Source organism: Giraffa tippelskirchi, chromosome 7 (genome assembly GCF_054371585.1).
Source record: "Giraffa tippelskirchi isolate mGirTip1 chromosome 7, T2T-mGirTip1v1.2.pri, whole genome shotgun sequence".
NCBI lineage: Eukaryota > Metazoa > Chordata > Mammalia > Artiodactyla > Giraffidae > Giraffa > Giraffa tippelskirchi.
The window spans coordinates 43,185,488-43,327,681 of NC_137281.1; the positions used below are offsets into that span (position 1 = coordinate 43,185,488).

At 42.4% G+C, this 142,194-nt stretch overlaps 1 protein-coding gene and 5 long non-coding RNA genes across 7 annotated transcripts; 3 read left to right on the forward strand and 3 right to left on the reverse strand.

Moving 5' to 3' along the window:
* Positions 1-617: 617 nt before the first annotated feature.
* CBLN1 (cerebellin 1 precursor) lies at positions 618-2,625 on the forward strand. Its single transcript, XM_081517306.1, has 3 exons — positions 618-881; positions 1,031-1,150; positions 2,428-2,625. The coding sequence occupies exons 1-3, from the start codon at positions 618-620 to the stop codon at positions 2,623-2,625; spliced, it is 582 nt and encodes a 193-aa protein (XP_081373432.1).
* A 1,666-nt stretch (positions 2,626-4,291) lies between these two features.
* Positions 4,292-14,038, reverse strand: LOC145512926 (uncharacterized). The gene is made up of 2 exons (XR_014058918.1): positions 13,925-14,038; positions 4,292-6,755 (listed from the first exon to the last, which is right to left on the reverse strand). It is a non-coding gene; the product is annotated as an uncharacterized LOC145512926 (long non-coding RNA).
* A 192-nt stretch (positions 14,039-14,230) lies between these two features.
* Positions 14,231-20,813, forward strand: LOC145512186 (uncharacterized). The gene is made up of 3 exons (XR_014058378.1): positions 14,231-14,691; positions 17,346-17,497; positions 19,758-20,813. It is a non-coding gene; the product is annotated as an uncharacterized LOC145512186 (long non-coding RNA).
* A 13,265-nt stretch (positions 20,814-34,078) lies between these two features.
* On the reverse strand, positions 34,079-82,926 carry LOC145512188 (uncharacterized). The gene is made up of 3 exons (XR_014058382.1): positions 82,845-82,926; positions 66,361-66,529; positions 34,079-35,243 (listed from the first exon to the last, which is right to left on the reverse strand). It is a non-coding gene; the product is annotated as an uncharacterized LOC145512188 (long non-coding RNA).
* Positions 82,927-87,277: 4,351 nt separating this feature from the next.
* LOC145512187 (uncharacterized) lies at positions 87,278-101,757 on the reverse strand. 2 transcript variants are annotated; one of them, XR_014058381.1, is made up of 4 exons: positions 101,667-101,757; positions 100,926-101,035; positions 89,132-89,255; positions 87,278-88,147 (listed from the first exon to the last, which is right to left on the reverse strand). It is a non-coding gene; the product is annotated as an uncharacterized LOC145512187 (long non-coding RNA). The 2 variants fall into 2 exon arrangements; XR_014058380.1 differs by having other exon boundaries at positions 101,676-101,705.
* A 9,730-nt stretch (positions 101,758-111,487) lies between these two features.
* LOC145513559 (uncharacterized) lies at positions 111,488-116,128 on the forward strand. The gene is made up of 4 exons (XR_014059492.1): positions 111,488-111,860; positions 111,958-112,701; positions 112,921-113,457; positions 113,741-116,128. It is a non-coding gene; the product is annotated as an uncharacterized LOC145513559 (long non-coding RNA).
* The last annotated feature ends 26,066 nt before the right edge of the window (positions 116,129-142,194 follow it).

Here is a 142,194-nt window from a genome sequence, read left to right on the forward strand (position 1 = left end):
TCCCTCTGTCGACTCTCCGCCTGAGCCCAACCCTGCTGCCGCGCGCCGCCGGCCTTGCCGCGCCTAATAACAACGGCGCCCAGGGTCAGGTGGCCGCGCGCGGACAGCGCCGTCATTGGCTCGGCGGGGAGCGCGGCGCGCCAGGATTGGTCAGGGGGTGGAGCTTCTGCCGGTGCGGGGGCGGGGCTGGAGAGGAAGGCGGAGAGGGAGAAGGTAGGGGCGGGGCCAGGCCGCGGTCCGCGCCTTTGTGCCCAGCGCGCGCTCTCCGCCGGCTCCGGCTGCATCGCCGGCTGCATCAATAATTCAGAGCGGCGGCGGCGGCGGCAGCGGCCGGTGCGGGCAGCAGGCGGCGGAATCAGCGGGGATCGAGCGGCAGCGGCTATGCATCCAAGTGCGGCTGAGCAGCCACGGTACCCTTGAGGCCCGGGCGGGGCTCCGGGAGCATCGCTCGGGGGGCACGCTTGCCCAGGAGTGCAAGAAGAGCCGAAGTGTCCAGAGCGGCGTCGGCAGAGCTGCGCACAGATCTGAGGAGGGGGCTTCGGAGCCGGGCTGGGGCGGGGGGGCGGCTGGAGCAGGCAGCCCCCGGGGTGGGGGGCGGGGTGGGCGCCGGCGCCGCGATGCTGGGCGTCGTGGAGCTGCTGCTGCTGGGGGCAGCATGGTTGGCGGGCCCGGCCCGCGGGCAGAATGAGACGGAGCCCATCGTGCTAGAAGGCAAATGCCTGGTGGTTTGCGACTCCAACCCTACGTCCGATCCCACGGGCACAGCTCTGGGCATCTCTGTGCGCTCCGGCAGCGCCAAGGTGGCTTTCTCTGCCATCAGAAGCACCAACCATGAGCCGTCCGAGATGAGTAATCGCACCATGATCATCTACTTCGACCAGGTGAGTGCTCCAGGAAGACTGGATGGGTGGGGGTTGGGGGAGAGGTAGTAGGTAGATGTTCGACCCTCTCTGAGGTCTCTGCGGAAACGCGGAGACAAGAGTTCGGGACAGATTCTTGCCCACTCCCCTTCGTTCCCGTCTCGTTATAGGTACTAGTGAACATCGGGAACAACTTTGATTCAGAACGCAGCACTTTCATCGCCCCGCGCAAAGGAATCTACAGTTTTAACTTCCACGTGGTAAAAGTCTACAACAGACAGACCATCCAGGTCAGCTGCCGCCTCAGGGCCAGGCCGCAGCCCCGGTAGGGGGCTACTGGCCGCGGGAGTGAGTCGGCCCGGCGGGGGTGGGAAATAGAAGGGGCAGCCGCATGTGCCCAGGGCAGCTTGGAGGAATGGGTAGCCGGGCCTCACGGTTCTATGGCTTGGACTCTCCCTTGCTTTCCAGTCATGGGTTCTTGAAACCACCTCCAGGCACAGTTTTCTGCCTCCGCCTTGTGGGACCCTCCAAAGAGGTCCTCCCGCTACGGAACTCCGGGGATTTCCCTTAAGAGTTTCTGTTAGCATCCCCGACACTTCCCGCTTCCGGAAGCTTTCCGCGATCCTCGCCTTCAGCACCACGGACAGTATCCCCGACTCATGTCCCAGCTCTGAAGCGGGCGAGAAAGAAGCCTGTGCGCTTGCATTCAGCGCCACGCTCCGGGGGAGTCCTGGCGTCCCTCTGGGGACCCACTCCGGATTTCTGAACAAGTAGCGACTAACTATATCAGTTGAAAGGTGGAGAGAGAAGGGAGGGGCGTAGTGCCACACCCTCCTGGCTCCAGCTTTGCCCCAGCCAGCACTCACTGGCTCTCCAGGGTTCCCAAAGGTTTTCAGGTTTCCTTTGGGCGGACACAGAAGGCGGAACGCGCGGCTGGGGAGACGGCGCTGGGCCTTTATCTGCTGATGCCACCGCAAGGGCAAAGCCGGGCGGTGGAGGGCGAGGCTGGATCTGGGACGGAAACTGAGCCCGGAGTTTGGGAATGAAGCACGGAGTGCAGCTCTGCGCGAGATTTCTCATCTGCCGAAACCTTGCCTGGCTCCTCCGCTGCGTCTCTGCTGTGTCCCGGCATCTGGAATCTGGAGGAGCCAGTGTTTTTGTTTGTATTTGTTTGTGTTCCCGGAAGCGCCAGTTGTCTGAGTTTCTCTTTGGGGCTGGCGGGGAGGGCAAGGCCGAAGGTCTCTGGGCGCTTGAGCCACCTACGGGTTCATTAAACTGGATAAAAGAACGCAGTCAGGGTTCGATTGGCGGGCCCAAGAAATGAAAGTTACTCCCGTTTGGGGAGCAGACCCGTTCTGTCACCCAGATGGGCCGTCTTTAGCCTCATTGGGCCCTCGGCAGTAAATTACAAAGCCCCTTTTCTTTCTGCTCTTCGCCCCCGCCCACCCGCAGCCCCCTGCTTCCAAGCTTTACATCTTGTCAGCCAAGCGATGAAGGTTCGCGGTTTATCGCCGCTTCGGTGCCCACATAGGGTTGCTCCTCTGAAGCCGGCCTTTCTCTTTCTCAGGTGAGCCTCATGTTAAACGGGTGGCCGGTGATTTCAGCCTTCGCTGGTGACCAGGACGTGACACGGGAGGCCGCCAGTAACGGAGTTCTAATCCAGATGGAGAAAGGCGACCGAGCATACCTCAAGCTGGAGCGGGGAAACTTGATGGGGGGCTGGAAGTATTCGACCTTCTCCGGATTCCTCGTATTTCCCCTCTGACTGGCTCATCTCGGGAATGGAGGCAGGGAGAGGGCGAAGGCAGGAGGGGAAAATGATAGAGGCTGAACTTTAGAGGACGAGAAAGCGGCAAGACTTGAAACTTCTGCTTGTTCCCCAGCTGTATCCGGTAAACGAAGCGCAGCCCGGCGGTTGGACAACTTAGTCCATTTCCTCTTTAGGAGAAGTAAATTCCGCTTAGCTCTGCGCACTCCCATTTCCAAAATAAACTCGCCCCCAACTCCAGTTGCAGTAATCAAAAAAGACAGACTGCCTTGTCACTGTTTCTTACCCCGTGTTCATGTTCCCTACAATTTATATAAAAGAAACTTTGCATTTCACTGTATAATGTGAAATATCTTCCTCCTCTGAGTCCCTCTCTGAATCTTTTCATCCGCTGAAATCTAATATGCCCCTCCCCCTTTTTTTATTTTGGAGGAGGGGGGAAGGTTTTTTTTTTTTTTGGATGGAGAAGTAGTTTTAATTTGGCAAGTACTGCTCTTAAAACACCGCTCGAATTAATTAGCTGAAGGTACTTTGCATGTATCTTCGGCTGCTTGTTAGCAGAGAAAGGACTCACCTTAGTGGTGACTGGTTTAAAAAAAAGAAATCTATATATATATAAATATATATCATTTGTACACGAAGAACTGTTCCCAGTGGAAACTGGCTGTATTTCCGTATTTCTATGTCCCATTTGGAGTGATCGTGAAATCTAAGGCTGTTTGATGTTCTGATGCTTGTCAATGCCCTCGTGTTCTGTGGCTCCACTAAACGCCAGGAGGTTCTTCTGGACGCTTCCTCGTTCTCTGTAACATACATGTGAATAGCCAAGATTTAATTTTGCTTTAATCCAATAAAGTTCAAGTGGAACTTTTATTTTTCTGAAACAGCTTTCTAAACTCCGCACCTCCCCTAGTTGCGAGGTCTGGGGGCAGGGGTGCGGAAGGGTGAGATTCAGAGGTGTAGGGGACTTGGCGGCATGCAAGCCGAGAGAAAGGCTAGTGCAAGAGGGCTTCTTCGCCATGTCCGCTCTCGCTCCTTCCTGCGCGGGCCTAGGGCCAACCCTGCATTCCACCCTGCTCCCTGCTTTGGCGCAAACGTAAGAAGTTTGGCTAAAATCTTGCTAGGCCAGGCCCGACAACCGGCCTGGAAGCGAAATAGGCTTTTCACAGGCCAAGTGCATCAGGAATAATTCCAACTCGAGGAGCCAGAACCTTTCTGCCCTTTCGTCACGCTTCCCACGCCTCTGCCTCCGGACCATCCGCTCGCAGATCCCGAAGCTGCGTCTGTTCTATTCCCCCTCCTCTGAGTCCCGAGTCCGCGCCCGCGATGTTACCGGGCGCAGGGGACCTGTGATCGCGCTCATCGCAGGACTTTTATTCAAGAGGTTCGTCCAGGAGTTTTGATTGTATCGGAACATAATGTGAAAGCAAAATTGAAATAAACGACTTCGTTTTAAGTCTGGAAGTCTGACCAAGTCGCTTCGGCAGAGGGGAATTCGGGCCGCGGAAAGCAGGTGGGCGGCCAAGGGGCGGGAGCCGCGGCCTGCATGGGCCCCTCTGGCTCTGGTCCTTTTGGAGGTTTCTCCTGGCCCGAGATTCAGAGACGAATTTAATTAGAGAGTGGAGAGAGGCGGGAAGGAGGTTAATAACAGCACAGTAAACAATGTTTCTCGATTTATTCCTGCGGCTCCTCTTGATTTAAGAGTCAATAAACGAAGGCCTGAGCTGAAAGTCAGCCGAGGCTTCTCCTCCGCACGCAATCCAGGGGCTCGGGCGTCCAACTGGTGCCCTCAGCGACCCCAACGGCCCCGGACCCCTCAGGGGTTAAGTAGGGACTTAGGGAGTGAAGAGGAGACCCGGTCTTTTTCCTGCTCCACAGTTCTCCACCCTAGTCAGTCCCGGGGAAGTGAGGATAAGGAGTACTAGAGGAATTTTAAAACTATTCTCTAAAAGAAAGAAAAAAAAAAGACTCTAACCCCCTCCCCCTCCAACTTTCTCCGCATTCTTCCGGTTGGGAGGGAGAAATCGTCGACAGCTGGAGCGCTGGGCCGCGGAACTAGCTCGACCCCCCCGCTCAGAGGGAACAGAGCCAGCCCGCCAGGCACGCGCATACCGCACAGGCTGAGGGTCACCGCCGCGCGGGTGGGGTAGCCACTGCTCACGGGAACTGAGCCCCAGGCACCCTGAAACTGACTCGGCTGTGAGTGGGTGGTCGGAGAGCAGACCCGCACGGTGGATGCCCAAGCGGTGCGACCACCAGGCGGTGCTCTGCAGGGATACTTTAGCAAGTCCTCTTGCTTGGCTTCAGTTTGTCCATCTGTATAAAGAGGGAGGAATCGGAACATCTCCAAGAGTCCTCCTGCCTTGAGTTTTAGCCTTTCTCTCTGGACTTTTGCCTGGCTTTAGTGAGTCCTGCCTGCAGCCAGGTTGATCTGGCGCCTGCAGGCTAGCCCGGAGGCCGGGAGAAGCGGCCTATCCAGGAACTCAGGCGCACTTTGAGCTCTTGCTCTGGGGCCTGAAAGGTAAACACAGATAGGAAGTGAACGGGCCCCAAGTGGGACAAGAGAGCGAAGTTATCCCTTGATTCTGCTGTGGCTCCAGCTGGCCCCTTTCTGGCTGGAGCTCTTTCTCTCCAAACTCTGACCTTGGCCTTGGAGATCCTTCTTATCTGGTTTCAGCCACTTCTTTCACCTTCTGATTCCTTCTCTCCACCATCTGATGAACCTGTCTCCCACTTCTGTCTTCATGCCTTTGCACCTGCTGTTACTTTGCTTCAAGTTGAAGTACCCTTTTTCTTCTTCCCTACTTGTCAGAATCCTCTCTTTCTGGGGATCTAAGCAGTTCAACTAAAAGGCCTTGTCCTCTGGGAAGTGGTCCTGTCCATACAGCACAGATCCTGCCTTCCCAAGGCTCACAGCGCCCTCCTCAGTCTCCCACCAGGCCTTATCTGGAGTTGGCAAGGAGGACAACTTTGGGTGGTTCTTTCTCCTAGCGGGTTCCAGGAGTTAGTGGTGGCCCCCACCAGCAAGTGCTAAGCCGGTAGTCCTGTCCCAAGGGGCTCTAAGGTCCACCTCCACACACTACCCTCATCCTCAACTGTGAGCCTCCCACTAAGCCTGGGAACGGGGGGGGTGGGGTGCTGTGGACAACTCTTTCTCTAAGACCATCTGGGGCCTGGCACTTGACAGTTAGGCCACCTCCCTCACCCCTGGGGCAGATGTGGAGGTGACTGTTACCTCTGCCAAAGGCAGGTGAATGACCTTCATCTGAAAATTGTGCTCCAGCTTCAAGGAGGGTGTGTTGAGGATTGAGAGGGTTAGAGAAAAAGGGGGTTATTAGCTCAGTAGGGACTATCTCCCTGCCCCCAACCAGAGGCTAGGAAGGTGGGGAGGCGGTTATTCTAACCCACCTCAGAGTGGCTTTCTTTAAAGCTTAGAATCCTCTAGATCTTTCTAGATCTGGGTCCTGCTTCTTGCCTTTATCTCAAATAAACCTGATCAGAATCAAGGCTGTAGGGGTTTCAGGACCGCACCTTCACTCAGCTTCATCTTCTGTCTGAAAGACTCCTTTCCTGCCCGGGTCACCTTGGTTACTTCCTTCTATCCTGCCTCAGTGGTCACCTCCCACGGGAAGACTTCCTCACCCCAGATAGGAAGCGGTTACCTCTTCCAGGCCTTCTGCTTTGGACTGTGGTCTCTCTTACCACACTGCCTCCTCCCCCACCCAGTTCCCGGAGTGCAGAGCTTGAATTAGGGGTCTGGTGGAGGGAAACTATGGAACTACCGAGAGCCGGCGGACTGAAGCGGCGGGGGTGGGGCGGGGGGCGGACGGGGGGAATGTAGTAGGGGTGGTTTCTAGGACCCAACGAGCCCAGACCCGACTCGTAGGCCGAGGTGTTCCAGGCAGCACCCTGAGCTTCTGGGTGCCTCCGGACCAGCGCTGGATCCCTGGCCAGGTGCTGGGGTCACTGTCGCCTGTGTTGTCCACTGCGCAGCGCGGGGTTGCGCGAGGTTCCGCGCAAGGTCCCAGGGCTCGTTCCCTCGCCGGGGCTTCCACTGTTAGCAGAGCTGGGAGCGCGCCCTCCAAGCTGCGCTGGAGCTGATGCTCGTAGCCCGGGCGGATTGGCTCCTAATGAGAACATAATCACTCAGATGGAGAGGGAGCCTCCCCCCGCTCCTTAATTGTTACCGTTATGGGGTAGTGGAGAGGCGAGAGAGTGCTGGGCTGAGCGACGGGGGCCTGGCATTTCCGTACATACAGGGCGGGGTCCTGGGACACCCCCCACCACACACACACCACCCGCACACCCAGCTGAGGGTAAAGACTTGGCGCCCTGCTCTCGACCCCTGGCGCGCAGTGAGTCTTAAGACTACTTCCTCCCCCAGTCTGAACCGCGTTTTCCTCAACTCCGAGATGCAAGCGGTGGGTTAGATGTCTAGGATACCCTCCAGGTGATCAGACTTTTCTGATCAGCACGTCTGTGAGTCTTCCCCTTCCCCAACCCCGCCACACACCTCCCGGCTGCGTTTGTCACCCCTACTAGCTTTCAGACAAAACAGTGCAACCTTTTACCTGGTCTGCGGAGGCCACCGGTGCCCTTGAACTGGAAGGTCAAGCTGGGAGGGAAAGTGGAGGTACCCTCCCTTTGAGCCAACTCAGTGGGAAAGAAAAGCTTTCTGGGGACGATGACAAAGGTCTCTTGGCCTCTTTGCACAGGGCTCCTCATTGAAGGTACATGCACACTCTATCTGAGTCTCAGTTTGCTCATATTTCAAATGGGGACAATAATGTCTACACAGCTGGGTGGTTGCTAAAAGGTATAAAAATGCTCAGCAGTGCCTGATGCAAGGTAGGTGCTGAATAAATGGAAGCAACAATGAGGAGCAATGGCCCCAGTAGAGCTATCACTATGACAGAAGCAAGACTTGAAGGAACATCAAGCAGACAGGAAAGCTAAACCCACAGGGGGAAGGGACACAAAACATGTGAATTAGGATCCCGTGTCCTTTCTTCCCCCTGCGCATTCATCTCCCCACCCACCTCCAGTTAATCATGAGAACAGGAGGATTTTACCCTGGAAGTGTCTTTCATCTCCATCCCTGTTGCCCATATATTTTTTTCAACCACTGTGGATGAATACTCTAGCTTCATGTCTGCTTTCCCTTTGGGTATGAGTGCTGTTTACATATCTGTGTTCATTTTTTTTTTAATGATGCTATTTTTATTTTATTTTTAATTAATTTATTTATTTTAATTGGAGGCTAATTACTTTACAATATGGTAGTGGTTTTTGCCATACATTGACATGAATCAGCCATACGTGTACATGTGTTTCACATCCTAAACCCCCCTCCCACATCCCTCCCCATCACATCACTCAGGGTCATCCCAGTGCACCAGCCCTGAACACCCTGTCTCATGCATCAAACCTGGACTGGCAATCTGTTTCACATATGATAATATACATGTTTCAATGCTAACAGTCTTTTGGATTCTGTGGGAGAAGGCGAGGGTAGGATGATTTGAGAGAACAGCATATCTGTGTTCATTAAGAGGGTGAGCCGCTTGCATCCCGCTCATCTTCCTTGGCCCACTGCCTCCTGTGGTGGGCACAGAGCAGGACTCCTGTGATTGTGTCAGGAGTGAAAGCAAACTGTGACTGGCCTGGTTGCAGGATATGGACCCAGCCAGTGAAACTGCCCTTCAGGGGACCTCTCAGTCCTGGAAGCACCCCATCACTGATAGGAATGCTGACATGCAAGTGCTTCCACACCCTGTGCTGGCAGGGAAACCTTGCCTGGGCAACTGTACTTTTCATCTCTTCCTGTTTCATTTTGTGCTCAGCCTGTCCCTAGAAGTCCCACCTTTGACCCTGGGAAAGTAGTGAGCAAGGAAAGTGAGGAAAAGGCCAAGATTAGATGTATGGGTTGGTGTTTGGATTTGTTGCTAGGTCTTCACACTGAGAAAACATTTCTGGCAGCAGTGAGAAGACACTGCAGCTGAAGTCAGGAAGGAGAACTTTATGATTTTAAAGAAAGACTTTCCAGGTGTGTGACCACAGTCCAGAGCCCAGGGGGGTGGTTTGTTCATCTTTCTAAACCCTGAAGAGGTCAGGGTGGAGGTGCAGAAGGAGGGAGAAGGGGAAGGGAGCAGGCTCCAATCTGACCTTGAGGTCCATCCCATATATGAAGTCCTCTCTGAATGCCACCCATCAGGACTTGGCCCTCTGCTGACCCCCTGAACTCTCTTATTCAGGTCACACCCTGACCGCTTGGATGTTAAGCTTCGTGGGGCATCAGCTGTCATCGGTAGTTTCTCACAGTGCATCCAGAGCCTGGCACAATGTCAGGGTTGGTAGATGCTCAATAAATGCTCCCTGATTGAATGAGTGAACATGTGAGTGGGTGAGGAGAAGGAGGGAGGGATTACTGGTTGCGTGGTGAGTGCATTTGTCTGATCCACCAGACTGTGAATTCCATGAAAGTATCCACCTTGTTATTGCCTTATTTATAGTTACATTCTCAATGCCTAGCACACTGCCTGGAATAGAGCCAGCATGAACAGTATTTCCTGAACAAATGAACAAAGAATTACAGTACTTTGGACCATGTGATTCTGGAATGCAGGCTTGAAACATTGTACACTTCTTGAGATTCCCACTATCCTCATGAACAATCACATTTTACAGAGTGAAACTGAATTGTACTAGTTGTCTGCAGTGACATTATAACACAAGTCTTTCTTGCATGCAGCTTGCCCCATCCTGCCTGCAATATATGGTCAGTTCTTTAGAGGGCAGGCGCCATATTTTATTTTAAAGGGAAACACCTAATAACATGATTCATTATTGGTAGATTGATTGCTTAATCAAGAATCAAGCCATCAATCTGTGGCAGTGGGTAGGGTTGAAGCCCCTGGTGATGGCACCAATCAGCTGGTGAAGCCCAGCAGGATTTTCCATGGTGCCAGCAGAGTAACCAGGTATAAGCAGGAGCCACGCAGCACTTTGATCAATGGGGGAGCTGGTATTATCCCAGCAGACCCTGGCTTGTGGCTGGGAATGGGATTTCTGGGGTTTTGCTCTAGCTAAATGCAGAATGACCTCTGAAGTCCCCTCACATTTTGGATTCCCTGGTGGCTCAGATGGTAAAGAATCCACCTGCAATGCAGGAGATTGTGTTTCGATCCTTGGGTCGGGAAGATCCCCTGGAGAAGGAAATGGCTACCCACTCCAGTATTCTCGCCTAGAGAATCCCATAGTCAAAGGAGTATGGCAGGCTAAAGCCCAAGGGGTCGCAAAGAGTTGGACACAAGCAGACCATGGAGGTGGAGTTGGTTTCATCTAAAGAAAATCTAAACCTAAAGAAAATCTCTGTTGGTTTCATCTAAAGAAAATCAAAGATTCCCCAAATCCCCCTCCTTTCTCTGACTCAGTGTCCAGCTGGGTGTTCAGCCCAATAAAGAATTTTCTGGAATGCTCTGTTTGCCAGCAGCAATCTGCTTCCTCAGGTGAGGCTCTAAGAGCCCTTTATTCCATCATCAGAAATTGCCTGCTTTCAGGGAAATTTACACAGAGGGAAGAGGGAATTAAAAGGAGAGACAACTGGGCATCGTGTCCTCCTCATTTAAAAGGGAGCCGTGTGCTCTGCCCAGATCCTGTATTGGAAGACTCTCCTTTGTATTCTGAGAGGCTCAAAAATAAACTCCCCAAAGTGTACTTCCACTGAGAAGTTCAGATGATTTTATAATGACTCCAAATATGGAATTAAAATGCAGCTGATGAGGAGCCTACAATTTTACTAACTCATCTTGATCAAAGTTGGTCAATTTAAGTCTCAGCAATGTTCCAAATGCTCACTCACTCTCTCTCTTTTTGAAGGAGTTCATTTCAGGTAGACAGATTATTTACTTATTCTGAAGATGCCAAGGGAAAGGGTGCGTTAGCAACACCAATTGAGCTGTGGGTACAGGCTTGCAGCTCAGCCTTCATGTGGCATCTGAGTGTTTGTTGCTTTTCCTTCTTTTCCTTCTGGGTTCTCTATGCTTCGCAAGTGGGACCTTGCCTGACAGGTCCACCTAAATCACCTCCAGCATCAGTATGAGTGACAGTGGTGTATTCTAAGGCTGTGAAGTTTGTAGTTGTTTTTCTTGATTGCCTAAATGTGTCCATGTCTCTGTCATAAGAAGTTGGGATCCAGGCTGAGGACAGAAGCAAGCCTGTTCCCCCAGAAGCGAGATCATTATACCTCCAGACGTGACCTCTATAGGGGCAGTGGGGGTCTTCATGTCTGAATTTCCACCTTACATCTGTCACCAGAGTCCTGTCTTCCAGCCTCAGCCTGCATAGAAAGCCACCTGGTGACTAGCTTTCAAAGCTGTCACATGGATCTTCTTTGGGCCCCCCGTAATTAATTCTTCCCTCAGTAGCCAGAGTGAGCTTCTCAAAACATATACCAAACCATGCCACATGAAACCACCTTGTGCCTCCACAGTGCACTGTGCCTTTTTACTGTGGCTGGCTGGGCCTCTCTCATCCAGCTCCAGCTGACCTCAAGGAGCTCACCTTATTTTTTTTTTTTTTCTCTACTGCAGAGAGCTCATTCTGGCTTTCGGTCAGCTCCTAGATTATGCCAAGCTCTCTGCTGTCTCAGAACCTCTGCACCAGGTGATCCTTTGGGGCCATTTCCTTCTCTTTCAGGTCTCAGCAGGCCACCTTTGATTACTCTCTCTTATACCAAACCACTTCCTCTATTACCAATTGAGCTCTATTTCATTGCCCTGAAATGCTCATTTATCTGTTTGCTGGTTTGCTGTTTCTCTCCCTCCCTGGGAATATGAACCTGGTCTGTCCTGAGTGTCACTTTGTCTGCAGAGCTTGGAATAGAACCTGGAATGGTAGGGGCTGGCTTAATATACAAATGAGTGAGTGAGTGAGTGTTAGTCGCTCAGTCGTGTCCAACTGTTTGTGATCCTATGGACTATACAGTCCATGGAATTCTCCAGGTCAGAACACTTGAGTCGGTAGCCTGTCCTTTCTCCAGCGGATCTTCCTGACCCAGGAATTGAACCGGGGTCTCCTCATTGCAGGCGGATTCTTTACTAACTGAGGGAAGTCCTGGTACAAATATACAAATGGCTGATTAGAAATTAGCCATCCAATCATAATCCATCAGAGCAGAGGTGTCTTATTGGTCCCCTCTCCTCAGGAGTTCAGAGGAGCCATTAAGCATGCCACCCGCCAGAAGCATATCTATCCAGAGGAAAAGCAGGCTGGAAGCCTTGGGGTCAAGGATGGGGGCTGGAAAATTGACCTCTTATCATTTACAGGCCCAAAGAATGTTTTAGATGTTTGTTTTGTTGGTTGTTTGTTTTTGTTTAATTCAGCTAACCATGCTGTGCACTAGGGAAAACTGAAGTGAGTTGTGAACAATTGGATTTTTTTCCACTGAAGTTATCCTGCAACAGACAAGCATGAACAAGAGAACAAGGAGAAAAGAGACCTTGGTCTGCTGCAGAGGTGGGAAGCAGCCAGGGTACCATTCCTGGAACTGTAACTCTGCTTGGAGCAAAAGTGGGCAGTGAGGTAGGGACTAAGAAAGGAGAAGGAGGGCTGGGGAATCATATGCACAAGACAGAAGGCAGGCTCTTGATTCTCTCCAAGATGGGAGGAGACGGCACTGGAGGCAGAAATGACCACAGTGTGAATCTAAGGGTGTAGAAAAAGGATATGTATGTTCAGACTGCAAAGTATTCACCACTGAAATACCCAGCTAGCCTGGAGCTGTCAATCACTCATTTATTCAACAATACTCACAACACTGCATGCAGGCCCAGTACTGGCTCAGCTCTACAGGTCCAGCGGAAAAGCCCAGGCAGGGGGCCAACATTGCCCGAAGCCCAGCTGAAGGGAGGATGGTACAGAGAAGGATAGGAAATTAGGGTAAGGGGCTTAAGCTGTCTGAGCTACTTGATTTAACCCTCTCCCTGCCACACCACTGTGAACTCCTCCTGATCCAAGTCAACTTTCATGACCTTTGGGTTTCACTCTCCTTTCTATGGCAGAGAAGGGGACACTGATTAAGAGAACAGGCTTTGAGTTAAGTAGAGCTGCTTTTGTGGGCTGCCTTTGTTGCTCTATTCATCAGGACCCTTATGGCTTCAAATCATAGAAACCCAACTCAAACTGGCCTTAATGCCATCCTCCCTAAAGAATTTATTGAATTTCATTACAAAAAAAAAGGATAATTAAATTTAGGTGTGTCCAACCCAGACACCTCAAGCAATGTCATTAGAAATCTGCCTCTTTTTACAACTGGATTCATTTCCAGGCCCCTAGTTGTGGCAGCAATATCAGACTCACATTTTGTCTAGTTTCCCCATCAGAAAGATAACATTTTTTTTTCTCCATAGTTCCAGAAAAAATTCTAGAGCTGATGAATATTGGACTGACTTAAGTGCAAATCAGAACTAGTTTCCTTGAGCAGAGGAATAAAGTGAGCTAACTGGTCAGGCATGGAGCCTGCTTGGGAGTGGGGGTGAGGATGGGGAGAGGCAGTCCTTTCTGGGGCCAGCTGGTACAAATGAAGGGGGACTGCAGATGAGGTGAGCAAAAGCAATAAATGTTCACCACACAGGCGCTTCCTATAAGGGAAGTGTGACTTCAAGTAAGGGGTTAATGTCCCTGAGTTTTGGTTTCCTTGTCTGTTAAAGTGAGATGAGCCATAATATCTAATTCTGGATTAATGAGGTAATATATACAAAAGATATAATAGAGTGAAGGACATAGTAAGTGCGCAGTAAATTATAGTTATTATTTTTGCTCTTGAGACAATTTTGCCAATGCCAATACACCCTGGCATTGTTACTTATTTATATCACAAAGATATCTTTTTTTCCCCAGGAAGAGCACAAGCAAGCAGCTCATGGCCTATTCATGCTTATTTGTGCATTCCGGTCATGTGGAGATCTTGTTAAAATGCAGATTCTGATTCTTTATATCTGGGTTGGGGTTTGAGATTTCCAATTCTAATAAGCTTTTTAGAATTGACTTTTTAAAAGAATTTTTCAATTTTAATAATCTTTGCCAAATTCTACATGACAAACTCACTACAGATGACATTTGAGTAGCAATGGTATAGGACCATGTGTATCCCACAGCTATTTCCTAAATATTTGTCCACAGATGTGTTATATCAGAATCAAATGGGACTTTTTAGGGGGAAGAGAATTTACTGGTGGCTCACATAACACAAAGTAAACATGAGAGAGAAAGAATGATTCAGTCATAATTTGATTACCAGTGCCTGGTCTCTCTCCCTCTCTCTTATGCTCAGCCCCTTTCACTCCTCACAGTCACAGGACAGCTGCAGGAGCCTTGGCCCTTTCATTTTCTCTGCTCAAATTCTTTACCCAGAAGTCTTTGCAAAATTCTTATGGCATCTCATTGGCTCTAAAGGAGTCTCAGGTCAATTTCTAGATCCATTTCCATGGAAAGGCAATGCAGGCTCTGATTGGTCAACATGTTTTATTCCCCTTGTGAGGTCAGAAAATGAAATCCACTTCATTGAAACATCCAAGGTAAAGTGTGTGTGTGTGTGTGTGTGTGTGTGTAGGAGGAGGAGGATGATTTTCAAATTAAAACTGAAAGCTAGCACAGAAAGTCAAGGGCCACCCCACTCCAATCCCACCCCCAAGTTCTTACACCCAATTCTCCACTCACATAGTTAACAGGCATCTCAGATATATATCTTCAAAACGGATCCCTAATCTGCTCCTGCCACAGCATTTTCCATCTCAGTTCTGGCAAATCCATCCTTCTGGTAATTCAAATCAGAAACCCCAGCATCACCCTTGACTACTCCTTTCTTATACCCAGCATCTAATCCATCAGCAAATCTTATCACTTTACCTTCAAAATAATCCAACAGTCAGCTAATCCAGGCCACCAGCCAACTGTCTCCCTGGGACAATTGCAGGCACCCAATTTGTCTCCCAGCCGGCACTCCTGCTGCACTACCTGCAAAACACACATGATCATGGCAGCTACAGAATGATCGGCTAAGTGGTGAGTCAGATCATGCCATTTCTCTGCTAAAACTTCCAGATGGGTTCTGTGCTCATTTTGAATAAAATCTAAACTATTTGTCCCCCATCACAGCCCACCCCTCCTGACTGCTTCTCTGACCTCATTTACCTTTCACCTGAGAGCTTATGTAAAGTTCACCTGCCATTCCCTGCTCCTAGAGATTCTAATTCAGTAAAGCCCTGGGCTGGGTCTGGAGGTGTGGGGGCTTTTGTGTTGCTACAAGTCCCACATGTGATTTTGATGCACTGCCCAGGTTTGCAAACAATTGCTCCCAACACCTGGCCTGGGTTCTGGCACAGACATAAATGTCTGCTGAGTCAGCATCTCATCTTCCCTCTGTGCTTGTGTTTTTTAGGGTGGCACAGAAAGTGGGAGGGGAGTGGGATTACTTATGAATTCCTATAGTGAAATCTGATTATATAAAGGTCGTCACTTGTGTAATACTGGGGGAGATCTTCTGAGGAGTGTAATTAGCGTCAGCTCACTTTGCAGAAGGAGGGATGTTCTGCCCCTGTTGGCTAACATGCCTGCCTCTCAGTGGGATGCCTGGGAGGCTGTTTGGTGACCGAATCCTTCACTTTCATTTAATGGTGACAGCCCCTAGCAGCACACAGTGTTTCTGCCCAGCTTCCATGCTGATAATGAAGGCAGCTTCACAAGAACCCTTGTACAAACTGTACCTGCCACAGAGCCTGCCCGCCTGACTTGTGTCATTTTAACTTGACCCTTCACAGTGCCAAAGCCACCTTGCCTGCTGTCCCTTCTTGCCCACTGCCATTCTTGGGGCTGCCTGCCCCTGAGACGCAAGCACCAGCTTCTTCCCTCCCTCACCCCTACTCCTCGACTTGGTCCTGGAAGCCCCTGCCCACCTACCACCAGCTCCTTCACCTGTCCCTGTGACAGGCTCTGAGCTGGAGTTCTGAAGAGTGTCTATTAGAACAGGGGTCCCCAACCTCCGGGATCTAATGCCTGAAGATCCGAGGTGGAGCTGATGCAATAATAATAGAAATAAAGTGCACAATAAATGTAATGCACTCGAATCATCCAAAAACAATTCCACCCTCCACCCGCTCCCCCCACCCCAGTCTATGGAAAAATTATCTTCCATAAAATCAGTCCCTGGTGCCAAAAAGGTTAGGTATTACTGTATTAGGACATTTTTGTTGTAAGAAACAGAAATTGGCTATTGTAAGCAGAAGAGGAATTTCTTCATATGCCTTATGGAAGCCCATAGAATGGACATGAAGCCTGGAGAACCAGGCTCGGGAAAAGCCTGGAATTGGGACAACCCTGAGGTGAGGGACTTGGGAGCAGGAACTGATGAACGATCCCTTTGGGAGCGCACCTTCAGGATGCAGTGGTGAGTGTAGTTTCCCTTCTCGTGTCCCTCAACACTGAACAGCCATGGAGAAAAGATTTCCTCACAAACTCACCGCTCATCTAGGGGGAGCACTGAGCATCCTGACTGTCCATCACACCAAGACTGCAGACCACATAGCCGAGAAACTTTCTCAAGATGAAATGTGGGCTCTGGAGGCAGGCTGCCTGGGTTTGTATCCCAGCTCGCCCTTGATCCACGGTGTAGCTTTGAGCAAATTTTTATTTTTGTCTGGACCTCAGTTTTCTCATCTGAAAAATGGGAATAATAATAATATCTACTTCATTAATTAAACAGACATATGTAAAGCATTTAAAATAGTGCCAGGCATACAGTAGGCACTCAGTTCAATGTAATCAGTAGTAAGACCAAAAGGAGGGGTGTGGAGGTGGGGTGCTGGAAAGGCAGGGAGTCACGTGCTCTCTCCCTCTCCCCACCCCTGACTCAGGTTTCCATTTGATTGTTACCCTCTCCAATGTGGAAAGTGCCTAGTCAGGAGGAAAGAAGTCTTGGGAGCTTTCTGGCCTGCAGGTCTCACTGGTACAGAGGGACAGGTCAGGAAAAAATATTGATCAAGAGCTTTAGATTTAACTTGACCCTGTTTAAATTATGGCTCTGCTAAAAAGAGCTGTATGACTGGGTTCGTTTTTGAGTGTCTCTGAGCTGTGCAGGAAGCAGGATAATAAAAATCTACTTCTTAGGGTTGTTAGGAGGGTTCACTCATTCAAGTAAAGAACAGTTATTGAGCTGGCTGGAATCAGACACTGTTCTAGTGCTGGGATGACAGCTTAAATCAAAGAGATATCTCCCTGCCCCCATGTGACTGGGCATACCTGAGTCCAAGCATCATTCAGAGTTGTATAATTACAGAGTAATAAGGGCTCTGGAGAAACTGCCTGCTCAGGGAGCTGTGAGATATGAGGGGATCTGACTTTAAGCTGAGAACTGAAGTTTGACCAGGAATGAGCTAGGCCAAAGTTGAGGGAGGGGAAAGCATTCCAAGCAGAAGAATCACATGTGCAGAACCCCACAGTGGGAAGCATCATGCATCTGGAGGCTGTGGAAGGGCCAATGCCACCCCCATTTAGGGAAGGATGGGGGATCGAGGTGGGAGGCTGGCGAGTTGAGGGGCCAGATCCTGTGAGGCCGGATAGTTCAGGGTGAGGATTCAGGGGATTCAGGTCTTCATTGTGAGACTGATGGGCCCCTCTTAAAAGACTTAATCACAAGTGTCTTTATATTTTCACAATGTCAGGTTGGCTGCCGGGAGGAGAAAGCCTGGAAGTTAGTAAGAGAGGATGCAGCAGTCCAGTAACAAGACTGCGACAGCCATCAGGCTTAGGGATAAAGGCAGCTAGGACTACAGCAGAGACAGCAAGGTTGGAGACCAGTAGATGGATTTAAGAGGTATTACGAACAGAGGAGCCTGACAGGCTACAGTCCCTGGGGTTGCAAAGAGTCCGACACAACTAAAGCAACTTAGCACACATACATATATGTGGAATCTAGAAAAATGGTACAGATGAACCTATTTTGCAAGGCAGAAATAGAGATGCAGATGTAGAGAATAGATGTGTGGACATGGGGGGGGCGGTTGGGAGAAGGGGAGTGATGGGATAAATTGGGAGATTGGGAGCAGCATATATACACTGCTATCGTGGCTCAAATGGTAAAGAATCCACTGGAAATACAGGAAACCCAGGTTTGATCCCTGGGTTGAGAAGATCCCCAGGAGAAGGGAATGGCTACCCACTCCAGTATTCTTGCCTGGAGAATTCCATAGAGAAGCCTGGTGGGCTAGAGTCCATGAGGTTGCGAAGAGTCAGACCCGACTGAGTGACCAACACTGACATGTGTAAAACAGATAGCTACACTGTTTACCATATACACAATGGAATATTACTCAGCCATTAAAAAAAAATACGTTTGAATCGGTTCTACTGAGATGGATGAAACTGGAGCCCATTATACAGAGTGAAGTAAGCCAGAAAGAAAAACAACAATACAATATACTAATGCATATATATGGAATTTGAAAGATGGTAACGATAACCCTATATGCGAGACAGAATAAGAGACACAGATGCATAGAACAATTTTATGGACTCTGAGGGAGAAGGTGAGGGTGGGACGTTCTGGGAGAATAGCATTGAAACATGTATATTATCATATGTGAAACAGAACACCATTCCATGTTCGATGCATGGGACAAGGGCTCAGGGCCGGGGCAATGGGATGACCCAGAGGGATGGGATGGGGAGGGAGGTGGGTGGGGGGTCCAGGAAGGGGAACACATGTAAACCCATGGCTGATTCATGTCAATGTATGGCAAAAACTATTACAATATTGTAAAGTAATTAGCCCCCAACTAAAATAAATAAATTTATAAAAAAATAAATAAACAAATAAATTTTAAAAAAATAGATAAGAAGAAATAAAAAAAAAAAAAAACAGATAGCTAGAGGGAAACTGCTGTAAAGCACAGGGAGCTTAGTTTGGTGCTCTGTGGGGACCTAGAGAGTTGGGATGGGGTGGGTGAGTGGGAGGTCCAAGAGGGAAGGGATATATGGATACACACAGCTAATTCATATCATTGTACAGCAGAAACTAATACAATATTGTAAAGCAGCTGTACCCCACATTTTTTTAAAAAGGGGTATTTTGGAGTTAAGGGCTTAGGATTTAGTGATGGATTAGGACACAGAGGTGAAGGATTGACCACCAAGGCTGGTTTCTGATTTCTGCAGGATTTCTGGTGATTCTATAGTAGAACAGGCAGCATCACCACTCCTGGAGAGAGAGATCTAGGGCCAGGAGGGCTGTGAGCTTAGTGGGGGATGTGTTGCTCTGGAGGTTCCTTTGAGATATCACATGTCAAGGTCAAACAGACAGCTAGCTAGGAGGGTCTGGAGGCCAAAGGGCAAGTCTGGGCTGGAGGCATAAACTCGGGCCTCACAGGCAGTAAAGCAGGTCAAGAGCCCTGAGATGAACAGGCTGAAGGGCAGGACTCAGACAGTGCAGGGAAAGCTCTGAGGAAATGCCGCCACATTACAAAGACTTAAACCATTGCTCTGTGTGTGTGTGTGTGTGTGTGTGTGTGTACCTGCAGCAAAATCTCCCCTGACAAGGCTGCTGCTATGATTGGCTTCTGATTGGGTGGGCTTCACCTCATATTGAGACTTATTTGTTTGATTAGCTCCTGTTGCTGCTGCTGCTAAGTCGCTTCAGTCGTGTCCGACTCTGTGCAACCCCATAGACGGCAGCCCACCAGGCTCCTCTGTCCCTGGGATTCTCCAGGCAAGAATACTGGAGTGGGTTGCCATGTCCTTCTCCAATGCATACATGCATGCTAAGTCGCTTCAGTAGTGTCCGACTCTGTGCGACCCTATGGACAGCAGCCCGCCAGGCTCCTCTGTCCACGGGATTCTCTAGGCATAAATACCGGAGTGGGTTGCCATTTTCTTCTCCACGATTAGCTCCTATTGTCACCTAATAAAGTTTAAGACCAACAAGGGGCTAGTTTATGATGAGGTGGATGTGGGGGAGAGGGGAGGGAGATGACAGAGGCATAGAAGGGAGTCATGTTAAGCTCCTCTCACCTACACCCCAACATACAAACAATTCAGACCTGACACTTTGATTGGCCTTAATTTCTTTCTTTCTAAAGCCTTCCCTGGAAGAATTACAAGCCCAGCTTCCCTTGACAGTACCAGGGGGAGGACAGTATTGGCGATGGCATAAAAGTGGAGGACAGAGGGAAGAGCAAAAAGGCAGAGCATTTATCCCGAGCAGAGTCCTGGAACACCAGCCACCTTCTGAGCAAGACACAGAGAAACCAAGGGCTTTAAAAATAGAACTGCTTCACTGCTTCAGGCGGGCAAACAACCCAGACTAAAGCCAACCTTCTTGATTGTAAGTAGCTGATCCCCACTGAGGCAGAGGGCCCCCTGAGCACCAGAGAGGGAATTGGACAGAAGTGGGGGTGCATAACTGGACTATGGGCCTGGGGCTTTGTCCAGAGTGATCAAACTGTTCCCTGCCTCTGAAGAGAGACCCCAGATAACAGAATACAAGGAGACTTATTTGCAGATAGCAGTCTCCAGAGAAGTGCAATAGGACAGGCTGTTTCTGGAACAGATCAGAACATCTGTATACGAGCACAGCTGGTTGTCTTCAAACAGTTTCTAGAAGATGCAACTCCCCTTCTCAGAGGATCTCAGGGTTACAAAGTTAAGAACGGCAGGTGTGCTCTGGGGAGGCTTAGGGTCTGGTGGGGGATAGGTATGGGGAAATGCCCTCAGGGCCATGGAGGAGGAGGTACCAAGTCCCATAGGATCTTGGAGGAAGCACAGGGCTTCAGGAGAGAGGTAAGTTTGTTTTTATTAGACTTGATTTTTTAGAACAGCTTTAGATCTGGGGCTTCTCAGGTGGTACTGTGGTAAAGAATCCACCTACCAATGCAGGAGATGCAAGACATGTGGGTTTGATCCCTGGGTCAGGAAGATCAGTAGGAAATGGCACCCCACTCCAGTATTCTTGCCTGGAAAATTCCATGGGCAGAGGAGCCTGGTGGTCTACAATCCATGGGCCCACAGATCTAGAGAAAACTTGAGAATATAGTACAGAGAATGCCCCCATATGCCCTTGTCCAGTTTCCACTATTACTAACATCTTACATTAGTGTGGTACATTTATTATAATTAGTAAATTGATATTCACACAGTATTACTAACTGATCTTAATGTTTCATTCAGATTTCCTTAGTATCTACCTAATGTCAGGATCTCATCCAGAATGACACATAATATATATTCAGTAGTCATGTTTTCTTAGTCTTCTCCTGCTACAATAGTTTCTCAGACTTTCCTTCTTTTTGATGATCTTGACAGTTTTAAGGAGTACTGGTGAGGTATTTTGTAGAATGCCCTTATTCCAGAATTTGTCTGGTGTTTTTCTCGTGACGGGAGTAGAGTTGTGGGTTTTGCGGAGGGGGAAGTAAAACAACTTTTTCATCACGTTATATCAAGGATATATACCATCAACTTGATTTATCACTGTTGCTACCGACCTGAGTGGGCTGGTTGAGGCAGAGTTTGTCAGGCTTCTCCATGGTAAAGTTGATCTTCCCACTCCCCTTGCCACACTGCATTCTTTGGAAGGAAGTCAACATGTGCAGCCCACATTGAAAGGGTGGGAGTTATTCTTTCTCGCCTTGAGAGCTCAGTATCTATATACATTTTTTGAAATTCCTCTGACACAGAGATTTCCCTCATTTACCTATTCAATCATTTATGTGTATCACTATGGACTCATGTCCATCCTAAAGGAGATCAGTCCTGAGTGTTCACTGGAAGGACTGAGGTTGAAGCTGAAACTTCAATACTTTGGTCACCTGATGCGCTGAGCTGATTCATTTGAAAAGACCCTGATGCTGGGAAAGATTGAAGGAAAGATTGAAGAGAAGGGGATGACAGAGGATGAGATGGTTGGATGGCATCACCGACTCAATGAACATGAGTTTGAGTGGACTCCGGGAGTTGGTGATGGACAGGGAGGCCTGGCAAGCTGCAGTCCATGGGGTCGCGAAAAGTCAGACACGACTGAGTGACTGAACTGAACTGAACTGAACTGATGGACTCATGGGTACTTATTTTATAGTTTGGGTTATAATCCAATGCTACTTTATTTTGTTGCCCAAATTGTTTCAGCTCTAGACATTAGGAGCTCTTTCGGTTGGCTCCTATCTCTTTGACATAACCTCTTTAATGCAGTTTTTCCTTTTTTTTAACTTTCTTGATTTTTTGGCCCTACAAGATACTCTTGGGGACACTACTTGCCCCAGTCCTAGAATCAGACATTTCTTTAAGGAACGCTGCTTTCTTCTGTTGGAAAATGGCATCCAAACCAAGATCTATACTAGGTGTGCTCATTGCTGCTGGTGAGGGTGGTGGGTGGGGGTGGTGGTCATTTCTTCTAGGGCTTCTTGGCTGACAGAACAAGAAAATGTATGAGGTATGCTAACTCATATATATACAGACATCTGTAAGTATTTCTATATGTAACCATCTGTATCTATATCTATATTAAACTAAAGATGAGTTCATACTGACATCTCCAACTCTAACTCATTACCACATAGATCACTGTGGCCTCCTCCCTGTAAATTCCCACTCTAACAGAGTGAAATCTGGCTCCCAACATCTATATTCTGACTTGTTCAATCCCAGGATACATTCATAGCGACTTCAGAATTACTAACTTACAACACTCCTATAAGAAGTAACTTTATTGAGTAAAGTGCTTATGTGAAGTTCCTTCTGCCTTTCGAATTACAGATGCCCTAGGTCAGCATCTTTCCTCTGTACCCTCTTCCCCGAGACTGTGCTATCCATTTATACTACAGGTAGAATACAAGAGAGAATCTCCCTGTCTTTTCATTCTGTTAATAGCATCTTTTGCAGAGCATAAGTTTTAAACTTTAATAAAGTCCAACTTACCTTTTTTTTTCTTTTATGGCTTGTGTATTTAAAAACTCTATATTCCATTCCATGCTCCCCTAACAACCTGATTAAAAAAAACTTGCATACATTAAGGTTCACTCTTTGTGCTGTAAATTTCTATGGGTTTTTAAAAATGCATGATGTCATGTATCCACTGTTAAAGTATGACACAGAATAGTTCCACTGCTCTAAAAATCTACTGTGCATTGTATATTAATTCATTCCCCCCCTACTCTCCCTTAAACCCTGGCAAACATTGACCCTTTTTCTATTTCTATAGTTTTGTTATTTACAAAATACTATAAAATTGGAATCATACAGTTTGTGGCCTTTTCAGACTGGTTTCTTTCACTTAACAATATGTTTTTAAGATTCTATGTCTCTTCATGCTTAATAGCCTATTTCTTTTTATTGATGAATAAAATACTTCACTGCATGGATGTATCAGTTTCTCTCTTCATCTACTAAAGGGCATCTTGGTTGTTTTTAGTTTTGGGCAGTTATGAATAAAGCAGCTATATACACTCATATGCAGGTTTTTGTGTTGATTTAAGTTTTCACATTAGTTGGGTAAATATCCAGGAGGGCAATCGACAGATCATATGGTAAGATCATGTTTAGTCTTGTAAGAAACTGCCAAGCCTTCTTCTAAAGGGGCTGCACCATTTTGCATTCTCACCAACAATGAAAGAGTTCTTACTGCTCTGCATCATTACTAATCTTTGGTGTGGCTAGTTTTTTGAATTTTAGCTATCCTAAGAGTTTTGTAATGGTACACTATTGTTTTAATTTGCAATTCCATAGTGGGAAATGATGTTGAACATTTTTTTAATATGCTTATTTGCCATTTGTATATTTTCTTTTTTTCCGTTTGTTGAACACTTCATTGGAATTTCTCTTTTCCATACACATGCTCATAAGAAAACTTTATTCCTTTCTGATGTCATACTATTTTTCTCCATTTCTTATGGGGGCATGTCCTTTGAAAATCTTCCCAGTAGAATGACATAGTTATCTCTGGGAAACTTTAATATTTTTTTTTACTTTTATTACTTCATAAAAGTTTTAGCTTATCTTTTTCTTTTTTAAAAAAAGTCATCCACCACACCATTTAAATAATAGATATTTGCCTTCTGCTTCTGACTTACATTGTGACCATACTACACATTCTAGGTCTAGCATATTGTGGAATTCAGCAGTTTTGTCTTTCTTGTGGCTGCCTAGTTTTCCATTGAGGATGCATTTATCTGTCTTTAAATTTTTAATTTTTAATTTATGAAAGTATAATAATACATCTGCAGGAGACTTGGAAAATACAGAACAATGTTACAGGTAGCTCCACTATATAATTATTTTTTAAGTAGATAAAGATTTTAGTTGGAGTTTCGATATCAAGTTCTCAAAAATTAATAGAATGAATGGGCAGGAAAGTAGAAGTATATAGCAGATCTGAAAAGCACTATGAACCAATTCAACACAATTAAAATTTATACATTTTTCACACAATAGCAGGATATAAATTCAATTCAAGTTCCCATAGACTATAAATCAGGAGACACTGGAACATATCAAGAGACATAAACTGAGGTGCAAAAATTTTGTGGTCTAAAGGTACTGAAATCATACAGAGTCTGTTCTATTAAAACTGTGGAATTATGTTAGAAATCAATATCTAACACTATTTGAAAATAACCCATATATTTTCAAGTGCAATGTAACATTTACCAAGACAGATCTTTGACTTTGCCATTGGAAGCCTCAATAAAATTAAAAAACACAAAGGATGATTACAGAGAAGAAAGTATTTAAATGAGAAATTAATATCAAAATGAGAAATTAATATGAAAGATACTTTAAAAACCCGATGTATTTGGAAGTTAAATATTCACTTTTAAAAGATGGGTGTATCTATATCACTATTTACAATATCTAGATCATGGAAGCAACCTAGATGTCCATCGGCAGACAAATGGATAAGGAAGTTGTGGTACATATACACAATAGAATATTACGCAGCTATGAAAAAGAATACATTTGAGTCAGTTCTAAGGAGGTGGATGAAACTGGAGCATATTACACGGAGTGAAGTAAGTCAGAAAGAGAAACACCAATACAGTACATTAATGCACATATATGGAATTTAGAAAGATGATAACGATGATCCTATTTGCAAGGCAGCAAAAGAGACACAGATGTAAAGAACAGACTTTTGGACTATGTGAGAGAAGGCGAGGGTGGGATGATTTCAGAGAATAGCATTGAAACATGTATATATGTAATATAGATGACCAGTGCAAGTTCGATGCATGAAGCAGGGGACTCAAAGTAGGTGATCCGGCACAACCCAGAAGGATGGGGTGGGGAAGAAGGTGTGAGGGGGGGTTCAAGATGGGAGGACACAGGATGGGAGGGCACATGTATACCTGTGGGTGATTCATGTTGATGTATGCAAAACCACCACAACAATGTAAAGTAATTCACCTCCAATTCAAATCAATAAATTGATTTAAAAAAAGATGGGTGTATCTAAGAAGCCATACAAGAAAATTAGAAAACACTTGTAACAGAATAAAACGAAAAGAGAATTTACCAGAATTTGTTGCATGCAGATGAAGCTGGTCAATGCAACTAAATTCAATGTGGAATCTTGAATAAGGTATGAAAACAAATAATGGATACTAACATAAGATTTTGTGAAGTTTGAACAAAATCTGTACTTTATTTAATCGTACTGTATCACATATTAATTTCCTGTTCTTTTCTACATTTCTTCATGTTCTCAGAATTGGATTAAAAGTTCCAAGACTCATTCAATTAAAAAAAAAATCACTAAAATAAGCATTCTAGACTTCTAGCAGTAATACTAGATGCCAGAATAAATGGAACTGTATCAAGTTTTCAGTTGAGTATAAATTAGAAATCTAGCATTCTATTCATACTTAGTCAAACAAGTGGAACCAAAATGTCATAAAATTTTAGCTAAGTAAAAATTCATAAGTTTTCTAAAATATATATATTTTACATACTATATAAAGTTCCCTGGTGGCTCCAATGGTAAAAAATTTGCTTGAATGCAGGAGATCTGGGTTCGATCCCTAGCTCGGGCAGATCCCTTGGAGAAGGGAATGGCAAACCACTCCAGTATTCTTGCCTGGAGAATTCCATGGACAGAGGAGCCTGGTGGGCTACAGTTCATGGGGTTGCAAAGAGTTGGACATGACTGAGTGACACACACACACACGTATACTATATATGTGTCTGTATGTATGTATACACAAACTTTCCTACTAAACTTGAAAAAGGCTTGAGAAAGAACAAGAACAAAAAAAAAGACATAAAAATTGGAAAACAAACTGAATGAAATGGGAGCACTGAATATGAAATAGAAAAAGTGAAACAAACTAGATATAAGTAAAAGATCATCATGGAGTCTACTTGTTTTAAACATGGCTGCTCATTAGAATCACATCTGGAGCTTTGGCAAAAAACCAAACAAACAAACACAAAAAAACCCCAATATCTGAGCAATTGTATTCTTCAAAAAATTCCAAGATAATTCTAATGTTGTTGTTCAGTCGCTGAGTCGTGTCTGACTCTTTGTGACCCCATGGACTGCAGCATGCCAGGCTTCCCTGTCCTTCACTGTCTCCCCAAGCTTGCTCAAACTTATGTCCATTGAATCAATGATACCATCCAACCATCTCATTCTCTGTTGTCCCCTTCTCCTCCTGCCTTCAATCTTTCCCAGCATCAGGATCCTTTCTAATGAATGAGTTCTTCGAATCAGGTGGCCAAATTACTGGAGCTTCAGCTTCAGCATCAGTTCTTCCAATGAATATTCAGGACTGCTTTCCTTTAGGATTGACTGGTTGGATCTCCTTGCAGTCCAAGGGAACTCTCTAGAGTCTTCTCCAACAACACAGGTCAAAAGCATTAGTTCTTCGACACTCAGCTTTCTTTATAGTCCAACTCTCACATCCATACATGACTACTGGAAAAACCATAGCTTTGACTAGACGGACCTTTGTTGGCAAAGTAATGTCTCTGCTTTTTAATATGCTGTCTAGATTGGTCACAGCTTTCTTCCAAGGAGCAAGCGTCTTTTAATTTCATGACTTCAGTCACCATCTGCAGTGATTTTGGAGTCCCCCAAAATTAAGTCTGTGATTTACCATTGTTTCCCCATCTATTTGCCATGAAGTGATGGGACCAGATGCCATGATCTTAGTTTTGTGAATGTTGAGTTTTAAGCCAACTTTTTCACTCTCCTCTTTCACTTTCATCAAGAGGCTCTTTAGTTCCTTTTTGCTTTCTGCCATAAGGGTGGTGTCATCTGCATATCTGAGATTATTGATATTTCTCTCAGCAATCTTGATTCCAGCTTGTGATGCATCCAACCCGCATTTTGCATGATGTACTCTGCATATGCATTAAATAAGCAGGGTGACAATATACAGCCTTGATGCACTCCTTTCCTGATTTGGAACCAGTCTGGTGTTCCTTGTGCAGTTCTAACTGTTGCTTCTTGACCTGCATACAGATTTCTCAGGAGGTAGGTAAGGTGGTCTGATATTCCCATCTCTTGAAGAATTTTCCTCAGTTTGTTGTGATCCACACAAAAGGGTTTAGCATAGTCAGTAAAGCAGAAGTAGGTGTTTTTCTGGAACTCTCTTGCTTTTTTGATCATCCAACAGGTGTTGGCAATTTGATCTCGGGTTCCTCTGCCTTTTCTAAATCCAGCTTGAACATCTGGAAGTTCACAGTTTACATACTGTTGAAGCCTGGCTTGGAGAATTTTGAGCATTACTTTACTAGCATGTGAGATGAGTGCAATTGTGTAGTAGTTTGAACATTCTTTGGCATTGCCTTTCTTTGGGGTTGGAATGAAAACTGACCTTTTCCAGTCCTGTGGCCCCTGCTGAGCTTTCCATATCTGCTGGCATATTTAGTGCAGCACTTTCACAGCATCATCTTTGAGGATTTGAAATAGCTCAACTGGAATTCCATCACCTCCACTAGCTTTGTTCATAGTGATGCTTTCTAAGGCCCACTTGACTTCACATTCCAGGATGTCTGGCTCTAGGTGAGTGATCACACCATCGTGATTACATGGGTCATGAAGATCTTTTTTTGGATAGTTCTTCTGTGTATTGTTGCCACCTCCTCTTAATATCTTCTGCTTCTGTCAGGTCCATACCATTTCTGTCCTTTATTGTGCCCATCTTTGCATGAAATGTTCCCTTGGTATCTCTAATTTTCTTGAAGAGATCTCTAGTCTTTCCCATTCTATTATTTTTATCTATTTCTTTGCATGGATCACCGAGGAAGGCTTTCTTATCTCTCCTTGCTATTCTTTGGAACTCTGCATTCAAATGGGTATATCTTTCCTCTTCCCCTTTCCCTTTTTCTTCTCTTCTTTTCTCAGCTATTTGTAAAGCCTCCTCAGACAACCATTTTTTCCCTTTTTGCATTCCTTTTTCTTGGGGATGGTCATGATCACTGCCTCTTGCACAATTTCATGAACCTCCATCCCTAGTTCTTCAGGCACTCTGTCTATCAGAGCTAATCCCTTGAATCTATTTGTCACTTCCACTGTATAATCATAAGAGATTTGATTTAGATCATCCCTGAATGGTCTAGTGGTTTTCCCTACTTTCTTCAGTTTAAGTCTGAATCTGGCATTAAGGAGTTCATGATCTGAGCCACAGTCAGCTCCTGGTCTTATTTTTGCTGACTGTATAGAGCTTCTCCATCTTTGACTGCAAAGAATATAATCAACCTGATTTTGGTGTTGACCATCTGGTGATGTCCATGTGTAGAGTCTTCTCTTGTGTTGTTGGAAGAGAGTGTTTGCTATTGATTCCTTCTAGTGTATTGTTCATCTCTGTTTGTTCAGTCTCCTGTGGGATCACTACTTCTTTCCCCTGGGTCCCGGTTTGCACAAGATTTTGTTTGTCCCCTCCAAGAGTGGAGTCTTGGTTTCCCCCAGTCCTGTGGAAGTCCTGTAGTCAAATCCCGCTGGTTTTCAAAGTCAGATTCCCTGGGGATTCCTGGTCTCTTTGCTGGATCTCCAGGCTGGGAAGCCTGATGTGGGGTTCAGAACCTTCACAAAGTGAGAGAACTTCTTTGGTATTATTGTTCTCCAGTTTGTGGGTTGCCTACCTGGAGGGTATGGGTTTTCATTTTATCGTGATTTGTGCCCCTCCTACCATCTCATTGCAGCTTCTCCTTTGTCTTTGAATGTGGAGTATCTTTTTTTTTTGGTGGATTCCAGTATCCTCCTGTCAATGGCTATTCAAGAACTAGTTGCAACTTTGGTTTCATGTTTTCTTTAATGAGGTATCTATTCAGATAATTTGCCCATTTCAAGTTTAGGTTATTTGTCGCATTATTGTTAAGTTTAAAAACTTTATGTATTTTGGTTACAAGGTCTTTATCAGATATGTGTTGAAAATATTTTCTCCCAGTCTGTGCCTTGTCTTTTCATTTTGTTAATAGTATCTTTTGTAGAGCATAAGTTTTAAACTTTAATGAAATCCAACTTACCATCTTTTTCTTTTATGGATTGTGCTTTCAGTTCAGTTCAGTTCAGTTGCTCACTCGTGTCCGACTCTTTGCAACCCCATGAATTGCAGCACGCCAGGCCTCTCTGTCCATCACCAACTCCCGGAGTCTACCCAAACCCATGTCCATCGAGTCGGTGATGCCATCCAACCATCTCATCCTCTGTCGTCCCCTTCTCCTCCCGCCCCCAATCCTACCCAGCATTAGGGTCTTTTCCAATGAGTCAACCCCTCGCATGAGGTGGCCAAAGTATTGGAGTCTCAGCTTCAACATCAGACCTTCCAATGAACACCCAGGATTGATATCTTTTAGGATGGATTGATTGGCTCTCCCTGCAGTCCAAGGGACTCTCAAGAGTCTTCTCCAACACCACAGTTCAAAAGCATCAATTCTGCGGCGCTCAGCTTTCTTCACTGTCCAACTCGCACATCCATACATGACCACTGGAAAAACCATAGCCTTGACTAGACGGACTTTTGTCGGCAAAGTAATGTCTCTGCTTTTAAATATGCTATCTAGGTTTAGGAGCTATGTTTAAAAACTCATCACCAAACCTATGGTCACTTAGATTTTCTTCTCTGTGGTTTCTTTTTTGAGGAAATTTTATAATTTTTACACTTTATATTTAGGTTTATAATCTATTTTGGAAAAGGTGTAAAGTCTATGTCTAGATTTTTTTTTTTGCATCTGGATGTTGAATTGTTCCAGGACCATTTGTTGAAAAGGCTATCTTTACTGACTTGGCTTTACTTCTTTTATAAAGAACTGTTGGCTATATTTGTGTCGGTCTATTTCTAGGCTCTTTATTCTGTCCCATTAATCTATGTGTCTATTCACTCACCAATACCACATTGCCTTCATTTTTGTAGCTTTATAGTAAGTCTTGAATTTGAGTAGTGTCAGTTCTCCAACTGTGTTCTTTTCAGTATTATGTTGGCTATTCTGGATCTTTTGCCTGTTCATATAGAAGCAGTTTATCAATATCTACAAAATACTTGCTGAAATTTTGATTGAGATTTCATTGAATATGTAGATCATGTTGGGAAGAATTAATGTCTTAATAATATTGAGTTTTTCAATCCATGTAGATGGAATATTCATTTATTTAGATCTTTGATTTCTTTCATCAGAATTTTATAGTTTTATAAACAGATACTACATATGTTTTATTAGATTTATACTCAAGTATTTTTTGACTGCTTTTAAAATGGTATATGGTTTTAACATGGGCTTCCCACTTGGCTCAGTGGTAAAGAATCCACCTGCCAATGCAGGAAATGTAAGAGACCCGGGTTCAATCCCTGGGTTGGGAAGATGCCCTGGAAAAGGAAGAGGTAACCTACTCCAGTATTCTTTCCTGGAAAATTCTATGGACAGAGAAGCCTGGTGGACTACAGTCCATGGAGTCGCAAAGAGTCTGATATGACTGAACACAGCAGCAGCGTGTTTTTAGTTTTAAATTCTATTCATTGTTAGTGTAGGGAAAGCAACTGACTTTTGAACATTAACCTTGTAACTTCCAACCTTATGAGTTCCAATGTTTTTTGTATTGATTCTTTGGAATTTTCTACATAAAAATTCATATTGGAAAACAAAGACTATCCTTTCAATCTGCACACCTTTTACTTTTCATTCTTGTCTTATTAAATTCGCTAGGACTACCAGTACAATATTGAACAGAAGTGGTGAGAAGGAATATACTTGCCTTGGCCTCAGTCTTTGGGGGGAAACATCCAATTTCTCACTACTATATATGATGTTAGCTGTAGGATTTTTGTAAATATTCTCTATCAAATTGAGAAAGTTCCGCTTTATTCCCAGTGTGCTGAGAGTTTTTATTGTGAATGGGTGTTGGATTTGTTGATTGCTTATTCTGGATCGATTGATATGGGTATATAATTTCTCTTTAACCTGTTGAAGTGATGGATTATTTTAATTCACTTTTGAATGTTGAAACAGCTTGCACACCTGGAATAAATGTTACTTGACCATGGCCTACAATGCTTTTTATACATTGTTGGATTTGATTTTCTAATACTTTGTTGAAGAATTTTTATCTATAAAAATTATAGATTTTATCTATAAAATTTTATCTATGCTCATGAGAGTTATTGGTCTTTGGTCTTTTTTGTAACGTCTGTCTTGGGTTTTAGTATTAGGGTAATAGTGGAAAAGCTGGCTTGAAACTCAACATTCAAAAAACTAAGATCATGGCATCTGGACCCATCATTTCATGGGAAATAGAAGGGGAAAAAGTGGAAGCAGTGACAGATTTTATTTTCTTGGGTTCCAAAATCACTGTGGATGGTAACCGCAGCCAAGAAATTAAGATGCTTGCTCCTTGGAAGGAAAGCTATGACAAACCTAGAGAGTGTATTAAAAAGTAGAGACATCGTTTTGCTGACAAAGGTCTGGATAGCTAAAGCTATGGTTTTTCCAGTAGTTGTGTAAGGATGTGAGAACTGGACCATAAAGAAGTCTGAGGACCAAAGCATTGATGCTTTCAAATTGTGATGCTGAAAAAGACTCTTGAGAATCCTTCAAATTGCAAGGAGATCAAACCAATCAATCCTAAAGGAAATCAACCCTGGCTATTCATTGGAAGGACTGATGCTGAAGCTGAAACTCCGATACTTTGGCCATCTGATGCGAAGAGCCGACTCGTTGGAAAAGACCTTTGATGATGGGAAAGATTGAAGGCAAAAGGAGAAGAAGGCAGCAGAGGATGAGATGGTTGGGTGGTATCACCAATTCAATGGAGATGAATTTGAACAAACTCCAGGAGATAGTGGAGGACAGAGGAGCATGGTGTGCCACAGTCCGTGGTTGTTGTTCAGTCACCCAGTCATATCTAACTCTGCAACCTCATGGACAGCAGTATGCCAGGCTTCCCTGTCCTTCACCATCTCCTGAAGGTTGATCAAACTGATGTCCATTGAGTCAGTGATGCCATCCAACCATCTCATCCTCTGTCATCCCGTTCTCCTCCTGCCTTCAATTTTTTCCAGCATTAGGGTCTTTTCTAATGAGTTGGCTCTTCACATTAGGTGGTCCAAGTATTGGAGCTTCGTCTCCAGCATTAGTCCTTCCAATGAATAATAAGTATTGATTTCTTTTAGAATTTACTGGTTTGATCTCCATGCAGTCCAAGGGACTCTCAAGAGTCTTCTCCAACACCACAGTTAAGAAGCATCCATTTTTCGGTGTTCAGCCTTCTTTATGGTCCAACTCTCAATTCCATCCATGACTACTGGAAAAACCATAGCTTTGACTTACACAGACCTTTGTTGGCAAAGTAATGTCTCTGCTTTTTAATATGTTGTCTAAGTTTGTCAGAGCTTTTTTCCCAAGGAGCAAGAGACTTTTAATTTCGTGGCTGCGGTTACCATCTGCAGTGATTTTGGAGGCTAATAAAACAAAGTCTGTCACTGTTTCTATTTTTCCCCCTTCTATTTGCCATGAAGTGATGGAAGAGGATGCCATGATCTTTGTGTTTTGAATGTTGAGTTGCAAGCTAGCTTTTTCACTATCTTCTTTCACCTTTATCAAGAGGCTCTTGAGTTCCTCTTCACTTTTTGCCATGAGGGTGGTGTCATTTGCATATCTTAGGTTATTGATATTTTTCCTGCCAGTCTTGTTTCCAGCTTGTGCTTTATCCAGCCCACGTTTTGCATGATGTACTCTGCATATAAGTTAAATAAGCAGAGTGATAATATACAGCCTTGATGTACTCCTTTCCCAATTTTGAACCAGTCTGTTATTCCGTGCCCAGTTTTAACTGTTGCTTCTTGATCTGCATACAGGTTTCTCAAGAGGCAAGTAAGGTGGTCTGGTATTCCCATCTCTTTAAGAAATTTCCACAGTTTGTTGTGATCCACACAAAGGCTTTAGTATAGACAATGAAGCAGAAGTACATATTTTTCTGGAATTCTGTTGTGTTTGCTATAATCCAGTGGATATTGACAATTTGATCTCTCGTTTCTCTGTCTTTCCTAAATCCAGCTTGAACATCTGGAAGTTCTTGATTCGTGTACTATTGGAGCCTGACTAGCTTAGAGAATTTAGAGCATTACTTTGCTAGCTTATGAAATGATTGCAATTGTGCAGTAGTTTGAACATTCTTTGGCATTGCCTTTCTTTGGGATTGGAATGAAAACTGATGTTTTCCAGTCCTGTGGCCACAGCTGAGCTTTCCATATTTGCTGGCATATTGAATGCATCACTTTAACAGCATCATCTTTTAGGATTTGAAATAGCTCAACTGGAATTCCATCACCTCCACTTGCTTTGTTAATAGTGATGCTTCCTAAGGCCCACTTGACTTCACACTGTAAGATGTCTGCTCTAGGTGGGTAATCACACCATCATGGTTATCTGGGTCATTAAAGTCGTTTTACATAGTTCTTCTGTGTATTCTTGCCACCTATTCCACAGTCCATGTGGTTGCAAAGAGTCGGACATGTGTTAATGACTGAACGACAACAACAATAGCTCTGCTCATAGAATGTTAGAAAATATTCCCTCCATTTCATTTCCTGGAAGAGATTATAGAGATTTGGGATTTTTCTTTAAATTTTGTCAATCTTTGATAGAATTCACTTGTGAAACTGTCTGGGCCTGCTTCTTTCTTTTTGGAGTGTTATTATTAATTATTGATAAATTTTTTTAGCAAATATAGGTCTGTTCACATGATCTGTTTCTCTTGTGAGTTTTGCTTCTTAGAGTTTACATCTTTCTGCTTATAATATCCATTTGTTCTTGCATGCTGCCTCCTTTTTTGGTTTGTGATCTTAACCTATTAATTATAATTATTTTAAACTTCCTGTCTGATTACTCCAAAATCTGTGTCATAACTGAGTCTGGTACTGATGCTTGCTTTGTTTCTTCAGACTGTGTTCATCCTGCCTTTTACAATATTTTGTAATTTTTTCTTGAAATCCAGACATTATATGTTAGAAAATAGAAACTGAGGCCTTTAGCACTGTTGAGGTTTTTTATTAATCTGGTTAGGTATTAGTCTATGTTTAGTGTTCACATAGGTACCAGGGACTTCAAGTTCCTCTAGTATCCTTGTTTTTTTTGCCTCCTGTTTTCTTGGTGTTTTCCTAAAATCTCCTTCTTAAGTAGAATCTGAGCCTTGTTGGTCTTTCAGCTATTGATATAACCCACTATTATTTCACTGGAGCCCTGTTACTGAGGTGGTAAGGTGTGGGGAAAGGGAGTGTTTCATAGTTTTATGGTTGAGTTCACTGTTACGGTGAGCCTGTCTCTGGCCTGTAGCTTTCACAAGGATTTGGTATCTTTCTTTTTCTCTCCTTCCCTATATGTGAGCCACAGACTCATGGGGCAGTAGTTGAGTAATCACCTGCTTGCCTTTGAGAGCTAAGGCTCTGGTAAAATGGACTGTGTAGTCCATGGGGTCGCAGAGTCGAACACAGCTGAGCGACTTTCACTTTCACTAAGTTCCTTTTAACTAGAGAGTAGGCCTTTGTTACAGAGAACACACTGGGTACATATCAGAATGTTACATTTCCTTCTCTTTGCCAGAAATAAGAGGGATTTGTCTTCACTCTTCACAATGCAGATCTGGTGGGGTTCTTGCACTTAAAATCCATGGAAGTGTGTGGATCTCTGTAAACTCCTGGCCTCATGATTTTCTTACCCTCAAACTAGTCCACACTTATCTTCCAGCAAGTCACCAAAATTATCATTTAAGTGTCCTACAACCTTATGGCTCCAATGGCTTCTGCTTCAAGGAAGCTGATTTGACTCTTTCACTGCTTATCTGTCTCCTCAGATTTTGGGACATCCATTTGTTCTGCAATCTTAACAATATTCTCTAAGGGATGCAGGAAAATATATTTTCAGCTTGTTTAGCTTTTTCTTATTATAAGAATGAGAATGATGATTTCTAAGGTCTTCCTGTGTCAGACCTGAAACCAAAAGTTTCCTGGTGACTTTTGAGCTGAATCCTGAAAGACAAGGATAATTTTCCCAACAGTGCATGCAACTGAGAGCACATGGATTCACCCAGACTTGTCTTCCTCTATTTTCCTCTTTCATCTGGGGAGATGTCATCAGAAATTTACCTGTGAAAGTCATAAAAGAGTAGACATTAGTTGTATTTTGATCACCCAACCATTCATTCGCTCTGCCTTCTGCTATTGTTGTTCATTCACTAAGTTGTGTCCAATTCTTTGCTACCCTGTGGACTGCAACATGCCAGGCTTCTGTAACAACGCTCATTTTTCAATTAGAGCTAAACCCCATTTTCCCTCCTCCTGCAGTAATCTGTATGCTTAGGTGAAGCAGAATCCTCCTTGGACTCCAGGCATCTGACTCTGGTCTGACCAGTCAGAGTCTCAAATTTTTAGGGGTTGATTCAGGGATGTTCCAGTGATCCCACTGGAGCCAATGACATGTGAGAAAAAATGTGCTCTGGAGCTACTAGCAGGCATTATGAGCTCAGAAAGAAGACAACCACATCGACACAGAGGAAAATGGATTTGAGAGGACAGCGCAGAAGAAAACCATGTCCTAGTGATATGGTTTAAGCTTCTGCTTTCAGCCCTGCCTGAAAACAGACATGTGGACAGGATCCTTTTGCTACAGGATCCTCATATTGTTTAAGCCATGTGGGTAGGGGTTACTCCTGCTGCTTATGACCCCTACCTCAAACCCTAAGTGATATAGAAATCTTCAATCAACTATATTGATACCAGAGTACAATGCAGTACTAGGGAGATGGACCTTTAATTTCAGACCCCATAGGGAAGATACAACACTAAAAAAAAATTTTATTGACTGTGCTAGGTCTTAGTTGAGGCACACAGGATCTTCAATCTTCATCGTGGCCTGCGGGATCTTTAGTTGTGGCATGCGAACTCTTAGTTGCAGACTGTGTGATCTAGTTCCCCAACCAGGTATTGAATTCCAGCCCCCTGCATTGAGAGTGTGGATTCTTAGCCACTGGTCCACCAGGGAAGTCCCCCACCCCTTTTGAAAAATAAGTCTCACAAAATACATGCCCATATCCAGGTAAATACTTCCCAGTATGTGGTACTGGGACGAGTACTTGTTGCATATTGGGGGTCTTCACTTCTTTATTATCTGCTCTTTACCTGCAGTTTACTGGACAGTTTCCCCATATCCTATTCATTCACAAGTTAGATTTTGAGATGTCTAAATATCTTCTTGAAGACAAGTCTGCCTCTCCCTGTCATTTTATATCCTCAGCCTCTCAAGACATTATCTCCATCTGTTGCTGCTGTTTAGTCACTAAGTCATGTCCGACTCTTTTACAACCCCATTGATTGTAGCCTGCCAGGCTCCTCTATCCATGGGATTTCCCAGGCAGGAATACTGGAGTGGAGTGCCATTTCCTTCTACAGGGGATCTTCCTGACAGTGTGGGGTGAAGGTTATTGCTGCAGCTTTTACTCTGAGGCAGCCAACCAGAGCCATAAGGAGCAACCTACAGACTCAGTGCCTTAAACAAAAGCTTATTTTCTCACAATTCTGGAGGCTGGAAGTATAAGATCAAGGTGTGGGCAGGTTTAGTTTCTCCTGAAGCCTCTCTTTTGCTGGGAGAAATATCAATGACCTCAGATATGCAGATGACACCACCCTAATGACAGAAAGCAAAGAGGAACTAAAGAGCCTCTTGATGAAAGTGAAAGAGGAGAGTAAAAAAGCTGGCTTAAAACTCAACATTCAAAAAACTAAGATCATGGCATCTGGTCTGTTCACTTCATGGCAAATAGATGGGCAAACAATAGAAACAATGAGAGACTTTATTTTCTTAGACTCCAAAATCACTGCAGATGGTGACTGAAGCCATGAAATTAAAAGACACTTGCTCTTTGAATAAAAAGCTATGACAAACCTAAACGGCATATTAAAAAGCAGAGACATTACTTTGCCGACAAAGGTTTGTCTAGTCAAAGCTATGGTATTTCCAGTAGTCATGTATGGATGTGAGAGTTGGACTATAAAGAAAGCTGAGTGCTGAAGAATTGATGCTTTTGACCTGTGTTGTTGGAGAAGACTTTTGAGATTCCCTTGGACAGCAAGGGGATCCAACCAGTCAATCCTAAAGGAAATCAATCCTGAATATTCATTGGAAGGACTGATGCTGAAGCTGGAGCTCCGATACTTTGGCCACCTGATGCGAAGAACTGACTCACTTGAAAAGACCCCAAGCTGGGAAAGATTGAAGGCAGGAGGAGAAGTGGACGACAGAGGATGAGATGGTTGGATGGTATCACCGACTCGATGGACATGAATTTGAGCAAGCTCTGGGAGTTGGTGAAGGACAGGGAAGCCTGGGGTGCTGTAGTCCATGGGGTCACAGAGATTTGGACATGACTGAGTGACTAAACTGAGGCCTCTTTCCTTTTCTTGCAGGTAAGCACCTTCTGGCTGTGTCCTCACAGTTCTTCCCTCTGTGGTTGCCTCTCCAGCATCTTTCTCTTCTTACAAGGAAACCACTCATATCAGATTAGAACTCTACCATTATGACCTCATTTTACCTTAAAGTAAAAGTGAATATCACTCAGTCATGTCTGACTTTTTGCGACCCCATGGACTGTAGCCTGCCAGGCTCCTCTGTCCATGGAATTCTCCAGGCAAGAATACTGGAGTGGGTAGCCATTTCCTTCTACAGGGGATCTTCCCAACGCAGGGCTCGAATCTGGGTCTCCTGCATTGCAGGTGAATTCTTTACAGTCTGAGCAACCAGGGAAACCCTCATTTTACCTTAACTACCTCATTAAAGGCCCTAGTGCCAAACATAGTCATTTTGGGAGTTAAAGCTTTGACGTATGAATTTTGCGGGACATAACTCAGTCTATGACACCACTTTTCAGCCAGTCCTGGCAATTTCTTTTCATTTCAGATAGACTTTAATTAATTGTCTTAGTTGAGTGATGATCAGGAGAAGTTCTATTCAGCGAACATTGGTTGAGTACCTTCTCTGTACCAGCTACTTTGCTGAGCCAGTGGGGCCCTCCTCTTACCCTGAGAAGAGATCATGACCTGGAGGGCAAATGAAAGGAGAACCGGCCTTTGATTAGGTGGTTTGTCCTCACTGACCTTCTCTCTCAAGCCTGTTACACTCCTGCTATTTTCTGGCCATGCACTATCTTCCATTCAGGCCTTCTACTCCCAAAAATGCCCCCATGAAGAGAACCAATGTAACTCACTAACTGATATACCTTACAGCTGCCCCTCAAGCTTGCCCTTGACTATCTATCCCTAGGAAAAGTGATCCTGTATACTAGTCCACACTGAGAGGCTAGGATGGATAATTGCTTGGTGAACTACCTCTCCCAGGAACACAGTGCAGGAGCAAAAAAAAAAAAAAAAAAAAACCCACTGGTAGAGTTGAAGGCATTGCTGATGGGCTGGTTCAAGGATCCTTTCTGTCTTCCTTCTCACTGTACTAAGAAGGTATCATTCTTACAAATTTTGTAAAGGATGCCACTGGAAGCATGTAGAAGTGGCTTAGTAGAAGGCCATCCACAAAGATATGGGTTTTAATCCCAATGTTGGCACTGATGTATTATATAACTGTCCTCTTTCCACACCTCAGTTTCCCTACCTGCACAATGGAAAGAATAATTCCTGTCTGACTCACTCTCCAGGGACACAGAATGAATGCCATAACAGACAGAAAAGTGTTTCAGATGGAAAATGCCATAAAATAAATTCAAGGTGTTATTATTTTAAGGTGTAAAATCAGAACTTATAAAATAGGCCATAAAAATGTCCTGGTAGATGTTTTTCATTCTGGAGAAAATTAATGTCTATGTCTTGGGCTTGAATTTTCCACAGAGTCAGTCCCAGAATGTTGGAGTTGGAAACATCCTTAGAGATATTTAGTTCCACCACTCCCAATGGAGAACTTAGGCTCAGAGAGGGCAGGGATTTGCTCAGGGTCACACAGCAAGTTAGTGGCTCAGTTGGGACTGGGACCTGGTGGTACTGATAGCTTTTCCTTTGTTCTATTCCTTTTCATGGGGAAGGCAGGGAGTGGCAGGGCTAAAACCTGTGAACCATCTCTAAGCAATCCCTGAGGTTCGTGAGACCTACCTCAGAATCCAGGCGCATCTCTTCCTGATGAAGATCTCTGATCCTCGGTAAACTCTCAGAGTACATTTCCTGCCACAGTAGCTCCTCAGCGCCACAAACAGGCTTGACCCAGAAACTCTACTGGGGTCACATCTCACTCCCTGGGCTGGCTCCTGTACAGTGTGGATTGGTCTGGCTTGAGTGTAGAGGTAATTGCAATATATTGTGGTTTGGTATTGTAATAAAAATAGAGGCCATTACAGCTACCATTTATGTCATTAGTATTTAGTGGTGGTGTGTTGCAGCTTTTTTAGTGCTCATAAAACTGTCGCTGCTTGCAGATATGTCACGGTGCTGATATAAATTTAAAGGGTTGGAAATCCATAAGTCATAAAAACTAGATAGTAAATAGCAACAGAACAGGATGGACAAGAACTGTTGCATTAGGCATGCAAATGCTTATGGATTTGCATGTCTAGTGCTTGTATTAGCATAATGAGAAGCACATTTACATTACAGATGGACGTGATTAACTAGACCCTTGTAAATAAGTCCACTCAGCCTGGATGAAGGGGCCATAGAAGAGGGATTGTTACAGGGCCCAAAGGGCAAGTAGAGTCCCTTCCTGCTTCTTCTCTTGTGGCATTGACTTAGTAGAGAGGTCTTCAGAATCATTGACAATGCTCAAATGGGAATAGATCTGGACTCATGGCTAATGTGAGTTGAGTGCTCACTATGTACTAACCACTATTTAACCTTTTACCTATAAGAATCTGTCTTCAGTGCAAGAAACACAGGAGCCATGAGTTCCATCCCTGGTCAGGAAGATCCCCTGGAAGAGGCATGGCAAACCACTCCAGTATCCTTGCTTGGAAAATCTGATGGCCCACAAAGTGAGGGTTGTTTACCCTTTGTCATTCTTCCCTTCCTTCCTCATTCTTCTCTTTGCTCTGAAGATGTCCCCATCTCATACCTCTGTGAGCTTCCCACTGGGGTGTCATGCTAGAACTTATCCTCCCAATACTCCCCAATCTTTTCATCAGAATTGCTTGTCTTACAAATGGACACTCTCTCACTGACCAGCTCTCTGCTTTCCAAAGTGTTTCCATATTGAGCAAAGAAGCTCAATCAGTGCTAAAATGATTATGGATACTACTGAAATCAAATGTCTCACTTCCCTGGGATAGAATAGAGGGGTTGAAAGTTCATAAAATCCAATGTCTTCCTACAGGTTTACAAGATGGAAGTAACTGAAAGGACAAACAACTAGGAAGATGGTGTATTGGTCTTGAGTCAAGTCTTGTAGTTTTAAATCTAATAATTCTCTCACTTCACCAACTTCTGATTTTACAGTTAATCCCAAAGAAATGTGATGATGGTGGAAACTACCAGCCTTGAGACTGGTGAGTGGTGGAGACAGTTTGAACATACTATAGGTCTCTATCTGTGAGGAGAGCTGGCTTTTTTGGAAGTGCTGTAGTGGGAACCCTCCTGAATGTATTCAACATGACAATTTGCCTATTCATCTCCAGAGTGTTTGTCTCTTATCATGAAAATCCCTACCTGAAATGACCTTTTGTACAAATCCAAGATGACCGCAAGTGTCAGCCACCCAAGCACCAACATTGTTTTAAGAATAGGTACAGGAAACATTTAGGGTGATATTCTTTCATGGCTCAGCTGGTAAAGAATCCACCTGCAATGCAGGAAACCTGGGTTTGATTCCTGGGTTGGAAAGATCCCCTGGAAAAGGGAAAGGCTACCCACTCCAGTATTCTGGCATGGAGAATTCCATGGGCTGTGTAGTCCATGGGGTCGCAGAGAGTCGGACACAACTGAGCAACTTTGACTTCACTCTCATGGCTCAGTGGCAAAGAATCCATCTGTCAAAGCAGAAGACACGGGTTCAATCCTGGGGTAGGGAAGATCCTTTGGAGAAGGACATGGCAACCCACTTCAGTATTCTTGCCTGGGAAATCTCATGGACAGCAGAGTCTGGCACGTTACAGTCCATGGGGTCACAAAAGAGTTGGACACTACTTAGCGACCAAACAGCAACAACAACTAAAGGAAAGGGGGATAAAGGCTGACTTTTACTGTATTTGGGCTAAATATTCGGTACATACCCCCTGTATGAAAAAGTCTGCCCAGAGGTCACTCTGTGAAACAACTCAGTAGCTGTCATTATTATTGAAATTTATTTGGCTCTCTCAGGTCTTAGTTGTAGTACGTTCAAGGGCTCAGTAGTTGCAGTGCAAGGGCTTAGTTGCTCGGAGGCCTGTAGGATCTTAGTTCCCCAATCAGCTATTGAACCTGTGTTCCTTGCATTGCAAGGCAGAGTCTTATCCACTGGACCACCAGGGAAGTCCCAGTAGCTGTTCTTGCAATGTTTAAATAAACATGGACATTCAAATTGTGGTAGTCACTCAGTTGTGTCTGACTCTTTGTGACGCTATGGACTATAGCCCGCCAGGCTCCTCTGTCCATGGAATTCTCCAGACAAGAATATTAGAGTGGGTAACCATTCCCTTCTCTAGGGGAGCTTCTCAAACCAGGGATCAAACATGGGTCTTCTTCATGGCAGGCAGATTTTTACCGTCTGAGCCCATTGTCTGGTTATGATGTATTTGATTTACTTTCCTGATGGAGCATTGAATAATACATAGCAGAAGCAGCAAGAATCTATAAACCCAATGTTGGGGAAAGGAAGCCAGGGGCATCATTCAACAGTGAGTTCCGGGCCTCTCCTAGGATAAGGTCCCAGGATGCCTACCTACCAGGCTCCAAGGGACTCAAGGACACCAGGTGTCCTGCAACATATTTGGCCTCGATATTTCCCCATCTCCAAGAAACTCATGAGCTTCTTTAAATGAGTTTCCAAATGTGTGTTTAGGCTGGATTTACGTCCGGGTGGCTGCATATTAAATGCTGATTATTAAAAACATTTGCATGGCGCTTTAGCAACGATAGATTATGTATCTGTTACCTAAGTCTCAGTGAAGGCTTTATTAATTCATTATTATTTTATCAACATACAATAAACTGTTCTATTAAATCTAAATTAGACAGATATTTGGGAGGGATCATCTAAAAGGACCTCAGCCGAGACTATCCCCAGGGAAGGACTTAATGAAGTTTCAAACAGTTAATAACCCTCAGTTCATAAATAAACCATGGGTATTTAAAGACCTGCAAAATACTAAAATAAGATGTTGAGACTCAACAGAGGAAGTATAAGAGAGTACCCTTGGAATTACCCTCCTTGCTACTCACAGGTAAAACCTCTACTTTTAGACAACATTTCTTGAATGCCTAGGAATATGTGACACTCTTGGGGACTTCAGGATAGCATTGCCTTTGGTCCCAAATTCACTAAGGAAATGGGAAGAGCCTTGGAATATTTATTTTTCCTTCTCTTAAATAATCCACCTTTAGCTTTAAAAAATATTTTGGCCTAAGGGGTGAAGGGTGATAAAAGAGATTCTGCTCTGACATGAGATAATGTGAAAATCTCTTAACAATCCTATAAGATAAATTGAAAGTCAAACCTCATAACTCCTACTCTGGAGGCAGAATTAGCTACATAATTTTCAGGACCCAGTGGAAAATAAAATGCAAGTCACCCTGTTCAAAATTAATTGAGAAATTTAAGATGGCAGCAGTAGAACAATTAACCAAGCATGAGGTCCTTTCTGTGTGTGGGGCTGAGTGTAACTACAGGTTGAATGACCATGAAGCTGGCCTATCTGGATGACTCCTAAGCAAGGTAGATGGAGTCCTGAGAGGCAAAGGCCTCAAGGTGGAGAAGTTCTGGTCTTCCATTGGCCATGGGGTGGGTAGAGATTTCAAAGGACTATTATAGGGAGAAGAGTGAGACTGTAAGGGTAAGTTGGAGTCAGATCATAAGAGGCTTATCTGACAGGCTAAGTGGGGCAGGAAGTTATGGAAAGTTTTAGAATTGAGTGTGAAGACCTCAGAAACTCAAGTTCACTGATGTCAAGGTCCAAGGACTAACTCAGTTGAGAATATTTCTTCCTATTGCAAGGTGTGTACTTCCAAACTTACTCACTTTTTGAGTACTGCTCTGAGCCAACACTTGACTTTTTTTTCCTCTCTTCAGCTTCAGTTCCCAGCAAACACTGTGTGGGTTTTCAAGTGGTGACCAACTATGGAAGGATTGAGTCATTCTTATTTCAGGTTGGCCCTGAAAGAAGATGGGCTTCCCTGGTGGCTCAAATGGTAAAGAATCTGCCTGCAAAGTGAGAGACCTGGGTTCAATCCCTGGGTTGGGAAGATCCCCTGGAGAAGGGAACAAAAACCCACTCCAGTATTCTTGCCTGGAGAATTCCATGGACAGAGGAGCCTGGTGGGCTACAGTCTGTGGAATTGCAAAGAGTCGGACATGACTGAGCGACTAACACACACTCTGAAAGAAGATCCTGAGACATAGGCTTGGGGGTAAGTGGTTTAACTATGGGGGTGATCCAAGTAAGCAGAATGAGGAAGCAAAGAGAAAAAGAGAAAAACAAACAGAGGGAAAAGCCAATACAAATTATATCATGGAGTGATTGACCACACTGGGCAAATGGGATTTGGTTTCCCTTGGGAACTCTCTGTAGAATCATGCAAAATGCACTACAGAACTGTCACTGTGAAGAATAGGAAGCTGGTTTATCCAGTGACTCCCGTGCCCCATAGGTTGAGGATGCCCTTTTAGAGGTATTATCCAGCATGCACTTTGGGGCTACATCTGCCAGGATCTGAAGGACATGTGTGGCTTCAGGTAATATTCTGGGACAGAAAGAAATGGAGAGATGCTGAAACACAGTCGAGGTGGGATGCTGGTGCCCAGAGGTGTCCCCACAGCTGCGTAGAAATCAGGTGGGGCTACAGAATATTGCACGGGATACATAAACAATTGGTAACAGGCTCCTTAGGCCACTGAAATGTCTTCATGGCCCAACCTAAGCAGGACTTATTTTCTGGGGACCCATAGACAAGTGGAAAGGTTTGGGGAAAGCAGTTGGTTTTCCTTTCCAGTGCCAACTGTAGAAGCAGAGTGTGTGTCTTATATGGGGATAATATAGGATATAGGTTAGATTACAAGGCTGCCCTGGAGGATAACTGAGTTCCTTCACATCTCTCTTCCCATTGAATGCCTGGAATTCCAACTCTACCCTGAAACTTTTAGTGGGAATGGCAGCTTAGGGATGCTGGATTCCCGGCAGCATGGAGTGGATGGGAGACACATGACTTTGCCAATGACCAACTCTTAATCCAAAGACCATGAGGTAATTTTGAGAGCATAAACTGTGGAGAGAGGAAAGCCCTGGGTTTAAACCCTGGTATATTTTCACCCTGCTTATTTAACTTATATGCAGAGTACATCATGAGAAACACTGGGCTGGAAGAAGCACAAGCTGGAATCAATATTGCCGGGAGAAATATCAATAACCTCAGATATGCAGATGATACCACCTTCTGGCAGAAAGTGAAGAAGAACTAAAAAGCCTCTTGATGAGAGTGAGAGAGGAGAGTGAAAAAGTTGGCTTAAAGCTCAACATTCAGAAAACTAAGACCATGGCATCTGGTCCCATCACTTCATGGGAAATAGATGGGGAAACAGTGGAAACAGTGTCAGACTTTATTTTGGGGGGCTCCAAAATCACTGCAGATGGTGACTGCAGCCATGAAATTAAAAGACGCTTACTCCTTGGAAGGAAAGTTATGACCAACTTAGACAGTATATTAAAAAGCAGAGACATTACTTTGCCAACAAAGGTCCGTCTAGTCAAGGCTATGGTTTTTCCAGTAGTCATGTATGGATGTGAGAGTTGGACTATAAAGAAAGCTGAGCACCGAAGAACAGATGCTTTTGGAGTGTGGTGTTGGAGAAGACTCTTGAGAGTCCCTTGGACTGCAAGAAGATCCAACCAGTCCATCCTAAAGGAGATCAGCCCTGAGTGTTCATTGGAAGGACTGATGTTGGAGCTGAGACTCCAATACTTTGGCCACCTCATGCGAAGAGTTGACTCATTGGAAAAGACCCTAATGCTGGGAAGGATTGGAGGCACGAGGAGAAGGGGATGACAGAGGATGAGGTGGCTGGATGGCATCACCGACTCAATGGACATGAGTTTGGGTAAACTCCGGGAGTTGGTGATAGACAGGGAAGCCTGGCGTGCTGCGATTCATGGGGTCACAGAGTCAGACACGACTGAGCAACTGAATTGAACTGAACTGAACTGACTTGTGAGCTGTGAATTTGGGGCAAGTCATTCATTCACTTAGGTAGCTATTAATTAACTAAACAGTTACTGAGAATTGATTTTATTCTAGGCATGGAACAAGGCCACCTCAGGTTTCTAGGCTAGAGAAAGTAGGCAATAAAGTATAGGGAAAAATCGATAAGCCTGACTTCCCAGGTGGTGCAGTGGCAAAGAATCCGCCTGCCAACTCAGGAGACAGGAGATGCGGGTTCAATCCCTGGGTTGGGAAGATCCCCTGGAGTAGAAAATGGCAAAGCACTCCAGTATTCTTGCCTGAGAAATCCCACAGACAGAGGGGCCTGGCAAGCTACAGTCCATGGGGTCACAAAGAGTAGGACACAACTGAGCAGGCACACACTCACACTCACAAAAATGGATAAAAGCAAAGCGTTATGTCTATAAAATGACTCATGTGAAATGGTAGAGCATGATTGGAACGAGGAAGGTGAATAAACTATGTAGATAGGGTAGTAAGGCTGGGTTTCTTATTGGAATAAAAAGAGACAACCACGGGAAAAGCAGGGATAAGAGATTTCTAGGCAGATAGAACAGCATGTGTTAAGGTCGTGACATATTAAAGAGTTCGCATGTTTGTAGAACCAAGAGGTGGAGAAGGAAATGGCAACCCACTCCAGTACTCTTGCCTGGAAAATCCCATGGACGGAGGAGCCTGGTAGGCTGCAGTCCATGTGGTCGTGAAGAGTCGGACATGACTGAATGACTTCACTTTCACTTTTCAGTTTCATGCATTGGAGAAGGAAATGGCAACCCACTCCAGTGTTCTTGCCTGGAGAATCCCAGGGACGGTGGAGCCTGATGGGCTGCCATCTATGGGGTCGCACAGAGTCAGACGTGACTGAGCAGCAGACACGACTTAGCAGCAGCAGCAGCAGCAGCAGAACCAAGAGGAAGCCAGGTTGACTGGACTGTATTAAGTGAGGGGAAGATAGGCAGGAGATAAAATCCCAGAGGAGGGCAAGAGTTAGACTATGTTGGCATCATAGGCCAATTAAAAAACTTGAGATTTTTATTTCAAGTGCAGAGGGGAGCCATAGATATATTTTAAGCAAAGGAGTAATGTGATACAACTTTTCATTTTAAAAAAGATCACTCTCAATAAAGTGAGGTGACTCATTTGGAAGAAGGACAAGAATAGCCATGGAGGGACCAACCAAGAGGGTTTTGTGATATTTCAGGGATCACAGTAGTATTTGGGATGAAGGGAGGTGGGTAGATTTGAGGTATATTTGTGCAGTAGAGTCAAGCAGACTTGCTGATGGGTTTGATGTTGGGGTGGAGAGAGGAATTTCAGTGATGATTCCCTGAAGAAACAGGAGCGTCATTTACTGATGTGGGTAAGACTGAGAGAAAATATGTGTATGTGCCCATGGGGGATCAAACAGATGGATATGCTGAGTTTGAGACATCTGTAAGGCCTGAAGGTAGAGACGGAAACTTGGTATTGGCTTTTTGGGTCTAGAGTGTGGTGAAAGCATTTTGGCTGGAGACTAAACTTGGAATCCTTAGTATAGAGATGCTTTTTTGAAAGCCTGGGAAAAGATGCAAACTGTGAAGTGAGGGCAAGAAGACCTTCTGCAGAGTCAGATACTGATCAGAAAGTTCAAGTTCCCTCTTCCCTCTCCCATGACTCCTGTCCTTCCTTATGGGGGCTAGCAGGCAGGCCCTCTGGAGGCTTGTCCAGAGGCTACAGTGAGGGGCCCAGCCTTTGAGTTGAGGAGCCACACAATCTCAGCTCAGCCATAGTGACAGGCTAGACTTGCATAGGCTCGTTATTTCTGAACAACATGACTTATTGGATTGTGCTGGAGGACTGCCACAGACAAGATGGGACATGAGCCTTTGACACTGAACTCATTTCCAAGGCAGAAGCCACATTGATTCATATTTATTTCAATGTGGTGAGCTGGAGAGGACAGGCAGACCTTGGTGTCAGGAACCTGAGTCCCACATGCAAAGTGAATGTGAGCCCATTTAAAGCTGTGATGACAAAAGGCCTTGGTTGCTAGGAAGAAGGCAGTGGAGAGGCCCCACATAAGCTGTTTGCCAAGGTGGATTAAATACACATTGAAATATGAATGATTGGAGGCCTTTTAAAGACGGTCACCTGACATACAGAGATCACATTTCTCTTCCCGTGGAAAATGGCAGCAGGTATCAATTGTTAGAGAACAGCGTGTGAATGCATGGCAGGCCTTGTGCAGTGCTTTGTTCCACATGGAGCATTTCTCTTGCACTGTGACAGTGTCTGCACGATGGCTGCAAACGTACACAGGCAAAACCACACATACACACACACACATACTGGTTATTCATTTGTAGGTATTTTAGAGCTTCCTTTGAATTCTTATTAATAGAGAGGATTCACATGCTTTAACTGCCTTCTCCTAGCTCCCTAAAGTGTACTGTTGAAGAGTTTTCAAGCAACCATCATGTCAGCTTCAGCCATAATATCCCCTTATGTTAAGAATCCTAGTTCTGGTCTCAAATAGACTTGAGTCCAAATGTTCTGTCATTATAATCTTGAACTAGTGACTTCATCTTTCTAGGCTTTATACATTTATTTTCATATAAAATGGAAATGATAATAAACTATCAAAATGTACAGAGCTATTGGGAGTGGTAGGGGGTTTGATGCCCAAAGAGCATTTAGCACAGAGCCTGGGACGTGATAGGTACTCTGTCTGTTACTCACATCCCAAGCTGTGACTTTCAAATGAGTTAACAGAGGTCACTGAGGGAATGGCAACCCACTCTAGTATTCTTGCCTGGAGAATTCCTTGGACAAGAGGAGCCTGGAGGGCTACAGTCCACTGGGTTGCAAAGAGTCACACACGATTGAGCAACTAACACTTTCACTTTCAAGGCTAAGTGAGTCAGCCAAGGTCATGGCTGCTATGGTGGTAGGGACTGAATACTTGTGACCCCCCACCCACAAACCAAATTCATATGTTGAAGCCCTAACCCTCAGTGTGATATGGGGCCTTTGGGTTGTAATCAGGGTCAGATTAGGTCATGAGGGTGGAGGCTCAAGATGAGACTTAGTGGCCTTATAAGAAAAAGAAGAGAGAACTTTCTCTCTCTTTCTCTGAGCTCACACCTGGAAGAAAGAACATATGAGGACATAGCAAGAAGTCGGCTATCTCTAAGCCAGGAAGAGAGGCTTTATCAGGAACTGAATCAGCCAATACCTTGGTCTTGGACTTGCCAGCCTCCAGAACTGTGAGAAACAAATCTCTATGATTGAAGACACCCAGTCTGTGATATTTTGTTATGGCAGCATGAGCTGCCTAAGACATATGGTAAGTCCCAACTGGAGCTCATATTCTGTCCCCAAATTTAGGCACAAATCTCAGACAAGCCCCAGAAATAGGCTTGAAGCATCCACAGGCATAAAGGAAATTAGAAAGTGGGCCTACACTCTGCCTCCTTCTGGTCTTTCTCCTTGGTTTCCATGGGATTCTATGTGGTAACGCACACCTAGTTTCCAGACCCAATGTCAAAGTGTCCAAGTTACCAAGCATAAGCGTGATATGTTTGTGTGTTGTGCTTAGTTGCTCAGTTGTGTCTGACTCTTTGTGACCCCCATGGACTGTAGCCCTCAAGACTCCTCTGTCCATGAAATTCTCCTGGCAAGAATCCTGGAGTGGGTCTGTTCAGTTCAGTTGCTCAGTCGTGTCCAACTCTCTGTGACCCCATGGACTGCAGCATGCCAGGCTTCCCTGCATCACCAACTCCTGGAGCTTGCTCAAACTCATGTCCATCGAGTCGGTGATGCCATCCAACCATCTCATCCTCTGTTGTCCCCTTCTCCTTCTGCCTTCAGTCTTTCCCAGCATCAGGGTCTTTTCCAGTGAGTCAGTTCTTCTCATCAGGTGGCCAAAGTATTGGAGCTTCAGCTTCAGCATCAGTCTTTCCAATGAATATTCAGGACTGATTTCCTTTAGGATTGACTAGTTTGATTTCCTTGTAGTCCAAGGGACTCTCAAGAGTCTTCTCCAACACCACAGTTTAAAATGGAGTGTGTAGCCATTCTCTTTTCCAGGGGATCCTCCCAACTCAGAGATCGAACCTATGTCTCTTGCATTGCAGGTGGATTCTTTACCATCTGAGCCACCAGAGGAGTCCCATGACCTTTTTACTCACAATCAATATTCATTTGATTCATATTTATTTTTTGACTTATTCATTCATTCGTTCGGCACATTTCCATTCAAACTTTAATCACTCAGCACTTCTTTAGCACCTACTCTGTCCAGGTTCTTTGCTAAACTGTGAAATACATCTTTGCAAACTGTGCAGGTCAGTGGCTTTGAAGACGCTGCACAGCATGTTCCGGGTGAGGCCTTTCCTCTCCATCTGCTCTCCTCCCAAGTCCTTGCATCATACACATGCCAGAAAGCATCACGGTACTCATCTTGTTCCCTCCCAGCATCCAACTCCAGCCTACAGCCTCTGAATGGTGAGGGTGAGTATCCAGTGCCTGTCCCTGTTGCCCAGTCTTGCCCAGATCCCTGTGTTTTTTTCTGTTGCTGCTGCAACAAATCGGGCTTCTCATGTGGCTCAGTGGTAAAGAATTCACCTGCCAATTCAGGAAACTTGGATTTGATCCCTGGGTTGGGAAGATCCCCTGGAGAAAGGCATGGCAACCCACTCCAGTATTCTTGCCTGGAGAATCCCATGGACAGAGGAGCCTGGTGGGCTACAGTCCATGGGGTCACACAGAGTTGAACACAGCTGAGCACACATGCACACACACACTGCAACAAATCACCCCAAATTCAGTGGCTTAAAAAAGCACAAATGTATTATCTTTCAGTTCTAGGGGGTAAGTAAAGTTCGACAAGGGTCTCACTATGCTAAATGCAAGATGGCATCAGGCTGCATTCCCTTTTGCAGGCTCCAGTAAAAAATCCATTTCCTTGCTTTTTCCGTCTTCTAGAGGCCACCCACTTTCCTTGGCGCGAGGCCCCTTCTTCCACCTCCAAAGTCAGCAGTGCTACAAGTTTCTGACTCTTCTCATCACATCAGTTCATCTGACTTGGTCAGGAAAGGTTCTCTGCTTTTAAGAATTCAGGTGACCAGATTGGGTCCACCTGGATAATCTGGGCTAATCTCCACTTTCAAGGCCCTTAACCTTAATCCTATCTACCAAGTCCCAAAAGGTAACATATTCACAGGCTTCAGGGTTAGGGCGTGGGTGTATTTGGAGGCGCATTATTCTGCCTACCACGGTCGCTCAGCAGATCACTGGGTGGGGCCAGCACCACCTGATGGATTCAGAGTGTCTGCCACTAGGCTCTGGAAGGACTGCAGGAAGGTTCTATGTCCCGGCTAAGAGGAGCAGGGAGTGAAAGTTCAGTTTCAGTGCAGTGAATGGAGGCTCTCCAGTCAATCAAATTATAGTTCAATCAGTTCATTTTAATCACTCCTCTGGAGAGAAGTAAAACCCTGTGTTGAGGAATACACAGCAATTTTATTGATGACAAGTTTAATTGTTTCATTTTTCCTTACTGTCTCCAGCACAGTCGACTTTTAATCAGTGGGAGCTGAAGTTCTAATGAAGTAAAGTCCACTTCTCCGCAGATCACAACTAGCTGGAAATAATTGGGCTGAGACTCCCATCCAGACACTGCAGAGCCGCTGGCATTTTCCTGAAAACTGGGCTTAATTGCTTTGCTGATGTTGTTAAGTAGTCCTGAGGGAGTGGCAGGAGTAACGCTGCCCACATATGCCAGGAAACAATATCCCGAATGTCTTTAAAAGGTCCTCAAAGTTTGTCCAACTGGTAGTGAGAAAGAGAAAAATGAAACGGTGTGTTTTCTGCAGGCAGGGCCCCAGGGGTGATGTGCAGGAGCCATGACATAGACCGCCATAGTTTGATCCAGAGCAACTTCCACGTCAACGCCTGCAACTTTTTTCCTTCCTCTGAAAGCTGAGCAGGATTTTGAGTGCAGGTGTGTTTGTACCATTCCTCTGTGTTTTGGGGAGTTTCAGAGGAAGTTATTGGGATCTTGGGGGAAGGTGGCTGGCCTAGCCTCTGAAAAGGGAGGGCTGGTGATGACAGAGCTGGAGAGGGCAAGTGGCTGGTGTTTTAGCCCTGAGCAGAGACAGAGGGGGTTGGCTGGACTGGAGAAATCCTAGGATCATGGAATCAAGGCTTGGAAGAAGTAGAGATATTACCTCCTTTCTCCCCCTACCCCCCACAATTTAGCTTCACTTGATGGGACGATGCTAATAGCTCTTAGTTTTTGCTCACTTAGTATTTGGACTCGGTACTTAAGTGTGCTCCTTTATTCTGCAAATCCAGTAAATCAGGTGTTCTTATTATCCCTTATTTCAATAAAGAAATCAGAGTTTTCCAATCTACAAAATTTACCCAAAGCCACCAATTTGTAGGATTTGAACCTAGATCTTCAGGACACCAGAATCAGTTCTCCTGCCCACCCCCACATCTCCATACCATATATTCAGCCACCACCACATCATTACAAATAGAAAACTTTTGTCGCATATTTATCATGTTCCAGGCCTAGTACTAAACACTTTCTGTATACTATCTTATTTCATCTCAAAAGCAACCCTGTAATGCGGGAGTCCTGGGTTCAATCCTTGGATTGGGAAGATCCCCTGGAGAAGGGAAAGGCTACCCACTCCAGTATTCTGGCCTGGAGAATTCCATGGATTGTATAGTCCATGGGGTCACAAAGAGTCGTACATGACTGAGCGACTTTCACTTCACTTCAAGAGGAATGTTCCCATTTTGAGAATAAGAGTTAGGGAGAGAGGTCTGGAGAGGACACTGTCAAAGATGACTCCCCTGGGACTGAGTCTAACACAGGTCTGTCTGCTTTGAGATTGTGTGTGTTTAGACAGCACAATGTTGGGGAAAAGACCCAGCTCCTAAATGGGAACTGACATTGGTGCTCTCTCAATCCATCCAAACCTGAGATTCCTTACTTCCATGGTCCTGGATCTGGATGAGGTGGGTAAACATGGGATCAGAGAAAAGGAGAAAAAAAAAAACCAAACACCCAACGGAGTCCTAACCTATTAATAACTGTGGTTTTGGAGACTTGAGTTTGATTGCTGCCTCTGACCCCAGTCTTGAGAAAATAATTTAACTTTGGTAAGCCTCCACTGCATGTCTGAAATGGGCTATTGTGAGGATTGAGTGAAATCATGTATTCATTCTTTTATTCTAGAAATTTTTATTGAGCTTCTATTCCATGCTGAGAACTGTCTTAGGTACCAGGGATGCAGCAAAGAGCAAGGCAGATAATGTCGCTGCTCTAGTGGAACTTAGATTCTCCTTGCAAAGTCAGATAATAGCAAGTCAGCAAATCAATAAATTGGAGAATTCTTGCTTGTAGTAAGTTCTGCAAAAAGTAATACAATGGAGGGTAACTCCCAGGAGTGGCAGGGAGCGTTGGTGGGCAGGAAAGGCCTCTGAAGAGAAGATAAGGGACCTGGGACCTGTGTTGTTTGCAGGAATCAATCACACAGGCATCTCAGGGAGTAGCTGGCTAGAGAAAGGTAGCAAAATGTGCAAAGATCTCAAAGCAGAAACAAGTTTAGCTTGTAGAAGAACAGAGAAAAAACCAGTGTGGCCAGAGTGAAATAAATGAGGGAAAAGAGGTGAGATAGGAGGATTAGAGGGAAGCAGTGAACAGATCATGCAGGACCTAAAGGAACAGGCTGCAGAATTTGGATTTAGTTCTAATCTCTGTTGGAATCCATTCCAGGGTTCCTTGTTAGGAAGAAGAATGACAACGTTTGATGTACTTTTGAAAAAGGGATTTGAAAAGTTGAATTTTTAGTTGACTTAAGGAAGCAAGTTTAGAAACAAAGAGACCAGGGAGGTAGTTCTCCCTCTACAACATCCTGAGGTCTCAACAAACAATAGGTTGTTACAATGATTAGCATTCCCCAAGGGAGTTAGCGCTTGGGGAGATAAATGGTTAAATATACAGGTGCATGCATGCTCAGTTGCCCAGTCATGTCCCACTCTTTGCTACCCTATGGACTGTAGCCCGCCAGGTCCTCTGTCCATGGAATTTTCCAGGCAAGAATACTGTAGTGGCTTGCCATCCTCCTTCAGGGGATCTTCCCAACCTAGGCATAAAACCCTTGTCTCCTACATTGACAGGTGGATTCTTTACCACTGAGCCACCTGGGAAGCCCAAACACACAGGTATCAGGAGGAAGAAGGGTATAGCCAGTCACCTAAAATATGATGAGTATTTCTGGAGACAAGTATTCATGAAGCATTATGTTCCTTAATGAATGGAAAAATGGTGAGTGCAGAAAACAGAAAAAAGGAGCCTGGATGATAATGATGAAACACGAGTGATTGATCAGCCCATTTTCTTACAGCAATTATGACTGTATGATTGCTGAGTCATTTTGACAATAAATAACCGAAAGAGTCCTTGAATGGATGAATCTGGGAGACAGCAATATCATCAGAACCTTGTCTTTAAATTCCCACTACCCAGGGAGAATCTCAGTTTTTGCCAACACAGTTCTTATCCCAAGCCATGTTGATACTTTTATTTGAATTTTTTTCTGATTTTAAGTAACAAAGGTTGAATTAAAATACTATAAAAAAATCACAGGGGGAAAAAGTGAAAAGAAAGACAATATTCTCCTGGCATTTGTTTCAAAGTTGCAAAATATAGTGTCTTGACAGCAGCAAGAGAGATTTTTCTCCTTTAAACTAGGTGTTGGAAAATGTGCTCCATTTAAGCGAATCAATATCTTTAATTTCAGCCCATTGCCCTGATTTAGTGCCCGATTTCCAGGGAAATGTAGAAAGAGTCAAGCCTCGTAACTTTGTATAGTTTCTGTGAAAAAGAAGCCGAAGACCATGAGTGACGAAGTGGCTCTTTTCGGGAATGATTCAACTTCCTTCTACTTCTTGGCTGAATATGGACTGCTTGTGAAGCAATAGTGAGTTGAAGAAAAATAAAGGAGGGAAGGGAATAGGAAGTTTTGAGTGTGGAGGGAGTAATTGTAAATATTACGGCCTGAAAATGCCTCACAGAGAAGGTGACTTTTGAATAAAGACATGCAGGGGATAAAAGGGTGCTCCAGATAGAAATGTAGGGGAAGAGGAGCCCAGGCAGAGAGAGCAAGAAGGGCAAATGCTGTGAGATTTGAGCAGGCTTCAGTGTTTGTGAGTGTCCTAGTATGGCTGGGGTGGAGGGAGAAAGTAAGAGTGTCAGGATTGAGTGGGGCTTTGTGGTTCATTTGGAGGAATTTTGCTTTCATGCTGAGTGAGATGGGAAACTCTCAGAGAGTTTTGAACAAAAGAGTGACATGATCTCTCTTGCTTCTTAACAGAGTCTCTCTGATGCTCTGTTGAAAATATCCTGAAAGGGAGCAAACTGGAATCAAGGAGAGCTGAGGGGTCATGTTACGTTGGGCCAAGATTTAAATCAGAGTAAGTGTTGCTTGTATATTTTTGAGATTAATTGTTTGTCTGTTGCTTCGTTTGCTATTATTTTCTCCCATTCTGAAGGCTGTCTTTTCACTTTGCTTATAGTTTACTTTGTTGTGCAAAAGCTTTTAAGTTTAATTAGGTCCCATTTGTTTATTTTTGCTTCTATTTTCAATATTCTGGGAGGTGGGTCATGGAGGATCCTGCTGTGATTTATGTCGGAGAGTGTTTTGCCTATGTTTTCCTCTAGGAGTTTTATAGTTTCTGGTCTTACGTTTAGATCTTTAATCCATTTTGAGTTTATTTTTGTGTATGGTGTTAGAAAATGTTCTAATTTCATTCTTTTACAAGTGGTTGACCAGTTTTCCCAGCACCACTTGTTAAAGAGATTGTCTTTTCTCCATTGTATATTCTTGCCTCCTTTGTCGAAGATAAGGTGTCCATAGGTGCGTGGATTTAACTCTGGGCTTTCTATTTTGTTCCACTGATCTATATTTCTATCTTTGTGCCAGTACCATACTGTCTTGATGACTGTGGCTTTGTAGTAGAGCCAGAAGTCAGACAGGTTGATTCCTCCAGTTCCATTCTTCTTTCTCAAGATTGCTTTGGCTATTCGAGGTTTCTTATATTTCCATATAAATTGTGAAATGATTTGTTCTAGTTCTCTGAAAAATACCATTGGTAGCTTGATAGGGATTGCATTGAATCTATAGATTGCTTTGGGTAGTATACTCATTTTCACTATATTAATTCTTCCAATCCATGAACACGGTATATTTCTCCATCTGTTTGTGTCCTCTTTGATTTCTTTCATCAGTGTTTTATAGTTTTCTATATATAAGTCTTTTGTTTCTTTAGGTAGATATATTCCTAAGTATTTTATTCTTTTTGTTGCAATGGTGAATGGTATTGATTCCTTAATTTCTCTTTCTGTTTTCTCATTATTGGTGTATAGGAATGCAAGGGATTTCTGTGTGTTAATTTTATATCCTGCAACTTTACTATATTCATTGATTAGCTCTAGTAATTTTCTGGTAGAATCTTTAGGGTTTTCTATGTAGAGGATCATGTCATCTGCAAACAGTGAGAGTTTTACTTCTTCTTTTCCTATCTGTATTCCTTTTATTTCTTTTTCAGCTCTGATTGCTGTGGCCAAAACTATGTTGAATAGTAGTGGTGAAAGTGGGCATCCTTGCCTTGTTCCTGACTTTAGGGGAAATGCTTTCAATTTTTCACCATTGAATTCCAGAAAAATAAACAACCCAATCAAAAAATGGGCCAAAGAACTAAACAGACATTTCTCCAAAGAAGACATACAGATGGCTAACAAACACATGAAAAGATGCTCAACATCACTCATTATAAGAGAAATGCAAATCAAAACCACAATGAGGTACCATTTCACACCAGTCAGAATGGCTGCTATCCAAAAGTCTACAAGCAATAAATGCCGGAGAGGGTGTGGAGAAAAGGGAACCCTCTTACACTGTTGGTGGGAATGCAAATTAGTACGGCCACTATGGAGAACAGTGTGGAGATTCCTTAAAAAACTGGGAATAGAACTGCCATATGACCCAGCAATCCCACTGCTGGGCATACACACTGAGGAAACCAGAATTGAAAGAGATGCATGTACCCCAATATTCATCGCAGCACTGTTTACAATAGTCAGGACATGGAAGCAACCTAGATGTCCATCAGCAGACGAATGGATAAGGAAGCTGTGGTATATATACACAATGGAGTATTACTCAGCCATTAAAAAGAATACATTTGAATCAGTTCTGTTGAGATGGATGAAACTGGAGCCCATTATACAGAGTGAAGTAAGCCGGAAAGAAAAACACCAATACAGTATACTAATGCATATATATGGAACTTGAAAGATGGTAACGATAACCCTATGTGCAAGACAGAATAAGAGACACAGATGCATAGAACAGTCTTATGGACTCTGAGGGAGAAGGTGAGGGTGGGACGTTCTGGGAGAATAGCATTGAAACATGTATATTATCATATGTGAAACAGAACACCATTCCAGGTTCAATGCATGAGACAAATGCTCAGGGCTGGGGCAATGGGATGACCTAGAGGGATGAGATGGGGAGGGAGGTGGGAGGAGGGTTCAGGATGGGGAACACATGTAAACCCATGGCTGATTCATGTCAATGTATGGCAAAAACCACTACAGTATTGTAAAGTAATTAGCCCTCAACTAAAATAAATAAGTTTATTTAAAAAAAAAAAGAAAAACAAACAAACAAAAAACCTCACTTGTATAAGTCCCTAAAGCTTCACTGCATATGAAAATCAGGCATAGATGTGTTTACATAAGAGGAAAAGTACTAATAAGGAAGGTACTGAATTGTACTCAGGCATTAATTGCTTTAACACATTGCTTAAAAAAAATGTCTTTAAAAATAAATTATTACCAGGGTTGAAAGAATCTGGGGGGTGGGGGGTGAATCAATGCATATGGCATTTCTTTTTGGCTTGATAAAAATGTCCTAAAATTGATTGTGGTGATGGTTGCCCAACTTGGTAAATACACTAAAATCACTGAATTGTACATGTTTAAATGGGTGAACTGTGTGGTATTTGAATTTTATCTTAATAAAGCTATTAATTAAAAATTTAAAAAAATCAGAGTAAGTGGTAGGAAGTATAAGATCTGGTTGTTTTGATGAGGTAGAACCAGCAAGATTTGCTGATGGGTTGGATGTAGGAAGTGACAGGAAAAACAGAGTTAAAGATGACTCCTGGGATTTTGGCTAAAGGCATCAGAAGAAGGGAGTAGCCATTAATGGATATGGGGAAGATTGTGGGAGGATTGGGCATGAGGGATTGGAGATCAGGAGTCCAGTTGGATTATGTTAAGTTTGATGGATCTTTTATACATACAAGGGGAGATGCAGCAGAGACAGTTAGATGGAGAAGACTAAAGTTCAGGATAAGGTCCATGTTGGAAATACAAATCTGGGGATAGTCATCATTTATATGATAAAGTCATGAGACTATATAAGCTTAGCAAAGGGTTGAGGGTATATATTAAAGAGAATAACTTTAAAACTGATTCCAGGGGCCTCCAACTTTCAATTTTCATTGCTTTAATTATGGGAGAATTAAGGCGATTAAAGAGATGAAGAAGCAAGTAAAAGAAGAAACTGCTGATCTAAGCTTTCATAGTGGATTTGTATTACTGCAAGTGCTCCACTTGCCAGGGACCCATCCATTCATCCATCTATCCATTCATCCACTCATCCATCCAGCTATCCATCATGCCTTTCTTTTTCATGGTATGAGTGAAAGAGCATAGACAATTACACAAAATGGGGATTCTCAAATGAGCTTTGACTCTAGTTAGTTATTCACCTAACCACCCAACTCCTTTGGCCTCACTCTCCCCTTGAGTCAACTGAGAGGACTGATCTATGAGATCTCTAAAAGCATGCCTACTCTGATGTTCTAAGATCTGGGGGATCTCAGAAAAATTTGGGAGTCCTTATTTGAATTGTCTCACATGTATCCAACTGGACAAACATGGCAAGTGCTACTCTTTGCTTCCCACTACTTCATTTATTCCTGACTGTCCATGAAAAGGCACACATACAAGATAATATCAGTCCTCTGAGTTCACTGTCTCTAGGTTCCCACATTCCTTTCTTTCCAAATTCCTTGAGCTTCTCTCTGCTTTGAGGATGACTTTGCTGTATTGAGGTGCTGACGTGCAGATGTTGGAAGGTTTGCTGAACAGGCAGTTTGGGGAGCATAGTGTCACATTGTTCAGGGGCAGAGCACAGGCAGTTCTCATCGGGACCACTTGCTGATGGATGTGCGCCAGTTGGCTCATCTCTTCTTGTGATATTATTATTTTAGAGACAAGAAAAGGCCAGCAGGTTTAAAAAAATATGTATCTCAGAAGTTGTCTTTATCATCAGTCAAGTTGTGACAGCCCTTATCCATATGCATGATACTAACTTTTCTCTGGTGTCTCTTTTGGTTGATAAGCTGGTTCTCCCACAGATGCAGACAGAAAACCCTTGTCCCTACCCTGTCCCAAATATCTGACTGGGTTTAAGGCTTAGAACTTGAAATTGGGGGTCATTTCTGGGATCTTCATATCATTTCTTGTTCGCCCTGCTATGAGAATCATGTATCTTTCCATTAACTGTCCTCTACCCTTCAAGCCATCTGCTCATTGCTAGTAAAACTTATTAAAATAGATGACCACACCCAACATCTGGACAGCTCAAACCCAGCCTGGGTCACCTTGATGGCTCCAGTTATCGGTAACGTGTCTGAAGCTTTGGCATGGACCAAGAAAGGCATAGCTAAGCATTGGCCATTGGCTTCCAGGCAGACACTGGGCCTCTGGCCATAAGCATCTTTATTTATGATCTTCCTTTCAACTCTCTCAGGCAGAGCAGTTGTCATAATAAAGTAGGTGCAATTTATTTTGGTCTTGGCAAAGGAATATCCCCCTTTCCCAGGCTTTCATCTTCGTTCTCCCTTTTTCTTTGGCATTATTTGTCAAATGACCCAAAGGTAATTTTTAATACCTTTACATCACACTGGAGCTAAGTTCTGTTTGGATTATTAATGATTAAATATCTTCTAGTCATCCACCTGCACGGTGTGTAACAAATTATCCCTAAAACGAGATTAATTCCATTACAATTTTGAATAAGAAAATGACAAGAGAATGCCCTGCAGTCTTTATAACTGAACAATTATACACCCCAAATTCTCCTGTGTATCTCAGAAATTGTTGGTTTTATGGGACGGACTTGAATCTCTCCTTCAAAGGTCATTTAGCAGGTATTTATTTAGGCTGTGTGGGGTATTAGCCTGGTGTGGAGTGCTGCAAAACTTGGTTAATCCTTAGGATCACATGGGGAGCTTTGTAGAAATGTTCACCTTAGACCTACTGAATTAGGATTTTTATGAGTGGAGCCCAGGAACAGGCATTTTTGAAAGACTCTGCAAGTAATTCTGATGCAGCCAGTCTATAAAACTATTTTGAAACCTCTACTTTGGAGAATATGAGAAGATAGATTCCTAGTCCAAAGAGAGTTTACATCTCACAGAGTCCTACGATTTACCCAGGATGCATTACCAGATAATAAAGGCTGTCAATTGTTTAGGGCAAGTGTTCTCTGTTAGGAACTGGGAAGCAACACAGGAGGTGAGCGGAGGGCAAGCGTGTGAACTTCATCTGTATTTATAGCCCCTCCCCATCTCTCTCCCTTCACCCCCAGATGGGATCATTTATTTGCAGGAGAACAAGCTCAGAGCTCTGACTGATTCTGCATTACAGGGAGTTGTATAATGATTTCATTATATATCACAATGTTACAATAACAGAGATAAAGGGCACAATAAATGTAATGCACTTCAATCATCCCGAATTCACCCCCTCCTTCCACCGTGGTGTGTGGAAAAATTGTCTTCCACGAAACCAGTTCCTGCTGCCAAAAAGATTGGGGACCACTTGTTTAGGGTGAATGAAGTTGCTTCTGAGTGAGATAATGAAAGTATGTTTTTAAAATTGTGACCAGTGTAGAGGTGAAGTCAATATTAGAAATACTGTTCTGAAGGGAAGGAAGACTTGGGATGACTTGTTGAGGACATAGGTGAAGAATGAAACTGCTCATTAAATAAAAAAGTGGGGTGCTGTGCTTAGTTGCTAAGTCATGTCCGACTCTTTGCAATCCCATGGGCTGTAGCCTGCCAAGCTCCTCTGTCTGTGGGATTCTCTAGGCAAGAATACTGGAGTGGGTTGCCATGCCCTCCTCCAGGGAATCGTCCCAAGTCTCCCACATTGCAGACAGGTTCTTTACCATCTGAGCCACCAGGGAAGTGGGGTAGTAAGTAGTTAAATTTTGATTATCCAAGTATATGAGGAATGGAGATTCTGCCCTATGGATCTCTTCCTATCAATCTAATCTACTCTAGTTTTGGTTTATTAACTTGGCTTTCATTTTATTAATGGTCTTTCTACCACACAGGTGGGCAAAGGTCGGGTATTCTGGATTTAAGTCTAGCTCTGTTTGTTAGCTTTTTTACTTTGAATAAGTCTTTCCTTCTCTCCAAGTTTCAATTTTTTCATCTGTGAAAGAAGAGATTGGATTTGGTGACTTTTAAGGTCACTTCTAGCTCCTAAATTCTATGAAAACAAAGGAGTCCACTTTCTTGCCTTGGCAAGGACAGTTTAGTGGCCATGGTGGAGTCTTCTTTCACACTGAAGGATCAGGCAGGACCTTAAGTCCTCATCCTGAATATTATCTCCCATGTATCAAGGACTGAGTTGAGAAAGGTGTAAGAGATTTGGTTGAATATTATTGGAGCACAGGCTAAGCTATGGAAGATTATTTCTTCTAAAAAGGCTAAATATCAGTTTTGAGCTTTTTGTTTTTGGTATTTCTTTCAAAAGCAGATGCAGAAAGCAAATATACTAGTGTCTTGGGTAATTATAGTGAATGGATATTATGCTTAATTTGTAATGTATTCTAATCATTATTATCTGAGATAATGGAGAGGGCAGTGTCAGTTACAAATAAGAGTTCATTGAGCACCTTTATCTGGAGTCTCCATGCTAATTCAAATCATCATGTTGACCCCAAGTTGGAATACTCTGGAAATTCTCTTTGTTGCAATTAGGATTTTTTTCATTTCATTTTCAAATAGACAAATGGTAAGAACCACCTTGCATTCCCTGAGCCACCAGATTGATGAGTTGGGTGGTCGGTGGTAAGGAGGTTACAGGGTGGGTGTTGGGCCATTTTCTCTAGTGTCTTCAGTATGGGTCATGCCTTTGGTCCAGCTAGCCACACATTAGAGGTGGTCTTTTTGGCCTGGTCAAATCACTTAAAACCTGCAAACTCCAAGCAAACTTCCGTAGCTCATCTCATTCCTCTTGTTTCTGATCCAACTATACCCTCTGCTGTTTATGGAACACTTAGTGGGTGCCAGGTTCTGTGTGATAAATATTCAGCTCAGTAACATTACCTTACCTCTGATGGAAGCACTAGGTCGTTACTCACATTTGGCAAAAAAGGAAGTTTACAGACTTTAATCCACTTATCTGAGATCCACAACTATTAGGAGGTGGAGCCAAAATCAAAACCCAGGTCAATGTGGGTTTTGGTCGCTTCATTCTCCTTTACTTCTTAGTTGAACTCCCATTATAGGGCTCCCCTGGTGGCTTAGACAGTAAAGAATCTGCCTTCTGTGTGGGAGACCTGGGTTCAATCCCTGGGTCAGGAAGATCCCCCCTGGAGGTGGACATGGCAACCCACTCCAGTTTTCTTGCCTGGAGAATCCCATGGACAGAGGAGCCTGGCAGGCTACAGTGGGGTCACAGAGAGTCAGACATGACTGAGCAACTAAGCACAGAACAGTTGAGTTCAGCATCGACAGTCCAATTCCTTTCTTAGTAAACACTTATGGAGTTGAGTACAAGGGTTACCACTCAGCTGCTGCCTGGCTTTAAGGGCTGGAAGGAGAATGACTGGAAGTCCCTGGAGGTCCACACCTTTCTTCTCTCCCACTACTATTAGCAGTGAGTTTTCCCTGGGCACCCACTGAAAAGAAGCCTATGGGACCACAGTATCAGCTCCTGAGCACAGAGAAGACCTGCCTCTTAATAGGAAGCAAATTTCTACTGTCTTTGTATATAATAAAGAGGGTGGATGGGGAAAGGAGTGATCATTTCATTGAGTGAAAAATAAGACATCAGAGTTTACTAGAAAATTACCTTCTTTTCCTATAGAATTAGTCTAATCATCTGAAGAAAATTTTACTTATTGGAGACCAATTATTCTAATGGTTCAATAATCTCTCTTTCTCCAAATGAAAGAAAGACAAGTCTATTATGGAAAGGAAATCAGCTTCACATCTTAAAAGACTGGGTACAGGTCCTTGAGCCACGGACTTGCCAGCAGATATTTATGATTTGATCTTATACAAGTGCAAAGCTTCAGTGGGCAGTCTCCTTTAAAGATCACTGCTATCCCCGTAGCTGCAAAGATGATGAGGAGCAACATTCTAGGTACTACTCATTTGATGTTCAGTTCAGTTCAGTTCAGTTCAGTCGCTCAGTCATGTCCGACTCTTTGCGACCCCATGAATTGCAGCACGCCAGGCCTCTGTCCATCACCAACTCCCGGAGTCTACCCAAACCCATGTCCATCGAGTCAGTGATGCCATCCAACCATCTCATCCTCTGTCATCCCCTTCTCCTCCCGCCCCCAATCCTACCCAGCATTAGGGTCTTTTCCAATGAGTCAACCCTTCGCATGAGGTGCCCAAAGTATTGGAGTTTCAGCTTCAACATCAGACCTTCCAATGAACACCCAAGATTGATCTCTTTTAGGATGGATTGATTGGATCTCCTTGCAGTCCAAGGGACTCTCAAGAGTCTTCTCCAACACCACAGTTCAAAAGCATCAATTCTTCGGCACTCAGCTTTCTTCACCGTCCAACTCGCACATCCATACATGACCACTGGAAAAACCATAGCCTTGACTAGACGGACTTTCGTTGGCAAAGTAATGTCTCTGCTTTTAAACATGCTATCTAGGTTGGCCATAACCTTCCTTCCAAGGAGTAAGCATCTTTTAATTTCATGGCTGCAATCACCATCAGCAGTGATTCTGGAGCCCAAAAAATTAAAGTCTGACACTGTTTCCACTGTTTCCCCATCTATTTCCCATGAAGTGATGGGACCAGATGCCATGATCTTAGTTTCCTGAACGTTGAGCTTTAAGTCAACTTTTTCACTCTCCTCTTTCACCTTCATCAAGAGGCTCTTTAGTTCTTCTTCACTTTCTGCCATAAGGGTGGTGTCATCCGCATATCTGAGGTTATTGACATTTCTCCTGGCAATCTTGATTCCAGTTTGTGTTTCTTCCAGCCCAGCGTTTCTCATGATGTACTCTGCATAAAAGTTAAATAAGCAGGGTGACAATATACAGCCTTGACGTACTCCTTTTCCTATTTGGAACTAGTCTGTTGTTCCATGTCCAGTTCAAACTGTTGCTTCCTGACCTGCATACAGGTTTCTCAAGAGACAGGTCAGATGGTCTGGTATTCCCATCTCTTTCAGAATTTTCCACAGTTGATTGTGATCCACACAGTCAAAGGCTTTGGCATAGTCAATAAAGCAGAAATAGATGTTTTTCTGGAACTCTCTTGCTTTTTCGATGATCCAGCGGATATTGGCAATTTGATCTCTGGTTCCTCTGCCTTTTCTAAAACCAGCTTGAACATCTGGAAGTTCACGGTTCACGTATTGCTGAGGCCTGATTTGGAGAATTTGATGTTCAGTTATTGCTAATTTTTTGGAATCTGGGGAAGTTCAGTTTCCAGAAATCAGATGCAATATTACAAGGACACAAGGGTTTCATTTTCAGCACTATTTATATAAATTTAAGGATTTGATGCAAAAGCAAATTAGAAAATGCCTCCTTAGAGGTTGTTTGATTACATTCACAGGGAAACAATCGCCTCAAACCTGCTAGGTTTTGGCTTGTTGTGTGTTTGCCACAGAGACGAATGCTAAACCAATAGTACATTAGCAGCTTGAAAAATGCACTGGGGCTTTATTTTGCATTCAAGACAAACAATGTCTCTTTTGTTTTGCATTTAAAATAAGAAAGATGCACCCATAACCCTAGCCTAACTTCACCCAGCACCTGCAAAGGGAGATGAGAAGGCTGACATAATTGAGCATGTGGCTTCTTCTCTAAACAAGGGACAAGGGCAGGTGTAGTCTTACCCTTGTTAGGGGTTTCTGGAAGAAGACAAGATTATTTTTTTTTCTTTTAAGGATGGCTGCCTTAAGGCCTTGGTTGAATTCTGTGGCTTTGTGATGCAGGCCAACAATTTAAAAAGTGGATTTCAGGCCACGGTGACCACAGAGAGGTTGTCAGTAGCCACAAAGAAACTCTACCTGGTGCAGTGAGGCTGAGGATGTTTCACCTGCAGTACATTTGGTCCCAGATTATCTCTTCTCAACCTGTGACAACACTGTCTGCTGCTGCTGCTAAGTCGCATCAGTCGTGTCCGACTCTGTGCGACCTCATAGACGGCAGCCCACCAGGCTCCTCTGTCCCTGGGATTCTCCAGGCAAGAATACTGGAGTGCGTTGCCATTTCCTTCAGGTCAGAAGAAAAATAACTTGGTAACCTCGACCAGCAAATAAAGTGGTCAAGGGTTATTTCACCTCTATGGGACTCAGAGAGGTGAAGGGACTTGCTTGCAGTCACAAAGCATATGTTGGGGAGGGGGGATCTGGAGAGAACTGTTGTCCTGTTGCTAGAGCCTCTCTGCCTCCACGCCATTTCTCCTAGCTATGGTAGTACCTTCTCCTTGCCCTAGTTTGCTTAGAGCTGGTTTTCACTCTTCTTTTCAAAGCTCAATGACCCTACATTTCTAGTGTCCTGGGTGGAACCCGGTAAAGTGGGATAGAGTATTAAGAGGTGGCAATTGGGAGATCTGGTGGTTAGACTCTGATTTTAGGATTGGGCAGAACCAAGGTTGCCTCCTATGCTATCTTAGGCAAGACATTAACTTCTCTGATCTTTGCTTGTTCACCATGAAAATGGAAATACATGTATCCTCCACTTTTTTGAAAGTTTGCTTTATACCACTTCACTTTTATAAAAGATCTACATTAGTACCTATCTTCACTAAGCAAAAGAATTCTGAAGAGGATTTTTGATTTTACAATAAAAAGCGAAAAGCAAAAATTGCTTATTCATTTTATACCATTTTGGCTTACAAAAGATTTCATAGGAATGCTCTGCTTTTAGATATGGGAAGAAACCTGTAATAATATGTATCTCAGATGAGAGAGAATGATATTCATTAAGTATACAGGAGTCAACCATTGTGAGCCCCCAGTTCACATTATGATGATTATCTTTCATAGCTTAATCCAAAGGGACTGAATGGAAGACAAAATTAGAGTGAAGGCAACTTTCGGGGTGCTGTTGGAATGTTCACATCGTGTTTCACGGTGGCTGCTTCTTTCCACATCATCTGAGACATAAATAAAACTTCACAATGGAGAAGATTATTGGGAGTCCTTGCTTAACCCAACTTCATTTTGTGTATGAGCTCACTGACTCCCAGAGACAGGAAGGGACACAGAATGCAAGTGAGGAGAGAAAGAGGAAAGAAGAGTGAAAAATAAGATGGATGAGACAAGATCCAGAGCACAGTACACAGATTTCTCCTAGCCTAGGAATTTGCTTAAAATAAAAAAAAAATTAGGGTTAGGTATGGCAAAACAAATACAATATTGTAAAGTTAAAAAATAGAAAAGAAAAAAATTGTTTTAAAAATTAAAGTTTTAATGACCTGTCTACAAAGAAAACTAAATTTATTGACTAGATAAACTTACCAGAAGATAGAAAATGAGTGTCTGATAAGATTTTCTCCTCACAGATTGGTTTCTTCCCTGACAGAATCAGAGCTCATGCTGGCACTTGTCTTTCTTCTTCGTCCTTTCAAATTGCTCTCTTTCTGGCTCTTTGATCTCTGCTTCTCTCCATCTCCTTCTCTTCAGGTTCCTGGGTAAGAACAGAAGAGAGTCTGCTAAGGCAGGTGTCCACCTCACTCAGATTCCTGCAGGACACCTCCTTCTCCATGGGGGAGACCAAGACCTCCATGGAAAGCCCTGGTGTTATACCAGGACTGTTTCCTGGCTTTCATCTGCCCTCTGTCTGGATCCCTGATAATGTTCTGGTGTCTCCTTTTCTATCACACTGTTTTAAACCTACTTTATGGTCCTAACTTTTTTTTTTAAGTAAACTTTTCTTAACTCATTTTTTCCTCTCACTTACTCTCAGGATGCTCTGTCCCCGTTGCAGCAAGGTTTACCAAAGCAGTTATCCATAACTACCATTATTACTTTCTTACCTCCTATTCTCTCTTCATGCGAATCTCTCTTACCTCATGTGAAATGCTGGGCTGGAGGAAGCACAAGCTGGAATCAAGATTGTCGGGAGAAATATCAATAACCCCAGATATGCAGATGACACCACCCTTATGGTAGAAAAAGGGAAAAGTAACTAAAGAGCCTCTTGGTGAAAGTGAAAGAGGAGAGTGAAAAAGCTGGCTTAAAATTCAACATTCAAAAAACTAAGATCATGGCATCTGGTCCTATCACTTCATGGCAAATAGATGGGGAAACAATGAAAACAGTGACAGACTTTATTTTCTTGGGCTTCAAAATCACTGCAGATGGTGACTACAGCCATGAAGTGAAAAGACCCTTGCTCCTTGGAAGAAAAGCTATGACCAACCCAGAGAGCATATTAGAAAGCAGAGACATTACTTTGCCAACAAAGGTTCTATTAGTCAAAGCTATGGTTTTTTCCAGTAGTCATGTATGGATGTGAGAGCTGGACCATAAAGAAGGCTGAGCTGAAGGATTAATGCTTTTGAAATGTGGTGTTGCAGAAGACTTTTGAGAGTCCCTTGGACTGCAAGGAGATCAAACCAGTCAATCCTAAAAGGAATCAGTCCTGAATACTCATTGGAAGGAGTGGTGCTGAAGATGAAGCTCCATACTTTGGCCACCTGATGAGAAGAACTGACTCATTGGAAAAGACCCTGATGCTGGGAAAGACTGAGGGCAGGAGGAGAAGGGGGCAACAGAAGATGGTTGGATGGCATCACTGACTTGATAGACATGAGTTTGAGTAGGCTCTGGAAGTTGGTGATGGACAGGGAAGCCTAGCATATTGCAGTCCATGGGGCCTCAATTAGTCGGACATGACTAAGCGACTGAACTGAACTGATTCTCTCTTCAACCCATTGGAGTTCAAAATTTCATCTCCACAACTCCACTGAAATCACTCTTGTCAAGGTTACCAACAAGATCATGTTTCCCAAGCAAGTGGTCACCTCTTCATACCAAACAGCCCAACTTCTTCTTAAAATACCATTGATCCATTGGAGAGATACCTTTGATCCATCCATCCTCTTCAAAATGCTTGGCTCCCTGATTTCTGGCACCCCATAGACTCTTTGGATGGTGCTTAGTGTTGGAAGGCATCGGGGTCAGTTCTTGACTATCTTCTCTACATAAGTGCATCTCTTTAGTGCCCTTATTACCAACTACGTATAACTCCAAAATATCTGTTTCAAACCTAGAATTCTTTCCTAAATTCAGATTTGTATTTCTTAACACTTTATTTGCCTCTTTAAATAGATGTCTAACAGTCACTCCCTGGTTTAGTTTTCCTATATCTTCTCACATTAGTAAAGGGCATACATATTCACCCAGCCAATCCAGCTAAATATCTGGATATCATCCAAGATTCCTTATTTTCCCACCCTCTTCTTGTTAACCCCATGCTCCAGGATAGTGTAACAAATACATAAAAATGTGGAAGTGGCTTTGGAATTGAGTACTGGATAGAGCGTGGTAGAGTGTTGTTTCTGCTTGTGTTTTCCCCCCAATTTTTTATTGTGGTAAAATAACATAACATAAAATTTACCATCTTAACCATTTTTAGGTAGATTTCAGTTGTATTATATAAGTTCATAGTATTGTACAGCCATCATCACTGTTGAGCTCCATAACTCTTCATCTTATAAAATGGAAACTTTAAGCATTAAACAATACAGCCCATTCCCCCTAGCCCCTGACAATCACAATGTTATCTTCTGACTCTATGATTTTGGCTACGTTAAGTACTTTATACATGTGGAATTAACAGAATTTGTCTTTTTTGGTCTGGCTTATTTCACTTGGCACAATGTCCTCAAAGCTCTTCCATGTTAGAGTATGTTGAAGAATTTCATCCATTATAATGCTGAAAAATATTCCAATGTGTTTATATAACCCATTTTGCTTATTCCTTCATTTATCAATGGGTAGATGGATTGAGGCCACGTTTTAGCTATTGTGAATAATGCTGATATAAACATGTGTGCGCAAACACTCTTTAAAATTTCTGGATCACATGATAATTGTATTTTTAATTTTTTGAGGAATCACCAAACTGTTTTCCATAATGACTGCACCAGTCGCACCGGAAGTGCACAATGGTTTCAATTTCTCCGCATCCGGACCAACATTTGTTCTTTTCTTTTTTTTTTTTTACAGATACCATCCTAATGGGTGTGAGGTAGTGTCTCGCTGTAGCTTTGATTTGCATTTCCCTAATGATTAGTAATGTTGGGCATCTTTCCATGTGCTTATTGGCCATTTGTGTATCTTCTTTGGAGAAATGTCTATTCAAGTTCTTTGCACATTTTTGAATTGAGTTGGTTAGTTGTTGTTAATTTTAGGAATTCTCTGTATATTCTGGATATTAATCCTGTATCAGATATATGTCTTGCAATTATTTTCTCTCATTTTGTGGGTTACCTTTTTCCTCCATGGATACTGTTTTTTGATGCACAAAATTTCAAAAATTTCATGAGGTCTAATATGTCCATTTCTTCTTTTGTTATCTGTGCCTTCTGCATCATATCCAAGAAATCATTGCCGAAGATTTCATCTCACATTTTCTTCTAAGCTTTTGTTTCATGTTTTCTTAGGTCTTACTTCTATTTTGATTAATTTTGTTTAAGCTCCAATACTTTGCTCACCTGATGTGAAGAGCAGACTCATTAGAAAAGACACAATTGAGTGACTGAACAAAAACAACAATGGTATAATGTATCATTCTTCTACATTTGGATAACTGAGAATTTCCAGATGTTCAAACTGGATTTAGAAAAGGCAAAGGAACCAGAGGTCAAATTGCCAACATCCATTGGATCATAGAAAAAGCAAGAGAATTCCAGGAAAACATCTACTTCTGCTTCACTGACTATGCTAAAACCTTTGACTGTGTGGATCACAACAAACTGCAGAAAATTTTAAAGAGATGGGAATATCAGACCACCTTACCTGCCTCCTGAAAAATCTGTATGCAGGTCAAGAAGCAACAGTTAGAACTGGGCATGGAAAAACGGACTGGTTCCAAATTGAGAAAGACTGTATATTGTCACCCTGCTTACGGAACTTATATGCAGAGTACATCATGTGAAATGCTGAGCAGGATGAAGCACAAGCTGGAATCAAGATTCCCAGGAGAAACACCAATAACCACAGTTATGCAGATGACACCACTCTTATGACAGAAAGCAAAGAGGAACTAAAGAGCCTCTTTTTTTTTTTTTTATAAATTTATTTATTTTAGTTGGGGGCTAATTACTTTACAATATTGTAATAGTTTTTGCCATACATTGACATGAATCAGCCATGGGTTTACATGTGTTCCCCTTCCTGGACCCCCCACCCACCTCCCTCCCCATCCCATCCCTCTGGGTCATCCCATTGCCCCGGCCCTGAGCCCTTGTCCCATGCATCGAACATGGAATGGTGTTCTGTTTCACATATGATAATATACATGTTTCAATGCTATTCTCCCAGAACGTCCCACACTCACCTTCTCCCTCAGAGTCCATAAAATTGTTCTATGCATCTGTGTCTCTTATTCTGTCTCGCATATAGGGTTATCGTTACCATCTTTCAAATTCCATATATATGCACTAGTATACTGTATTGTAAAGAGCCTCTTGATGAAAGTGAAAGAGGAGAGTGAAAGAGCTGGCTTAAAACTCAACATTCAAAAAACAAAGATCATGGCATCCAGTCCCATCATTTCATGGGAAATAGATGGGGAAACAATGGAAACAGTGACAGACTTTATTTTCTTGGGCTCCAAAATCACTGCAGATGGTGACTGAAGCCATGAAATTAAAAAATGCTTGCTCCTTGGAAGAAAAGCTGTGACCAACCTAGACAGCATATTAAAAAGCAGAGACATTACTTTGCCAACAAAGGTCCATCTAGTCAAAGCTATGATTTTTCCAGTAGTCATGTATGGATGTGAGAATTGGACTATATAGAAAGCTGAGTGCTGAAGAATTTATGCTTTTGAACTGTGTTGCTGGAGAAGACTCTAGAGAGTCCCTTGGAATGCAAGAAGATCAAACCAGTCCATCCTAAAGGAAATCAACCCTGAATATTCATTGGAAGGACTGATGCTGAAGCTGAAGCTCCAATACTTTGGCCACCTGATGTGAAGAACTGACTCACTGAAAAGGACCCTGATGCTGGGAAAGATTGAGGGCAAGAGGATAAAGGGGACAACAGAGGATGAGATGGTTAGATGGCATCACTGACTCAATGGACATGAGTTCGAGCAAGCTCTGGGAGTTGGTGATGGACAGGGAAGTCTGGCGTGCTGCTGTCCATGCGGTCGCAAAGAGTTGGACACAATTGACTGGCTGAGCTGAACTGATACAGTTTTCTTAAGTCTTACTTCTGCTTTGATTTAATTTTTGTTTATGGTACATTCTTAATACATTTGGATATACAGTTTTCCTGGTACCATTGGTTGAAAAGACTGTCTTTTCCCCATTGAATAATCTTGGAACCCTTGTCAAAAGTGTATATGTATATGAGGATTTGTTTCTGGGATCCCTATTTCTATTTCATTGGTCTATGTGTCTGTTTTTATGCCAGTACCTCTCTCTTTTGATCACAGTAGCTTTGTAGCAAGTTTTGAAACCAGGAAATGTGAGTCATCCAGGTTTTTTTTTTTTTTCAAGATTATTTTGGCTATTTGAGGTCCCTTGAGTTCTATATAAATTTTAGGTTGTGTTTTTCTAATTCTCCAAAACCATCATTGGGATTTTGACAGTGATTGCATCGAATCTGTAGATCACTTTGGGCAATAGTGACCTTTTAACAATATTAAGTCTTCCGATCCATAAGCATAGGGTGTGTTTCCATTTATTTATGTATTATTTCTTTCAGTAATGTCTTTCAGCTCCTGGGTTAAATTAATTCCTAACTATTTTATTCCTTTTGCTACTATTGCAGATGACTTTTTGGTAATTTTCTTCTCATGTTGTTTATTAGTGTACAGAAATCCAACTTATTTATTTGTGTCCTGACTTTGTATCCTGGTATTTCAGTGAATTCTTTTATTAGTTCTAATGCATTTATTGGGTATTGGTAGATTTTTCTATATATAAAATCATATTATCTGAAAACAAAGATAATTTGGCTTTTTCCCCCCCAGTTTGAATTCTTTTTATTTCTTTTTCTTGCCTAATAGCCCTAGCTAGATTTTCAGCACAAATTGAATAGATATGATGAGAGTAAACATCTTTGTCTTCTTCCTGATCTTAAGGGGAAAGTTTTCAATCTTTCTCCATTAAGTATGATGTTAGCTATAAGTTTTGCATAGATGCTGTGTATGAAATTCCATATTTGTAATTTGTTGAGTGTTTTTTTTTTAAATCAGTAAAAAGTGTCGAATTTTATCAATGCTTTTCCTGTATCAGTTGAGATGATCATGTGCTTTGTACCTTTAATGTGCTGTTACATTGATCATCTTTGTATTCCAGAAATAAATTCCACTTTGACATGTTGTACAATCCTTCCAATATGGTACTGAGTTTATTTTGCTAATATGTGTTGAATATTTTTGTATCGATATGCATAGGGATATTGGTCTGGAATTTTTCTTTTCTTGTATTGTCTTTGTTTGGCTTTAGTGTTATGGCAATACTGGTCTCCTAGGCTGAGTGAGAAAATGTTTCTTCCTCTTAAATTTTCTAGAAAAGCTTGAGAAGGCTTGGTATTAGTTTTTCTTTAGATATTTGATAGAACTCCTAGTGAAGTCATCAACTCCATGACTTTTCTCTGTTGGGAGATTTTTAATTACTGACTTAATCTCATTACTAGTTGTAGGTCTATCCAGGTTTTCTATTTCTTCGTGATTTAGTCTTGGCAGATTTTGTATTTCTAGGAATTTGTATTTCTAATTTATCCAATTTGTTGTACAATTGTTCGTAGTACTGTAATAAATATTTTTACTTCTGTAGACTCAATAGTAATGTTCCCATTTATTTTATTATTTTTTATTTTTTTAAACTAGTTCATTTATCTATTTTTTAACTTTACAATATTGTATTTGTTTTTGCCATACATTGACATGAATCCACCATGGGTGTACATGTTTTCCCCTTCCAGAACCCCCCTCCCAGAACCCCCCTCCCAGCTCCCTCCCCATCCCATCCCTCCGGGTCATCCCGGTGCACCAGACCCGAGCACCCTGTATCATGCATCGAACCTGGACTGGTGATTCATTTCACATATGATAATTTACATGCTTCAATGCCATTCTCCTATATCATCCTGCCCTCGCCCTCTCCCATAGAGTCCATAATACTGTTCTATTTATCTGTGTCTCTTTTGATGTCTCGCATACAGGGTTTTCTTTACCGATTGACTAAATACCATATATATGTGTTAGTATACTGTATTGGTGGTTTTCTTTCTGGCTTACTTCACTCTGTATAATAGGCTCCAGTTTCATCCACTTCATTAGAACTGATTCGAATGTATTCTTTTTAATGCCTGAGTAATATTCCATTGTGTATATGTACCACAGCTTCCTTATCCATTCGTCTGCTGATGGGCATCTAGGCTGCTTCCATGTCCTGGCTGTTATAAACAGTGCTGCGATGAACATTGAGGTACACGTGTCTCTTTCAGTTCTGGTTTCCTTGGTGTGTATGCCCAGCAGTGGGATTGCTGGGTCATATGGCAGTTCTATTTCCAGTTTTTTGAGGAATCTCCACATTGTTCTCCATAGTGACTGTACTAGTTTGCATTCCCACCAACAGTGTAAGAGGGTTCCCTTTTCTCCACACCCTCTCCAGCATTTATTGCTTGTAGACTTTTGGATAGCAGCCATTCTGACAGGCGTGAAATGGTACCTCATTGTGGTTTTGATTTGCATTTCTCTAATAATGAGTCATGTTGAGCATCTTTTCATGTCTTTGTTAGCCATCTGTATGTCTTCTTTGGAGAAATGTCTGTTTAGTTCTTTGGCCCACTTTTTGATTGGGTAGTTTATTTTTCTGGAATGTTCCCATTTAAATTACTGATTTTAGTAGTTTAACCTCTCTGTTTCCTTATTTTAAACAGCTGAATATTTGTCAATTTTGTTATCTTTTTGAAGAACCAAATTTTGGTTGCATCTTTTCTCTATTTTTAAAACTTTCTAGTTCATTTTTCCCTGCTCTAATTTTTATTATTTACTTCCTTATGCTAGCTTTGAGTCTAGTTCGTTTTTCTTTTTCTAATTCCATAAGCTATAAAGCTAGATTGTTGATTTGATTTCTTTATTGTTTTTAATATAAGCATTTATAACTACACATTTCCCCTTTAGTGCAGCTTTTGCTGCATCCCATAAATTCTAGCATATTGTGTTTTCACTTTTATTTATCTCTATTTTTTAATTTCCTTTGAAACTTATTCTTTGATCCATTGGTTGTTTAAAAGTTTGTTGTTTTAATTTCCACAAGTTTGTAAATTTTCCAGTTTTACTCCTGCTGTTGATTTCCAGCTTCATCCCTTTGTTGTCAGAGAAGATACTTTGTATAATATATATCTTTTAAACTCTCTTAAGACTTAATTTATGACATAACATATGGTTTACCCTGGAAAATGTCCCATGTGCACTTGAGAAGAATGCTTATGCTATTTTTGTGTTAGAGTGTTCTGTATATGTCTGCTATATTTAGTTTGTCTACTACGTTTTTTAAATCCCTTATTTCCTTACTTCTGTCTGGTTATTTTATCTATTATTGTGAGTAGGGTATTATAGTCTCCACAATATTGTGGAACTATTTATTCTTCCTTAAATTGTTAGTTTTTGCCTTATATGTTTTGACCTGTAATTAGGTGCACAAATGTTTATAATTTTTGTATATTCTTGCCTATTGAAACTTTTATTAACATATAATGTCTTTCCTTTCCTCTTGTAAGCTTTTTGGATTTAAAACCCATATTATCTGATGTTAGTATAGTCATTCTTGTTCTCTCCTGCTTACAATTTACATGGAATATGTCTTCACACCTTTTCACTTTCAATCTATTTGTTTCTTTGGGTCTAAAGTCGGTCTTTGTGTATATATTTGGATCAGATGTTTTTATTCATATTGCCAGTCTCTTTTGACTGAAAAATTTTATCCACTTATATTAAAGTAGTGAGAGTAATCACTCCCCCCCCCCTTATCTGCTGGAGAGATGTTTCAAGACTCCTAGTGGATGCCCAAAACCCCATGGAAACACTGAAACTTATATATGCTATGTTTTATTCTTTTATTTTTCCAGTACTAATAGGTGGGTAGTGTATACAGCATGGATACACTGGACAAAGGGATGAATCATGTCCCAGGTGGAACAGAGCAGAATGGCACAAAATTTCATCATGCAACTCAGAATGACATGCAATTTAAAACTTATGAATTATTTATTTTTGGAATTTTTCATTTAATAATTTTGGATTCCAGTTGACTGCAGGTAACTGCAGAAAGCAAAACCACAGATAAGTTGGGGTGGGGGTTACTATACTGAGATGGAGGGACTTCTACTATTTTCGTAATCGTTTTACACAGTTTACTTTTTTTCCCCCTCATTTCCTACATTACTCTCTTCTTTTGGGTTGTTTTTTTTTTTGTAGTGATATGCTTAAATTCTATTCTCATTTTCTTTTGCATATATTCTCTAACTATTATCTTTGTGGTAATCATGGAGATTACATTTAGCATCCTAAAGTTATAACAATATAATTAGAATTTATACCAGTTTAATTTCAATAATATATAAAATTCTGCTCCTTGACAGTTTTGTCCCATCCCTTTCAGTTGTTGATGTCACAAATAATATCTTTATACATTGTGTGCTCAAAAAATAAACTAATAGTTCTTTCAAATGCATTAGTCTTTTAAATTATGTAGAAAACAATAAGACTAATATTTGTTTTTTAAAATGTGTCAGTCTCTTAAATCATGTAGGAAACAAAAAAGTACAGTTACAAATTGTCGTTACAATAACACTAGCTTTTATAAGCCCATCTATTTACCTTTTTTTATATCTCACCATCTGGCTTCCAAGTTACTATCTAGTATTCTTTATTTTCACATTACAGGACTCCCTTGATCATATCTTGCAGGACAGATCTAGTGGTCACAAACTCCCTCAGACTTTGTTTATCTGGGAATGTCTTACTTTTCTCTCTTTCTTTTGAAGGACAGTTTTGCTGGACATTCTTGGTTGACAGTTTTCTCCTTTTAGCACTTTGATTATATCTACCCAGTGCCTTCTGGCCTCCAATATTTCTGAAGAGAAATCTGCTGATAATCTTATTGAGGATCTCTTCTTTCTTGCTGCTTTCAAGATTTTTTTCTTTGCATTTTGAAAATTTGATTATAATATGTCTTGGTGTGAATCCTCTGAATTCATTTTATTTGGAGTATTTCAAGCCTCTTGGATGTTTATATTCATGTATTTCATCAAATTTGGGGAAGTTTTCAGTAATTATTTCTTAAAATTCTCTCTGCTCCCTTCTCTTAACAACTTTGATTTTATTTTCTGTTTCTTAAACTTGATAATTTCCATTGTCTTATATTCAGACCTGCAGATTCCTTTTTTCCCCATCTCCTGTTCAAATCTTCAAATTCTCCTAGTAAATTATTTCAGTTGTATTTTTCAGTTCCAGAATTTTTTTGTTTTTTTTAAAGGCCTTTAAATCTTTATTGATGTTTTCATTTTGTTCATACATTATTTTCTTGACTTTGTACATATCTTCCTGTAGTTCGAGTACCTTTATGAATCTTGTTTTAATAGCTTTGTCTAGTATATCTGTCATCAGGTCCTTTTCAGGGAAAATGCCTAATTTTTTCCCACTGAGTAGGCCATACTTTCCCATCTCTTTGTATGGCTTGTGACTTTTTACTGAAAACTGGACATCTGAATCTAATAATATGATATCTCTGGAAATCAAATTCTCTTTCCAGTGTTTGCTGTTTTTTGTTTGGGGGGCTTTTGTTTATATTTTTTTTGCTTATTTGGTTATTGTAGCTATTTCTGTGTGGAGGACCAGTGTGGATGAAAACTTAAACTTAAGGTCTTCTCAGACCTTTTCTGAAACTTTCCTTAAGCATGTGTGGTCATTTTCTAATTTTCCCCACAAATGCAGTTTAAAAAATATCCTAATCATTAATGTTTGACTTGCAAATGGAAAAAAAGAAAAAATGAAAGGGAGAGAAGTGTGTTAGTCTTTTACATCCCCTGGAATTCACCTGAGCTGATGGGGGTGGGACTTGTGACAATGAGAGGTGCAATAATGACTGCCCACCTCCTTGTTTACAGCACTGTGATAAGAAGCAGCGATCGGCAGTCAGAGCGTAGATCCTTAACATGTGGAAGACAGGATCTCTTTTGTCTACCCTGGCTCCCACAAGCTGTGTGCACGCTGATCCAGAAACACACACAACTGCCTCCCATGGGGCAGGGGTGGGAAATGAGTAGCAGTTACTGTGCTGAGAACTAAAACTGAGAGAAATTAATGGCAATTTTTTATTCTCTAAATCTTTCCCTGGAAGTTCCAAGATTTTGATTCCAGAGTTCCAAAATAGTTATATCTGACACATTATGCCATTTCAATTATTGTCTGAGTGGGAAGACAGATTTCTGGTGCTTCCTACTTTACCGTCTTAGCAGAATCCTATGAGACCTGGAAGAGTTTTGAGGTTCATGATAGGAAAAAATATCTAGATTTCCTTGAAGAGATTGTTGTTAGAAATAGAAAAGTTAAAGTTGCTAATAGTCTTGAATGGAAATGAGAATTGGTATTAACAACTTGAGGAAAAGTGATCTTTGTTATAAAGTGACAGACAACCTGGCTACATTTTGTTCTACTCTTTTGTGGAAGGTATAACTTAAAACTGACAAACTTGGATATTTAGCTAAAGAGATTTTTTTTAAACAAACTGTTGAAAGTGTAACATTGTTTCTCCTTGGCTTCTTATAGTAATTAGCCTCCAATTAAAATAAATTAATTTATTAAAAAATTAAAAGTAAACAATATATGAGGGAGAAATTGTAAGATGTTAATGACACACAGGAAAAAGAGAAATCAAATATACCAATTATATCAATAGTTACAAAGAGCAAGAGGAAAGAAATAAATTGAAGAAGTAGAGAAACTAGAACTTGAAATTTGGAAAATTATCAGCCTATCCACATTCCCCCAAAAAAAGAAGGCATGCTCTGCAGAGAATAAGTGTGTAACTGGACAACCATTTGCTAAAACAAGTAGATGTATGAATTAGGAATCCAGCTGACCATCTCAGTAGCAATGTTACCAGCCTGGACTGAAGAGGACAAAGATGGTACAAAATAAAGGAAGACTTTTGGACCTCTGGGATTATACATGTCATGCATGACCATGTCTTGTTGACTTTACTTCCATGATATATCCCCAATCCATCTCCTTCCACTGCTGTTCCTCTAATCCTGGCTATCACCATCTCTTGCTGAAATGACTTCAGTACCCTCATAAATATTCTTCATGCTTATACCTTGCCTCCTGCCCATCCTGATCCATTCTTTGTGCAGCAGCCAGAATAATCTCTTACAAATGTAAATCATATCACTCTCCTGCCTAAAACACCTTGATGTGGTCTCATCATGCCTCATATAAACTGAGGCCTTTAAGGTCATACATATGGGTTCATCACTACTTCTCTGACATAATTTCCTATTGTCTTTCCTTCCTTCCCTCTGCTTCAGCCACACCAGCTTCGAATATTGTTGTTATTAGTCTTCAAATAAACTAGGCTTGCTTCTGCCTCAAGTCCTGGGATCCTTCCATTTCCTCTGCCTGAAAGCACTTTCCCCAGAAATTCACATCTAGATTTTTCTCAAAATTAGGTTTCAGTTCAAATATCACCTCCTCAAAGAGGGCTTCTAGGACCAGTAGGTATTGTTCATCTTATTTGACAATGGGAAAAGAAAGATCCAAGAAGTTTAGCAATATGTCTGAGGCCATAGAGTTGGAGAGTATAGTAGGACTCAGGGTGAGAAGGCAGGGTTCCAGCACCCTGGCTTCAGGTCTTCTCTAACCGAATACATTGAGTAGAAATACAAACATTAGTTTCACTCATCCTGGGAAAGTGGGAGATTACTTAAGCCTCCTCTTTTATTTGTCTCTCTCACTAGGGAACACCCCCCCCAACCCCGACTTTGAGCCAAAGCAGAGCTGTTTGCATTCCTCCTATGTTCATCTCGGTTTGATTATTATATGTTGAGCGGCTGGCTTTTGAAAAATTACAGCTCATCTTGGGTGAGTGAGATGCAGAGCACAGTGGAGCTTTCTGAGTGTTAACTAGACATCAAACATGCCTCAGAAATGGAGGCAACAAGTGCCATTCTTAACTTTCTCCTGAAAGCAGACAACCAAAAGCACCAAAGGTGGCTTAGATACTATATAACCTACTGGTCTATCTGAAAATCTCCCTTCTCCATGGGCACTAGCTGACTTCCTGTGCTTCTAAGAGCAAAGCAGATGATGCTCACAACAAGTCCCCAGTACTCTGTCATCCTGGACCAATCATCACACAAGCACAGGCTTGAGACCTCTGTCTTTTTCCTTCTATCTCCTTTCTCCAATGTCTAACTGCACCTTCTCCTGATTAAAAAACTCACCCCTTCTAGAAAATCCCTAATGTGTTGGCCTCTAGTTTGGGTTCTGACTTGATCTGTTTCCCAACCCATTTGCCTTTGCTATGTGCTTGGTGGGCTTTCCCACTCCTGTAGCAGGTCTTGGACAACCAGAGACTCAGGAGATGAGTGGGCAAAGCTGTTGGGATTTTGTGTGCAAAGCAACAGTGCCCAAACAAGCATCTTCCACTGGAGGAAGATCTCTGGTCCTGGATGAGGATATCAAAATGGGAAACTGGCTTGCTTTGACAACTGAAATTCCACATTGGCTCAGGGCTTGTCAGGAGCAGGAGAATTGCTGGAGGTGTTTATCCAGCACTTTCTTCCATCCCTCCATCATGAATCACTGGTCTTGAATCACTTAGCAGCCAGAAATGATGGAATTGTTCAATATCATGGATTCAGGGGCACCGACCTCAGCAATCATCTTCTGGCTCATCAGCTGGCTCATTTATGGCCTCAGTGAACTAAAAAACAAAAGGCTCTTCCAAGCATTGGCAGGTCAAGTTTAGCCTCTCTGGGAAAGCACCTCCCATATTACTCTGGTCGAGGATGATGCTGCCTGACCACCCTGGGAGACCTACCAGGGGCGTGGCTCCAGTTGCAAAACTGCTAAGCACATCTATTATGATGCCATGAAGAAGTTCACTTATTTATCCATTCACCCATTCATTCACTCATTCATTTCTTTTTTCATTCTTTATTTAAGTGTCTAATATGGATCCTCTGGAGAAGGGAAAGGCTACCCACTCCAGTATTCTGGCCTGGAAAATTTCATGGACTGTATAGTCCATGGAGTCGCAAAGAGTCAGACATGACTGAGCGACTTTCACTTCAATATGGATCCAGCACTGTGCTAGGCATTGGGGATGATCAAAAAACAGAATTTCTTGATGCTTTTATTGATGAGTGGAGGAAATAGACAGTAATGAAATTGTCACATTTATCAGTGTTTTATTGGGAATTGGAAATTCCTTGTGAAGGGGATGTAGAGTGCTCTGAGTGTGCATTTAACAATGAAACCTTGCTGGCAACAGCAGGGAGTTGGAGGCATCCCCTAGGCAGTGAGGCTTGAGCTGAGAGATGAACAGTTAAAGTCAGTTGAGTGGCATAAGAGGATAATGATAATGCACGTGCAAAGGTCCAGAGGCAGGGAAGAGCTTGGCACTTTCCAGGAATTAAAGTAAGGCTGATGTGGCTCAAAGAAAGAGAGAGGAGGGACTTCCCTGGCGGTCCAGTGGTTAAGACTGCCTCCCAGTGCAGGAGGTGTGGGTTCGATTCCCGGTCGGGAAGCTAAGTTCCCATATCCCTCATCCCTTATGGCCAAAAAACCAAAGCATAAAACAGAAGCAGTATTATAACAATACTGTAACAACGTCAAAGCCTCTAAAAATGGTCCACATTAACAACAAAAAAAAAGCTTTAACAAAAGTGGGAGGAGAGGTGGGATGGAGGGGCCTGACACAGCAAGGCCTTTTGAATGGTGCTTTCTTGGGGCCTGGAATAATGCCCTAGGCAGGCAAAGCAGGGACTTTCCAATCACAGTCTCTATTCTGGAAACTTAATACCCAGCAGTGGTCATTCTTGACTTACAACATTAACCCAACCCTGTTAAAATGCAGGAATTATGACTGATAGGAGACAAAATGCCTTAACACATGCTTTATCTACATGGGCTTGAAAGAATGAGCACAGAGCCAACCATTTCTGAGCAGAGCTGGATCTGAATGGGACACTTTGTTTCATGTATTTTGCTTCTTTGACAAGATTAGAAGTTTAGGTCTGGAATCTTCGTATCCTCTGCCAAAGGCCTGGGGATGGGCATGCAATAAATACTTAGCTGATATCCTCATAGACTGAGAGTCCCTCTTCCCTAGATCTTGTTGCTCCCTGCACAGATCTTAGTGACAACTCAGGCTGTGTGTCTGTGTGTGACAGGAGCCCAGATGGATCAATGCCCGGAGGTCAATCAAAGAGGTCAGAGAAGACTTGGCTCTGGAATGTCATGAAGGCAGTTTCACCAGACCTATATAGCATCTATCTGCTTGTTCCCCCAGTGGACTTCAGGCTGTTTCCCTAATTCAACTGCTCATGGTGTGTTTTTTGGGGGGTATTTCTCCCCAGCAGACTCAGGCACCTATAGGCTTTCTGAACAATCTCTCAGCTGCTTTAGGGTCTTCATATTAGGGGATAAATTTTGCCCCCTATCAGTTTCTCTCTTGGGCTTCTCTATTAGTTCTCACGCCAGTAACCTGGAAGTCACCATGGACTCTTCTTTTTCCCTCCCTCAACTCCATAGCCACTCTAGCAACAAACTCTGACAGTTCTACCTCTTAAACACATTGTGGATCTATCCACTTCTTTCCATTTCCAAAGCTTTTATTCGAAATATAACAACAGCTTTCTCACTGCTCCACTCTCAGCTGGTAAGCAGAGATCCTTTCACCATGGAAAGCAGATAATACTACTCTTCTGTTTAAAACCTCAATAGCTTCCCAATGCATTTGGGATAATCACCAAGTTGCTGCCCCAGCCCTGAGCCCTGCCCTATCCCTGATTCACCCCATTTCCCCTCCAGCCTCACCCCATTCACCTCATCCCCCTCTTCAACCATCCTGGCCATTTGATAGCTCCTTCTTTGTTTCTCTCTCTTTCCTTCCTTCATTCCTTCCTTTCTTTCATCCTCCCTCTCTCCCTCTGTCCTTCCTTCCTTGATGATGATATGAACACTTACATGAGATTTACTCTCTAAACAGAATTTTAATTGCAAAATACAGTATTGTTAATTATAGACACAAGCTTAGACAGCAGAATTATAGAACAAATTCATCTTATATAACTGAAATTATACCTGTTCTTGTCTGAGAGATTTCACATATGCACTTTCCTCCTTCTAGAATGGCCTTTCCTTCGCTCCTAGCCTGACCGATCACTATATACCCTTTAGGTCTCTGTTTACATGTCATTTTTTCAGACAGCCTCACACCGACCTCCTCCAAGCTGATCACCTGGCGTGTCCTGCACAGCTCTCACCACAAGATGTAAGATGCATTCACTGAAACTTGCTGCTTCCCCCACTAGATGCTAAACTCCATGAGGGCCTTCTTAGTTCACCTCTGTACTCTGTGTGTTATGCTTGGCATGTGGTAGACGTCTCACATATGTTTGTTGAATGAATGAGTGATCCTGTCAAATCAATGCCTGGATGTATTTGTACCCCTGCCTCTGGTGTTTTTTCTCCATAGTCCTTATGGTCTTCTGCACAGCCCACCGCCATCTATTCCCATGCTTACCTTGCACAGCCAAATTCCAGGACTCACTGGCTCTTTTTCCTCCTTTACCATTTGTCCCAAGTTGCTTACGAGACATATCTCTCTAAAAAACAAGAGAATTTTTTCTATTAAGTTTTTCTCAATAGGGTCATATGGAAAGTAAAACTGACCTGAGGGGAAAGAAGACAGACTCAGAGGAAAGGGTCCTCACCAGCTTGACAATGCAATTCATCCTTCAGCATCTTATGTCCTCAATTATACATTAAAATGTTTTCTTATAAAAAATAGTTCATTCATTCATTCCTTCATTTTTAAAAAGTTAATGAATACATATGGTAGGGGAAAAAAAGATACAGAAGTGTACAAAGTATAAAACTAAACCTGCCTTCTGGAGTAAATAGTAGTAGCTTCACATAACAAGTGGTAAGCTGGCAGAAAATTAACATCTTTCAAGTACTTTAAAAATTTTCACAGTAGTATCAATTTATTCTAGGAAATACAGATGAGCAATGATAGAAATCATGACAGAAAATACAGGTAAGTAATGATAAGAAATGATAGAAAATCAAAAACACTTAGAGAATAATATGATTACAATTTTAGTGTGTATTTTCAGAATTTTTATTTTTATTTTTTGGAAAATGTTTCTAAAATATTTATTGAGCATATATAATATACCAAGCCCAGCACTTGCTGGTTTCGACATGTGATCTCATTTAATCCTCATTAAATTCTGTGGAGAGAGTTTGGTTCTGCGTAATTCTCTGAGATTAATGCAGGAGGCACAGCTCACGATGCTAAGTCATAGCTTGGTCCCCAACATTTTTTGGCATCGGGGACCAGCTTCATGGAAGACAATTTTTCCATGGGGTGGGGGATGTTTTCAGGATGATTCAAGTGCCTTACATTTATTGGGTACTTTATTTCTATTCTTATTACATCAGCTCCACCTCAGATCATCAGGCATTAGATCCCAGAGGGTGGGGACCCCTGATCTAAAGGACTGCCAGTGGCTCCACCAGAATCTACACCAAGCTGGGCCCAATTTCAGACCCACTGGTTTCCCAGCTCAAGCTCTTCCTAGCTGTTCAGGGCTCCTTCTGACTTCAGCTGGGTCCTAAAGCTGCCCTTACCTAAATTGGGAGTAGCCAGGATGGTGGAAGGAGGCCTGTGTGTGTGTGTGTGTGTGTGTGTGTGTGTGTGTGTTGTGTGGGGGGAGCTAATATAGAAACGATGTCTTATTTTAGGGGAGCACCTCCTATTCCAGTAGGGGATAGAAAGTGCTTTGGTGGGAGTTCTATTTTTAATCACTTTCCTAGGGTCAGAGCCTGGGCGCTTAGCACAAGATCCAAGCTCACACTCCATGCTGTACATTAAGATTTAATGTGCCTTCCTTATTTACACCTAAATGAGGTTTTTAATGGTTTAATTAGCAAAATATATCAGTTTGCTTCTTTAAACCTTGCCTCTCAGAGGTAGCACTTTTAGCCATTTCCAGTGTTTAATAAAAGATGAAAACCTTCATTTCTCCCAGTTAAGGAGGGCTGTGACCCCCCTTCATCTTATTAGCACAGACTTGGGGGTGCCTTGAAGGAGTCAAAACCAAAAAGTCAATCAATGGGAATATGTCCAACCTGGCCAATGATTACCGTGCTCTCCAGGAATTTCTGTCATCAGCTTTGCCATCCTCATTTGAATCCAAATTAAATGGCTAAAGTGAAAGCCTTGCAGATGAACCCATAGTTCACGAGGGGCTTTTTCTTTAATTTGGAAAATCGTGTAGAAATTCAGATCAAGGATAAGTGCAAAGAGAGCCTCCGCGTGGGCATTCAGAGCCGCCTCTGTTCACCCTGCCTGTTTGCCCCATAGGACAGAGCTCCGCACAATGCACATGACAGAGCCTTTTATTTCGTTTCTTTTCAGGACATATCTGAGAAACTGGGGAAGATTTACTCTTAATGAGTTTCAGAATTATGCAGTATGTTATTTTTGTGCTGCAACATTGCAAAAAATAGAAAATAAAACAGCATGTGTGTGTGCTCAGTCCTCAGTCGTGTTCAACTCTTTGTGGCCCCATGGACTGTAGCGTGGTCAAGTTCCTCTGTCCATGGAATTTTCCAGGCCAAAACATGGGAATGGGTTGCCATTTCCTACTCCAGGAGGTCTTTCTCACCCAGGATCGAACTCGCAACTCTGGCATCTCCTGCGTTGGCAGTCAGATTCTTTACCATAGCACCACCTGGGAAGGCACCCAAACAGCACAAGTCTAAGATAAAAACTGCCCACAATTCTACTACCTAATCAAATTAGTATTTCTGTCTATTGCATTACAACCCTTATATGGTTACTTCATTTGTAAGTTTTTGCAGAATTGTTGTAGATAGTGTTTTATATCTTGCATTTTTACTTATCCTGCTAATTTTTTCCAGTTTGTAATGGACCTTTTTTCTTTCTATACCCTCTCCCCTCCTTCTTCCCCTCATCCGGCTCTCTCCATGAGGGAGATAAGGTAACTACTAGTGTCTGTAGTTCCAGGTCTTTCTCCAAGCCCAGCAGGCATTTACATACATATATATTCTAATGCAGGCTTTTTTCTTTTTGCCCTTTTTTCTCCAAAATGGGATTTTACTATGTATGTTTCTCAGCAACTTTCCTTCCCACCCCCTCACTTAATACATTGTGGGCAATAGAAATATATTAACTTAGTGCTTACATTTTTTGGTTTTAAATTGTCAGACAGAGGTCTGTTTCCTTCCAGGCATGTAGTCAGTGATGCCAGCATCCTTTATTAATCAGGACAATCCAATCATTTTCACAGCTGCCCAGACCCCTTGAAGTCAGAGGTGGGGATGCTTTCTGGCTTGTGGTCCTAGGTCCCATCATCAGCCTCTGGAGTTTACAGCCTTGAGAGGGTGTCTGGTCTGTTACCTGTATTTACAGGTGACAGCACTGAAGCCCAGAGAGGCAGGCCATCAGGGTGAGAGGTCAAGGTGATGTCATAGGAAAAACCCAGGGCCAGGGGTCAATCAGGCCTGAGTGTAAATTCCACTTCTGATACTTTTTATCTATGTGACTTTGGGCAAATTACTTAGCCTCCTCGAGACTCAATTTTCTCTTCTGAGAAATGGTTATTCTAATACATACCTAGTATGAGATGGAGGTGACTTATGTACAGTGCTCAACACACAAACAGCCCTTATGATTTATAGAGGCAGCCCTAGGACTTATACCAGTTATTTTTTAATCAAGTCCTTTTTCCACTGGGCCAGTGTTCCCCTAAATATCATACAAGAGATTTCAGGAGGTGTAGAGATGGATTTTTTTATTTTAATAACTATGTAATTGTCAGACAGTGACCTTTTTCAGATGGCAAATGATTCTGCTTTTTTCACTTTCAGAAGTATTATAAAGTTTATTTTCCAAAATAAATATAGTCAAGGTCAAGTTAGCTGATTTGCACGAATTATTTAAATAATAATGCTGTGCTGTGCTGTGCTTAGTCACTCAGTCATGCCCAACTCTTTTTGATTCCATGAACTGTATCCTGCCAGGCTCCTCTGTGCATGGGGATTCTCCAGACAAGAATACTGGAGTAGGTTGCCATGCCCTCCTCCAGGGGATCTTCCCAACCTAAGGATTGAACCCAGGTCTCCCGCACTGCAGGCAGATTCTTTACCGTCTGAGCCACCAGGGAAGCCCCAATAATAGTAGACGTGGTATAAAAATATGGCAAAGTCAGGCAGGTAGCTTGTCAGTGGCTGGGGGTTTTGGGCACATTATCTGTTCATGCCCCTTCTCCAGCGCTTTCCCCAGCATGCAAGTAAGCACACTGTCTTGATCCTCTTCCTTGGGGTCCACCCTACACACTCTCATAAAACAACAGCCTCCAATGACTTTTATTCTCACTGTTGAAGGAAACTATGAACTCCCAGCCACACAGGTTCTCTCTTTGCGTGTATGTTTGTGCATGTGTGTGTGTGTAGCTTTCCCCAACATGCATGTGTGTGTGCTCAGTCATGTCTGACTCTGCAGCCCATGGACTATAGCCCACCAGGCTCCTCTGTCCATGGGATTATCCAGGCAAGAACACTAGAGTGGTTGCCATTTCCTCCTCCAGAGGATCGTCCTAACCTAAGGATCAAAACTGTGTTTCCTGCATTGGCATGCGAATTCTTTACCGCTGAGCCACCTGGGAAGTCCTAGGTTTCCCCAACACCACCAAGCAATTCTCTGCAACACCAGCTGAGTGTTCTACAATTCAACTCAATTCTGACACCATCTAGCTGGAGGCAGCATCATATCCCACAGGTAAAGAGCTTTATCCTAAAAGACTGCCTTCCTCTTCAGGTGCCAGTCACAAGTCCAGGTTGTCACTTGTGCTTCTGGCCGAATCAGATCTCCTCTCCTTGGGTTTGATTAATTTGCTAGTGTGACTCACAGAACTCAGAGAAACATTTTACTCACAAGATTACTGTTTATTATAAAAAGGTATAACTCAGGAATAGCCAAGTGGAAGAGATGTACAGGGCAAGGTGCATGGAGTTTCCATATTCTCTCCAGGTGCTCCACACTTCTCAAATCTGCATGTGTTTATGAACTTAGAGGCTCTCTAAACCTCACCTTTTTGGGATTTTATAGAAGCTTCATTAAGAGACAGGACTGATAAAATCATTGGCCATTGGGGATTGAACTCAATCTCCAGCTCCTCTCCACTCCCAAGCGGTCAATGGGGTGAGACTGAAAGTTCCAACTCTCTAATCACCTGGTTGGCTCCCTTGGACTACTAGCTCCCATTTTTAAGCACTTCCCAAAAGTCATCTTGTTAACATGACAAACCTTACTGCTTTCCTCACCTAACAAATTCCAAGGGTTTTAGGAGCTCTGTGCCAGAAACTGGGATGAAGACCAAATATATATTTCTTATTACAAATCACAATATCTCAACAGGGCTCCTTGGAAAAGAGGTCTCATTTTCACTTCATTATCAGCAGCCAATATTTAAGGCTGAGTTCTGCCCCCTGTCCCATGACTCTCACTATTGTCAAAGGTCCCACATTCTTTGGTGGGGGCTCAGTCCTGCTTTGAGCATCACTAGGAGGACAGCTCAGAGCAGCTCCTCACCTTTCTGCCCACCTGTGTGCACCTTTCACCTTGCACTTCCTCTTGAGCTGAGGGTGTGAGGGGCAGGGCTCCAGGCAGGGCCGAGGGAGGTCTTCAGTGGGAAGGCAGCAGTTTGCCTCCACAACACTAATTTCCCCGGAGGAACATTGCCCAGGAATCGCAGTCCAGACTCAAGTCCTAAAGAACTGAAGTCAGTGTGGAACCTGAATGGAGACATGCAAAAGAGGATAGCTCTCAGCAGAGGGCATTTTCATGTATTTGATAAATATCTACTGGGCATCCACTGTCTGAGGAGGTACAGGTCTATCATCTGTAGATGCAGCAGTTTCTGAAACAGGGCTTATGTTCTGGTGCAGAAGTCAGGCAATAAACAATTGGAAATACAGAAAAAGGTAAACACACCATGAGAAAGGGTTTGAAGCAATAGGAAGCAATGACTGGCTGGGCTGTTGTGGGGAGCTGTTGATGTGGATAGTGTGGTCAGAGATGGCTTCTCTGGGGAGGGATGTTGAAAAATCAGTCATAAGAACATGACTGTAGAATGTTCCAGGCAGAGCAAGAGCAAATTCCCTGAAACTGAACCAGGTCAGATTTGTAAAGTCCAGGCAAGTGGAGGCAGTATCTAATGACAAGGAAGGCAAGGATAGCGAGTGAGGCCAGATCCTTATGTGGCCTTGAAGGCCATGGCAAGGGCACAGGGAGGGTTTTAAGGGATGCCATAGACTTTGCCTGGTGATTTTAAAAGTTCACAGGGGATGCTGTGGTGAGAAGAATGGACCGACTGCAGGGGGCCAAGACTGGCAGCAAGGAAATTGCAGAGGATGGGGGTGGGTGGCAGTGGTGCTGCACACATCCAGGGTGGGTTCCTGGGATGTCTGCTGGGAATTGGAAATTCATTTTCCAGCCCTTCTGGTCCCCAGAGCCATGCTGGGCCCCATCCCACAGCTGTTCTCCTGGAAGTCAGAAGCTAGGACCCTCATCGGTGGTGTGGTCTGTGTTATAGTGGGGGCTAGGGGACACAGGGAGGCCTGGGCATAGTGGGGAAGAGCCTCCCAGGGGTGCTCCTAGGACTAGATGTTTCTAAGAGGTCAGCAAGGGCACAGTTGATGCCTCTGGAGCTGCAGGTGACTTGCTGAGTTGGGATGAAGGAAAGGCATTCTCTCAGACAGGTTGGACACCCGACAGACCTTGCTGTGGACATAGTTTCCTGGGCTTCTCTGATCCACCAAGAGAGATGCTGGCGTCAGCATGCCCAGACAGCTGGCAAAGCACTCCCTTCTGGTTCTGTACATCAGCTCGGCCGTCTCCCAGCTGTGAGGAATGGAGAAACAGTTGGGTTGAGCAGCAGGAGACAGTGAAATGCCTGCTATCTACTCTTCGGTAATATAGCTTTCAACTCATAACTCTATAGGTTACGAAGGGGGTGGTCAGGGTAGAAATATTCTCACTATTATTTTTATGGCAATTGTGGTCACTTCTAAATGCTGGCACCCATAAGCCCTTTAAGTATATTTTCTCATTTGATTCTCACAACAATCTATAAAATACATACTATTCTTATCTCCATTTTACAGATGTGGAAACAGAGTCTAAGGTCATAATACGGTTACTGGCCCTGGCCTTTGGACTCTTTAATGAATAGAAATTGATAAAGTCAGATGAAAATATCAGGCAGGGCTTTACTGGGACTTATGCTGTAGCACAAGGGAGCCAAAGCAAGAAACAGTCACTCCTGCCCAATCCCAGAGAGGAGTTGCTTGGGTCCTTAAATGGTGTAGCAATGTGGGCAGGTCTGTGGATTGGGCAGGAGACGCAGCTAAATTGGTCTGTCCACCCCCTTGGTGGGTGGGATCATGTGTAGTGTCTGCTTTTGGCACCTCAGGTATGGCAGATGATTTGTGGCCTTTTTTATCCTGTTGCTCATAATTGCCCCAATGGTTGATGCGTGCAGTTATTTTTAGTTACTTATAGTTTCTTGGTGGGTTTCCCAGGTGGCACTTGTGATAAAGAACCTGCCTGCCAATGCAGGAGACATAAGAGATGGGAGTTCAACCCCTGAGGTGGGAAGATCCCCTGGAGGGGAGCATGGCAACCCACCCCAGTATTCTTATTTGAAAAATCCCATGGACAGGGAGCCTAGTGGGCTACAGTCTATAGGGTCACACAGAGTCGGACACGACTGAAGCCACTTAGCACACACACATATTTTCTTTGTATCCTATTGCTCAAGGAGTCTTTGTCCAGGAGCAAGCTCTCTGGCTGAGGATCCTGGGTCCCAGCCTATCTCAGTACTAGTCAGTGTACAAACCAGTATCAGAACCCAGGCAGTCTGGCTGCAGCTATATCCACAACATTATACTGGCCTTAGCTTGGGTGGGTGAGGGGACCCCCTGGGGGCTGAATGGGGCACTTTATGGGTGCTATTTGGAGACTTTGCTCCAGCTGAATTGACATGATATTAGTGGGGGAGGAACAAGGTTGAGATGACCTATGAATGCCAGGAACCAGAAGACAGAGAAGAATTCTATCAGAGAACATCACAAAATAGACAGAAGCCACTGGACCATCTCACTGGGTTATGTGGGGTGGGGTATTTCTGGGGACATCAGTTATTTCTGCCTGCCCAGAACTAATCCTCTCCTTTCATTTTTCCTTAAAGGACTCCTTTCCACTCTTATCCATCAGGTATGGCTGAGGCTGACTTCATCCCCAGCTCAAAGGTGGGCATAGGACACAGGCGTCATCAATAAGGGTGTTAGGATTTCTGTAGAACCATCAAGAAAGAAATGTTTTTCCTTTTCTGGGGTTCCTAACCTGGTAGGATATTGTTGGCCACATGGTCTGAGAATCAAGCCCACAGAGAAGAAAGCAGAACTGAGATACAGGGAGGGAGATTCCTGACAAGATCGCTGGATCCAACCATACCTGCAGCACTTCTGGACATTTTGGACATGCTAAGATTAATCCTTATAGTGCTGAAACCTGAGCTGGATTACTGTCACTTGCATGGAAAAGACACGGGTGCCTCTCTCCAAAGCCAGCCAGTTCCATTCTAATGGGAACTCAGGGTGTGATTTCTGCACCCAGCCTATTCTTCCTCCTAGGCTCATGGGTCAAGAGCTGCATGTGTGTAAGTGTATATGTGTGTGTATGTGTCTCTGTGTGTATATATGTCTGTGTATATGTGTCCGTGTGTGTGTGTTTCTCTTTCTCTATGTCTTTGTGTGTCTGTGTGTTTATGTGTCTCTGTGTGTGCCTATAGGGTGTATGTGTGGAGAGTGATGTACACAATGCTGGTGCTCAGATGGGCCTGTGCTGCAGTGGGGGGCCCTGGGCTCCAGATTCTGGAGCTTTGGCAGAGATGACATTGGATTAGGCTCTGCGAGATGCTGGCTCTTTCTTTCTTTTCCACATTGGCTGTTCAGTGGCTGAGTCTCAGGGCCAAGCTTGCCCCCATCATCTTGATGAGTGGTATCCCTGAATCGTGGAGCTGGTATAACCAACCCTGGGCCCACATTTCTATGCACCACCTTTTCCTGCTGTTATGTTTTTTGATCTCAGGTGGCGTTGGCCTGCAGAGACTTGAAGCAGGGCTTTGGTTCCCTGGCCAGAGATTGAGGTTGGGTCACAGCAGTGACTGAATCCTAGTCACTAGACCAGTAGTCAGTAAGGCCCTGGCCCTTCAGCTTTGCATAGAAAGAATTCCCACAGAGATGGAAAGTAGTGAAACAAATAAAGTACTTATTAGGAGGAAAAAAAGAGTACAGTACATGTGGATAGACACACAGGCAGACTCAGAGAGAGTCCCTGAGTTGTGTCCTCGTAGTAGCTTGAATCACTTTTATGGGGCATTTCTTCTGATTTTCCTTTGGCCAATCATTCTGATTTGCCTGGTTCAGAGTACATACTTGGTATATTTCAGGGTCCTCCTATGTGTTCACATGCATCTTTTACCCAAGATGGATTGCACTGCAGAGGCATATGCATAGTGAGCATCAGTTAGTATCACTCCCCTTTTGACCTGCAAGGAGACTTTCTGCCTCTATGCAGTTGAGGACCACAAATTTCTCATACTCTGATTTTAAGAATGAAAAATATATAGTCTGAGAAGGGCCCAACCTCCTCTCTCAGTTGTCCTGCCATTCTTGGAGGCAGTCCATAGGGCATGAATCTCCAATTGCTTTACCCTGGGGGCCCATCTACCTCCTGTCTCATTTTCAAGAAAGAATAATTCCAAGCCTCCTTTAATTATCTAGGTGAGTGGTTCCTAAGTGAGGATCCACTAGTCAAATTGAGCCCAAATGTTTGTCTTATTTGGTCCAAAGAATGTTTAAAAATTTAAGAATGTTAAAAATAAGTTTCCAACTTAAAAGAATCAGGGAATTCTATCTTCAAAAAATTCCTATTTCTGGGTTTTCTTGAAAAAACGAGAAGATCTAAGAAGTTTGTATTAAATAGTGCTGGCTTACTCCAGCTGGGGAGCAGGATGCCTGCTCTCAGCTTCACGTGGACCCCTCTGTCACTCACCAGCTCTGTGACCTCACACTTGGGGATGCCAGTTTCTCTCACTGATCTTACTGCCTGGCCATTGATTTGCATGTGACCCTGACCCTAGACAGAGAGAGCCCCAAATGTCAGAGCTGGAAAGGACCCCAGCAATAACCGCATTCATGCAGAGAACTGAAAATGGTAGTAGAGAATGCCAAGTTTCTGAGCACTTTCCCAGGGAATGATCAAGATAGCTACCATCACTCAGATGATTTTGATGGACTAGTCATACGGTGCATGTCATGGCAGCAGCTTCTTACTCCTCACCATGAGTGTGTGGTATGTGTCACAAAGGAGAACTCAGAGGTCAGAGAAGTTATGTAACTTAAACAGGATCATAGGGAAGGCAGTTGAAAAGGCATTTGGGTCTTGCTTTTTCTGATTCCATTTCCATCAGATGTCAGGTTGGAACAGCTGTCTTTTGGAGTCCTTCTAGTCCTACACTTTTGTGGGTCTTCACACTTGATCTTTTTGGAACATTTCTCCATTGTCTCTCCTTTTCTCCATTGAATGTGGGCAGGACCACACTCCTCTGCTGTAGAAATGGCCCCAAGGTTAGCCTAAGTAGCATTTGCAACTCTTGGTTAAGTTTCAAAATTGTCCAGTCCAGTTCTAGATTGGGGGTAGTCAGAGTGAAGTAGCTATGGCAACTGCTGCCAGCCAGGACAGGTGCAATTTAACCTCAGTTAATGGTCTCTCTATGCACAATTATAATTTAGTATAAGAAGTCAAAAGTGGCAAAGAAGCTGCATTAAGATTTCTTGTGGGTTGACAGTAATTACCAAATAATCGTTATGGGAATAAATGGGCTTCTGTGTTAGTGAAGAGTTTTATTGTTTCTTTAAAAAATATTTGGGAATGAAGATCAAGGTCTCATATCCATCACTTAAATCCCCAAGAACCACAGGTCCACAAGGTATTAGAGCAAGGACTCTGTAGTTCAGCTGAGTCAAGTAACTGCCCACAGGAGAGATCAATAGAAACCACCCCAAGAAAAGCTTAAAGACAGTCACCCAGGTTTTGCTTGCCCACCCTCAGCAGAGGGAGGCACATACATTGAGTTGAAGATGAATTCATTATTTCTAGATGGCTCCTTGGTATTAAGAGCATGGATTCTAGAGTTGACTCTGGGTTCAAATCCTGGATCAACCCACAGCTTTAGCTTGTTCCTGAATCTCTCAGAGCTTCTATTTCCTCATCTGTTGAATAGGAGTAACTGTGGTACTAAAGTCTCAGCTGGTTGTAAGTACTCAGTGAGGTGATGTACACAAAGCACCCAGTCACGGCAATTGCCTAGTGAATTGTCACAAGGGATCATTGTTGTTGTCATTGCTATTATTATGAACCTAGGTGAGCTCTGTCTCACTGTGTGATGCTTGATATCACAGAGCCTTTTCTGTGAATGTCAGCAGTGTCTTCCTTGAGCCTCAATTATATGTGTCCCACTGTCAGCTTCTCAGTTCAGTTGCTCAGTTGTGTCCAATTCTGTGACCCCATGAACCGCAGCACACCAGGCCTCCCTGTCCATCACCAACTCCCAGAGTTTACTCAAAGTCATGTCCATTGAGTCAGTGATACCATCCAACCATCTCATCCTCTGTCATCCCCTTCTCCTCCTGCCCTCAATCTTTCCCAGCATCGGGGTCTTTTCAAATGAGTCAGCTCTTCACATCAGATGGCCAAAGTATTGGAATTTCAGCTTTAACATCAGTCTTTCCAATGAACACCCGGGCCTGATCTCCTTTAGGATGGACTGGTTGGATTTCCTTGCAGTCCAAGGAACTCTCAAGAGTCTTCTCCAACACCACAGTTCAAAAGCACCAATTCATACATTGATATGAATCAGCCATGGGTTTACATGTGTTCCCCTTCCTGGACCCCCCAGGTATGGCAAAAACTATTACAATATTGTAAAGTAATTAGCCCCCAACTAAAATAAATAAATTTATAAAAAAAAAAAAAAGCACCAATTCTTCGGTGCTCAGCTTTCTTTGTAGTCCAACTCTCATATCCATATATGACTACTGGAAAAACCATAGCCTTGGCTAGATGGACCTTTGTTGACAAAGTAATGTCTCTACTTTTTAATATGCTGTCTAGGTTGGTCATAACTTTCCTTCCGAGAAGTAAGCGTCTTTTAATTTCATGGCTGCAATCACCATCTGCAGCCCCCAAAAATAGTCAGCCACTGTTTCCACTGTTTCCCCATCTATCTGCCATGAAGTGATGGGACCAGATGCCGTGATCTCAGTTTTCTGAATGTTGAGTTTTAAGCCAACTTTTTCACTCTCCTCTTTCACTTTGATCAAGCGGCTCTTTAGTTCTTCCTCATTTTCTGCCATAAGGGTGGTGTCATCTGCATATCTGAGGTTATTGATATTTCTCCTGGCAATCTTGATTCCAGCTTATGCTTCTTCCAGCCGAGTGTTTCTCCTGATGTACTCTGCATAGAAGTTAAATAAGCAGGGTGACAATATACAGCCTTGACGTACTCCTTTTCCTATTTGGAACCAGTCTGTTGTTCCATGTCCAGTTCTAACTGTTGCTTCCTTACCTGCATACAGGTTTCTCAAGAGGCAGGTCAGGTGGTCTACTATTCCCATCTGTTTCAGAATTTTCCACAGTTGATTGTGATCCACACAGTCAAAGGCTTTAGCATAGTCAATAAAGCAGAAATAGATGTTTTTCTGGAACTCTCTTGCTTTTTCGATGATCCAGCGGATGTTGGCAATTTGATCTCTGGTTCCTCTGCCTTTTCTAAAACCAGCTTGAACATCTGAAAGTTCATGGTTCACATATTGCTGAAGCCTGCTTGGAGAATTTTAAGCATTACTTTACTAGCATATGAGATGAGTGCAAATGTGCAGTAGTTTGAGCATTCTTTGGCATTGTCTTTCTTTGGGATTGGAATGAAAACTGGCCTTTTCCAGTCCTGTGGCCACTGCTGAGTTTTCCAAATTTGCTGACATATTGAATGCAGCACTTTCACAGCATCATCTTTCAGGATTTGAAATAGATCAACTGGAATTCCATCACCTCCACTAGCTTTGTTCGTAGTGATACTTTAATTTTGATACATTTGATACATACAATTTTGATAATTTAATTGTGATACTGATACAAAATTCTTCTAATTTTGAAGGATGATTCTGTAGCTAAGCTCCTTGGTCACCATTGATCCTGCTTGACTCCATCTGATAGATGAGGAAACTGGACAGCAGAGAGGGAAAGACACTTATGTTCCCAAGTCAGGCTGCCAGATGTAGCCATAAACATACACGATGCCAGCAAAATTTGAATGTCAGATAAAAAAATGTCATCTCTAACAAAGGCACATCCCAAATATTCCAAAGGGGCATACTTGTTTACCTGTAATTCAAATTCTGTATTATATCTGGCAATCCTATCCCCAGGTCACATGACAAGCAGGTTCCAGAAACTGGACTGAGAGCTGGGTTTCCTGAGTCTCACTTTACTATTCTTTTCACTAGACCAAGGATTTCAGGGACACAGTCTGTGTACTTCCGTCCATTCCTCCTGTGTCCAGGGCAGCCTGTATTTGGTAATCATGGAATCTCTCTTCCTGAGCTCCACCTGGACCTCAGGACTGCTTGCTTGATCAAGGCTGCCCTCCCTCTTAAAGTCCATTTGCATCCCTGGCACTAGATGCTGCTGCTGTGTCCTCAGAGTTCCTTGCAGTGAGTCAGTTCTACCCCCCACTGTCTTGTCCAGGGGTTTTACTTGTGTCTGACCCTTTCCACACTGCGAGTCCTGTACCCCAGTCCTGGAACAGATAGATGTCAATAAGGTTTGCTAGATGAGGCAGCACAGCCTCCAGCCGACTTCAGAAGGAGAAATCATTTCTGATGCTCTTTCCCTAAGTAAGAGCTGAGAAAATGAAGCTAGTAAGAACCGGGTTCAAATCTGGAATGGGGCAGGGAGAGGCCTTCCCACATTTAAGGTTGAACTGGGTCTCCTTATTTTCATTTCTCACAAACACATCTGAGGTTGGCCCTGGCAGGTACGTAGGTGAAGCGGGCCAGATGAGGGTCATGAAAAATAGCTCACATGGGCCCCCTGCCCCTCAGACCTGGCTGTTCTTTGCCCAGTGGGCGTAGGAACCTGGGCTGGCCAGATGTTCCCATTTTTCTAAAGAAGTCTAAATCTGGATCTTTATATGAAATCTTCTGTTTTGTAAATAATGATTTTACCTTTTCCCAAGGACCTCATGAATGGTAGCGAAACAGAGCTGACCACAGCTTCAGTCACAGGGAGAACAGCAGGTCAGGATCCTTCCTTAGTATTCCCATGGAGGATTCACCTGCCACCTAGCTCTAAGCCATCCCAAGCCAGCCTACCAGGAGGCCTCACTCCCTGTGCTGGGAGCCTGGGATAAGGTGGCCCCACCTCACTCAGAGCGACAAAAGCAGAGAGATTAATAAAGATTCCAGCCCTGCTGATCTATCATCTTCTGGCATCAAATTACACACGTATCCCATTATCATTACAGAGCTTTTGGGTTAATTGCAAATCAGGGAGTTAAGATTATTAATGTGAGTGGAAGCTTATGGGGGTAAGGGGAGGGCTCAGACCCAGCTGGCCGCTGGCTGGCCCCTGGCTGGGGCGGGGGGGTCTCCCACCAGCTGCTGACCTCCTACTCTCTCCTACTTCAGCCACACTCCACATCTCCCCCCCTACTGGCTTGGGCACGTGCCTTCCAACCATTTCCCAGGAACTCTGCAGCAGGAGCATTAAAAGCAAATGTGCTCATTACACCTGATGGCGTACAAGCCAGGCAGAGGAAATTAGTAACGATTAGGGCGTCATTAGGAGGAGATGTCTCTCTTCACCCAAAATATTGACGGCAAAAAACCCAGCCGTGCAGATAACAAATGGATGAGACTCAGACACACAAAGCACTGTTGTGATGATCAATGTTGTCCCGAATATACCCCAGACATCACCCAAACAGAACAGTTAGCAGCTGTTCCAGGTCTTTTTAGCTATTGCAAAAATAGTATTTGGATGTCCTGGTACATTCTTTTTATCACGGTGTTTTACCAAACTCCCTAGGACAGTAAAGTAGAACACCTGAGTGATGTGGATTTTTAATTTTCAGAGGTCACAAAGGGCTGCCCTAAGCTGCCTTGATAGCTCAGTTGGTAAGGAATCCTCCTGCAATGCAGGAGACCCCGGTTTGATTCCTGGGTCGGGAAGATCTGCTGGAGAAGGGATAGGCTAACCACTCCAGTATTCTTGGGCTTTCTTTGTGGATCAGCTGGTAAAGAATCCACCTGCAATGCAGGAGACAAGGGTTCGATCCCTGGGTTGGGAAGATCCCCTGGAGAAGGGAACGGCTACCCACTGCAGTATTCTGGCCTGGAGAATTCCATGGACTCTATAGTCCATGGGGTCGAAAAAAGTTGGACACGACTGAGTGACTTTCACTTCACTTCACTTCAAACTGCCTTCAAATACAAGTTGTTTAGGCTGCATGATGCTTTCAAAAATTAGAATAGATTGCTGATGTGGGTATAAACATTCAGATTTCTCCATTCCCTAGAAAAATTGGACTAGTGCTGGGCCCAGGACTCTATACAGACAATAGCCCACAAGAGGTGAGTGTTGACTGCCCTGTTAAATACACTACCAGTTTTACCACAGTCTGCATCACTCCCATCTTATTCCAAACAGCATGACAGAGTGGCAGTTCCCATTTATTGTAGCCCTTATTATACAATATCCCTTGGCCCTCTTCCCTTACTGAATAGCTAACTCTGTGGGCATTTGAGTTTGTAGATCATGTTAGAGTTTATCCTTTCTCTTAAGACAGACATAGTTCTTAAAAACACAGTTTGGATTGTGTTCTCCATTTCCTCAAAATCTTCAGAGTTCTTCCTCCCATCACACACTACCATCACCAGCATCACCGAGTACCTGTAGGATGAAGGCCATGCAGCCATCTAAACCTTTTGTGACCCTGACCTTCTTACTTGCCCCGCTTCTTCACCTGCAGTGCCCTGTGCACTTGGATCTCTACCTACTCTGGATTGCCTCCCACATGGATGTACACGGCTTCTCTCACCACCCAGACTTTGATGTCACAGTCCCTCCAGCCTAGAAAGTTTATCCCTTGTTTATTCTTTCACAGAGAACTTTTCTGCATCCTTCAGGGCAACCTCCCATTGTCCATTCTGGCCCTTCAATCAGGATGGCACTCCAGAGTGACTTGTGTGCCCTGCTTCACTGCTTCTCAGCTACCCACTTGCCTATTTGCTGGACTCTCTCACACCAAAGCAGGAACATCTCCAGGGCAGGTTCCTGCCTTCCCATCCATGCTACCCACGAGGATGCAGTCAGCTTTGCTCTTAAGTACTCAGTAGACCTCTATTAAATGGATTTGCTTGGCAGTAGACAATTTTTTTTTTCCTCATGAAGTGTGTGGTTTCTGGTTGAGTTCTCAGACTTTGCTGATGTTCTAAGTGTGTTAATTCCCACCAAGTGCTTTAATGAGGTCTGGTGGTCCTGTCCAGTGCCCACCAGCCTGGGGTTTATGGTCTTTCACTTCTTGCTCTAATCTGGCAGTTTGTTTTTAGACTGGTTCTTCCCAAGGTCCCCACACTGCTGAGGGGTCTTCCATTCTCCTCAATGAACCAATTTAATACAAAACACATTTACTAGGTTATTAGACTAGTTTAAGAGAAGACCACAAAGTTGGCTTAAACTGATCACTCAGAATGGACTGAAAAACCACTGTGCTGGATGTTGAAGACAATTTTCGACAGGGACTCACAAACTGATCTTCCATACAGAAATTGCACAGATCCTAAAAGTATGGGCTTCCCAGGTGGCACAGTGGTAAAGAATCTACCTACCAGTGCTGGAGACACAAGAGATGTGGGTTTGATCCCTGGGTTGGAAAGATCCCACGAAATAGGAAACAGCAACCTGCTCCAATATTCTTGCCTGGAAAATTCCTTGGACAGAGGAGCCTGGCCATAAAGAGTTGGACATGACTGAGCTACTGACGTCACACATAAAGGTATGGCACAATTTTTATGGCACAAGGTACACAGCTGTGTAACCACACCCAGCTCAAGAATCAGAACATGGCAGCAGCACCAAAGTCCCCTTCAGGATTCTAATCACTAAACCCTCCTCTAAGAGTAACCACAGTATTGACTTTTCATGGAAGAATAGTTTTCTCTGCTTTGGTACTTTAGATAAAATTATAAGATATGCCCTGCTTTGTTTCTTTCACTCAATACTACGCTTTCAAGTATTAAGTATGCTGGTATGCTGGGAAAGGTTGAAGGCGGGTGGGGTAGGGGACAGCAGAGGATGAGATGGTTGAATGGCATCACTGATTCAGTGGACATGAGTTTGAGCAAGCTCCAGGAGATAGTGAAGAACATGGAAGCCTGGTGTGCTGCAGCCCATGGGGTCTCAAAGAGTCAGACACTAGTGAGTGACTGAACAACAACAATAATGCTTTTAACATTCATCCATACTGTTGTATGTATTGGTATCATCCATTCTCACTGCCTTATAGTAGTATTCTGCCATGTGAATATATTACCCTTTACCAGTCTGTTCTTCCATTGATGAACATTTGGGTTCATCATTTTGGGTTCCACGTTTGGCTGCTGTGAACATTCTAGTCTATGTCTTACAGTAAACACACAGATGTGTTCCCGCAGGATGTAGCCCTAGGAGTGGAATTGCTGGGTCATAGACTGGTGCATATTCAGATTTGGTATTTACTGCCAAAAAGTTTTCCAAAGTGGTTGTTACGCATTAATTTTTAAGATTTATTCCTTCTTTAATTAATTCATTCAATAATGACTTAACACCTGTTTTGAGTAAGCCATTGTGCTAATTGCTGGAGAAACTATAAAGATGGATAAGAACTAGTCATGACCTTGATGTATTTTAAAGCTGTCAGTGGATATTCATTGCCTGCCGGTTAACTCTAAATACCTTAGACTGGCACCCAAACCACTCATCCATGTAGAGTTATGTTATTTCACCTGGCCATAGGCTTGAAACTTAATGCCTTACCCTCTTCTTCATCTGGCAATTGCTTCCCGTTCCTTGAGGCCCAGATCAAATGCAACTGCCTGCCTGAAGCCCTCTTCTTCTCTCATGTAAGCTTCCAAACCACCCTATATCCTAGTTTTATCTCACTGTAAAACAGTGCTTGATCACTTCTCTATTCAGCTGAGACATGAGTATTTACTTATCTTTGTATCTCCAGCATCTGGTTCACAGAAGAGTCCCAGAAATGTTTACTGAGTGAACCAATGATCTCCAAGTGTACATTTCCTATTCCTTCAGTTCAGTCCCTGGCTTTGATTTGGGGTGCACCCCTCCAGGTCACAGACAACCAGACCCCAATGGTGGTTCAAGGGAGAGCAGGTGATGTGATCCTACCCCATGGAGTAGACTTCAGGGCTTCTGTGAGAGCTTCCGGTAAAGAGAATACATGGCTGGAGCATCTGGCTGCCATCTTGCTACCAGGTAAAGTCTGAGACTGGAGCCAACTTGGGGAAGAGAAATATACATATATACACACCCCACTCACTCATACACGCCTATATGATATATATGGATATAAGAATAAATGAATAAAATTCTACTTTCCCCATTAAGTCTTCCAAGCCTATTCCCCATGTCTCCCTTCTTATTATTCATCTTCACTGCACCCAAAATAAGTTCCTACAACTGTATATTTCATCATCTCCACTCCTTTCCTGGGTACCTCTCATCTACCCAATATGATTGCAATTTCTCTTGTGAATGGTATTCTAATCCCTCTGCATATAAATACTTTCTTTTCATGTAAGGGAGGGAGAGGGAATAACATATACCAAGAAATGTGCTAACACTGAAGACTTTGAACAATATAAAGTTTTAACATCAAGGAGGTTATATGTTAGTGAAGGGAGACAGACCAAAAACAAATTAACCAAACTCCTAATTTATTCCTACTCCCCTCCCCACTATCCTCTTTGGTAACTATAAGTTTGTTTTCTAGGTATGTAAGTCTATTCCTGTTTTGTAAATAAGTTCATTTGCATCATTTTTTTTTTAGGTTTCACGTATAAGTGATATCAGGAGGCTTCTCTGGCAGCTCAGTTAGTAAAGAATCCACCTGTGATTCAGAAAACTCACGTTTGATACCTGGGTCAGTAAGATCCCTTGGAGAATGGCATGGCAACCCACTTCATTGTTCTTGCCTGGAGAACTCCGTGGGCAGAGGATCCTGGGATTGCAAAGAGTTGGACTTGACTGAGCAACTAATACTTTTACTTTCATAAGTGATATCACATAATATTTGTATTTGCCTGACTTATTTCACTTAATATGATAATCTCTAGCTTCATCCATGTTGCTTCAGACAGCATTATTTCATTCTTTTATGGCTAATATTACTATATATATATATGTATATATATATACCCAACATATATATTTACAATAGTGCTGCTGTGAACACTGGGGTGCATCTATCTTTTCAAATTAGAATTTGGGATTGATATACAAGTACTACTATACATAAAATAGGTAAACAGCAAGGACCTATTTTATAGCACAGGGAACTATACTTAATATCTTGCAATAATCTATAATGGTAAAATATCTGAAAAAGAATATGTATGTATATATATATCTTAATCACTTTGTTGTATAATTGAAACTGATGCAACATTGTAAATTAACTGTAAATTAACTGTAATTATTTCAATTGAAAAAGAAAGTAAAAGGAAAAAACCCCAAATAACCAGACAAATAAAGTAACTGACAGATTGTAGTGAGTGCTACGACAGAAATAAACAAAAAAAATCATGGGAAGACCCTTTATGTATAAAAAGTTCAAGAAACTTCCTCTTTGAGGAAGTGACATTTAAGCTGATATACAAATTATGACAGGGGCTAGCCACGTGAAGAGCCAACCTAAGGGCACCCAGATAAGGCAAACAGCATGTGCTGGTATGCTGGAGTGGGGATGAGCTTGCCATGCTCAAGGAAACCAAAAGCCAGTGAGACTGGCACATGGTTAGTGAAGTATGTAATGTGTATTGAAAGCTAGGCAAGGGCTAGATCACACAGTGCCTTACTGGTTGTGGTAAATCAACTGGTTGTGATTTGGGTTTTTTCTGTGAAAAATTGGAAAGCACAGAAAGGTCTTGAGCAGAGAAATGACATGATATGATTTGTGTTTTTAGGTTGATCTGTTGTGGGGAGAATAGGCTGTCAGGAGCAAGAGCAGTATCTGGAAGTTATTTAAGCAGCTTCTGGGTGAAATATGGTATTTCAGAGTCGGTTTTAGGAATGGAGATAAGGGTACATATTTGGAATCTCTTTGGAAGTAGAGTAAACATGACAGACTCATGGATTAGGAATTAAGGAAAAGAGCAGAAGCAAAGATGTCTCCTAGGTTCCAGCTTCAGCATCTGGGTACATGGCAGTTCCACTCACTGAGATGAAGAAGATGTGAGGAGAGGGCAGGATAGTGTGCTTGGCTGCAGGAAGACCATGAGTTCACCTTGGTAACTTGGTGTGGCCCTTGAAAAGAATAAACGATTTGGACAAGGGAAAATATGAAAGTGTTTGAGTTCAGGAGAGATGATAAGGAGGTGGCTAACACCTGTTGGTATTTGAAGATGGTTGAGCCAGAGCCTCAAAATAGTTTTGATTATCCCTGGGATTTAGCCATGTAACCTTTGCTCAAACAAACAAGGTTTGATTTGTGCTAGGGGAAAAATATTTGGGGAGATTTGATCAGTAATTCTTTCCATGCAGTTAAACACAGCAGCCCAAGAGTGAGCGATGGTATAATTTAATAATGCACAACATGCCACTGAGATGCAGTCTGGCTAACAGGAGTGATTAATAGCCACATACTGCATCTGTGACTTGTTTTCAGTAACGTTATGAGGAAGGAGGAGACAGAAATTCCTATTATACTATGACAACAAGGTCTAGACTTTGTAATTGCTGCCATATCAGGCAAGATCCATAGTGCACACAACATGATCCCCAAATTATAACACACACACACAAACCACACACACACACACACACACTTCATAGTCTTTGCAAGGTCAGAAAACCTAAGTAAACCAACCATTCTAGGTCTTAGTTGGATATGGCAAATGTTCAAGTATAGACCAACGGCATCAGGAAACTCAACTTACTGCACCATTGCAGGCTGTAAGTTTCCTCCATGTGACTTTTGACCAGTTAATATGGGTCAAAATTTTCTAAGTCTCATTCACTCACTCATTCTTTCAGAAAACTATTTTTTGAGTGCCAACTTCTTACCAGGAAATGTGAAGACACAGGGGTCATTGTGATGATTGTAACACACTTGATTTCTGCTCTCATGGAGCTTACAAGTCTAGCTGACTAGTCAAAGGGCCAATATTCCCATCTGTTCAATGAGTTCTGTGGACTAGATGATCTTCCAAAGTGAAAGTGAAGTTGCTCAGTCATGTCCAACTCTTGCAACCCCATGGACTGTAGCCTACCAGGCTCCTCTGTCTGGAATTTTCCAGGCAAGGGTACTGGAGTGGGTTGCCATTTCCTTCTCCAGGGGGATCTTCCAAAGCTTTCTTTATTTATAAACTTCTTAAAGTTAAAAGTAGGCATTAAGATTATAAACCATTCCTGAAAGTCTTTAATTGATTTTCTTAAAAATATCTATTAATTTTTTTCTAATTATAAAAGTATTATTTTCTCCTTGTAAAACTTTAGACATGATTGGTAAAGTGTCATGTAGTAAATGAAATTCCCCATTACAAATCCCTCCAGTAACAAAGGGGAAAATTGAAGTTGTTGCTATATTTAAGCAGTTCTAACATCTACATTTTATTTACATCTTAACATTTCCCAAATCAGAATGGGTCTGATAATTGTTATTGAAAGACAACAGTCATTATTATATGGTTGTCAGTGTTTATGCATGCCATCAAAGTCTGTAGCAGAGGTAACAGTAGGCTGGAATAAAATCCTGAAGATAATAATCCAGCACTATTTTAACAAATTCTCTATCAACAGTCCTCTTGATAGCAAAGAAGACAACACTATGTGGAAAAACAGAGGCATTGATAGTTCAGAGATGAAAAGTGGACTCCAAATGTGAAGAAATTTTAGGTATATCTAACCTATCTGAAGTATGTAGCTTATATTTTCATTTTTATATATGCCTAAGATGATATTTGATTTTTACATGTAAATGTACAAAATCAAGATTTTAATAATTATAAAACAAAAATTTAGGTTATAAGAAAACATTGTGGGGTTTATTTCAAGAATGCAAGGCTGGCTTAACAGAATAAAAGGGAAGAAATCCCCAGTCACTTCAGTAGATGCAGAATAAGCATTTCAGAATTCAAAATCAATTTCTGATCAAAATTCTCAGTCAACTACAAACGGAAAAGATCTTTCTCAACAGAAAAAAGGACATCTTTCAAAAAACCCTCAACTAGTATCACACTTCATGATGAAGTACTGAATGCATTTTCCCTAAGAAGTCAAGATCTGTCAGCTTTCACCCCTGCTATTTAATGTAGCACTGGAGATCTGTCTGGTGCAATGATGCAAGTAAAATAAATAACAATTATAAGGATTGAAAAGAAAGAAGCAAAACTGTAGTTATTTGCAGGTGACAAAATTGTTTAGATAGAAAATCCCAAAGTTATCTATAAAAACACTGCCCAAACTAATAAATGCTTTTAGGATGTTTGCAGGATACAAAATTAACATACAAAAACCAAATTCCCTGGTGGCTCAGTCAGTCAAGAATTCACCTGCAATGCAGGAGACCCAGGTTCAATCCCTGGGTCAGGAAGATCCTCTGGAGAAGGGAATGGCAAGCCACTCCAATATTCTTGCCTAGAGAATCCCAAGGACAGAGAAGCCTGGTGGGCTACAGTCCATAGGGTCACGAAGAGTTGGACACAACTGAGTGGCTAACACAGACAGCAAACAATTAGAAATGAAATTAAAAAAAAAATATTCATCTTAAAAAGTCAAAGCATCTCAGTGGCATGTTGTGCATTATTAAATTATACCATCGTTCACTCTTGGGCTGCTGTGTTTAACTGCATGGAAAGAATTACTGATCAAATCTCCCCAAATATTTTTCCCCTAGCACAAATCAAACCTTGTTTGTTTGAGCAAAGGTTACATGGCTAAATCCCAGGGATAATTGAAACTATGTTGAGGCTCTGGCTCAACCATCTTCAAATACCAACAGGTGTTAGCCACCTCCTTATCATCTCTCCTGAACTCAAACCCATGGCTGATTCATGTCAATGTATGGCAAAAACCACTACAATATTGTAAAGTAATTAGCCCCCAACTAAAATAAATAAATTAGCTTTTTAAAAAAGTCAAAGCATAACATATTTGGGAATAAATTTAATATGTAACTCCTCTACTAGAAGCCATTGTTGAGAGAAATTAATAGATATCTAAAGAAATGGTGAACTAAATTATGTTCAGAGATGAAAAGACTCCATACTGTTAAGGAGTCAATTATCCTCAAATAATCCTAAAGATTCAATGTAGTCTGAAACAAAATTCCAGCAGGCTTTTTAATTTTTCTGGTAGAAACTGGCAAGCTGATGATGAAATATATGTGGAAATGAAAAGACCTAAAATATTCAAAATTATCTTTAGAAAGAAGAAACATTGGGAGGACTTCTACCTAAATTCAAGACTTAGTATAATGCAACAGTAATAAAGACATGGTGATATTGACATAATGATTGACAAATGTGTGAAACAGAGTAGAGAATGCATATTTATGTAACTGTTTTAGTTTTAATAAAGGCAACAAAGCAATAAAGTGGGGAAATCAAGTTATTTTCAACCAGTTGTACTGGGAGAACTCTACACTCACATTAGTGATAACATTTCCTACCTTATGCCATATACAAATATTAATTCAAGATGTATCTTAGATGTAAATGCAAGAGCTAAAACCGTAATGCCTGTAGATAAGTAGACACAGATTTTATAAGCAGGTCACAGAAAGCAATTTTAATAAGAGAAAAAAGATCTTTGGCATTGATCAAAATTTAAATTTTTGCTCATCTAAAGTTAAACTTAAGAAAACAAACAGACAAGCCACAGATAAGTAGAAAGTGTTGTTAAAACATATCTCTGGAAAAGGACTGGTATTCAGGATCTATAAATAACTCCTATTACTCACTAATAAAAAAGACAAACCACCTAATTAAAAATGGACAAAAGATTTGAAAGGCACTTCACAAAAGAAGATATATGAATGGCCAATAAATGCATGAAAAATGGACAACATCATTAGTCATCAGGGAAATGCAAATCAAAACCATAATGAGGTACCTCTTCACATTTATCAGAATAGCTAAAATTGAAAAGAATGACAACATCAAATATTGTAAAGGTTGTGGAGCAACTTGAACCCTCTTATATTGTTGGTGGGAACATAAAATGACCTGATTATTTTTCAAATAGGCTGACAAGTTTCTTACATAACTAAACATACCCTATGACCCAATTATTTCACTTCTAAGTATTGTCCCACAATAAATAAAAAAATAAATCCATAAAAAGATGTGTACATGATGCTCATGGCAGCTCTATTCATAATAGTTATAACTGGAAAGAGCCCGGTTGGTCCACCAGCAGGAGAATGGATAAACAAACTGGTCCAGTCATTCACTGCTATATTACTCAGCAATAAAAAGGAATTAACTTCCAAACACATGCAACAACATGGATGGATCTCAAAAATATGATTCTGAGTGCAACAAGCCTCACATGAAAGTGTGGGTACTAGAATTATTCATATGAAATTACAGAGCAGACAAAACTAATATACAGTGGGGGAAAAATCAGTGGTTGCCTATTGGGGAGTGGAGGCAAGAATTTCCTTGGAAGATGCAAGAGGGTACTTTCTGGTAGTGATGGCAATATCATGGAAGGGGATTTGGGTTGCACAGGTGTACACATTTGTTAAAACTCCTGGAATGCACTTAAGATCTGTGCACTTCATTTATGTGTAAACTTTACATCAAAACAAAGAAACTGTAAACAAATACTGAACTCTAATTAATGAAATCCATGCTGAAGTATCAAGGGGGGAATATATGATGTCTTCAATTTACTTTGAAGTACCAAATAAGGTGGAATAATGAGTAGATAGAGAAGTGATAAAGCAAGCATAGTAAAATGTTAATGATAGACTCTAGATACCTTGGTTCACTGTAAAATTCCTTTAACTTTACTGTATCTTTGAATATTTTCATAATAAAATGTTGGCAATAAAAGAACACTAAAACATTTTTAGAAAAAGAAAAAATTCCAGAACTGTCATTGACTTTTCCAGGTGACCTTGATGTCTCTGAGTCCTCCAGGAGTATGGAAAGGATAAGTAACATTTAGAATGTGAATGAGCACTTTGCAGACCATGAAGGTCTGCACGTTCATGACCACGTTGGTCACTGTACTCTGCAGAACAGGCTGCCAGCATCCTGTATTGTTGTCTACCCCACACCCACCCTGTATCTCATTCCTGCCCCCACCTCTAGAACAGCTTTGATGACCGTATAAAATAACCAAACAGCAGACACAGACGGCACTTTACAGAACACGGCTTAAAAACTCCCTGATTACATATTTACTCCAAACCCGTCAGAAAGTAGATGGCTGTGGGTCTGTAATGAGGGCTGTTTGAAAGTCAAGTGTTCAGCAAATTTGGCCAGTGGGCACTGAGGGAGTTCCAACCTCGGAATTACCAAATAGAATAATGCATGCACCAGGAGGATCCCCTTCTGCCTGCTGTACCCACTTTCAGCATATACCCTGTGCCAGTCTCTGCATCCTCCTTGGAGCCCACATATCCTGGGCCATGGGGCTTCTTGGATTGAACCCACCAGAGACGAGCAGTTACAGGGATAAACAAATTCAAGGAAAAGCAGATCCTGCAATTCTGAGGGGCTGCTGCAGTGTGCTCTCATTAAAGGGAAGAGGCACTAGCTTCAAGGCAATGAGAGCCGAAGTCTGCTTCTAACTGGAATCGGGGTGGTGGGACACCGCTAAGAGGGATGTAGGAGCCATAGTTTATACCTTTCTCCCTGTGAGATTTGGGGCAAGTCCCTTCCCCTTTCTGGATCTGGACCCCCTTTCTGCAAAATGAAGGTAGATTTGTGAGATGGTTTCCCAACTTGGGACTGTTAAGACTCTGTGATGTATCTGCCATATTCCCTCAAACCTAAGAAACATTTGGGCGGCTGGGCAACACAGGTTAATAAAGCAGTGAGTGTCATTGCTTGTGCCAGGAATGGGGTCCACTCAATGTGGTAGCAGTGGTGGCCACCTGCAGATCCAATGTTCTCATCAGCACTTACAAATGTCCTTTCTTCCAAAGAATTTTAAAATGTATTTCTTTTATTTAAAAAATAGTATTGGACTTCCCTGGTGGTCCAGTGGTTAAGAATCCACTTGCCATTGCAGGAGACACTGGGTTCAGTCCGTGGTCTGGGAAGATTCCACATGCCACAGGGCAGCTAAGCCTGTGGGCCATGACTACTGAGTCTGTGCTCTGCAACAAGAGAAGCCTCTACAATGAGAAGCCCGCACCTGCAACTAGAGAGTAGCCCCCATTCGCTGCAGCTAGAGAAACCTGGGCACAGTAACAAAGACCCAGCACAGCCAAATATAAATATAAATAAATAAATGCAATTAATGCTTTCCAAAAATAGGATGCAATACTGAACACCTGCAATGTGCCAGAGTCATTGCTAAGCTCTCTGAATGTATTACTTCATTTAACTAAACAGCCTTCATTCATAGGCATCATCCCCACATCACAGATGAGCAAAGCAAGGTTTGGAGAAGTTAATACCTTGCCCAGGGCCCTCCAACTGGTAAGGAAATGAGCTATGATTCCAGTCCAGGGTTGTATTCTTTCTTCTCTGCTACATGACCTCCAACTCCACAAAAAATCAAGCCAGCAACCCTAACACAACTCCTGTTGGCATCTTGATAACTGTGTATCACACATTTTTAGTTAAAGACATACATGCATGTACATCCTTCATAAATTAAAATGTGAAAATGAGTTAATAAATGCTGCTTAGTAAAAATGTTGGGTTAACGGACAAAGAATAATAGAAGGTGAGGTATAGTCTCCTGATCAGAGAAAGTGGTGGATGAATCAGCAGAAGCCTATAACCTTTGTTGGCCAGACCAGCTACCACTCAGATCTACACGTGCAAGCCAGCGAGATCCACTTTCAAACAATAGTTGACCTTAATACTTCTCCAAGGACCACTGTTTTATGTCTAGATTATGTTCAGTGGCTCTTTAAATTGTCAAACTGCTTCTCTCCACATTGCACCAAGTCAAGTAAAAGAAGAAAAAACAAAACACCATTTCTCTCTGTGTGTCCTTAAATGCCAAGTTGAGCTCTGTGAAGGTTTTTATGGCTGTTATAAACCCTCCACCTCAGGCTGACAACAGTGGCGGAGCTTCAGTGCGGCTACACAAACACAGGCGCCATAATAAAGCACGTCTTATTTGATATTATATTGTATCAGAAGCATTAAATACACATTAAAGGGGTGTTTTAAGGCTCTTTGCAGTAAGTGGCAGATGTTATGAATAATAACCTGCAAAATCCTTCTGAATTCTAAAAAGGTGTGTTCCATAAAGCTTTCATATAAATCTTTAATAGAGCTGAAACACATTGAGCGGCGATTAGAGGAAATCTCTAATCGTATTAAGCTATTAGAGATCACTGAAGCAGGATGGTAGACTCAAAAATAAAATAAAATAAAGGAGGAAAATGAACATATCATGGATGTGAAGGATTTCCTAGTTAAACCTTTTGACGGTTTTTTCCTGGCGGGAGCCCTGCAAGTCTGTGTCCCACACACAAACATACATGCAGTGTTAAACCCAAACTGCTGTAATTCACTGAAATTTATGTAAATGAATATGCATTCCTTTATATGAAAAATCGGCAACATCTGCGCTCCATTTAAACAACCCGATTTAATGGAGTCACTGAGAGATACAGAACAGGGCAAGCGGAGGATGACCTCATCCACTGTCCCTTTAGAGTATCTCGAAAAACAAATAAAATAAAATATAGGTTACAGGCAAACTAAACAGCGTTGGAAATATTGTCCCGGGGGACCCTGGCTTCCCAGGAAGCAGAGGAGTTTAAGGAGAGAGACAAGAGCCGGCTGCAATAAACTCTGGCTCAATAAAACTTAATTAACCCCTTGGGGCCTTTGCAAGTAAGCTTGTCAGCAGAGAGAGAGCATGGGGGCCCAGTGCCTGTCACTAAGGGGTTAATCTGGCCTTGCCAGTTGCGGGAATGCCAGACCTAAGTGCACAAGTGACCCCGTGCACACGCACTCATGCACACACACATCCACCCATCCACCAAACCTGGCTAGGCACGGCTCTCACCTAACATTGGGAGGGGTCATTATCCTTGAGTCTAGAATCTCAGAGTCATGGCATATGAAAACCAGAAGGCCCTTCTGAATAATCTCATCCAAACCCCTAAGGCTAGGGGTTTGGAATACTTTCAGTGCCAGGGACCTCACTCTTTCTCATGGCAACTGGCCCCACCCTGGCTCAGTTATGCTGATCCTTCCACCTGTCTCCCCACGACTACCCACCAACACATCTGTATCTGCTACAAGTTCCTGTGCTTTCTTTTTCTGGGAGGATCGAGGATGAACCAACCCAAATCCACAAGAAACACCACATGCTTATTCTTTTGCCTGCTGGATGTCTGGCTGGCTGTTTTAATTCAAACTCCTGCTTCTATATTAGAGGTTGACTGGAAGTTAAGAAGTTTTCAATACCATGAGAAAGAGAACATATGCCCATATGTTAGGTAGGAAGTGCTGACTGCTTCAGGAGCTAAGAACTGAGGGAAGCCAGAAGAGAGTGTTTCCTGATAGTCAATCAAGGGAGGCTTCATGGGAGAGGTGGTGCTTGATTTTAAGCCAGCGTCTCCCAAGGGGTGGGCTGTGAAACTTAGACAAGAGGTTTGGTGCTGCCTGGCTCTCTGGCCTCTGCAGTTCTTTATCAACTCACCTCATTATGCCAAGAAGAAAGTGCTAGCATGTCTTAACATGCTAGACTGCAGGCTCGGAGCCTTTGGCGCAAAGCTCCGGCTGAAGTTTACCAAGTACTTTTGTTTTTCTTATATTGATTTTTAAAGCAAGCAGTATTAGTTTTCTACCTCTGGAAGTATTATAAAACTTCTTTCAAAATAAATTTGAAAAATTTTTAATGGTGAATTAATGTGAAGAAAAATATCAAATAATATGGGAACCACGTGACAAATGGGTGAGTGTGGTACATAAGTACCTGGGGTTTGGGAAGCAGACCCTGCTGGGCATCAGAGCGGGTGATAGTGAAAGGCGGTCTCTCTCTCTCCTCCTAGTGATAAAGGATCTGCCGGCAATGCGGAAGACCTGGGTTCGATCCCTGGGTTGGGAAGATCCCCTGGAGAAGGGAGTGGCTACCCACTCTAGTATTCTTGCCTGAAGAATCCCATAGACAGAGGAGCCTGGTGGGCTACAGTCCATGGGGTTGCAAAGAGTCGGACATGACTGAGCTACTTTCACTCCTCACCTGATTGCCTCAATGTGCTGCTGTCTGGAGAGTCAAAATTCCTGTCTCCCAGTGGAGTGTGTGGAAGTCTGCCACTCCAGGAGCCCAGCAAACCAAAGGTTTACAGCCAAGCTGCTGGAGGGTGACCGGCTCATGGCAATAAAAATGAGCTAATATCATCCTGCAGCACGGAGGTTCTCCTTAGCACAGCAGATCTGCAGACCTGCAAGCCTCAGCTCACCTGGGCAGCTCGGGAGGAATGGGTGGGGTAGGAACCCCTGCCCATCGCAGGGCACCAGAAAATCAGCCGCTGCTCTGGCAGGGTTTTTGCTTCTTGGCCAGGACAACCTCACTGGTTACTCAGCCTTACTTCTGTCCCTGCCACTGACTGACTCTGTGGTTTGGGGTGAGCCACTTGCCTTCTCTGTGCCTAATTTGTGTCTGCAGGAGGCAGGTTATTAAGGCAGTAATTAGCTTGGACACAGTGATCAATTCATTCCAGAAAGAGCCCATTCAGCTTCTCGTGCAACCCAGAAATGGTGAATTTCAGGCCAGAAAGAAACGCTTCCAGACTGTGAGTCTATAGCAACATCTCTGGCCAAGCCTCATTTTCCTCCGTAGCTGCCTGATCTCTTAGCATATTGAGTGACAGCTTGACTGTTTTAGAGCCTAGGGAAACTTCCTTCCTTTTGTTCTGATTCTAGGCTTTTCAGCACAGATGTCTAAGCCTATCTTTCTTCTCTTGCCTCATGGTTGGCTCACTGAGTGTCTTTAAATTTCCCCTGTTTTTCAGGGAGACAGAACAGAACTTTTAACTGTCAGGATCCTCCTTATCCCAAGGACCACTACAGTGCAGCTCTCACCAAGAGAGTGGGACTTGGAGGGAGCCCACAAGAGCACATTTACCGTGGAGTTTTATCTGGTCCAACAAATAGATACGCTCTCAGATTCCTGTTCTGTCTTGGATAATTATACCTGAGATTTCTTATAGCCTGTGTCTCCCGGGAATCTTGCAGATTCCCCTATGTAGTAAGAAAATGGTGTTTTGCAAATAATTCAGTTTTGATCAAGTGCAAAGATACCCAAGCAAACAGAGTAGTTCTGTCCTGCCTGGATGGTAACATCGTCTCTTTGGCAATTCTCATAATAGGGGGGAGGATATAAGTTATCTGAGAACATTCTAATTATTCTACCTTCTCACAATTACAAGCCATCTCTTAGTCTAAAAACTTGCTTACTCCTTATGCAAACGATTCCTGTCCAAACAGCCATCTCTAACGCGATGAGTGATCTTGGACAAGCCTCTTGTCCATCAGAGCCTCCGTGTACGGTGAGTTGATTTAATTAGCACAGCCCAAAGAATATATGTTAAAGTGACCTTATAGATTTTTGTATCATCGTTTAGTTCATTGTTGACTTTTCCCATGGCTCTGAAATATACATTTCCCTGAAAGTAAATAAGTTCTTATTTCCAGGGGTTCTTAATGGTGAGGGTCTGGCTCTCTCTGGAGGAAGTCCTCTTCCCATTTCATTCACCCAGTTCCAAAAGGAGCTTCTGAGTCAGGCTAGGAGAATTTGCAGATAATTTCCACAAAGTCATTTTTGAAAATCAGGGCATCCTCAGAGCTTCCTTTAACTGACCCGTCCTGGATGAACTGCAGCTATCCATGGAGACAAGAGAACAGAGTGATGGCATCCTACTCAGAGCACAACTCTTCTCCTACCCTCGAGAAGCATCCTGAGTGGTCCACACTTGCCTGGCTGAAATGCCCTGAGTGTGTACCTTGCAGTGCTCGGAGAAGCAGAGTGGTCTTGATGAAGGATGTGGGGTAAGCAGAAAGGGGTAGAAAGAAGAACGAGGGCATCATTGGCTGGTGAGTAGAACATCTCCCCTCTGATGCCTTCATGCTATTTGACCTGAGTCAGTGGTTAGCTTTCCTGGCTTTCACACTGCTGATCTGTAGAACGGCAGAGTTAACAGTGCCTGCCTCAGTGCTTTTTCTCAAGGATAGATTGAGATAATATGCAACGGTTGAGTAAATTATTAGGTGGTAGCACACATAATGACTCTCGTTCTTTGTAAGAGTAGGTGGGACTGTGCCAGTTCAGGTCCCTCCAGTCCAAGAGCTTCCTGAATGGACCAGTTTCAGTCAGTAATGTTCAAACACATGGAAAATAATGTGAGCATGAAAGCTAATAACCAGATCAAAAATGACAGGCACGAGGAGGGAGGCCAGCCTGGGAAATGTGTTATGAGCTGATCAGAAAGGAGAAAAGAAATAAAGTCATTAGCTTAATTAAGGGACAGGAGGGAATGATGAAACACATCTCCAGCAAAACCAAATTAAGCATTTAGAAGATATTAAAAATGCATTTGAACTCCACTGGTGCTGCAGTTCTAATAACATTTTCTAGGGCTGTAGTCAGCTATCAAGTCAGTCTGAGATCAAGAAAAGGTACCATTTCTCACTGTCTCAGGTTCCTGCCACCACCAAACCTTTTCCTAGTTAAACCTGCTGACTTCTTGCTTCTTTCTGTAGTCTTCTAGTTACTCTTTCCCAAGATCACCTTGGGTCAGCATATTACTGGCACAAACTTTCTACTTTTGACGAATCTGACTGGTATTTCTGTATTCTCTGGATCTTGATTTCTTTAACATTTTGTGTTCCCATTTTGAAGAGAAGGTAAAAGATTTAACATGATCATATTCTGGATCATTAAGATAACTTCTGTATATGATTCAGTACTCAGTAGTATCAGTACTACTAGTAATAATATGGACAGTTGTGTCAGACACTCAGCATTTACTGAACATTTACTATGTGCTAGGCACTATTCTGGGGCTTCTCCAGCGGCTCAGCAGTAAAGAATCTGCTTGCAATTAAGATCCCTGGAGAAGGACATGGCAGCCCACTCCAATATTCTTGCCTAGAGAATCCGGGGAGCCTGATGGGCTGCAGTCCATAGGGTTGCAAACAGTTGGCCACAACTGAAGCAACTCAGCACGCACACAGGCACTATTCTAAACACACAATGTATCTTCAGTTCGGTTGAATCGCTGAGTCATGTTCATCTCTTTGCGACCCCATGGATGGCAGCACGACAGGCTTCCCTGTCTATCACCAACTCCCGGGACTTTCGCAGACTCATGTCCATAGAGTTGGTGATTCCATCCAACCATCTCATCTTCTGTTGTCCCCTTCTCCTCCTGCCCCTAATCTTTCCCAGCATCAGGGTCTTTTCCAGTGAGTCAACTCTTTGCATGAGGTGGCCAAAGTATTGGAGTTTTAGCTTCAACATCAGTCCTTCCAATGAACACCCAGGACTGATCTCCTTTAGGATGGACTGGTTGGATCTCCTTGCAGTCCAAGGGACTCTCAAGAGTCTTCTCCAATACCACAGTTCAAAAGCATTAATTCTTGGGCGCTCAGCTTTCTTTATACTCCAACTTTCACATCCATACCCTTGGAGAAGGAAATGGCAACCCACTCAGTGATCTTCCCTGGAAAAATCCCATGGACAGAGGAGCCTGGTGGGCTACAGTCCATGGGGTCTCAAAAGAGTCAGACACGACTGAGTGACTGAAACACACACATCCATACATAATTACAGGAAAAACCATAGCTTTGATAGGATGGACGTTTGTTGACAAAGTAATGTCTCTGCTTTTTAATATGCTGTCTAGGTTGGTCATAGCTTTTCTTTCAAGGAACAAGGGTCTTTTAATTTCATGGCTGAAGTCACCACCTGCAGTGATTTTGGAGCCCCCCAAAATAAAGTCAGTCACTGTTTCCATTGTTTCCCCATCTATTTGCTATGAAGTGATGGGACCAGATACCATGATCTTAGTTTTTTGAATGTTGAGTTTTAAGCCAAAATTTTCACTCTCCTCTTTCACTTTCATCAAAAGGCTGTTTAGTTCTCTGCTTTTGCCATAAGGGAGGTTATTGATATTTCTCCCAGCAATCTTGATTCCAGCTTGTGCTTCACCCAGCCCAGCATTTTGCATGCTGTACCCTGCATATAAGTTAAACAAGCAGGGTAACAATATACAGCCTTGATGTACTCTTTTCCCAATTTGGAATCAGTCTCTTGTTTTATGTTCAGTTCTAACTGTTGTTTCATGACATGCATACAGATTTCTCAGGAGGAAGGTAAAGTGGTCTGATATTCCCATCTCTTGGAGAATTTTCCACAGTTTGTTGTGATCCACACAATCAAAGGCTTTGGGGTAGTCAACAAAGCAGTAGATATTTTTCTGAAACTCTCTTGCTTTTTTGATGATCCAGCAGATGTTGGCCATTTGATCTCTGGTTCCTCTGCCTTTTCTAAATCCAGCTTAAACATCTGGAAGTTCCTGGTTCACATACTATTGAAGCCTGGCTTGGAGAATTTTGAGCATTATTTTATTAGTGTGTAATCAAACTACCACAATTGTGTGGTAGTTTGAACATTCTTCGGCATTGCCTTTCTTTGGGATTGGAATGAAAGCTGACATTTGTCAGTCCTGTGGCCACTGCTGAGTTTATCATATTTGCTGGCATATTGAATGTAACACTTTAACAGCATCATCTTTTAGGATTTGAAGTAGCTCAAATGGAATTCCATCACCTCCACTAGCTTTGTTCGTAGTGATGCTTCCTAAGGCCCACTTGACTTCACATTCCAGGATGTCTGGCTGTAGGTGAGTGATCACACCATCATGGTTATCTGGGTCCTGAAGATCTTTTTTGTATAGTTCTTCTGTGTATTCTTGCCACATCTTCTTAATATCTTCTGCTTCTGTTAGGTCCATACCATTTCTGTTGTTTATTGAGCCCATCTTTGCATGAAATGTTCCCTTGGTACCTCTAATTTTCTTGAAGAGATCTCTAGTCTTTCCCATGCTATTGTTTTTCTCTATTTCTTTGCATAGATCACTGAGGAAGGCTTTCTTATCTCTCCTTGCTGTTCTTTGCAAGTCTGCATTCAAATGTGTATATCTTTCCTTTTCTTCTTTACCTTTCACTTCTCTTCTTTTCTCAGCTATTTATAATGTCTCCTCCAACAACCATTTTGCCTTTTTGCATTTCTTTTTCTTGAGAATGATCTTTATCACTGCCTCCTTTTCCAAGCCATGAACCTCTGTCCATAGTTTTCAGGGAGTCTCTCTATCAGATCTAATCCCTTGAATCTATTTGTCACTTCAACTATATAATCATAAGGAATTTGATTTAGGTCATACCTGAATGTTCTAGTGGTTTTCCATAATTTCTTCAATTTGAGTCTGAATTTTACAATAAGGGGTTCATGATCTGATCCACAGTCAGCTCCTGGTCTTGTTTTTGCTGACTGTATAGAGCTTCTCCATCTTTGGCTGCAAAGAATATAGTCAATCTGGTTTCCATATTGACCATCTGGTGATGTCCACGTGTAGAGCTGTCTCTTGTGTTGTTGGAAGAGGGTTTTTGCTATGACCATTGTGTTCTCTTGGGAAAACTCTGTTAGCCTTTGCCCTGCTTCACTTTGCAGGCCAAGGCCAAACTTGTCTGTTATTGCAGGTATCTCTTGACTTCCTACTTTTGCATTCCAGTCCCCTATAATGAAAAGAACATCTTTTTGGGGTGTTAGTTCTAGAAGGTCTTGTAGGTCTTCATAGAACCATGCAACTTCAGCTTCTCTGACATTGGGGCAGAGACTTGGATTACTGTGATATTGAATGGTTTGCCTTGGACAGGAACAGATATCATTCTGTCGTTTTTGAGATCACACCTGAGTACTGCATTTTGGACTGTTTTGTTGACTATGAGGGCTACTCCATTTCTTCTAAGGGATTCTTGCCCACATTAGTAGATTAATGGTCATCTGAATTAAATTTGCCCATTCCAGTCCATTTTAGTTCACTGATTCCTAAAATGTCGATGTTCACTCTTGCCATCTCCTGTTTGACCACTTCCAATTTCCCTTGATCCATGGACCTAACATTTCAGGTTCCTATGGAATATTGTTCTTTATAGCATCAGACTTTACTTCCATCACCAGTCACAAGCACAACTGGTATCTTTGCTCATTTACTATTCAATTTAGTGAATTTTAAAATATTTTTATTACTGTTACAGATGAGAAAATAAAGGCATTAGTTTTTCTGCTATTATCATCTTATATAAAGAGAACACAGTGTGTGAAATTATCGTAAGCTAATGAGAATGGAATTGAGGTATCCTTAATATATATCATGCATCTGCTTATATAGTGATTTAAATAGAGGAAAATGATAGTAGCAGATGGTAAAATGGACATGACAAGCTCAAAAAACTTTGGCTCCATGAAAAGCAGTCCCATATTTGTATAATCCATCATCAAAATCATCAATAAGTCCTATTATGTGTATTCCCAAAAGATATCCTAGTCATCCACCTCTGTTCACATCCACGTGTAAATAATTCCCCAGTGGATATAGCAGTTCAGAGGAAAACAGATCCTTGTGGGATCCCTGGTGTGAGGGGCTTGGAAAAACTTCATGGGTCTTGATCTGGGCCTTGAAATCTGAACTGGATTTGAAAGCATTCTTAGTGGGAATTCCAGACACAGACATCTCATGAGCAGAGAGTGGGAATGAGGGGAACAGGCTTGGGGTAAAGGGAGGGTTATGAGGCTTCAAAATCTTCTCAAGCTGAAGAACCCAAAAAAGATTTATTATGACAAGAGGCAGAGAGTTAGGCTTTAAGCATGAATGGATGCTGAAACACAGGTCACGTCATGAGCCTGACTCTTCCTCTCTCCACCCTGAAGCTTGGCCCTCTTCAGTGTTAGCTTTACTCTCACGCAAGTACTTCTTACCGGGTGGCCCCCAGAAACACTAGGCTATGCTCTCCTAGCTAAGCAACCAGAGGGCAAAGTGTCTCTCCATGCCAGTGACTCCCAAAGAGCCCCTAGAATCTTAGCTGAGTTAGCTGACTTGAGTCACGTCTCCATTCCCAAATTGATCCCAGGGCCCATGGGGAATAGTCTTATTGGTAAGGACTGGGTCATGGATCCCCTTTGAAGGTTGAAGATGAGACCCCACATGGACCAATGGGCAAAGTATGAAGAAGGGGTTGTTTGCCAGAGGAAAATTGAGGTTTTGTCACCAGAAAAGGGAAGATGGATACTGGGAACGGAAAATGATATATTTCTACCATGGAAACCAATCATTGCAGAGATGGTTTGACATTTTTTTCTGAAACTTTTGGCCAGCCTGGAAAGTATATGATCTGAAGACCAAGGGAAACGCCAAATGTAACCTCAGGGTGGAGAAGAATTTATGATGAAAACACCCCCAGCAGAGCAGGCTGTCTGTCCCAGACTCAGCAAATGAAGCCCAGCTCAACTGCTTGCAGTCTTGGACGAACTTCTAACTCTTTATCCCTAGGAGAGGAAAAATTGCATAGACAACCTCGTTTCTCTTCTTGGCATGCTGAGCCTCAGAGAAAGTTATTTAACCTCTCTCAGCAGTGATTCCCCAGCTATAAAAATAGGATGACGATCCTTACCCATTCAGGACTGCAGACAGAGCTGGAGCGAGAGCAGGATCTATAACAAAGATTTTCCAGGCTGTGGGCTGGACAGAGGTTTAGAAATGTGGCATTAGGACTTTGGAGTCTTCACATATTTAGTCATCTGAAGGATTTAGAGAAACCTTTTCTCCAACTGTCTAAATGCTTGGCAATGTTCTTTCCTAATTTTGGTGTTAATGAGAAAATGAAATTTCCTGAAAACATGCCTTATCTGTTGGCATTTGTACCTCCTGTGAATCCAAGCCATGATGGCGATGGCAAAATCTGAGTACTACCTGAAATTGGCAGTAGTGTCCTAGGGCAGAGGGGTTAAATGCTCTAGAAAGGTTTTCCTATGCCAGATATGAGTGATGGAGAGGTGAACATATGTCTATTCTTGATGAGCTCAGAATCTAATAAAGGAAGGAGGGAGAGGTGAGAAAGAAAGAGAGAGAAGGAGAGGAATGGAGGGAATATAAATAATTTTCAAACAATTACTCTCTGGAATAGGAGTTGGCAAACTAAGACCCAGAGACCCAATCTGGCCCACTGTCCACCTGTTTTTATATGGCTCATGAACCTCTTTTAAATGGTTGGAAAAAATCAAAAGAAGAATAATATTGTGTGACAGGTGAACACTGCTTGAAATTCAAATTTCAGTGCTCATAATTAAGTTTTATGGGCATACAGCCCTAATCCTTCATTTATATAATAACTGTAGCTGATGTTGTATTTCAACAGCAGAACTGAGTAGCTAAGACAGAGAGTGCATGACTCACAAAGCTAGAAAGATTTTACAGAAAGAGCTTGCTATCTCCTATTCTAGAGAAACAAACTTTGTTTCAATAAAAGAATTGATATGAAGAAGAAAGCCCAAGGAGAGACAGCTTCAAAGCAACATGCATTCAATCTGGGTCTTGAAGATGGGTAGGATTCTAACAGGAAGAGATAAAGTGAGGTGCCATTAACCTAGAAGCCTGTATCCCCTTATTATAGATGAGAACCAAGTTGAGGGGTGGAGCTGGAATTTCAAGTCAAATCTGACTTACTTAATAACTCACCTGTTTCTGAATTTCCCCTTGTAGCAGTTATAAAGCTTAAAATGACTGGGCACAAACTCAAAAGAGGCCTGAATAACTTCTTAAAGAATCCAACTAATTCTGCACCTAGTGGGCTGTCATCTAAAGCTTGTGAGTTGGAAAGTCATATGAGTCAAGCCATGATTATAGAATGATTGTCAGCAGTTGCATATAGGGTAAGTTGAAAAGAAGAGGGAAATGATATCGAGTAGGACAGTCCATGGTGTTGTGAAGAGTCAGACACAACTGGAGACTGAACAATGAACAAAGAACAGTTAGGAGACCAAGCCTGGAGTCTGGATCAGAGCTAATGAGAATTTCATCAAGGATCGAGGGAGTGGGGACAGTGGGAGACATTGAGCAAAGATAGAAGTTACAAATCTGCCAGTAGATACAGGAGGAGGGATAAAGATGACTTCCTGGATTTGAGTCTGGAATGATGGAGGCAGTGGAGAAGGACAAGGCTGGCTGTGGAAAATGATGAGTTCCACTCAGCTTGTGCTATTTGGAGAGATGGCAAATATCCAGTGGAGCAATCTACCTGACTGTGCCTAACCCACAAGTAGGCTGCTTTGACCTGGATGGCAGTGGGGTAGAGAAGCAGAAAGAGATATCAGAAATGAGGAAGGGGAAAACTATGCATGTGTGAGGAAAAGAGAGGCTGAAGTTAGGACCAGGTGCAATGTAGGATCCAGAGCAAGAGAGACAAACCTAAAAATATATGGCAGTTGCTAATGGGTAAGGCAGGCCAAAGAGGGCAGTAGTGAAGCTAAAACCTCATGCCCCATCTAAAGGGGGTGGCAGTGTCTTAGTTTGAGGGGATATACATGCAGCATCTCCAGATGTGACTTTTCAAGAGAAAGTGAAATATTGGATATGTATTTGCAATCTTTTGATTTTTAAATGTTGGCAAGAAATTCATTTAAATTTATCTAAATTCAGTTTTATTTATTTTAATTAACAAAGTAAAAACACTGAAGAAGTGAGTCAAACATTTAGAGGGCTAGATCCAGTATGTGGGCCACTAGTCTGCAGTCTCTTACCTAAGAAGATGCATACAGTTTGAAACTGTTTGGGGTTCTCTCTCCAATCCCTCATGAATCACTCTCTTGAAGCCCTTCCAACCTTTCCTCTGGGGACTTCTCTAGCCTGTCTCCAAAACAGCAGCATTTGTGCTGGTGACAGCCTGTGGCTGAGATGACATGTTGCTTATGTGTTCCATATTCAAGTCACAATAATCAAAGGTGAGAAGAAACAAATCCACAATCAACAAAGACCAACTCACAAAAAGACAAAGAATGTGTTTGTCTATGACAATGATAGAATAAAAGGGAAAACCCCTTGGGGATTCTGGCTAGTCTTCTGGCCTTCAGGAAAAATCCAAACAATACCCAGAGGTAGAGATGTCTGGCTGTGATGGGAGGGAAGATTGCAGTGAACAATCCTGAAAGGTCTTTGAAGGACAGCATCAGGGTCACCATTTGGCTACTGATGGTTTAGAGATGAGTGAATGTGAACTTTCTGCTGGAAGACTGCTCTACTCTCTCCCCAGGAGCCCTGCATCTGGGAGGAAGAGTTCTTATCATGAAATGTACTGGGCAGGTGTTCTTTCTATCTTGAGCTTCTCTAAATGGTCAATTACACCTCAAAAGATCACTTAGTTTTCAGGAACTCATGAAACACCTTTTTTCCTGCTCAGAAGCATGCTTACATAAATTCAGCAAACCTCAGGCAGTACCTAACATATTTGCAGCCTGGTACTAAGGACTGTCTGACCCATGAGGTGAGAAGCAAGTGCAGCCCTTCTTTCTCTTCAAAGGGCAGAAGCGATATGTGAGCAGAGACATATCTGTTCCAGTTTGTGCCCAGGGCCTTGAAGAATGTGAGATAAGCCTGGCTGGGGAGTTGAGAAGGGTTTCCTATTGGAGAGTATTAAAAGCAATGACACATCCTAGCCTTCTTAAAATAACACTGCTGTTTACATTGTTGGATTTTGGGCTCGCTTGGTACCTGTCATCTTTCCTTCTCTCCTATTTCTCCTTCTATGGAATGGGAATATTTGTCCTATGCCTGTCACTGAATTTTGGAAGCACATCAATTGTTTGATGTCACATCATCAGGTTCACATCTGGAGAAGGACTTGCCTCACCTTTGAGGTAAGAAGAACATACTTTGAATCTCACCCACGTTTGATACAGATGAGGCTTTGGACTTTACATGTTTAAGTTGATATTGGAATGAGTTAAGTCTTTGGGGACATGCATCCCTCATGGGATGCAATAAATGTATTTTGCATATGAGGATATAAATTTGGGGGTGAGCAGAGGTATAATGCTATGGTTTGAATATTTTTATCCACTCAAAATTCTATGTTAAAATCCTAACCCCAAAATTAACGATATTAGTAGGTGGGGACTTTGGGAGGTGATTACATCATGCGCATGGGACCTTCATGAATGGGATTAGTACTCCCTCAGAGATCCTTAGCCTTTTCTATCATGTGAGGACTAAAAATTCTGTGATCTGGCTAAAGGGCTCTTCCTCAACCATGTTGGCATCTTGAGCTTTGACTTACAGCCTCCAGAACTGTGAGAAATAAATTACTGTTGTTTATAAGCCATTCAGCCTATGGTATTTTGTTACAGTAGCCAGAATGGAGCAAGACAGACATCACAGTATTGCCCCTTCTGAAGGCTCATCAAACATGCTCTGGTAGAAGGGGCTGAGCTCGGCCTTCTCCTGGTATTGTTTGAATTGTTCTTTAAATGAATCAACAAAGGACCAAGTCACTGGCTGCTAAGAGCAGTGTGTAGAACCAGAAGAGACATAAAAGATCTAGGAAAAATAATGTGATTGACAATAAAATAGATAGTCAAATTTGAACATCAGTGTAAAGAAATGCTTAAGAAGTAGGAAGTGATAGGATGGAAATGAGAAAGATAAGAGATCAGAAGAGGAAAGTCAAGTTCAGAGAGGAGTGGGAGTAGATACCTGAGAGAGAGTAGCGAATGCTTTCTATAGACCCATGTGACCTCAGCCAAGGACTGAGCAATAAGTTAGCTGAAAAGTATTTTCATTCAGATAATCTGCATATATTGAGTGTAGCATATTGAATGCATATTGAATATGCTGCACTCAATATGTGCACCATTACATTGTTGCAAAGAGTTGGATATGACTTAACGACTAAACTGAGCTGAACTGAATCTGCACATATACCCATCACTGTAATGTTGAAGATGTATTGAGTAGCTGGGGCTTGGAAAATTCAACTTCAAAATATGACTTTGAGAGAAAAAGATATCACACAAAAAAGAAAATTATATGTCAATATCACTGATGAATACAGATGCAAGAATTTTCAACAAAATATTAGCAAACTGAATCAAATAATATATTAAAAGAATGATACACCATGATTAAGTGGGATTTACTTTAGGAATGTGAGGATGGTTCAACACCCACAAATCATTCAATGTAATACACGACATTGACAAAGTGAAGAATAAAAGGCATATGATCATCCCAATAGACATAGAAAAAGCTTTTGACAAAATTCAACATCTGTTTATGATAAAAACTCTCCAGAAAATGGGTAGAGCAGGAACATACCTCAACATTATAAAGGCCATATATGATAAGCCCAGCTAGCATTATATTCAATGATGAAAAGCTGAAAGCATTTCTGTTAAATCAGGAACAAAACAAGGATGCCTACTCTCTCCACTTTTATTCAACATAATATTGGAAGTCCCAGCCATAGAAATCAGACAAGAAAAAGAAATAAAAGGAGCCCAAATAGGAAAGGAAGGAAAAAGTAAAACGGTCAATGTTGGCAGATAACATCATACTCTACATAGAAAATCCTAAAGATGCTACCAGAAAACTGCTTGAGTTCATCAATGAATTTGGTTAAGTTGCAAGATACAAAATCAATACACAGTGATTTGTTGTACTGTTCATGGGGTTCTCAAGGCAAGAATACTGAAGGGGTTTGCCATTCCCTTCTCCAGTGGACCACATCTTGTCAGAACTCTCGACCATGACCCGCCTGTCTTGGGTGGCCCTACACAACATGTCTCATAGTTTCATTGAGTTATACAAGGCTGTGGTCCATGTGATCAGTTTGATTAGTTTTCTGTGATTGAGGTTTTCATTCTGTCTGCCATTTGACAGATAAGGATAAGAGGTTTATGGAAGCTTCCTGATGGGAGAGACTGAATGTGGGGGAAACTGGGTCTTGTTCTGATGGGTGGGGCCATGCTCAGTAAATCTTAAATACAATTTTCTGTTGAAGGGAGGGGGTGTGTTCCCTCCCTGTTGTTTGACCTGAGACCAAATTATGGTGGAGGTATGAAGAAAATGGTGACCTCCTTCATAAGATTTTATTCACACACTGCCCCACTCAGTGGCCCCAATCCTGCAGCAGGCCACCGCTGATCCATGCCTCCACCAGAGACTCCTGGACACTCACAGGCAAGTCTGGGTCAGTCTCTTGTGGAGTCACTGCTCCTTTCACCTGGGTCCTGATGTGCACAAGGTTTTGTTTGTGCCCTCCAAGAGTCTGTTTCCCGAGTCCTGTATAAGTTCTGGAGGCTCTATGGTGGGGTTAATGGCAACCACCTCCAAGAGGGCTTATGCCACACCCAGGTCTGCTGCACCCAGAGCCAATGCTCCTGTGGCAGTCCACTGCTGACCCGTACAGGAGTCACTCAAACACTCAAAGGCAGGTCTGGCTCAGTCTCTGTGGGGTCTCCTGTGCACACAAGGTTTTGTTTGAACCCTCTGAGTGTCTCTGGTGGTTATGGGACTTGATTCTAAGCACAGTTTCGCCCCTCCTACTGTCTTTCTGGGGATTCTCCTTTGCTCTTGGACATGGGTATCTTTTTCTGATGGGATCCAACATTCTCCTGTTGATAATGGTTCAGCAGCGAGTTGTAATTTTTGAGTTCTCTCAGGAGAAGATGAATGCATGTCTTTCTACTCTGCCATTTTTCTTACTGAGCAGTATGAAACAGTATGAAAAGGCAAAAAAAGATATGACACTGAAAGATGAACTCCCCAAGTCAGTAGGTGCCCAACATGCTACTGGAGAAGAGTAGAGAAATAACTCCAGAAAGAATGAAGAGACAGAGCCAAAGCAAAAACAATGCCAAGTTGTTGATATGACTGGTGATGGAAGTAAAGTCCAATGCTATAAAGAACAACATTGCATAGGAACCTGGAATGTTGGTCCATGAATCAAGGGAAATTGGAAGTGGTCAAACAGGAGATGGCAAGAGTGAACATCGACATTTTAGGAATCAGTGAACTCAAATGGACTGGAATGGGTGAACTTAATTCAGATAACCATTATGTCTACTAATGTGGGCAAGAATCCCTTAGAAGAAATGGAGTAGCCCTCATAGTCAACAAAACAGTCCAAAATGCAGTACTCAGGTGTGATCTCAAAAACGACAGAATGATATCTGTTCCTGTCCAAGGCAAACCATTCAATATCACAGTAATCCAAGTCTCTGCCCCAATGTCAGAGAAGCTGAAGTTGCATGGTTCTATGAAGACCTACAAGACCTTCTAGAACTAACACCCCAAAAAGATGTTCTTTTCATTATAGGGGACTGGAATGCAAAAGTAGGAAGTCAAGAGATACCTGCAATAACAGGCATGTTTGGCCTTGGTGTACAAAATGAAGTAAGACAAAGGCTAACAGAGTTTTGCCAAGAGAACACATTGGTCATGGAAAATACCCTCTTCCAACATCACAACAGAAGACTCTACACATGGACATCACCAGATTGCCAATACTGAAGTCAGATTGATTATGTTTGTTGCAGCCAAAGAAGCTCTAAACAGTCAGCAAAAACAAGACTGGGAGCTGACTGTGGATCAGATCATGAGCTCCTTATTGAAACATTCAGACTTAAACTGAAGAAAGTAGGGAAAATCACTAGATCATTCTTGTATGATCTAAATAAAATCCCTTACAATTACACAATGAAAGTGACAAATAGATTCAAGGGATTAGATCTGATAGACAGAGTGCCTGAAGAACTGTGGACAGAGGTTTGTGACATTGTACAGGAGGCAGTGATCAAGACCATCTATAAGAAAAAGAAATGAAAAAGTCAAAATGGTTTTCTGAGGAGGCATTACAAATAGCTGAGAAAAGAAGAGAAGTGAAAGGCAAAGGAGAAAAGGAAAGATATACACATTTGAACGCAGAGTTCCAAAGAATAGCAAGGAGAGATAGGAAAGCCTTCTTCAGTGATCAATGCAAAGAAATAGAGGAAAACAATAGCATGGGAAAGACTAGAGATCTCTTCAAGAAAATTAGAGATACCAAGGGAACATTTCATGCAAATATGGGCACAATAAAGGACAGAAATGGTACGGACCTAACAGAAGCAGAAGATATTATGAAGAGATGGCAAGAATACACAGAAGAACTATAAAAAAAAAAAAGGTCTTCATGACCCAGATAAGCATGGTGGTGTGATCATTCACCTACAACCAGACATTCTGGAGTATGAAGTCAAGTGGGCCTTAGGAAGCATCACACGAACAAAGCTAGTGGAGGTGATGGAATTCCATTTGAGCTATTTCAAATCCTAAAAATATGATGCTGTTAACGTGCTGCACTCAACATGCCAGCAAATCTGGAAAACTCAGCAGTGGCCACAGGATTGGATAAGGTCAGGTTTCATTCCAATCCCGAAGAAAGGCAACGTCAAAGAATGTTCAAACTACCACACAATTGCACTCATTTCACACACTGACACATTAACACTCAAAATTCTCCAAGCGAGGCTTCAGTAGTACGTGAACCAAGAACTTCCAGATGTTCAAGCTGAATTTGGAAAAGGCAGAGGAACCAGAAATCAAATTGCCAACATCTGCTGGATCATCGAAAAAGCAAGCGAGTTCCAGACAAACATCTACTTCTGTTTGATGACTCCGCCAAAGCCTTTGACTGTGTGGATCACAAGAAACTGTGGAAAATTCTTCAAGAGATGGGAATACCAGACCACTTTACCTGCCTCCTGAGAAATCTGTATGCAGGTCAAGAAGCAACAGTTGGAAGTGGACATGGAACGATAGACTGGTTCCAAATCGGGACAGGAATACGTCAGGTCTGTATATTGTCACCCGGCTATTTAACTTATATGTGGAGTACATCATGTGAAATTCTGGGCTGGGTGTAGCACAAGCTGGAATCAAGATTTCTGGGGAAAATGTCAATAACCTCAGATTTGCTGATGACACCATCCTTATGGCAGAAAGAGAAGAAAAACTAAAGAACTTCTTGATGAAAGTGAAAGAGGAGAGTGGAAAAGTTGGCTTAAAACTCAACATTCAAAAAACTAAGATCATGGCATCCAGTCCCATCATTTCATGGAAAATGGATGGGGAAACAATGGAAACAGACAGACTTTATTTTTGTGGGCTCCAAAATCACTGCAGATGGTGATTTTAGCCATGAAGTTAAAAGATGCTTGCTCTTTAGAAGAAAAGCTATGACCAACCTAGACAGCATATAAAAAAGCAGAGACATTACTTTGCCAACAAAGGTCCATATAGTCAAAGCTCTGGTTTTTCCTATAGTCATGTATGGATATAAGAGTTGGACTATAAGGAAAGCTGAGCCCTGAAGAATTGATGTGTTTGAACTGTGATGTTGGAGAAGACTCTTGAGAGCCCTTTGGACTGCAAGGAGCAAACCAGTCAATCGTAAAGGACATCAGTCTTGGCTATTCATTGGAAGGGCTGATGCTGAAGCTGAAGCTGCAATACTATGGCCACATAATATGAAGAAGTGACTCATTGGAAAAGGCCTTGATGCTGGGAAAGACTGAAGGCAGGAGGAGAAAGGGCAACAGAGGTTGAAATGGTTGGATGGCATCACCAACTCAATCGACATGAATTTGAGCAAGCTCTGTGAGTTGGTGAAGGACAGAGAAGAGTGGTTTGCTGCAGTCCATGGGGTCACAAAAAGTGGGACACAACTGAGTGACTCCACTGAACTGAACTGAATCTGTTGTATTTCTGTACAGTAACAATGAACTCTCAGAAGGAGAAATTAAGGAAACAATCCCATTTACAATCACATAAAAAAATACAATATACCTAGGAATAAATCCAACTAAACTAAAAGGCCTGTTCTTGGATACTGTAAGACACTGATGAAAGAAAGTGAAGGTGTCACAAAGAGATGGAAGGATATATTCTGTTCCTGGATTGGAATAATTGATATTGTTAAAATTATCACACTACCCAAGGCAAACTACAAATTCAGTGAAATCCATACCAAAATATCAATGGTATTTTTAACAGATATAGAACAAATAATTTTTAAATTTGTGTGGAAACACAAAAGTCCCTGAATAACCAAAATAATCTTGAGAAAGAACTAGAGGTATCATGCTTCCTGACAAAAGACTGTACTACGATGCTATAGTTATCAAAACAGCATGATATGGGCAGAAAAACAGACACATAGAGTGATATAACAGAACAGAGAGCCTAGAAATAAACCCACACACTTACGGTCAGTTAATCTACAATACAGAAGGCATGCATAAATAATAGAAAAAGACAGTCTTTAAAAAATAGTGCTGGAAAAACTGGAGAGCTACATGTAAAAGAAGGAAATTAAAACATGTTCTCACATTGTATACAAAAATAAACTCAAACTGGATTAAAGACCTAAATGTAAGACTGGACACCATAAAGCTCCTAGAAAAAACCATGGGCAGAACACTCTGACATAAATTGTAGCAATACGTTTTGGATCTGTCTCCTAAGGCAAAGGAAACAAAGCAGAAATAAACAAATAGGACACAATTAAACTTAAAATATTTTGCACAGCAAAGAGAATCATTGACAAAACAAAAAGACAACCTATTGAATGGGAGATGTGATGATGAGTTAAAATATATAAACAGCTCATACATCTCAATATGTGTGCTGTGCTCAGGCATGCCCGAATCTGTGCAATCCCCTGGACTGCAGCCCGCCATACTCCTCTGCCCATGGGATTCTCCAGGCAAGAATATTGGAGTGGGTTGCCATTTCCTTCTCCAGGGGATCTTCCCAACCCAGGAATCGAACCCAGGTCTCCTGCATTGTAGGCGGATTCTTTACTGACTGAGCCACCAGAGAAGCCCGTATCAAACAACAAACAATCCAATTAAAAATGAGTAGGAGATCTGAATAGATACTTTCCCAGAAAGACATAGAGATGGCCAACAGGCACAGAAGATGCTTAACATCACTAATCATCAGAGAAATGCAGATTAAAACCACAGTGAGATGTCACCTCACATCTGTCAAAGTGGCTACTATCAAAAAGACAACAAATAACAAATGTTGGTAAGGACTTAGAGAAAAAGGAATCCTTATACACTGTTGATAAGAATGTTAACTGGTGAAGCCATTGTGCAAGCAGCATGGAGGTTCCTTAAAAATACAAAATTAGAACTACTATATGGTCCAGCAATTTCACTCCTAGATATTTACCCCCCAAAATGAAAGCACCAATTCAAAAAGACAAGCTTCCCAATGTTCAAAGCAGCATTATTTATTTTTTTCCTGTATCTGAATATATTTTACTTTTCTTCTCCTTTATACTTTTTCTTTTGCATTGGGGTATAGCTGATTAACAATGTTGTGATAGTTTCAGGTGAACAGTGAGGGGGTTCAGCCATACATATAGAATGTATCCATTCTTTGCCAAACTCCCCTCCCATCCAGGCTGCCACATAGCATTGAGCAGAGTTCCACATGCTGTACAGTAGGTCCCTGTTGGTCATCTATTTAAAATACAGCAGTGTGCACATGACCATCCCAAACTCCCTAACTATCCCTTCCCCTCGGCAACCATAAATTCATTTTCTAAGTCTATGAATCTCTTTCTGTTTTGTGAATAAGCTTATTTATTTCTTTTTAGATTCCACATATAACGGGATGTCATATAGTATTTCTCCTTCTCTGACTCGCTCTACTCAGTATGATATTCTTTAGGTCCATCCATGTCAAAGCATCATTATTTATCATTTCCAAGATATGGAAGCTACCTAAGTGTCCATCAAACAGATGAATGGATAAAAAAGAAGCTGTTTATATATACGATGGAATATTCAGTTCAGCTCAGTTCAGTCACTCAGTCATGTCTGACTCTTTGTGACCCCACGGATGGCAGCACACCAGGCCTTCCTGTCCATCACCAACTCCCAGAGTTTACTCAAACTCATGTCCATTGAGTCAGTGATGCCATCCAGCCATCTCATCCTCTGTCGTCCCCTTCTCCTCCCACCTTCAATCTTTCCCAGCATCAGAGTCTTTTCCAAGGAGTCAGTTCTTCCCATCAGGTGGCCAAAGTATTATATTTTCAGCTTCAACATCAGTCCTTCTAATGAATATTCAGGACTGATTTCCTTTAAGATAGACTGGTTGGATCTCCTTGAAGTCCAAGGGACTCTCAAGAGTCTTCTCCAACACCACAGTTCAAAAGCATCAATTCTTCAGCACTCAGCTTTCTGAGTCCAACTCTCATATCCATACATGATGGAATATTACTCAGCCACAAAAATGAAATTTTTGCCACTTGCAGCAGCAGCCTGGAGGATATTAATGCTTAGTAAAATAAATCAGATAAGGGCAAATAAACTAAAATTAGTGAATACAATAAAAAAGGAACAGATAGATATAGAGAACAAACTAGTGGTTACAAGTGGGAAGAAGGGAGGGATAATTTAGAGGTAGAAGATTAGGAGGTAAAACTACTATGTATAAAGTAAATAAGGTACAAAGATACATTGTACTGCACAGTCTAGTCAATACTTTATAATAACTTTGGAGTATAATTTTTAAAAATTATGAATCACAATGGAATATTACTCAGCCATTAAAAAAAATACATTTGAATCGGTTCTACTGAGACGGATGAAACTGGAGCCCATTATACAGAGTGAAGTAAGCCAAAAAGAAAAACACCAATACAGTATACTAATGCATATATATGGAATTTGAAAGATGGTAACGATAACCCTATATGCGAGACAGAATAAGAGACACAGATGCATAGAACAATTTTATGGACTCTGAGGGAGAAGGTGAGGGTGGGACGTTCTGGGAGAATAGCATTGAAACATGTATATTATCATATGTGAAACAGAACACCATTCCATGTTCGATGCATGAGACAAGGGCTCAGGGCCGGGGCAATGGGATGACCCAGAGGGATGGGATGGGGAGGGAGGTGGGTGGGGGGTCCAGGAAGGGGAGCACATGTAAACCCATGGCTGATTCATGTCAATGTATGGCAAAAACTATTACAATATTGTAAAGTAATTAGCCCCCAACTAAAATAAATAAATTTATTTTAAAAAAAATTATGAATCACTGTGTTGCACACCTGAAATTTATATAATATTATAAATCAACTCTACTTCAATAAAAATATGACTTTATCTTCATCAAAAGGGCAATCAATTCTTTCTTTCTAGGCATTTTTTTTCTAATGCCTCTCTCAGTTATGGACTTAAGCATCCTTTAAAATTGGACCATGGTATTTCAACTCAGTTAGATGGTAAATTTGATCCTTGAATGAATTACAACTAGTAGTTGTGCTAGTCTCAACTTGTGAGAGATGACTGGGTAGAATTTTCCCAATTTTGTGTTCATTGAGGCCACATTGGTAGCTTGAGGTTGGGCATAACGAGAGTATTTACTGACAGAAATAGGTAAACACCGCAAAGAGCCCTCCACCTCTAAAAACCCATTGTTGAAGAACATTTACCAGTACACTACACAAATAAGTGTCAGATGGTATGGTACCATGAGCTCTCTGGCTGGGCAATGGTTCCGACAGTGACCAAATTGCTGTTTGTAGCAAAGACTCTTACTATTTAAAAAGTTTTTCCAATGGTTACATTTTGCCCAGTTCAGTGCTAGATGGTGTTGGTAGGGAGAGAGGGGAAAACAATAGAAGAAATTTAAGTCAGATAGGAAGAAGTCATTTTTAGTAGAAATGACTCTTCTAGGGAATGTGATCAATTTTTATTTGTTTTCTGTTTATTTTCTTAAGGCTTCCCTGATAGCTCAGTTGGTAGAGAATCTGCCTGCAATGCAGGAGACTCCGGTTTGATCCCTGGGTTGGAGAGATCCACTGGAGAAGATAGGCTACCCACTCCAGTGTACTTGGGCTTCCCTTGTGGCTCAGCTGGTAAAGAATCTGCCTGCAATTTGGGTGACCTCGATTTGATCCCTGGATTGGGAAGATCCCCCGGAGAAGGGAAAAGCTATCCACTCAGTATTCTGGCCTGGAGAATTCCATGGACTGTATAGACCATGGGGTCGCAAAGAGTCGGACAATTCTGAGCCGCTTTCACTTTCACTATTTTCTTATTTTTCCCACTCTGATCTGAGCAACTGATTGTGTAACTAGACTGTACTTACATCTGGTAGTAAGATTTGGCAGGAAAAGTTTGGAGATAGACCATGCCAAATAACTCATGCTAAGACTTAAAAATAAGTGGACATCTCACAACATCTTAGGCTAGATGGGACATAAATGGGTACTGGATGCTCCATCCACATTCCCTCTTCAGGTCAACATATCCATCTACCAGTTTCTGGGAATGCCAGCTTCACTGGCTCATACGTGAAACTATTACTCATATTGTCCTTTGGAATGAGGAACTAACTACCTTTGCTCTCCCAGGAGGCAATCCACAGCCATTGACTGGCTGATGCAGAATGCCAACATCTTGTCTCAACTGGAACAACTCTGAAGAACCATCCCAGCTCCAGAATTAGGATTAGCTGAGTCCTCAGCTGAAGCATCACTTCCCTCTCTTCAATACACTTTTCATACTTTCCTACATGTTATTCTTCCAAGAGTACTCTCTGATCAACCTCTGACCACAATGGCCCTTTTTTCCCATGGGACCAAGTTTAAAACAAAACCCTACCATACACAAAAGTAATCTTAAAATAGATTAAAGACTTAAAGGTAAGACCAGAAACTATAAAGCTCCTAGAGGATAACACAGAAAGCGCACTCCTTAACATAAATCACAGCAAGATCCTCTGTAACCCACCTCCTAGAATAATCAAAACAGAAACAAGGAAGTTGGACCTAGTTAAACTTAAAATCTTTTGCACAGTAAAGGAAACTATAACTAATGTAGAAAGACAACCCTCAGAATTGGAGAAAAATAATAGCAAATGAATCAACTGACAAAGGGTTAATCTTCAAAATATACAAGTAGCTCATATAACTCAATACCAGAAAAACAAACAACTCAGTCAATAAGTAGGCAGAAGACCTAAACAAACATTCCTCCAAAGAAAACATACAGATGGCTAATAGATACATGAAAAGATGCTGAACATCAGAGAAATGCAAATCAAAACAGCAATGAGGTATCACCTCACATGGGTCAGAATGATCACTGTCAAAAACCCTACAAACAATAAATGTTGGAGAGGGTGTGGAGGAGGGGGAACCCTCTTGCATTGTTGATGGAAATGTAGATTGATACAGGCACTATGGAGAACATTAAGAGATTCCTTATAAAACTAGGAATAAAACTTCCATATGACCCAACAATCCCACTACTGGGCATATACCCCGAAGAAACCATAATTGAAAAAGATACATGCATCCCAATGTTCATTGCAGTACCATTTACAATAGCCAGGACATGGAAGCAACTTAGATGTCCATAGACAGATGAATGAATAAAGAAGTGGTACATACATACAATGGGATATTACTCAGCAATAAAAAGGAAAGCATGTGATTCAGTTCTAATGAGGTGAACCTGGAGCCTATCATACAGAGTGAAATAAGTCAGAAAGGGAAAAATAAATATTATATATTAATGCATATATATGGAATCTAGAAAGATGGTACTGATGAGCCTATTTGTAGAGCAGCAATGGAGAGGCTGACATAGAGAAAAGACTTGTGGACACAGTGGAGAAAGGAGAGGGAGGGATGAATTGAAAGAGTAACGTTGAAACACATTCATTGCCATATAGAAAGTAGACAGCCAGTGGGAATTTGCTTTATGACACAGGGAGCTCAAACCTGGTGCTCTGTGGCAACCTAGAAGGGTGGGATAGGGTGGGAGGTGCAAGGCAGGCTCAAGAGGGAGGGGATATATGTGTACTTATGGCTGATTCATGTTGATGTATAGCAGAATCTAGCACAATATTGCAAAGCAACCATCTGCCAATTAAAAAGCAAAATAATAATAATAATAAAGCATGGTAGAAAAATGAAAAAAAAAACCCTTAAATTCACCAAGCTTTATTACTCACCTGATGCCTAAGTACCCCCCACTGCCTCTAACCAGAGAGGTCCATCCCTGCTGCTTCAACCTCTCACTGCAGCAAGCCTCTCTTAAACTTGCTGAGAAGCTCTACTTGTTAGAAAGCCTGTCCCTAGTTTGAGTTGAAATCTACCTCTCTCTTTGGAAACAGTCTGATTTTCCAGATATACATTGTGTGACCTGGTTTGTTCTAGTTGATGTTTCTTTGGACGTATAAGAGGAGTGATGTAGTCTCTGTCCCAGAGAACCTTCCTGACAGAGAAATGACAGGCTGCCAAAAGGGTTGCTATTGGGATTCAGAGAAAGGAGGGATCCCTGAAGGGTGGTGATGGAGCAGCTTCTTGGGGGAGGTGTCCCTTGAACAAGGCTCACAGACGTGTATGATGTGTACAGGCACTTGACAAAATGCTTTTCAGAGGAGATGCTGGGTATGCTCACCAACGTGAATGCACCTCTGCTGTTTCCCTGGTTTACTTTCATTTCCTCTTCATCCTCCCACAAGTTTTGACTTTCTTTTGGGATCTCCCCTCTCAGCTCACATGATTAAAATTGGGTGGCTGCACTGTCTCGGTTTCAAGGATAAGCTTGTAACTCAGGTCTGGCCAGTCACGTTTTTTCTTCCTCTTGACCACAGTGATGGACGTAGTTGATCTCATGGTTATCCAACTGCAGGACTTTTATTAGAGCTGCTGGAAAGTAGATGCTCTAATTTTGCTGCAGTTGCTAGGCTATATGTGAGTAATCCATGAGCCTCTGTGGGCTAAACCAAGAAGAAGGGAGAGTGTATTAGACATGGTTCTCCAGAGAAACAGAACCGATAGGAGATACAGATATAGATACAGATATATAAATATAGGGGGCTTCCCCAGTGTAGCAGCAGTAAAGACTCCATCGGCAATGCAGGAGATGCAGAAGACATCGGTTCAGTTCCTGGGTTGGAAAAATCTCTTGGAGGAGGGCATGGGAACCCACTCTAGTATTCTTGCCTCAAGAATCCCATGAACAGAGGACCCTTGTGGGCTACAGTCCATAGGATCACAAAGAGTTGGACACGACTGAAGCAACTGAGCATGCACACATGTATATAGATATAGACATATCAGAGGAAATTTGTCATAGGAACTGGCTCATGTCATTATGGAGCCTCTAAATGTCATCTGCATTGGCTTACAGCTGCAACCTCCTTGGGAATTCACTGCTTTGCTCTCCCAAGGGGTGGCTCACAGCCAAGAAGACTCATGATCTGCCATCTGCAAGATGGAGAGCCAGAAAAATCAGTGGTCCAAAGGTCTGGAAATCAGAGGCTGGTGATGTGTGTCCTGAACCAAGTCTGAAAGCCTGGGAACCAGGAGTGCTGATTTCTGAGGGTGGGAGTAGATGAATGTCTCAACTCAAGCAGAGACTGAATTTGCCCTTTCACCTTTTTGTTCTATTTGGTCCCTTGGTGGACTGGACAATGCCCACTCATATTGGGAAGTATCATCTGCTTTACTCAGTCCACCAATTCAAATGCTAATATCTTCTGGAAATATCCTCACAGACATACCCAGAAATAATGTTTTATTAGCTGTTTGGGCATCCCTTAGCCCAGTCAAGTTGACACATAAAAGCAACCATCACTCAGAGCTTAGCTCAGGGTGGGAGTTAAAAAGAGGGAGGGAGAGAGTAAGGCAGAGAGAGTTGTATTTTTCTAATGTATTTTTAAATATTTATATTTATTTATTTTATTTGGATGTGCTGGGTCTTAGTTGTGGTATGTGGGGTTTGTTCCCTGACCAGGGATCAGACCTAGGTCCTCTGTACTGGAAGCTTGAAGTTTTAGCTGCTGGACCACCAGGGAAGTCCCAAGAGTTGTATTTTAATTTAATGATATTGTTTGATCCCTGCTTAGTCTTTATTATTGAATGAACTTGAACCCAAAATTCTTTCTGTGTTGAAGGCAATTTGAATTTGATCATAAATCACTTGCAACAAAATGACACCTACTTAATGTAGTCATGAAACCAGAATAGAGTTGAACTACTATTCTGATGTCAGAGCCCTGTACTTGCTCTTCAGCACAGGGTAGGTAAACTTTGTGGCATTAGAAGGCTTTCTAAAGAAATGGGGCCTACAGTTCAGCCAGAGAAGTCTGTAAGGGCAGCTCCCTAATTCTGCTTATGAAAGTTCAGATGTGTTTGTTCACTGACAATCTACAATTTTAGGATGCTATCAATTTTTCTTTCCTGATTGGCCCTCTCCATCAACTCGTCTGCAGAAGTTCCACCGTCCTAGATGAATTGCTTTTAGAACAAGCACCTCTTCAGGCTCATCTTCCATGAATTCCGGAAGCCCAAGTAGCTTAGATGACTTCATTCCTGATGTGAATTTGAAAATGGCTCATTCAAAAGTGAGCCTTAATCTACAGACCATCTTAAAATCATGAGAAATACCACATTGGGTTGACCCCACCACTTTGTGTGTGATGTGGGTATTAAAGACATTGGGGGCTGGGTAAATCTCCAACCCATCCCTCTCCCCACCTCCCAGGATTTCAAAAACTTTGATCATTTCTTTCTCAGCCTTTATATTTCCAGAACAAAGCAGCCCATTTTGATCTATCCTTGGATGGCATTCCTGCCCCCACCTCCTTGATCATTTTCGATGTCGTCCTCCTCACTTCCTCCAGCTTCTTTATGTCTTTTAAAGGTATGCCCAGAACTGCACACAATATTTTCAGAGATCAGAGAATCAGGCTTTTATCTTTACCTATTGATGTTAAAAAATTTGATCATGATAAAACAAATCATTCTAAGGAATTTTGTATTGGAATCTAAGCCCAAAGTCATTCATTCCTTCCTTCACCTACTCACTGAGCTACTTGATAAGAAATTAGGAAGAGACTACTATTTTTCCAGGCTTGTGGTAGGCCGTTTGGGATACCAAACAGGATGAGATATAACTCTCTTTCCTTCAGGAGTGTTTAATAGAGCTAGTAATGCAAGACCAACTTATAAGAAGCCACCAACAATAATGTCTCCCATTAGAATTTTACTTGAAACACTAAAGTGCTTTTTCGCCTACTATCTCATTCAATTGTCACACCAACTGCATTTTCATAGTGAGGGGCTGAGTGTCAGGGAAGTGAGGATACTCAGGATTCATGTGTGAATCATCTGTCTCCAAGTTCATGAGCATTTCCTCTGGACCATGACCCTCCTTTCCAATCGTCACCCAGGAAAGATTTTAACTCTGAAGTTCTGAGACCCAACAGTAAAGATTGAAACTCTGAAGTAAGTTACAGTCTGGGATAAATGTGAGAGTAAAAAGTTTCCGTAATAGGAACACCTGTGCAAGGTGGTTTCTGAAATAGATGTTTAGGGTCTTTCTGGAGTATTATTAGTGGATCTGAAATGAGCTGAGGTTACCTTCTATATCAACTCCATTCTAGAAGAACTCTATTTCGATTGCATTGCCTGCTGTCAGTCATTTCTTCTTCAATCAAGTACAAAATCTTGATTTTGGTTGATATATGACTCTAGCTTCTGGGTCTGGGCTCCTCAGGTAGTGCAGTGGTAAAGAATTCACCTGCCAATGCACAAGATGCAAGAGACTCAGGTTTGATCCCTGGGTAGGGAAGATCCCCTGGAGTAGGAAATGGCAACCCACTCCAGTGTTCTTGCCTGGAAAATTCCATGGATAGAGGAGCCCGGCGGGCTGCAGTCCATGGGATGGCAAAGAGTCAGTCATGACAGAGCACTCACAGCATGCAACTTCTGGGCTTAGGAGGGGACATATGGCCTTGTCTGGTCATTCAGCCCACCATGACCTCCATGCTTCTGGAATTTGTCCAGAGATGTGGGCATTAGGATCAGCCCTGTGGTTTCTGGAAAGGTTGGCAAGTTCTCTTGCTGTTGGGAGGTAAGCATGAAGTCTGAAGATAGTCACACTGAGGAAAGTGGGGTGGAGACATGAGCTAGGTGGCTGATGAAATATATTGAGTAACATTTTACAGCCCTGAACTTTCATTTACATGAGCCAGTGATGTCCTTCTTTTGCATAACCCGACTTGAGTTGTGTTTCTGTAATTTGCAGCCAAAGAGAGCCTTGACTAATATTCCCATTCACTTACAAATTTCCTTCTGGTGACATAATCTTCTTTCTCTGTTTCCCTCTGAATCCACTAACCTTGCTGTCCTTCTTCAGCCATGGCTCATGTGCTTTAGCATATCTTTTTTTTCAAATTCACTAGACTTAGAGCTTCATGAGGATTGGCACCTCAACTACTTTGTGCTGTGCTTAGTTGCTCAGTCATGTCTGATTCTTTGTGACTCCATGAACTGTATCCTGCCAGGCTTCTCTGTCCATGGGGATTCTCCAGACAGGAATACTGGAGTGGGTTGCCATGCCCTCCTCCAGGGGATTTTCCCAACCCAGGGATCAAACCCAGGTCTCCCACATTGCACGCAGATTCTTTACCATCTAAGCCGCCAGGGAAACTCCTTGTCTACTTTATTCACCACTTAATTCCAGCAGAGTTGAGTAGTAGAATCAACTTCATGTGGATGTTGGGAACAAAGCTACATTTTCTCAGTTCTGGCTGAAAGGAATACAAAGGTTCCAATAATCTAATATGGTATTGCAAGTAACATTTCTAAAAATAGTCAAATGCAAGTACTGAAGTTTGTGAATTAATTGTCTTCTTATAACCTATGTTAGACTCAAGGTTATCCCTATAACATCTTTGTCACTAAAATTCCAAGATGTCTTCATGTATGGATTGAATAAAAGAGTGTGTGTAGGACATTCTGAATAACTGAATAATCTAGAACCTTTCAAACTATGTGATGGCCTGCAGTGAGTGTACATGACTGAGTTTCATTTTATGTTTGTTGAAATCACTAACTATTTTAGTGATTTGGAGGGGTATTGTATCAAATTTGGTCGTACAAACTAGAGACTGTTGTGCATTTTTATCCATCTTCTGGGTCATAGGTCAAAAATCTTGGGAATCAGGGAGTCTAATATAGTGCCTTCTGTTTCTGTTCTTTGATCTGGCTTCTGAATTACTTCAAAATTCTAGTCCATAACTTTTTTTCCCCATTACCATTTTCTATAGTAGCCAAGGTATTTTTACTCCACGTCCAGCAAATATATCGTGTCTGGTCTCACTGCTTTTCATGGAAATCACTCAACCAGAAAGTCTTTATTCTTATATATCCCAATCCTGCTCATTCTTCTTCAATATCTAGGCAAATCTCACCTCTGCCATGAAGCCAAGTGCTATGTGCCAACCTGGAAAATTTTCCCCTATACTTTAAAGAATTGTTCAATTTCTTTAAAATTTATAAATAGTAAAATTAATTATTTTTGGTGAATAGTTCCAGGAGTTTTAACATGTGTGTAGCTTCAAGGAACTACCTTCATTATCAGGACATACCAACAAGCAGTACCAACAAGCTACGAAACTCCTGGGCTGTTTCCTTTGTAGTCACAGGCTCTTCCACTTCAAATATCTGGAAACCACCGGGCCATCCTACGTCCCTATGACTTTCCTTTAACAGAATGTTACGTAAATGGAGTCACACAGCATACAACTTTAGGACTGGCTTTTTAACTCAGCATAATGCCTTTGAGATTCATCCCTGCTGTCGTGTACATCAATAGTTCATTCCTTTTGATTGCTGAGTAGTAATCCATTGTATGAATGTACACAATTTGTTTATCTACTCACCTGTCTATTCCAGTTATCTATTCCAGTTGAGCTATTTCTTTTTTTTAATTAAATTAGTTTATTTTCTATTTTTTAATTTTACAATATTGTATTTGTTTTGCCATACACTGACATGAATCCACCATGGGTGTACATGTTTTCCCCTTCCAGAACCCCCCTTCCACCTCCCTCCCCATCCCATCCCTCCAGGTCATCCTGGTGCACCAGCCCCGAGCACCCTGCATCATGCATTGAACCTGGACTGGCGATTTGTTTCACATATGATAATTTACATGCTTCCATGCCATTCTCCCATATCATCCTGCCTTCACCCTCTCCCATAGAGTCCGTAATACTGTTCTATTTATCTGTGTCTCTTTTGATGTCTCGCATACAGGTTTATCAAATCCTAAAAAGAGGATGCTGTGAAAGTGCTGCACTCAATATGCCAGCAAATATGGAAAACTCAGCAGTGGCCACAGGACTGGAAAAGGTCAGTTTTCATTCCAATCCCAAAGAAAGACAATACCATAGAATGTTCAAACTACTGCACAATTACACTCATCTCACACGCTAGCAAAGTAATGCTCAAAATTCTCCAAGCCAGGTTTCAACAATACATGAATCAAGAACTTCCAGATGTTCAAGCTGGATTTAGAAAAGGCAGAGGAACCAGAGATTAAATTGCCAACATCCGCTGGATCATCGAAAAGCAAGAGAGTTCCAGAAAACCTCTATTTCTGTTTTATTAACTATGCCAAAGCCTTTGATCACAAAGCCTGTGTAGATCACAGCAAACTGTGGAAAATTCTTCAAGAGATGGGAATACCAGACCACTTTACCTGTCTCCTGAGAAATCTGTAAGTAAGTCAGGAAGCAACAGTTAGAACTGGACAGGGGACAACAGAGTGGTTCCAAATAGGGAAAGGAGTACATCAAGACTGTATATTGTCACCCTTCTTATTTAACTTATATGCAGAGTACATCATGAGAAATGCTGGGTAGTATGAAGCACAAGCTGGAATCAAGATTGCCAGGAGAAATATCAATAACTTCAGATATGCAGATGACACCACCCTTATGGCAGAAAGCAAAGAGAAACTAAAAAGCCTCTTGATGAAAGTGAAAGAGGAGAGCGATAAAGCTAGCTTAAAACTCAGCATTCAGAAAGCTAAGATCATGGCATCTGGTCCCATCACTTCATGGGAAATAGATGGGGAAACAGTGTAAACAGTGACAGACTTTATTTTTGGAGGTTCCAAAATCACTGCAGAAGGTGACTGCAGCCATGAAATTAAAAGACGCTTGCTCCTTGGAAGAAAAGTTATGACCAACCTAGACAGCATATTAAAAAACAGAGACATTACTTTGCCAACAAAGGTCTATCTAGTCAAAGCTATGGTTTTTCCAGTAGTCATGCATGGATGTGGGAGTTGGACTATA

Bases quoted from the DNA above. Each gene is read 5' to 3' on its own strand.
- CBLN1 (XM_081517306.1), top strand. From the start codon at position 618: ATGCTGGGCGTCGTGGAGCTGCTGCTGCTGGGGGCAGCATGGTTGGCG. The intron at 882-1,030 runs GTGAGTGCTCCA...GTCTCGTTATAG, and splicing joins TGATCATCTACTTCGACCAG to GTACTAGTGAACATCGGGAA. The intron at 1,151-2,427 runs GTCAGCTGCCGC...TCTCTTTCTCAG, and splicing joins ACAACAGACAGACCATCCAG to GTGAGCCTCATGTTAAACGG.